The 144,179-nt window shown below is 45.2% G+C and overlaps 2 protein-coding genes across 7 annotated transcripts; both read right to left on the bottom strand.

Annotated features, from left to right (window-relative positions):
- Positions 1-62,407: 62,407 nt before the first annotated feature.
- MAPK9 (mitogen-activated protein kinase 9) lies at positions 62,408-85,575 on the bottom strand. Of its 6 annotated transcripts, none has more exons than XM_054168293.1 (13): positions 85,448-85,575; positions 82,196-82,272; positions 80,759-80,933; positions 76,212-76,341; positions 74,954-75,012; positions 73,811-73,949; positions 73,084-73,249; positions 71,797-71,868; positions 67,241-67,423; positions 66,131-66,255; positions 65,553-65,616; positions 63,994-64,065; positions 62,408-63,239 (listed from the first exon to the last, which is right to left on the bottom strand). In XM_054168293.1, the coding sequence occupies exons 3-13, from the start codon at positions 80,878-80,880 to the stop codon at positions 63,097-63,099; spliced, it is 1,275 nt and encodes a 424-aa protein (XP_054024268.1). In that variant the 5' UTR covers positions 80,881-80,933; positions 82,196-82,272; positions 85,448-85,575; the 3' UTR covers positions 62,408-63,096. The 6 variants fall into 6 exon arrangements, with proteins under 6 accessions (XP_054024268.1, XP_054024269.1, XP_054024267.1 ...); XM_054168294.1 differs by having other exon boundaries at positions 80,759-80,924; XM_054168292.1 differs by lacking the exons at positions 71,797-71,868; positions 82,196-82,272 and adding an exon at positions 72,097-72,168.
- Positions 85,576-87,852: 2,277 nt separating this feature from the next.
- Positions 87,853-106,016, bottom strand: GFPT2 (glutamine-fructose-6-phosphate transaminase 2). Its single transcript, XM_054168335.1, has 19 exons — positions 105,870-106,016; positions 100,802-100,909; positions 100,061-100,159; positions 99,244-99,369; positions 98,492-98,550; positions 97,866-98,000; positions 96,315-96,376; positions 94,405-94,484; positions 94,014-94,131; positions 93,181-93,344; positions 92,416-92,511; positions 92,209-92,306; positions 91,781-91,901; positions 91,318-91,475; positions 91,071-91,185; positions 90,346-90,473; positions 89,487-89,654; positions 88,914-89,075; positions 87,853-88,298 (listed from the first exon to the last, which is right to left on the bottom strand). Exons 1-19 carry the CDS (start codon positions 105,874-105,876, stop codon positions 88,254-88,256), a joined length of 2,049 nt encoding a protein of 682 aa, XP_054024310.1. The 5' UTR covers positions 105,877-106,016; the 3' UTR covers positions 87,853-88,253.
- Positions 106,017-144,179: the final 38,163 nt, after the last annotated feature.

Below are 144,179 nucleotides of genomic sequence, written 5' to 3'. Positions count from 1 at the left end.
GGAGCTGTAGTCCTGTGGCAGAACTGTGCTGGTGAGGAGGACACGAGGCTGCAGTCCAGCTTTCAAGGCTCACCCTGATTTTTATTGGAGATATTCATGTTTGGCTTCACTAAATGAGTTTCTCTGTATCAGGGATATAAATCTCTGGGTGTATCTGTGAGTACAGGAGCGTAATGAATTTGAAATACCTGAAAACAAGCATGGCTCTTCTGTTCCCAGCAGCTCTGCTCTTTCCAGAGGGGATTAAACAACAGCATGTTACTTCATCAGAGCAAAAAAATGTGGAAGCTGAATTGATCAAAGGGTGTTAATTTTGTTTGAGGAAAAGCCTAAAGAGAGTGCTGTTGAAGAGAAATAAAGCTCCCTAGCTGGCTGCTTGGTTTCAGGTCAGCTTTGTCACTGCCTGCAGCCTTTGCTTTGGGCAGCAGAAACGGCCATTAGTGGTGTCTGAAGATGTGGTTACAGGGACTCCATCCCCAACCCCCTGCCCCCCTCCAGCTGTGCTGAGGCTCCTGTGTTTAGAGTGCTGGTTTTAATCCCCATCGACTGAACTCATGGGGCAGCCCCACCTGCAGGTGCCTGGGAGGGGATGGAGACTGCACCTGTGGCAGAAGCAGGTCAGGAAGTGGGGGGGAACCTTGGATGGGCTTTGCAGCTGGAGAAAATGTTTGAGTAACTGCACCCAGAGCTTATTTCTGATGGGGAGAAGGATCTATTTTAATGATGTATCTGATATGAAAGGGCACGGCGCTGCAGCGCGTAGCTTGCAATAAGAGGAGAGCAGATCTGACAGCTGAGGCTTTGCAACGTTAGAAATAGGCCTTTCAGGCTCTAAGAGGAGAAAAATAAACACTGAAGGACGAATTTATGGCTAGAATAATAGGCTGGTGGGTTTGGGGGGACGTGCTTGAAATAAGCTTCTATATTTGCCTCATGCTTCTTACTTTTCATGCAGCATCCCCACCCCCACGAACTCCTCAGCTCGAGGTAGAGAGCTGGAGGTCTAACTAATTCCTCAAAGCACACCAAAATTCTCTTGGGAGCTATCATCACAAGTGCATGCACTGTGCTGCAGAGCAGGAGACCACCACTCCAGCACAACTTGAGATTGCTGGAGGAGGAAGAAGGGCTTGTGGGATGCTCAACACGTTGAGGACCGGAGCTAAAATACACAGAAAGTTGTTCACAAAAGGCAGCAAAGTAATTTTTGGACCCTAGCACCACACACACACACGGAGTCCCCCCCCAAAACCCAACAAACCCCCACACACATAAAAAACAAAACCAAAACCCACAACCAACCAACCCCCACCACAACCTAAAAACCCTCAGAAGCTGACCAGCTTGAGTGCTGGGAGGGAGCTAGAGAAATTGGGAAGCAGTTTCAGACTGTGAGCAGGGTGTAGCAGAGCACTGTTACCTGTGTTTATTTATTGGGAGGGAGAGGCAGGCATGTCAGAGAGCTGTGTGTGTGCCTGTGGAGGCACTTTGACAGGCACAGCTTGGCTTCCTGTGCCTTTGGGAGCTGGGCGGTACATGGAGAGCTGGACAAGCACTTGGTGACAGTGGAAGAGATTCCTCCTCACTGCCTTTCCCTGCCAGGCACTCTTCTCTTCCACAGCCCCCCCAGACATATGTCATGCTGCTCTGGCTCTCCCATTAACCCCAGAAATTAATTGCTGGTAGCTCTTTCTGCTGCACTCAATAGTCTGTTTTCTTTGGCTATGCTTCTCCCCTCGTTCATTGCACCAAACCCTGGGGACATTGTTAGTGCTCAAAGTCACTTAACCTTCCCTGTCTATGACAGTGACCTGGCTGTATCTGAACACTCTCTGTTTCACACATTGGCCACTCTTGCCCATTGAACTGCCTTCATCAATACACTGGAAGAAATTGTACCAGTATGGATTTCTGTCTCTAAGCTTTCAGTTTCTTCCCAATCTATTTTTCCTCCAAGAGCTCTATCTCCCTTTACCTGTCAAATCCTTGCTTTCAGATTACTGACTTTCTGGACACATTTCCAGGTGAACCAAATGATTTCTTAAGTTCTGATGAAGGTTGAAAAATGACACAGGGTATCATTCCAGTTTTTAGAATAGAATAGAATAGAATAGACCAGGTTGGAAGAGACCTTCGAGATCAAGTCCAACCTATCACCCAACACCATCTGATCAACTAAACCATGGCACTAAGTGCCTCACCCAGTCTCTTCCTAAACACCTCCAGGGATGGTGACTCCACCACCTCCCTGGGCAGCACATTCCAAGGGCCAATCTCTCTTGCTGGGAAGAACTTCTTCCTAACATCCAGCCTAAACCTCCCCTGGCACAGCTTGAGACTGTGTCCTCTTCTTCTGTTGCTGGTTGCCTGGGAGAAGAGACCAACCCCCTGCTGGCTACAACCTCCCTTCAGGGAGTTGTAGAGAGCAGTAAGGTCTGCCCTGAGCCTCCTTTTTCTCCAGGCTAAACAACCCCAGCTCCCTCAGCCTCTCCTCACAGGGCTTGTGCTCCAAACATAAATGCCCCACCACATTCCTCCCACGTTGTGGCCTTTTTAAGTAACAAAGAGTTTCCTTTCCATACAACCACACAAAGCTTTGTGAGCAAACTGTGTCGCTTTCACAAGCTGAAGGGGTAGGACAAGTAGCAGGATGGCTGCTGAATAAATGACTGCACAAATACAACAGCTCAAGCGTTCAGCACACTCAACTTTCATAGCCTCTTGATATAAGACAGATTTCCATTTATATTTCTTTCCTATCTGGACCCACCATAAAAATTTCAGAGTTACCTTGGCTCAGTTTCTGATTGTCTCTGCAAAACAGGGGGCCAAGGTTTTCAGAGAGTGTTACAGTATTTCTTCTCTTGCTAAAACTCACCTCTATTTAAGCCAGGTACTGAGAGACCTCTAATTGCTTCTCCTTTTCAGGATTAGGGCTTAAGCATGTCTTTTGAGCTGCTTCTTTTGCCTAACAGATACATCAGAATACAAGAGAAGGGCTCTAAAAATGGCCAAACTCCACTGTAGGTGGAATTAACTGAAGGTTTGCTTTCCTTTCCTGCACGTCTTGGACATCCAAAGCCAGGGAATCCCACTGCTCTTCTAGTTTTCACCCTTACCACTCTAACTCTGCTTTGCACTAATGCAGATGTGCTGTTTCTAACTAAAGGGTTTGCTGCAGTGGCTGCTATTTGCAGGCAAGGGAATAGATTTGGCTGCTCTCTCTTCTACCCTCTCTGGTTTCCTGTGACTCCGAGGAGTCTGTCCACGTTCAATGGGCCAAGCAGAGGCAGTGTTTGTGCATGGGGAGCCAAGCTACTTAAGGTTCATTACCCTTCCTGATTTTGAGGATTATCCAGATGTTTGTGATGAGTTTTGCTGCCAAACCTGAACACAATGCTGCAGCCTGTGGCATGAGGTAGGAGCCCAGAAACTAAGGCACCAGCAGAGGGCTGGGCACCCTGCACTACCTTCCCAAGCAAAGATCTCTGTTCAAGAAGGTATTTTCCTTTGTTTAAGTTGGGGTTTTGCTCTTACTGCTGCTCTTTTTCACATTAGAGATGAGTTAGAGTTACGAGCTCTGCTTCCAGAGCTGAGTCCATGGATGTCTAAGCTGATGCTCCATTCCCAGGGGGCACAACCATTCCCTGGGGACACCTTTTCATGTGCTGGAAAGTTTGGCAGTGCCTGGAGACAGGTAGTGTCATCTGTAACCTTTATGGCAGAGTTTTCAGTGATGTCTTCTTCAAAACCAAGCTAGGAGGTAAGCTTTTCAAGATGAGGCCTTGGATAAGGGGCCAATACTTTAAAGGCTTGATGATGCAGGACCCTTTCAGTACACACTTATGGCAGGAAACCCTAAAAATATCTTGCATTTTAACCCCCCCTCTTTGTTACATAACTCCCTCTCCAAAAATACACTCAAGCCTCTCGACAACAGGAGCCAGAAGCTAACAGAGAGTGAGTGCATCAGCTAAGCTGCTGTTGTGTTAGGTAATTTTATGTATTGGCTTGTTAAATAATAAAGTAAAATAAATTAGTTCCTATCAAAGGTATCCTGAATGCATTTCAGTCAGAGTTTATTGTTATTTATTCATCTGTGGGATTGCATCTGTAAAAGGCAGAGCTGTTTCAAGAGTGTATGTGACTGGAATAGTCTAAATGGAGAAGCCATGAATCGGGGATGAAGCCAGCAAGTCATTAATTAAGGAGCTGCACAGTCTGCAGTCAGGCTTGCATATCAGGAAAACCACCTAAGATCACAGAATCAACCACCTTGCAAAAGACCTCAGAGATCATCAGGTCCAACCTCTTACCTAACACCACCTGACAACTAAACCGTGGCTCCAGGTGCAGTTACTGAATTCTCCCACTTGCAGACATGTCACCATTTGTATGTCATCAGACTAGCTTGTCCCTTGGGGCACAGGAGCACCAAGCATGGTGCTTTGGGCAGCAGACTGCTCTAGTGGATGTGCAGCACTTTGTGCATGAGGTGCAGGAGCCAGAGCAGCGGCAGGGCTGCTGAGCAGCAGGGTGTGTGGGCAGGAGTCAGAGTTTAATCTCATGTGTGGCCTCAACATCTCTCATCCCATTCTGCAAGGCTGTGCAGGGCTCAGGGGAGAGCTGCAGTGCAATGTATCAGCTTTCTGTTTCTAGCTTGCCATGGCTTTATCTTCCTTCAAGGCATGCATGCACCCCATACACATGGCCAAGTCTGCACTTCCACCCACGTCTCTCCTCATGTATCATTGGCCCCCCGTGCAGAAATAGCTGAGGCAGAGATGGGGAACCAAATGACAGCAGCTGTGCTTTAAAACTAAAACCATTTCAGATCCTCCAGGTCTTATTTCATGATGCTTCTTTTCTGGCTCCTCTCAAGAAGCCTTGTGCCATGCAGGCAAGAGAAACGTGCCCAGCCAGCACAAATGGCTTTTGCTGTGTCGCTGCACCCTTGCAGCCTCCAAGTGTGGCTTGTGCCATTTCAGTGGCAGTAGAATTGTGCATTTCAATTATATTTTAATTATCATTTGAAATATGCTCAGTTCCTCAGCCAATTTGCATTTGAACATGATGAAGTGGAAGGTTCACTAGAGAACAACAGCTGCTCAAACAAATGAAAAGCATTTCCTTCTTTCATTTACCCTGGAACAATAAGTGTGGGTACAGCATCTGGTCCTCCACGAGGTCTTTACCTCTTACCCAGCTTCCAGCTGCAAGGGCTGAGTTCTATGGGATCTATGGCCCTCCCTCAAGGTTTCCAGTGGTGCCACCCACAACAGAACAAAGTATCCTAGCTGGATGCCTTTCCTGCTACTCCCTGAATCAATACTTTCCCAATACCCTTATGGGACTTTCCTGCACTGCCAAAGGACTGTGTTCCAGAGGTTCTCTCCTGTCCTGTTGTACATCCTCTGATGTTTTCAACATTATAAATCATTTTAATTGTCATTGTGTATTGCACTGCCCTGATGCAATAATCTGGAACGTGGGAAATCATTTCTTCATCTCTTCCCAAACAGAGCCTAGAAAGCTCTAAGGTACAGGAAAATGGAAGGTGAAGTTGCAGATAAAAGTTGTTCTGAGACCTCAAAGTGAAGGCAGTGTGTTTGGAGGATGGTACCATGATCTTTCCTCCTGCAACACTCCTGTCAGGAAGAGCAAGGTTTCTGTGGCTGCCTCACATAAAGGCACCTGGATGACAACTTCCCGCGGCTGAGAGATTTACTTTGTGTTAAAAGCGGCAAGGACCTGCCAAGACTTCAGCATCTGACAGGAAAGGAGGATGCTGCAAATCTTCATCTGTTCACAGAACGGACAAAGCCTCCACCCCCAGCTCTGAACCTGCACCCCTGAGGCTCTGGCTCTTGGCAAAAGACCCGTGGGAGGTACAATCCCGTCATCTCCCGGGACATGGTGGAACACAAACCGCCTGCCTTTGTGAGTGAGAACAAAGTACGGGAGAGCAGCAGGCACCTTTGTCTTCTAATTAGCACCGATGGCTAAAGCTCTTTAGAGAAGGGACTTTCCCACTGTGTGTTTGCACAGAGGGAGCTGATCCGATGAGGGCAGCTGAATGCTGCGGTATAAATAATGAACTACACAATAAACACTCAGACTGGTTCAGTTGAGGGCAAAAAATAAACAGGGCAAACAAAGAAATTCATCCTCTTTGTTCGAAATCCCATGTCAGGCCCCAGCAGAGACTCTTACCGGCTCCCTCGAAGGCTCCAGATTGCAACCATTATTGTGGCAGTATAAATAAAGAAAGAAAGAAATGCATCAAACTTTGCACCACCCAGCACCCGCCCGAGGGGCAGGATGAAGGCAGATTTCCTTTTCTGTCTCTGTTCACAGCCTCGAATGCAAGCCTGACCTTTTGCATATTCTTTCCCAGAGGCAGCAAAGAGTTACTGCTTGAGGTCTCCTCTAGCAAGAGGCAAAACCAAACCCAAAACAACCAAACAAAACCAAGCTAACAAAATATTTCTTTCCAGGCTGGTTGTGTATTAGCCAGCCAGGAACCTCAGGATGTGCAGGCTTGTGGAAGGTGGAATAAACCACGATAAGGGCTGCAAATGCTGCCAGTGCTGCAGAGCTCTGGGCTCAGAGCCACTCTCCTGGCTTCCTAGGGGTGTTGCTATTGATCTGGGCTGTGGAGAGATGATCACAAGACACCTTACATTATAGCTTGGATTTGGGGTTGGCTTATTTATCTCCTTATTTTGTTCTGTTTTCTTCTTTGTTATTCATTTATGCTGTTATTAATATAAGATGCCATTAGCAAATTTGCCAGGGAAGTGGCTCTCAGCATCGTTAATCAAGAGTGATGAAGATGCTGCATTCCTCACACACTCAAGCTACTGTGACCAGCCCCAGGCTTGCAAACTACCTGCAGTGTAATGCAGAGATTCAACCACAGCAGCACACAGGCAAGGAGAGCACGCAGGAACGTTTTGTGGAAGGAGCAGCAACGCAAGCAGGGTCCCCTGATTCCTGCAGAGCTCTGAGCTGAGTGGGAGCCAGTGGGACTGCCTTAAGCAGACACATAGAGAAACCAGAGCCAGGGAGAATATGGGATGCCAGCTCTCAAAGAGATTGATAGCTGACAGAGGGAGGAAAAACACTACCCAGCCAAAAAAGATCTGACATTATGATGTCCTGCTTTGAACATAGATGAGATAGTGGCTGGCTGTTGGTGTGCACATGGGTGCTTACCAGTTCTGAACTGGTGAGCCTCAGCATGCTGAGCCCATCATTTGGGTCTGGCATTCCTGCCCTGTTGTCCTCCAGCCCAATTCTCTCAGTCTAGGCACTCTCAGGCAAGATTTTGGCAATAGCTGCAATCACAGCATTGTAGCTGTAGGGAATGAGCAGACCAATAGTCCATGGCTACACAACTTCTCTATTTTCCAAACAAGAATTTCTCTCTAGGACTCATCATGAAAGCATGAAAAACACACAAAGAGACTTTCCAGGAGCAAAGGATGATCTTTAGGCTCCAAGGAGATCCCTTCTGGCCAGGTTCCTGAGCCAGGAGGTAGCCTGTCACCCTGCTGCATGGGACTGGCTGGCTTCATTTTCACAGGTAAAGGGGAGACTTGAGCAAGACTGATGCACAACTGGGTTTCCACAGCTCAATGACTTATCACATTCCATCTGTTGGCTACTTAGAAGAATTTAATGTCTTTAGGGGGGTGCAGGATCCAGCTTGATGAGACTCTGGCTCTAGCAGCAAATCTACTACATGAGCTGCGCAGAGGACAAGTAGGGTACCCTACCTTCAGTGCTCTCTTCTTTCGTGCTTGTTTCCCCCTTTATCCAAACTAAGAGCTGCTCAGAATGAAAATACCTGTTTGCTCTTTGTCTGTGGCAGGCTCTAATGCATACCTGCACTGCCACACAGCCTCCCCTGCAAGCACATACCTCCAAAATGTCAAACTCATCTCTCCAGGTTGTCAGAAATAGTTAGGATTGGAGCCTGAGCTCTTGAGATTGCAAATGGTAATGCTGAACCATCCAAACAGGAGATGTCATCCTGTCACCATGAATGACAGATGATTATGGCTCTTTCTAGATGCCTGTAATTAATGTTACTTTTAAAATGTGACATGAGCATCCAGAAGCCCAGCAAATGGGGAAAGCCTTCGGAAGGCTTTGGCTTTCTTCTCCTCTCCCTTCTTCTTTATCCTACAGGTCTTTAAATAAATTAGTCACCAGCTGTTGCCCATAAAATCCTAGAAGGGAAGCTGAAATTCAGAGCCCCAGATAAATATCACAGCTAAAGCTGAAGCCAGGGGGGCAGTGAGCACACACACCCCCCACCCTCCCCCTTTCCCTGTCAGCCTTCAAACACGAGCAGTGTGGGGAACGGTGCCTCAGAGTCATGCTGTTATCTTGAGAATCAGGATTGACTGCTACCAATCTCCCCCTTTGCCCTATGCCTCCCTAATATCCTCTGCCATTTCTGCCTTTTATCACCTTTTTGCATCTATTTGTTGACATTTCTTTTGCTCCTGACCTGCAGCAGCAGGTTTTGTTAGGGCAATATAATTTAATAGGTGGTGGATGTGCTGTGTCAGCAAGTGGGCTCGGGTACCTGAAGCATGTGGGTAAGAATAATAACTCCCTGCTGCACAGCCTGTACCTCTGCTGAACTATGTGATGCTGAGCATCAATCAAAGGGGGGGGATTAGACTTCCCTGGTAACAGATAAACAGCCAAATGAACAAGATCATCTAAGCTCTTCAAACAGAAATCATGTATTTTTAGTCTATGGCAATTCAAACCGAGACTCAGCCAGGGAACGGGGGGGAAAAGGAAAACAAAGATTATTGAAAGCTTATGTTTAAACAGTTTCAGCCCAAATATTTACTGATGGCACGAAAAAGGAAATGCTGGCATGTTTTGCAGTGAAGAGCTAGACCCTTTAATTGCACAGGAAGCCAGGCTTGGAGAATCAAAAGGGAAAATAAACACGTCCCCTGCAGAACTCACTGTAAAGCCTTTACATTTATTTACACTCCCATTTCTCTTTAACCTACACTCCCCCTGACAGAGGGGTTGTTTGGGGTAATAATCCTTTTCACACAGACCAAGTCTACAGGAAACTCTTTGCAATTCATTTAAAATATGGATTTTGGAATCTCCTGTAAATCCCTTTTGCTAAGATAAAAAAAGCAAAGCCCAGAGAAGGAACAACGTGCTGTTTAATCTTTGGGCTCATCAGGTCCTGGAAGATTATTCTGACAGCTAATTTGATGTATTTAACTGAGCTTCCAGCCTCCTCTGCTTGAAGAAAGCCATCATTTATGGCTTGCTGTTGTGCAGGAGCATCCCAGGCAGCTGCAGTGTCTCTGGAAGAAATATTTACGAGGGGCAAGAGCAGCTATTGATGTTTGCTCACTGTTCAGGCTCAGTCCTTCCAAAATTCTCAGTGCATCCCATGTGCTTGTTCCCTGGCTCATAATGGATGTTTCTCTCCCAAGGGTGATGACAGCCTGAGATAGTTGGTGGATGGTTGGCAGGGAAAGCAAAAGGTCTCTGCAAAGCTCACTGGAGCTCCTCACAGCAGCTTAGCTGTGCCTATTGCAATTTGCAGTGCAGAGAGAGCTTCATTCCTGCACATCCCCCAAAAAAGAAGGCTAATCTCCCCCTGGGGACTGCTGTGGCCATTGGGACACAAACATGACAGTCAACAAGATGCTGGTGCTGCAAACCAAGAGGGGCAATGTGCTGCTGCCCTGCACCAAGGCACGGTCAGCCTGGGATGCAGCCCACAGGAGGAGCAGCTCCTGCGCTTTCCTTTCACCCTTTGCTTCCTTAACTGCAATATTGACACCAGTGGTGCTGCTCAGGAACGGAGAAGCGGTCCCCTGCCCTGCAGGGCCTTAGCCATCCCTGTCCCTTCAGAAACAAGCAGAGCCTGTGGCCCCACAAGGTGCAGCTTCACAGAATTTCTTGCTGAGGGTTTGCACATTTGGGTTTTGGGAGCCTGCCCCAAGCCTTGCCAGCCCCAACTGGTCAGTGTGTCCAGCTCTGGGCCCCTCAGTTTAGGGAAGATGTTAAGATGCTGGAATGTGTCCAGAGAAAGGCAACAAAGCTGGGGAGGGGTCTGGAGCACAGCCCTGTGAGGAGAGGCTGAGGGAGCTGGGAGAAGAGAAAGCTCAGGGGAGACCTTCTTGCTCTCTACAACTACCTGAAGGGAGGTTGTAGCCAGGTGGAGGTTGATCTCTTCTCCCAGACAAGCTGTGACAGAAGGAGAGGACACAGTCTCAAGCTGCACCAGGGGAGGTTTAAGTTGGATGTGAGAAAGAAGCTCTTCCCAGAAAAAGAGATTGACCACTGGAATGTGCTGCCCAGGCAGGTGGTGGAGTCACCATCACTGGAGGTGTTTAGGAAGAGACTGGATGGGGCGCTTGGTGCCATGGTTTAGTTGATTAGATGGTGTTGGGTGATAGGTTGGACTTGATCTCTTTTCCAACCAGGTTAATTCTGTATTCTGTAAGAGGAACAGCTCTGAGCTTGGGTGTGAGGAGAGGGAAGTCAGAGAGGCAGGTCTGGGGGCATGTCCTGGGCAACACAGGCAGAGCTGGCTTCAGCCACCCCAAAAAATGCTCTGTTTTTTCCTCTGGGCTCAGCTTTCCCAAGGTGAAGCTCATTGCTGTTGGAGATGCCAGAGCGATCTCCTGGAGCCGATGATGGCTCCAGGCACCGAGCACTCCTGCAGCAGCTTGCTGCAAGTGGGAAAACAAGGGAGGCTTTTGTGTTCCAAACAAGAAGTAGGTCAGATCCCACAAATGCAAAGAGACAGGGAGGAAGGCGCTCGCGGTTCTCTGCACTCATCTTTGGGAACAGCTTCCTAACAAGGATCAAAAGCCCTCAAAGGACTGCACTGAAGCGTGGCTAGCTGGTCCCTGCCAGGGTGCTTGCAGCTGGACATCCTTTGCAACCAGCACAAACTCCTGGTGCCTGCAGGCTGCTCCAGAGCAGGCAGCTCACTGCCAGTCCTGTGTGATAAGCTCCAAAAGGAAACCACCCTGAGTGCAGGAGCTGAGCCCAGACCCTGCACTTGGTGCAGCAGAGCTCCCTGCTCACAGGTGAGGCTCTGCAGAGCAGCCCTCAGAGCAGCACAAGAACTGCTGGGCACACAGGAAGAATCTGTGCCTCCTTGGTGTTTTAAAACTCCAGCTGATGAAGCCTTGTTATCCCAGAATCAGTGTTAGCCCCGTGGCACCTTGCTCTCAAGGCCTGAGGACAGCAGGGGAATGCCCTTTGATTTAATGTGGTTTGGGCTGTGCCTGGCACGGCTGTCGGGAGAGGACAGGATGGCACCAGCCTGGGCTGGTGACTGGAAGCCCCCATGCCAATCACATCCTGGGCTGCATCAAGAGAAGCATAGCCAGAGGGTTGAGGGAGGTGATTCTTCCCCTATACTCCACTCTGGTGAGACTCCACCTGGAGCACTGTCCTGTTCTAGAGCTTCTATTACAGGAAGGATCTGGAGGTGGTGGAGAGTGTCCAGAGAAGGGTCACAAGGATGAGCAGAGGTCTGGAGCTGCTCTGCTGTGAGGACAGACTGAGAGAGTTGGGGCTGTTCAGTCTGGAGAAGAGAAGGCTCCGAGGTGACCTCATTGTGGCCTTCCAGGATCTGAAGGGGGCTCCAAGAAGACTGGGGAGGGACTTTTGAGGGTGTCAGGGAGTGATAGGGCTGGGGGGAATGGAGCAAAAACTAGAAACAGGGAGATTGAGATTGGATGTTAGGAAAAAGTTTTTCCCAATGAGGGTGGTGAGAGCCTGGCACAGGTTGCCCAGGGAGGTGGTGGAAGCCTCATGCCCGGAGGTTTTTAAGGCCAGGCTGGATGTGGCTCTGAGCAACCTGATGTGTGAGGAGTCCCTGCCCACAGCAGGGCGGTTGGGACTGGCTGAGCCTTGAGGTCCCTTCCAACCCTAAGAATTCTATGATCTATGTCACCCTGCTCCCTGTCTTACTGCAGGCTCAGCCTCACTCCTTGGCCATTTGTACTGTTTCCAACACTTGTTTCAGATGAACTCATCCTACAGCCCCTGGTTGCAGGCAGTGCTGCCCAGGCAAGCAAGAGTCCACAGGGTAGCAGGACAGTGTCAGCTGCCTCCTGAAGCTCTACACTATGCAAACCAGCCTTCATTTCATTTTCTTCCTTCATGGACAGAGTGAAGGGGATGCAGAGAGCAAGGGGGACTTGGGGAAGCAGCCAGCATGAAAACAAAGGTCATTCTCCTGAAGCCCAGCCAAGTGCTTTATCCCCTGACTGCAGTTTTGGGTATTTTTGGCTAGCAACCCAGATTTTTTTTGTCTCTGCATGTTCTTGTCCTTCCTCCCTGAACTCATGATTCAGAGGAAATAAGCCAACCATTTTCCTAGGCAAGGTTAAAACTGTAGCAGCATTTAATTAAGCTGTTGTTTTAAATGTGCTCTGGTGTTTTACCAGCCTGCTGAAGCCCTAGCAGCTGATAAATACTTGCCTGCAACCTCTTTCTGCATTCTGAGAGCACATTTTAATTACCACCCTCGATCCCATTTGCAGCCAGACAGCTCCCAAGCTCTCCAGCACGCTGCAGACGACTGACAGCGCTTTCTGCCCTCCAGATGATGCCAGCCACTTGCCTGGGAAGCAGGCTCAACAAAGGAGGCTCCTGGAGAGCAAGAACTGAGGGCACCAAACAACTGCCAGGACAGCATCCCACAGCTGGTCTGTTCACAACAGGACAAACCCATGCAGGGGCCAGATCTGCTGATAGGAGAAACTGCCTTGAGTGTGTAGAGCCAGGATAACAAACAGGAGCCAAGAGACCACATGTTAATCACATCTCCAAAATTCTTCTCTCCCAAGAACTCAGAGCCAATTGGTTTTGTTGCCAGACTTTGACCTCCTGTCCCCAGATCACAGCAGAGCTTGAAGTGAATTGGTGCAATTGCCAGAAACAACTGTGGACAGGGAGGCTCCCAGGAGTGTGCTTCACACCTGCACCTTTGGACTCCAGATGCTGGAGGGTCAAACTCTTAAAGAGCTGGCACTAGGTCTGGGGGCAGGTGAACAAGCTGCACAGCAGCTATTCAGCCTGGCTGCAGCTTTCCTTGGTATCTGCAGTCCTCAAGCCTGGTTGCAAGTCAGCAGCAAAGAAAAGTCAAAATTCATGAGAGACAGCGAGGGAGCAGCCCTCAGAACCTGGCTGGGGATGGTACCTCAGGGAGGTTTGGGTCACCCATCCTGGCAAGGAAAACCCCTCTGAGTTGTGCTCCCAGACCACAGACACTTTCCCTCTTCCCAGGATTCTAGAGGAAGCATCCAAGGGATCTCTACAACCACAAGTGCCCCCTGGGCACCCAAGTGCTGGGGAGCTTGGGAAGTCCTTAACACCTGCCCATACCCATCCACACAGCAGGCCCCTGGAAACTCTCACAATGAGATTTTGCAGGGGCTGTGGCAGAGACAAACCCTTTGGCTTTACTGGGATTATGGCAGGGTGAGTGCAGGACTGGGAGCAGGGCAGGGGGTGTTTAAGCCTCAGTTCTCACCTCTGGTTTGCACCTGCATGATGAGGAAGGGGTGACACCCACTCAGCCCACAGCATGGAGGTCTGGAGGCTTTTTTGGACCTGCCTGAATCCATGGCACTCTACAAGAGGGGGCAGATCCCCACTCTGCCAGTGGCAGTAAAATTAAGCTCCCTTTTTACTAATATAATTGAGATCAGAATCAGTCCTTTTATTTACTGGTTGACATAGGACTACTTAACTGCCCTGCCACTGAGAGACAGCCGAGAGACCTCCATTTGCCAGCTGATCCAGGCTGGGTTTGGTTTTGCATGTCCAGAGTGGCAGCAGGGCTGTGAGTCCAGCCAGGGACACAATCTCATCTTCCCTACCAGCATCAGCAGAGTGAACCAAGGTATCTGCAGTCACAGATTTAGCATGTGCTTACCAGGAGAGCATTAGGATTCAAAAATAATTGCCTTTTTTCCCCCCAGTTATTCTTGATGACATTACTGCAATTGCCAGCTGCTTGTCTGCAGCGTGGCTATCACAAGGCTACAGGAGCCAACAGGAGCTCATTTGCTGCACCTGACTTGCTTTGGGCCTGATCTAAGTCCCATTTAAACATCTTTTAGCTGGCTTGAGAGTACTTTGGGTCTAGCTCTAGAGATACTGAGCACACCTGAAGTGAGTCAGTGTCGTCTGACTGAGGACAAACCCTTCCTAGTGAGTGTGCAGAGGTCAAAATCCCACCTGAGAGAGTTCTGCTAATGCTCAGAGGGTAACACCAGGGAAGGACTGGCCTTTCCAGTTTCACCTTCACTCTGGGTGTCCTTGGAAAGTACCAAAGTGGTTAATCAGACAAGCAGCAAGAGAAGGAGGAGAAAAAACCCCACACTCATTATAAATATTCACAAGATCATGTGCAATCCAGCAAATCCTGGCCAAGTGAAGGAAGATAAATCAAGAGAGGATGCTAGGAGGAGGCTAGCCTGCTGATTAAAACTTAACCCACACTCCCCTCGATGGGCTGACATTTGCCTGCTCTCCAGATACAGCAATCACACAGCCAGCCCCTCTGGCTGCCACTGACATTAAAGGATGAAGCTCTCTTGATTTTAGGAGGAACAGGTAGGACAGGAGCAATGCTTCCCACTGCTCAGCTCTGTGCAGGGGAGCAGCTCTTCGTCATGCAGTGGCAGCCCAGCACCCTGTGCCCCCTCCACCGTCCCTGGGGACAAGCTCTGGTGTCACCCTCGCTGCAAAGGGCTGCAGCTATAGGAGCACAAAGCACCTCATGCTCATTACAAGCCAGGGGAGACTCACAACTCAATTAATTCTGCTTCTGAAGTGTGTAGCTGTGGTGCTTCAGGACATGGTTTAGCAGCCACAGGAGCTGGGTTACAGCTGCACTTGATGATCTTAAAGGTCTTTTCCAACCTCAGCAGTTCTAGGATTCCCCCATGCAGGCTGCTGAGCTGTGCCTAGGAAAGAGGCAAAGCCCAAATCCTGCCTGCACCAGGGCAGGGCAAGGGAAAACCTGCAGGGATGGGCATGGCCATGGGCACTGCCACGACAGGCTCAGGATGGCTTTGCTGCTACCCTGGAGAGCAGCACCATGCAGGTAGAGGACTTGCTTCTGAAATTCATAGCTGAGAAACCTCTTCAAACGTTCAGAATTCCTGGGCTTTAAAAAGCAGATTCCCCTTGAGCCACCCAGCCCCTTTGCTCCACGACTTTGTTAGTGTAATTAAAAGCAAACCTGTTGGCAATTGTCTCACTAAACTCTAATTTGCTTCTAAAAGAGCAAGGCAATAAAGCAGGAGGAAATGGAGTACCCCTTGCACTCTCTACCAAGCCCTGATTAATTTTTCATTTACAATTATTTTTCTGTGCAGCACTCCAGAGCTCAGGTAGTAACATTAAAAATTCCCTGTGCCCTCAGCTTTCCCTAATTAAAATTGACAACCCTCATTTTGAACCACAAACATAATTACCCAGTCCTCCTCACCCACTTGATAGCTGAGGTTGCTTGTTGATAATTTATGAGCACCGGAGAAGATGAATAACAAAGCTGAGGCTCTGTGAAGCCTCTCAGCTCCTGCCTTTGAAGTCAAGAACACACCAGCAGCAGATGAATCTGCTGGAGGCTCTGGGTATGGTCCCTTCCTCGGGCCCTGCCCTGCCTCTTGCCCACAGTGGTGACATCCACAGGGCTTGTGGTCCGGCTCCAAGCGTTAGGAGGGAGCAGTCAGAATTGCTTCTCTGAAGGGCTGCAGAAACAGTAAGGCAGATCCTCAACCCCAGCTGCTTTGGGGCATGAAAACTGACCCAGAGGGTGGCTCAGTGTCAGAGAAGACACCACTTGTGCAGGGACTTTAGTGTGTCCCTCTCCCTGTTTGAGAAGCCCCTGCCATCACCCAAAGCCAGGAGCCCAGATGAGCCTGGCTTGCTTTAATGGCCCCACACAACACACACCAAGTGACTCTTCCCCAAAACAGCCTGAAAAAACCCCTTTACCCACACTAGACAGCACAACCTCCTACATCTGCCAGGAATGAGGAGTCTGGGGGGAGAGGAAACCAGAGAAGAGCCTGAAGCACAGAGAGAGGATTATTATAAATGCATGTCTAAATGAAATACCATGCTGAGAGCTAGGCAACATCACTGAGCAATGCAAAGTGCAAACACACAGAGCAAAGCTATGCTGTTCCCTTTCAGGTCAAAGCTTTCTCTGAATTCACAGCACAAGCAATTCAAGTGCACTCTGTTCTCCCCTGGACTTCCCCAGACCAAAGGCTGTTGTATATCTGTGTCTTTAAAGAAGCCACAACTCCCTAACTGTAGGGGGGAAAGAATCCAAGATGAATGATTTGGTTCCTTCTGCTGTTGATAGGACATTTGATAGATCCCATTGCATCTGTGCAGCTCCCCAGGGCTCCTCTCTGTCCTGCAGACAGCACAGAGTGCCACTGCCACAATGGGAGCTTTGCCTCTCCAGGGGTTATTCTCCCTGCTACACTGCACCTGTCAATAGATGAAAATCCACCTGGGTAACTAAGACTCCCCTCCCCAGAGCTGGCCCAGCACCATAGAAGGGTTTGAGTTGGAAGGGACCTCTAAAGATCCAGGCCACATCAGTGAGCAGAGACTTCAATTAGAACAGGTTGCTCAGAGCCCCTTCCAACCTGGCCACATGATTCCTGACACAGGCCAGGATGACATTGGCTCTCCTGGGCACACTGCTGGCTCATGTTCAGTCTACTATCTACCAGCACACCCCTAGGTCCCTCTCTGCCTGGCTGCTCTCTAGCCACTCTGCCCCCAGCCTGTAGCACTGCTTGGGGCTGTTGTGGCCAAAGTGTAGAAACCTGCACTTAGCCTTATTAAATCTCATCCCATTGGCCTCTGCCCAACCCATCCAGCCTGTCAAGGTCCCTCTGCACAGCTCCCCTACCCTCTAATAGAGCAACCCTGTCCCCAGCTTGGTGTCATCTGCAAATTTACTGCTGATGGACTCAATCCCCTCCTCCAGATCATCAATAAAGATACTGAACAGGATGGGGCCCAGCACCGATCCCTGGGGCACACCACTGGTGCCTGGCTGCCAGCTGGCTGTGGCACCATTCACCACCACTCTCTGGGCTCAGCCCTCCAGCCAGTTCTTGACCCATTATCCCATCATTATTATTAGAATAGCTTATTTGCACTGCCCCAAGAGAAGGCAAGTGTGCTGGGGGGTGGGGAAAGGCAGAGAAGAGAAGCTGGAAACTTTCAGGACTCAAACAGAAGGCTCCTCTCTGTTTATACTAAAAAATGCATGTCTTTGCTCTCAGAGAAGAGGTTTGGTGATGGGTTGCCCCCCCCCAATGTACAGGTTTCTTCCTGAAAGGAATGGCAAGTGAGAGATCTGAAGGAAAGAAAAAAAGAGAGAACCCAAGAATGGTTCATTTTGGAAGCACTGAAGTAATGTTTTGACTTTCTGAAGAAATCTTCTTCTGAGCAGCTTGGTGAGGCCAAGAAGAATTCCTGCAAGATTTGGATATTGGCAAATCTACTGGAAAAATTTCAGCTCTCAATTCAGCTCTCTCTGCTTCCAACTGATACAGAGTTTCCCAATGACTTCAGGTTATCCCCAACCTCTGTTTCTCCTCTGCTGTTCTCCCCTCGCTTTGCTGTTACTCCATCAATAAGCCACATGAAAAATGACAAACTGGAAGAGAGCAATTAATATCCATCCACTTCCTTCTGCAGCACCCAAATGCTCCATTTACAAGCCAGCCCTGCATGCTAACATCCAGACACGTGCTGTGAATGTGCCCATTTGTCACCAGCTCAGCACCTGCTCCGAGAGGGAGCAGGGATGGTGCCAGTCCCCAGGGGCCTCATCCTGAGCCAGAATGGGAATCTCAGCCCCTGGACAATCAGAGAACTGAAGAATCATTACAGTTGGAGAAGCCCATGAAAAGATCAGAGTGCTCACTCCAAGCACAGCCTGGATGAGCCAGGGCTGGGGTTTTCTCTGGAGGCTTGTGAGGAGGTGTAGGTTTGTGCAGGCATCAGCAGATAGCTCCAAGGCAGACTTATCCCCCACTATCAATCCTGCACAGGAGAAACTACCCAGATCTGAGCTACAGAAGAGAGCTTTTTCTTCTCAGCCAAAAACTAGGACAGGTAGAAGGTCACTGCAGATGCTTTGCTTTTCCCACCAGAGCAGGAGAGGCGCAAAGGGAGTCGCAGAGGTTTACAAGGTGGGGTCCTGGGAGAGTTTTGGGCAAGAGGGCTTTTCATCATGACTGCATGCCTGCCCTGAACTAAAAAGCACACAAGTTGTTGTGTGCACAGCTGCTGGCAGCAGCTTGTATCAAAGGCTTGCCATGAGCACACCCCCCAGCTTTTAGGAACCTCTCATTAAAAGCTACCTGGGCCAGGCTTTGCCCAGAACACTCAAAGCAATCACCCATCCCACCACAGGTCCGAACCAGAGAGCTTGTGGCAGGGATTGTGGTGCAGTTCAAGGGTATATTGGTATGGGGGGTTAACAATAATAAACAAATCAGAAATCCCTGATGGTAAAGCACAGCAGACAGCTGGGCTGCAGAGATTCCCACCAAGCCATTCCTGGCTCATGCTGTGGCCCAGGCAGTGACCTTCCTACTGCTCCAGGGGCTAAGCCACACTCCCCCAATCCTGTGGCTCCACCACACAGAAACTGAAATCATTATTCAAAGCTTTAGCACTGGCACAGCTGTCAGGGGTTTTTTATTTTATTTTTAGTTCACCCTGTACAGCATCTTAATTGTGCAAGAGCCAACCTGCTGCTGTCCCCAGGCCTCGGGGGGGTTGGGGAGGAGGTCTCGCAGAGACCGAGGCTGCTGCCACCGAGGCAGGAGTGAAACCTCAGCAGCTGTTGCTCATGCATGGGAAGAAGTGTTGGAGTGCTAATTAAGACATGGAATTTATTTTGTTGTGGATGCTTAGCTGTTAGAGATTTTAGACTCTGTTCTCTAGTCAGCTGTGGTTTACCTCATGCTAATGAGATGGAAGAAAGTGCACTCTCCTGGTTTTGTTTTCTTGAATCCACTTACACTGTTCTTAACCATAGAATCAGAGCACCTCACTGTTACCAGCTACTTCTGTCTTTCCAGCCTCAGCATGGAGTAAGAAATCCCTGTCTCCAATGAAGGGTGCTGAACTGGACAACTGGACAAGCTCAGCAGCTTGCAGAGCCTGGGGGCTTTGGGTGATGCCATTAAGGAGAGCCAGGATCAGGTTCCTGGTGGTGTGGTGACCCCTCTGATCATGCTTGGTAGCACCCCCAAAGTTCCCTGTGCCACTGACAGCACAAGCCCTTGTGAAGCAGCTGCTGAATCAGTTTACACCTCAACATAATGAAGTAAGCTGGCAGCAGTTTTATGTTGTTTTGTCCACAGGGCTGTGAGCCCCATTTGCCTGGCCCAGGATTTAGGTGCCTAGTGAGTCAGAGAAATGGGTGCAAATACCTCTCAGTCCTCCTCAGGGCTGCAGATGAAAAACAGGCAGCAGATCCATATCCTGCTTTGCTCATTCTCTTACAGGAGTTTTTTGATGCTACTTCCTGGACAAACCTGTTTGGGCAACACATTCCTCAAGGGCACATTGGGCAACCTCCTGATTCATCATGTGTAGGAGTGCCCTCAACAGCATCAATCACTCATGTCCCAGTGAAGCACTTCAGTGACACATCTGGAAAATTCACCTACCACCAAGGAGCTCCTCAGTCTTCCTCCTGAGCTGGGAAGACCAGAACAGGTTCTCCTAACCACAGACCACATCACAGTGTTTGCAGAGCAGCTGCAGATACAGAGCTGAGTGTTGTAACCCAGCTTGATCCCATCACTAAGTGGCCATGATAAACCCATGTCTCCATTTCTAACACTCCTATTTCTGTCCCTTCTGGGGATCCAAGCCTGGGGCAAGCAACCCTGCTCACAGCTCACCTTGGGAAACCATCAGTGAACCAACCCTGCTGCCCAAAGCAGAGCAACTCAATCCCCAGAAGTTTGCATAGAGCCTCAAGGCATCTCCCAAGGATGCCAGCCTCGGTGAGAGCCTCCCAGGTTGCTCCTTGCACTCCTGCAGTCTCCACAAGGTTGGTGTTGGAGGAGGAAAGCCCTGCAGCACACTGGTGCTCACACTCCACCAAGGCACAAGTGCAATGGTGGAGGATTTTTGAGAGCAAGTAAGTGGCTATTGCAAATAGCTGGCAGGAAGGGTAGGAAGGAAAGGAAAGTTAACAATTCCCTAAAGGCACCCATCCTGCCCCCACCTTGACCCCACAGCACATCAGCACAGCTGGAGCTGGGGATTTTACAAGTCAGGGGAAAAGGAAAACTGCTAGAACTGTTCTATCCCAAACACTCAAGGCTGGGGGGTGTGTGTGTGTGATCACTGACAAGGTAAATGACCTCCACACTCTTTCCCAGGGCAGGAGGAGGCCCAATGGGTTCCTCAGGTGGGGGAAAAAACAGTGGCCAGCCCAGTGCCAGAGATCAAGCTGGTGAACGAAATCAGAGCAATTTGGGCTCGTCCCCTTGATGCAGAGGTTTGCTTTGTGTCTTTCAGCCAATAAACCTGGAGATATTTTCCTCTTTCCCAATGGGATTGGTTGTTTGTTGTTTTGGTTTTTTTTGGCGGGGGGGACACACTACAATTAGCATCAGAGAAGGTTTTAAAATGCAGGAGTGTAAGATTTATAGACACATCTGTCAGGAAGGAGAGAAACCTCAGCCCTTAAATTACCAACATCTCTTGGCTGCTCAGTGCTGATAGGAAACCACAGAGGACGCCACGCTGGCAGCACTGCTGCGTCCTCCTACCAACTGCAATGGGAAAATACAGGTAATACAAATAAAAGTCAACATAAGACAATCTTCATGGTTATAATTCCCTTCAAGATCTACACAGGTTAGACTTTCCCTGTAATTAAATCTATAGATTGCCTTTGAATGCTTACCTTGCAACTCCCTGAGCCCTGATGAAAAGTATGCTGCTCCCAACGACAAGATTTATTGCATCTAGCACTCTGCATTATAGCTGCTCTGCTAACCACAATAAACAAGATATGAAAAGCAATCATACAGATAATGCCATGGAGGAGCAAGCACCAGCTTCATCTTTAACCCTTTCACCTGCTGCCTTTGTGCTGGAATCTCTGACCAGTGTTTCTGCAGCACCACCCAACCCCAGCGGGTTAAGGATCTTCTTTCCACAGGAATTGATTTGGGGCTTGGGATCCTTTCTCCCCATTTCTAAAGCACCAGCCCTGCTGGCAGTGCTGAGTTCATCTTTGTGACTATCAAAGGGCACAACCCATGGCTAGAGGTAAGCTAAGTAGAGCTAAGCCTGCAGTGGGTACTGGATAGCAGGAATGATGGGGCAGGAGCAGGGCTGTCTCCACGGGACCTAAACTTGGCAGTCCTTCAACCCACACTTCAAACCTCCTTGTTTCTGGACTTAGCCCCCACCTTGCCAAGGGCTGGGTGTAGGTCCTAAGTGAGGCTGGGACATCTCACCACTGCTCTGGGCTCAGTCTTGCCTCCCAGCAAGATGCTGCCAGCTCAGGACACGATCATTTCATTGGTCATGTTTTGCACCACAGAAGCCTGGATTTGACCCTGGAGACTTTGAAACATTATTTAAAGGATGAATTTCTATACAAAGGCCAAGTGGAGATGTAGCAGCTTAATCAAGTCACAGCTCAAATGGAATGCTCCTTCACTACCCACATGCCTGAGATATGAGATCCTACTCCTCTCACCCTTTTTTCCTCCTCCCCTTTAAATCTTCACCAAATCCAGAAGGAAAGAAAGACTCCAGAGGCCAGAAGAGCAACCAAAGACATGAACAGCAATGGTAGGAATCTATTCCTTGCCATTCCCATTCATGCAGGGTAAACAGTGAGTCCATCTTCCTTGCACCTAATCAAATAAATAAATCCCTGCTAAATATTAGCACATGGGAGGGTGAGGAAGCAAGCAGGCACTTGTTTGCTGACTTTCACATGGACACCATTGGCCATTCCAACCCAGAGGAGCAAGAAAAGCTTCACAAGAGGGAATTCACTGCTTGTAACAGTATTTTCTGCCCCATAACTCAGTTAACCATTTACAATCAGGACAGAGGGTGCAGAGGTGCATTGTTACTCCTCAGTTCCCTTCTTTCCAACCCACTCTCTGCCAGTTAAGCCTGTCTGCAGCCAGATGGAAGCCAGCACAGTCCTTGTCCCCACAGCAGCACTCAGAATAATAAACTCCTTGTAAGCAATGCTGAAATCAGGCAACAGCAGGAGAGGGGGCAGCAAGGTCTTGGGTTTAAGAACAGAGCAAATTGTTCTGCCCAGGGTAGGGAAAAAATGAAATAAGCTGGAAATAAATGTAAAAATAGACTGGGGTCTGCAGCCCAAACAATGTGTATATTTAGCAGTTGTGAATGGGAAAGAGCAGAATATTCCTGGAAACTCTTCAAAAAGCATCCAAGGAAGATTAAAAGATGTCCAAGCAGAGAGTTTTAAGGCAGGTTGCTATGGATGCTGGGAAGGGTGTTAGGCTCTGACCCCCATAACAAAATATCTTGCCCCAAAGCCTTTTTTTTTCCAGGAATTATTAGGAGAACTTTAGTTCTGGACAGCTCCAAGAAACATCTGGTAAGCCTGGGAAGGACCAGAAGTGACCTAACCCTTTCCATGGGCTGTCAGTCAGGGTAAAGATTCCTGACAAGCTTAACTGTTCTTTGGAGTTTCTTGGGTTGGAGACTGCCCCATCCACAGCCTCGAAGCAATCCACACTGGCTACACTTCTAATGCTCAGCTTGCTGCCCCTTAAATCTGCTCTTCCCTACCCCACCCCCCAGATACAAACCCCCAACATTCACACAAGCATTTCAAAGAAACTTCTGCAGGATTGGGTCTTTCAGTGTGATGCAGGGACAGCAGGAGACTGTAATCACCTCTGAGAATGACACTAATAAGGATCACAATTTCCTTTTCCCCATGTTGCCTCTCTTAAGAAAATAAACCTTGGTGACATGCTGCCTCAGCAGCTCAGCTGCATGCTGCACCTGCTAGAGACAGAAGATGGGAGAGAAGGTGGAAGGTGTGGCAGGGCTCCAAGAGCCCACCAAAAGCTGTTGGTGCTCTAACTTTTGCCTTCACAGACATGGGTCCCTGTGACATGTTGAACCTCTTGATTTTTACTCAAGCTGAGACACAACACAAGGTCTGCTGTCAATAATAAAAAAAGAAGAATATTCTGATATTAAAAGCTTAATGACAAAAAGAGTTGATCACAGGCCATGGGTCACTTTGAGCTGCTCAAAGAGTAGCGTGGCACTGTCCCTGAGCATGACATTAGTCAGGGTCTCATCTCAGGCAGTGCTTAGGCACTGCTCTCACTTGCTGGAGGGAGGCTGGGGGGTGGTGTGTCCCTGCCCCACCGTGGCAGAAGGCTCCAAGCTTGGAGATAAAACTTGATGAGAAAATGCTCATGCTGCATCCAAGGAAAGTTGGAAACTGAGTGCATCCCTGCTTGGGAAGAAATTTATCAGCAGGAAAATGACCTTCTGTGGCAAATGTCTGCATGAATGGCTTAAGGATAAAGCAGCTGATTTCGCAGAATAGGCATGGAGGGAAAATAAAGGTTTGTTCTTAGAGCCCAAGGAATGAAAAATCAGCCACTGCAGGAAAACAGCAGCCAAGGGAAGGCAGTGTTTGCAGCAGAAGTGCATGTGCCTCTTTGCCCAGAGTGCTCCCCCAAGCATCTGCCCAGGACACAAAAGCAATGATCACTGTCACCAGGTAGAGGAGGTTTAGTCTATTTGTAATGTAATAGAAGAATTTCACAGAGATTTCTGCCTTATTGATTTTGCCTAATGGAACAAGCTGGTTTCCTGGGGGCACTGCGTGCTCCAGACTCTGCACCACACATAAAGGGCAGGAGAAATCCTCTGCTCCCTGTTCCAGTAGACTGTCAGCATTTAATTAATCCAGGAGCTGCAGGGCAGATTCTTAGTGCAACCAGGAGAGGAAAGAAAAAAAAAAAAAAGAAAGAAAAGCTAAAGACAAAACATCAATTTATGCTCTGAATGCCCCAGTGCATTATCATCACGCTCTTGGAGCCTTGGAACTGGAGGCTACAAGGCTGGACTGCTAGTAGCACTTGAACGCCTGTCAGATTTTCCCCCTTTAAGGCCCCTGCCTGATACTTTTCATCCTTCAGAACATCAAATGCTTTCAGTAGGAGGTTCTCTTTGATGCTGGTTTTCTCTCTGATTCTCCAGGCACAGACAAATGAAGGTTTCCTTTCTATTTGGAAGTGCAACGAAAGCACACCACCGCGTCTCGTCAGCTGCGGTCACACACACAGCACAACGCAGCTGGGCACCTTCCTTGGGAGCATCTCATCACACACCAGTGGTTCACTCCTGATTGCCACCACCAGGCAGACATACACAGGTTGTCCCCAAGCCCAAATACAACCTGTGTGGATGATGTGGCACAGAAAAGCACTGTGGCCGTTTTAGGCTGATGGGACATTCCATATTTGCTGGGCAGCAACTGGCTTGAGAGCAGCCCTGAAGGTTTTATAAGGTGTAAAAGCTTATGCACTCCAGAGTAAAACCAACACCTTCACACGCTGCCAGGAAACCATGCAGAAGGTCAGGCCAACATTCTGCAAGCTGTCCAGCAACTGGAGGTCCCTGGGAACTCCCTCCCAGATGCTCAGAGCTCTTAGCAAGTAGCATTGGCCAACAGAGTGGATGTGCAAAAACCTTGACAGGGACAATGTGTTGCCCAAAGTGCCTGTTTCTGTCAGTCTGAGCACAGGGTATGTGGAAGAGAGCAGGTAGCCACCTTTGGAGTGCAATTAACCAAAAGAGGAGAAAAGCCCTACCGCAGTAGAACCTTGGTTTCAATCTCCCAGGCTTGACAGGCAACACGGAATTTAAGGGCACGTCCAGGAAACAAATGATTTTGCAGCCTGACATGGCACATTCCCCATCTAGGTGACAGCAAGCCTTGTTCTGGCACAAGATGCAGACCAGAATTTGACACTAGTAGTTGATTCACTGTGAGAAATGGGTGTTGATTGACTTGGCTTCCCCCAGACACATTGCTACCCAGAGATTAAAGACCACATGGCGAGGGTGTATGAAACTGCTGAATCTTAAGGGAACATCTCTCAGCTGCCAAGCAGCAAAGAAAGTGACTGCCTCTGGTGTTTTCAAACTTGGTTGCCCCTTTCTAGGCCTTCAGAATCAGAAGGTTGGGAGGCTTTTTAAGCATTTTCCAAAATGTTATAGCAAGTTCTCTCCCTGCACCTCTGAATGGAGCTCAGAAGGAGGTTGTTTTGATATCTGCAAGCCCAATTACCCTCTGTCTGGGACTTCATCACTGCACGTTCCCAAACAGCAAGTCTTCATGATTCCTTGGCACTGGGAGAAATGGGGCAGGATGAGGGATCCACATACAGGAGAAGGCAGAAAGACAGCATGTAATTGCAGTCTGGGCCATGATAGGAGTGCTTTGGTTCATGACTAAGCTTTCAAGAAGAGCTCAGTGTGGCTGGAAGGGCCTTGCTCGTGCTGAAACATTACCATAAGTCATGATTTACGTACAGGAAGAGGAACCATGCTAAGGACACCAACCCAGGGGGGTTCAAGGGTGGTTGAACCACTCCTTCAACAGTTCATTCAAGTTGTATTGTTTGGAATGCTCTCATTCAGACAAAGCACCCCAGGGCTGCACCTAAGAGACCTTGGACAAGAATCTGTAGAGGTCCGAGGCATTTTGGGAGCATGAGACACAGGCAACCAAACCTTTGTCTCCTGGCCATTGACTCTGCTCTGGATGATGAGTACAGCAAGCATTACAACACTTCAGAGCAGCAAGTGGACAACTGACCCCTCTGTCAGAGTAGACATGATGCCAAACAGGACTACCATTATCCCAGTTAAAATACTATGAAACAGTGAGGGGTTCCTGCCCTACCCCAAATCCTTCCTGCTATCCATCAGCAGCTCTGGTGTAATAAATAAGAGCTCAACTCTGGATGTCTGATGTCTAATTCTCACATGAAAGGTGGATTCAGCAAGTGGGGAAGTGCACAGAAAGGTGCCCTGCCCCACAGCAGATTCTTTGCCTTCCATCTGCCTTCCCACGTGTCAAATCCTGGAGACAGCACCGGCGTGCAGATAGCTGTGTGTTGAACCCCAGCCAGCCCTGCACAAGTAAAGGCACATTCAGGCCCGAGATGTTTTCTGGCATCAGTATCAAGCTTCCTTTCTAGCAACTAAAGATGCTTAAAGGGCATTATAGTCACTGCCTGACTAGCAGAGGCACCCCCTTGCTGTCGGACTCCTTCGGGCAGCGACGCATGCTCAGACAGGAGGTTTGCAAAGGATCAGCTCTGCTCTTTTCAGAGACAGCTGGGAATATCCCTGGAAAAATGTGAAAAACACAGCATGTGTTGGGACCAGTGCCTCTCCCTCATTATTCCACGTAAATACAAGCAATCTGACCCCTCCAAAGAGACTTTGCATTTCTCAGAGAATGACCATCTGTCAGGCAACAAGGGCCGCTCGTTATTTAAATTAAGAATCTATTCCCTGCTGCCATTTTCACTCACATCTCATTATAGCAGAGCCTCTCAGACACCTCCTTCCCCTAGCACGATGAGCTGAGACCACAACTTGCCCTTGTCTTTCCCAGCAGCTATCACTCACAAAGACCCAACTAAAGGATGCCACAGTTTGGGGGCTCTGATGTGCAGTCCAGGGGAGTTATGCAAATCAGAAGTCATACACAAAGGAGGCCACAAAAGCGTCTGAGGGCTGGAACACCTCTGCTATGAGGACAGGCTGAGAGAGTTGGAGTTGCTCAGCCTGGAGAAGAGAAATCTCCAGGGAGACCTTGTGGCCTTTCAGTACTTAAAGATGCTGATAAGAACGATGGGGACAATGTTTTTAACAGGGCTGGTAGCAACAGAACAAGGGGGGATGGTTTTACACTAGGAGAGGGGAGATTTAGACTAGAGAGAAGGAAGATTTACTTTTTTTTTCTAGTAAGAGTGATGAAACACTGGTCCAGGCTGCCCAGGGAAGTGGTGGATGCCCTAATGCTTTAAATATTACAGATGAGGTTTCATGGGGATCTGAGCAACCTGATCTAGTTGATGATGTCCCTACTGACTGCAGGGGGGTTGGACTGGATGACCTTTAGAGGTCCCTCTGAACCCAAACCATCCTATGACTCTAAACTGTGATCATGGGGACCATAGGGACTTTTAAGCATCTTATTACAGAAAAATCCAAGTTCTCTCAAGAGGTGTGGATATGAGAGGTAGGACTTCAGAGCTCCATGTACAGACTGGGGCTGGCAGTGGCTGCCCTGGTATGTTCTGTGGCCTGCTGCTCCTCAGCATTTCCAAATAACCTGTGCTGTGCTGAGGGAAAGAAGGTGAAGCCACTCAAATACTGCAAGTCATTGTCTGTGACCCAAAGCAACACCTTCTGGGCAGCTGTAGGAACATAAAGGTGGAGGAAACTCAGCCTCAACATTCCTGCATGGCTCCACTGCTTCTGGGAGTACTGGCTGCTGAAGAGAGCTCTGAGATGATTAACAAGAACAACCAGCAAGAAAAACCAAGAGGCTTTGTTTTCCCCCCCTTCCCCATCAGGCCAAAAGAATCACATCAACAAATCCTCAGCTTGACATAATTTGCTAAATGTCACTTGTCACAGGGCTGCCCAGCTCAGGGAAATGTGAAGGAGAAACCAGAGCAGGGATCAGGCTGTGATGCTAGCAGACCTCCATGGCTCTGCCTCAGGCTCTCTGTGGGCAGCCTCCTCCCCTCTCTGAGCTTCAGTTCACAGAATCAGAAACACTCAGCTTGGAAAAGACCCTCAGGATCACCAAGTCCAACCCACAATGCTACTCTACAAAGTTCACCCCTACACCATATCCCCAAGCACCACATTCAAATGACCTTTCAACACATCCAGGGTTGGTGACTCAACCCCCTCCCTGGGCAGCACACTCCCATACCTGACACCACTCTTGCTGGGTATTTTTTTCCCCCCTAATGTCCAGTCTAAACCTACCCAGTCTCAGCTTGAGGCTCTTGTTCTATCACTAATCACCTGTGAGAACTCCTCCCAGCTAGACAGAACAGAAAAGCCCCCTTGCTCCTGCTCTGGGGGAAGGCAAGAAAATGTAAGGCCATAACATAATCCAGGGTACTTCATTGGCACATATAATTAAGGCTGGTCTTAGAAACACTCAATTCCTGCTTGGCTGGTGGAGTAGGTCCAGCTCTTCACAGGCTGCTGTCTCCATCACAGCCTAGCCAGAGCTTTGGCGGGCACAAAAAAGTCTGACTGCCCTGAGGCTTGGGAGACAGCAGGGGGAAGCCTGTGCCAAGCACAATTAGGAGGCACTGGGGGTTGGGTTGACAACTGCACAGCGTCTGGAGGTACTGCACGAATCAAGAACTCCCTTTGCTGGAGGCAACTCGCCTGGCCAGGCACCGGAAAGGATTGTGAGGCGCTCCTGTTCCCTGCTGGAAGGAGCCTTGGGAGCGCAAACTATTTATTAAACAATAAAACCCATCAAAAAGCCTTTGAATATTTTATGGGAAAGGGAAATGGGTTGATTGCTGGGATTTTATTTATTTATTTTCTTAACAAGGCAGGTTTTAAATATCTGTGGAGAGGGAGAGAGAGAGGAGAGGGCTCTGTTTCAAAGCAAGAGGAAGATGCTCCACACCAGCAATCCCAGCCTGTGTTTATTATGGGTGTTGTCACATTGCAAGATGCAAAAAAAATTAAGAATCAACAGAGCCCAGGCTGTTGTGTTGAATTGCTTTATGCTCCACGAATAAAGAAATAAAGGACAAAACCTAACAAAACCCAAAGGGAGGGGGAGCTTCAGGAATGCTGAAATGACATCAGCTCTTCTCTTGATCAGAATCAAGACCCAACAAGCAGCAGCACGTGACCTTTCCAAGTGCTGAATGCCAAGTGACCCCATACCAGGGATTGCTGAGAGCTGCATTACTCATGGAGCCTGTCCTTTACTGAGGAGAAGCAAAGAAACATGCAGTGAATGCATGGGGCTTGGCTGGAGCTGGTAATGGGTGACCAGGAAGAAGAGTGGTCAAATGCTAAGCCCTGGCTGTGCAGCTCGACAAGGTGAGAAGAAATCCCATTGAATGTGACTAATCAGAGACTTGGAGGGGAATGGTCTAACAGCACCTGCTGCTCGCCTCTGCAGCGTGGCTTTTGCCGTGCTGCTGAAGGGGTTTGAAGCTCAGCAGCCTGGCGGTTTGTGCGTTTGGTGTCTGGCCACAAAAGCACCCCCTGCTTTGAGCTGCTTCCTGCTGCTGCCAGCTCTTTTCTGGGCAAAAGCGAGCAAGCAAACAATAAATAAATCAATCTATGGTGCAAAGTTAGGAGAGCTGGACAGAAATAATTCAGAGCTCATCTCTGGAGCACTCTCCAAAGGAAATGAGTTGAATGCAAATCAAAGGGCAGAATCCAGAATCAGCAACAGAAAAACATCACAGAGACACAGGGGCATGAAGGCATTTCAAGAGGTGGGCAAGGGATAGCAGAATATGGCACTTTGTGCTTTGCATCTGAGGCCTTTGTGTCTGTCACAAGATGCTTTGCCCCAGGGCCTGCCTCTAGGAACAGGCTGTGCAAGATGCCAAAAAGCCCCAGCACTCCTCCAAACATTGGATTCGTTGCCTCTTGGTGGCCCAGGTTGCCCACACGAACAGAACCACAGGAGGAAGCCCTGATGAAAACCAGTGCTCTGCTCACAAAACCAAACCAAACAAACCAGCAAAACCAAAGGATCTTCCTTCTGTTGCACACTGAAACAACCTCAGTTTGATTGCCATGTCTAGCTGGCCATCACACGATAAAGCCAACCACAACAGGTCCAGAGGAAAACAAAACCAGCCTGAGACATCAGTGGCAAAAAGCCTAAATGAACTGAGACTGTTTACCTGGAACAAAAGAACAAGAGGAGACTGTGGTGAATTCAAAGCATAAATGGCTTCCCTGTGGAAGATGGGACCTGATTTCCATGCTTGTGATGGACCAGCTGGGAAGAAGGAGCTTGAATCAGAGCAAAGAAGATAGAGTAGGTGTCAGGGGAGGTCTTCCTGTGGCTAAGAAGGGCAAAGCACTGGGTTGGGTTAGAAGGTTGTGAGTTGTCCAGCCAAGAGGTCTTTAAGTACAGATTGAATGGGTGAGTGTCAGGAGGCACAGGCTTAACTTAGGGCAAGGAGTGAGTTCTCACTGACCATCCCTTGTGCTCCCACACATGAGAGGAACCCACCTCCAGAGACAAGGTTGTCTGAGGAGCATTAGTCCACGTGGATTTGAACACTTCCAGAAAGCAGAAAACGATGGGAAGCTGAAGAGCAGGATTGGGGTCAGATGTGACACTGGGGGCTCAGCAGTGTCCAACCTACAGCTCAGAAGACCCTGAGACATTATCCACTGTGCATACAACCCTGCAAGACTGGAGCACACATTCATGCCAGGCTCACCTTCTGCTACCAGTGTTGCTCTCAAGGGTCCAGCTCTGCAAACAGGGACAAGCAAGTTTTGCCATCTCCCAACACAAAACCCCTACCCACCCATCTCATGGCCACTACCTACTAGGTGCAGGTCCTGTCCTCCCATGGGACTGGAGGGTAGTCTGGGTCAATCCCTATCTGTTTCCCTCAGAACTTGTAGCTTTCTGTTCCCATTTCAAGCAGCATCACTTCACATCTCCCAGCCAGCACGGTGCCTTCACTCCCAAATTGCTGGTTAAATGAGAATTCAAAGGAACAGTTAAAAATTTCATCAATGCCACTTGGACATATGCCTTCAGGCTGTTTATCTTTAAATGAGATGTCACATGTAATTTAGTGGCTGTATTAAGTATTGTTTTTCACTTTGGGCTGCCTGGCTGTGGGCAGCCCCGTGTCCCTGCACACCTTCATTCTTCATTAGGGGAGATAAATGAAAATGACAGCATTTTTTCTGCATTAAGGGCCAAATATCTGACATGTCAATACCATCTAATGGAACAAAGCACTACAGATTCCTACAGCAGGTGTTTAATTTGCATGTTATTACTGACAAGCAGGATAAATGCCTTGCTAAGTACTTCTGCTGCCCTAATGAGAGAAGCAGAGAGGGAGCTTTACTTAAAATGGGAAAGAAGGACAAAATAGCCTAAGCTGCTTTTGCTCCTCAAGTGGTTGTGGCTTCCCAACAGAACTGAAAGCTCATAGCTTTGCTGTTTCATTTTAAATTAGCTTCCCTGCCAACCCCCCCCCCAAAAAAGAGTCAGTCTGTGCACTAAGGTCCTCAGACTGAAGAGATTTATATTTTAGGTAAGAATGAGAAGGTGCAGTACCAGGTACACTCTGCCCTGACTCCTAGGGGACACCATGGCTCTCCCTGCCTCTGCTGCCAAGCCAGCTGGGAGACATCTCTTCTCAGTGCCTCAGGTTTTCCAGCTGTAAAATCACAGAATGTTAGAGGTTGGAAGGGACCTCCAGAGACTGAGTCCACCCCCCCTGCCAAAAGCAGGAAATGGAGGCAGTGACTTCCACCTCCTCTTCCAAGTTCCTTCAAAACTAAATGCAAAGGTGCTACCTGCAAACCACGAGCTTTCCCACACATGTTCATAACACACTGACCTGCAGAGCTGCAGACACCTCTTCTCTCCTCAGCTCCAGCTTGCAACCTCCCCACACTATCCTCAGGAAGAGATCTGAATTGCCTGAAATTTGTTTTCATTAGCAGGGATGCTTCTGTGGCTGCACTTTGTCAGGGTCAATAGCACTTAGGCTCTTTAAGGTCTGTTATGGGTGGATGCAAGAGTTCATTAACAAGGGATTTCTAGGACATTAGGATGGCTTTCTTTGTGAGGCAGGATGACAGAAGAGGTGGTGTCCTGAACACATCAAAAGAACCTGCAGCCATCCAGGGCAATCCCCTTCCCTGCATCCCTGCTGGGGGCACCTCAGGGTGGTGCTGGTGGCTCTGTGGTATCCAGGAGGGTTTAGAAGACTGCTTTCCATCCCCATGCTGCATCTTGCATGTTTATAGGTTGTGGCCCCCCAGAAATCCCCCAAACTGCCTGCAACACAAAGCCCAAGCTGTAGGATGGTGGTGATACCCTCAGTGGGAACAGGGATGGTACCTGCTGCTCCACTGCCTCAACCTTCCCTTCAGGTGGGGAGGTCTTGTGTGGGGAAACACATTTAAAATCTCATCCCCAAGGCACTGATTCCCTCAGGATGTTTCTTTCTCCATCACAAGCTGGCTCTTGCCAGGCTGTTTCCTACATGTGCATATAACAGCAGAACATCCCGGGAACCCAAACTGCTTCTGCAATAAAAATACTCCTAATAAAAGAAAAGCAGAAACACAATCAGGTTACAGCTCAGGGCCATTTGCTTTACAGGAACTCCTTGCCCTGCAAAGACTTGCCACAAAAATTCAGCAGGATCATCCTGTTCTCAGCTCCACCATGAGAACATGGAGCTTCTGCACAGCCTCAGGAGAGCTCCTCTGGCTTTCCCCCAGCACCATCATTTTGGCAAGGACAGTGGGAAGCACACTTGTTTGCAGTTTGCAAGGTTCCTGCTCTCCACACTGACCAAACTTGAAGACTTGGGTGTCACCAGGTGCTGTAGGCCAGTGCTTGAGTTGAACACCTGCCATTGTGCAGGGAACACACCATTTGTCAACCAAACTGAGATATTCCCAGATAACCACTCAGGTTTCCTTTGCGTAATTGCTCATAAGCACCAATGCGCTACATCCTACCCTAAAGCAATCAGACCCTTGCCTTGACACAAGGCAGCAAAGCTCTGCTCTCTTCAGTCAGCAAAGTGCAACAAAACAGAGTGGATCTGGCTGTGTGGAGCTGCAGAGGGGCAAAGCCAGCAGGGTGTGTTGTAACAGCTTCAGGTTATCACACAATGCCTTTAGAGAGCAAAGTTTAGGTGCAAACCCAGCCTGGGAGAGACAAGGATCATTTCAGGGCAGCTCACCAGTCACACCTGCACTTGGACATTTTTAGCAGCAGCAGGGAGGAGCAGAGCTCTCCCCACCACGAGGTGGATATGCTGGAGGAGAATGAGATAGTGCCAGATGGAAAGGGTTCCTCTGAGCCGAGGCAACCACCATTACCATGGCCTTGTTTCCCTTTCATTTGCAGCCCTGCTCCTCCATGGTTCACACCATTGCTCACCCAATGCATTATGGCTGTGCATTATTCAGTTGCCCTTGAACTATGGCTTCAGTGACTTGAGATCTTGTTTTGCCCTGGTGCCTGTGTGGATAACATTAGAGCAATGCTCTCAAGACACAGACCTGGGCTTTTCAAGTGCCTCACCACAGTATACCTGTAGGATTTTTCTTCCAATAATTTTCCATGAAAGGACTTCTTATTGTTTGGGAGACAACAAAATCAAGGCTACTATTCACTGGCTGTCAGGTTAATGGTTCAGAACAGGACCATGTGCATTGCACAAAACAGGAGTTCAAGCAGCAAAACCAGCACTAATTGAAAATAAAACCCTAGACTGATGCTCACAGGCAGTAGCTGCCCTGCCCAAAGTGCTGTGATGCTTCAGCATCACTGGGAAACATCATCCCCACCATGACAGCACCCTCAAACCAAGCGAGTCCAGCCCATCAGGCTGGCACACACCACAGCTGTGTGGTCAGGGCTCTTGGGAGGACACCACCCAAATCCCATCTCATAAACCAGACACAAGGGAATGAAGCTGCAGGGACTGATGAATCTCTGGCCAAAAGGGAAGGCTCTGAGTCATTTGGCATTGCCAAATGCTTTCAAAAAAAGCCAGCCCCTCACCTCCCTGGTGTTTAAAAAACACTCAGTTTCAGGGATGGTTCCCCAGCTTGCAGGAGATGTTGATGGTGGCACCAGCAGCCAGCACCTTTCCCATCCTCTGCACCAGTCCCATTAGAGCAGTCACTCATAGCTTTTTTTTACCAAGCAAACTGTAGCTGACCTCCTCAACAGCTCTCCTTGAAGGCACAGGAGAACGAGGTGCCCACCAGGGACAACTGTTACTGTATGGGGACACTGGGGCAGGGACAAGGAGCAGCTGAGGCTGCTGCTCCTGACAGCTGTACTAAGAGACATATCCTGAGGTTACACACAGCCAGACCCACACAGCCCCACTCCAAACGCTCCCCTCTGCAGCTGCTGAAGCAGGGGGACATTCTGCCTCCCACCTGGGCCATCTTTGACACAAGACAGATGCTCACCCACCCCACAGACTTCCAGACACTTGGTGAGATGTTTGAGTACACCAAGCTCTCCTACACTTTCCTACATTAAAGAACTTCATTTTGAAAGTATTTCCCACCTGGTGTCTCTTTTTGTCAGCTTAAGGGTGCAGCTCCGCAGCCACTTCTCCTCTTCCAAGCTTGCAATGCAGTCAGACAGCACTCACCCTGCCTCCATGCTCGTCCACAATGAATACCACTGGTTCTGGGCAGCTGTCCCTCATTTATACCCACCCCAGGTGGGTGAAGGACCAAACTCTAACGAGCTCGTCCCTCCTTCTGGGAAGCTCATGGCAAAGTGTGGGGAGGTTCTGGGGAATGATTGGCTCTGGAGTGATGAATGCAGCTGAAGGCACCACCTGGGTCAGGGAGGATCTGACCCTGGCAGTGTGGCTTTCCCAGGGAAGGTTGGTCCAGGGGCCATGTCCCTGACTAGCAACACCTTACACCACTGTTAGCATTGGCTTTAGGAGAACCCAGCCTTCAGCTGCTGGGGAGGATCCTCAGTCAGTCAAGAGCTCCTTGAGCTGCTCCTGTGCACCAGGCTGTGCAGGGCAGCCCGCGGGCTGGCCGGGAGCTGTTGCCTTCGGAGTGCTTAAGCAAAGAGCAAGCCTGTGCTGCTGCACTCCGTGTCGTGGCAAAGAGGGAGGCACCCCCACATTAATTACTATTGATTTAAATAAATGTGCTCCTGCTATCAGATGGCAGCAACAAATGGCCAGCGACACGCAGCCACTTCTCAGGAGCTGCGTGGGCAGCTGCCTGTGAGCTGCGGGGCTGTGCTGGAGGCGCAGCAGAAACGTGGAGACAAATGGGGACGTTTTGGTCTCTTGGCCCTAATGAAAACAGAGCTTGTTAGCCTGATCAAAAAAAACAACCACTCACTGCCTCCAACCCATTTCTACCCTGAATCTCTGCTTTCAGCAATTGCTTTAATGGTTGGCAAGGTAAAAAGTATTTCACCAAAAGCCCTCCTGGGCTGTGGCACTGACCAGAGCCTCTTCACCACCTCCTAGCTGGTCTCAAGCCATGTGCTGTGCACAAATCCTGCTGCTCCAGGGAAGCATCCACACACCCACCTCATCCCCCAGAGCCCGGGAGGTGCTCGAGGGCCACAAACCTAAATCCCTCATTGCCAAATGTGGACAATTTGTCTGGAGGCAATTTGGTTCCTTGCCATTTGGGATTTGCTGTTGCTGTTGTGTTTTGAAGTCCTGACACTAAAGGAAGCCTTTTAGGGGGGTGAGACTCCTGGAATTCCTGCAGGGGTGATGGGTGGCCATTTATCATCTCCTGGTGGAGTGGCAGGACAGATCTACCATATATTCTTGCCACCAGCTAGCAAAAGGGCTGAATCAAATGATGGAGGAGCCCAAGGTGAAGGCTCTGAGAGCAGCTTTGCTCCACTGATGATCCACTGAAGATACTACCCAGCATGATGAATTGGGCCATAACCTTGTGGCCACAGGTGCAGTCAATGTCCTCATTTGAAAGATGTGCCACCTTCACACTACAACCCTCAGCCAAGCCACTTGTGCCTGGGTCAGGTTGGCTACAGATCCCCAAATCTGGTGCAGGTTTTCCCAAAAGAGATGTGAAAGGAGAGTGTCAGGAGGACAGAACCAGGCTCTGCTCAGTGGTGTCCAGTGACTGGACAAGCTGCAGCAGAGGAGGTTCCACATAAAGAAAAACTTCTTGATCATGAGGGTGACAAAACACTGGAGCAGGCTGCCCAGAGAGGTTGTGGAATCTCCTTCTCTGGAGCCATTCGAGACTTGTTTGGATGTGTTACTGTATGACTTGGTCTAGTTGGACTGGATGATCTTTTGAGGTCACTTCCAACTCCTAATGTTCTGTGATTCTGTGACCTTTAAAAAGACCTCCTTCCAACCTAAACCATTCTATGATCCTGTGATCTACAGCAGCTTTACAAAGTGCTGGTAAGTCCCACGGCCACAGCCTACACCTGCGTTTCCTGCTTAGAGTCAGGCTTTACCTTTGGGCCAACAAGTCTGACTTGTGGCTGCCTTGGGGCCTTATTTCAGCAGTTATAGAAATGTGAGCAGTGCATCTTTGAGCAGCCTGGTAAGAGCCTGATCCAGGCACAATTTATGTTGCCCAAATGCTAGAGCTCCTTCCAGATCAAGCGCAGTTACTCCTCGGAGCACAAGCTGCCGACCTGAACTCTCCGTGTCCGACGCCAACAGATTTCCTCCTGGAGCTCCCCACGTCAGGGGTGCTGCTGGCTGCAGGGGGCTCTTTGTTTGCCACCAGCCAGTCACACCATTCCATTATCCTGGAGGGGCAAAACCAGCGTGGTAATTAATTCTGCAGCCTCGGTTGTGGGTTCGCTTTTATTTTATTTATTAGTAATTATGGGCAGAGAGGAACACAAAGACAGCGCTGGGCTCTCGCTAAATCACTCCTTTGCCCACCACTGCGCCCATGCTTTCATCTGCAGGCCTGCCTGCACTCCCAGAGTAAACTCTTTAAAGATTTAATCAAACAAATTAATCCCCTAACTCGCCTGGTCCCTGGTAGCTGTCATTCAGGAGGCAGCTTGGGTTCCGTTTCTGCGAGCTCCATTTCTGCCGAGTGCAGTTTTAAATGAAACAGCCCTTTAAAAAAACACACACACCACAAACCACAACCAACCAAAGCTGCCCAGATAAAAGATTTGCTCTGAAAACCCCCACTTTATATCCTGGCGCTTGCTGTATATGAAATTGAGATCCATTTAAATTCAGCACCACGCCGCTGAGCTCTGCTGAAGGCAGGAGCTGCTCGCAGCTATTAGAGGAAGCGATGGGGTTGAGCAGGACAGGGCTCTCCTCCCAGCCCCGGCGCTGCCTGCTCTGACCTTGGCCAAGGCTTTTAAACACTCTGCGCTGCTAAGTCGTCTGTAAAATTAGTATATTGCTATTTACCTACCTCCAAGAGACACAGCCAAGGTCACCACTTGTGAAATGCTTGGAGATCTTCAGGGGCCACAGACCTTAGGTCGTGCCCACACCCCAGAGCCGGGTCCTGCAAATCCCATGTCTTTAACCGAGCCTGAAGGAAGAGACCCCAGTGCCATGGAGTGAGCTACTTCTGGACGAGAAGCTAAGATGATACTTTGCAGGTCCAGCAACAAAATACTGTTTCTTGGAAAGTAAGCTGAATCACCTCTGCAGACAGTGCTGGGGCTTAAGCTATGATTTGACCTATTTTACACTTGAAATAACAAAATAAATAGCCCAGTGACTGCAAAGCTCCACAATGTTCATCTTTTAAATGCAAATTAAACTGGAAAACCTTTGATTGGTTCCATCAGCCGTTTCCTCTGGAAGCACAGCCTGTCCTACAGAGTGCAGGAGCTGTTTGAGTCACTGATGAAAAAGGTTTTGGGCTCTGATGTACCTGACAGCTACTGAACCGTGTCGTGGCTCTTGCACGTCTGGGATCTTCTCTGCAAAGAGGTGCTAGCAGGCAGAAGTGACTAAAGCCCCCATGGTATGGAAAATGTAAGGTTTTGTGCTTCAGGATCCTCCAGTCACTTCATTACAGCTGCACCAGAAAAGTGATGCTCAAAGAGACAGGCCAGAGGCAGATGCCTTGGGTCTAATGCTGTGCCCAGTTCAGCCCTCTCGCCCAGCCCTCCACCAGTGCCAAGCAGCCAGACAAGGACTCATCCAGATCAGATTTAGGGGCTGAAGTGCACGAGGCAAAAGGGAATGACTCTCTTAGGAAGAAGAAGACTGAAGGACTTGGGAGGCTGAGGGAGTTGTCAAGGCTCACAGAAACTTCAGGGGTGGATGCAGCCACTCTTTTGAGTGGTGCCCAGTGGCAGGACAAGAGGTAATGGCCACAAACATGAACACAGGAAGCACCATCTAATGATGAGGAGGAGCTTCTTGATGTCATATGGAATAGGCTCCCCGGAGAGGTGGTGGAATTTCCATCTCTGGAGTGGTACAAAACCCACCTGGATGCCATCCTGTGCAACCTGCTCTAGGTGAACCTACTCTGGTGGTGGTGGACTGGATGACCTCCAGAAACCTCTTCCAGCCCTGTCAATCTGTGATTCTGTGTCTGGGATTAAACCAAATAGAAACAGATAGACAATAGAGGTGAGGAGGCATATGATTAAGAAAAACCACTTTTGTGGGCAAAGATGAGGAAAGGTTGGCACAGCACTGAGTCCAGCCTGCTGAGCACTCATCTGTCTCCAGCGTGCATGCATAGGAAACAGGCTGCTGGAGGAGCAAGTTAATAGAGCCACTCTGGATTCTCATTTATTGCCCTTTCTTCCATGCACTAAAGGCAGTTGTCACTGTGCTTAAATCTTGAGGGTTGCTGTTGGGAGAGCATTACACCAATGCAGTATATTTTCCACTCAGCCTCTCCAGAGCATTGGCAAGAATGAAAAGACTTTCTGAGTGCAGAAACCATGAGAAAATGGCTAAAGCCAAGTACAGGGACACTGGCACATGCACACACTGTGTGAGGTGTCCTGTGAAGCTGAAGCAGCAACAGCACCCCTGGCCCCAGTGAAGCATGGTGCATTGAAGATCTGACCCCACAAAGAGAGGACCGGTGCCAAAACAAGCAGGGCTAAAGCCACTGCCCAAGGCCCTGGGGCTAAGACCCATGGTGGGATCCACCCGCCCCAAGGTGTGGGGAGAGGTTCAGCCTTACTGCATAGCCATACTCCAGCACCAGGAGGAGTGCTGGATGGGTGCTGGGAGCATCACCAGGTCCTGGTGTGGGCACCCCACAACATCCCTCATCCCTCCAGGGCTGTGCCCACTCCGAGAGGCTGTCTGCAGGAGCTGCTTCTTTCATGGCACTGAGCTTCCTATAGGACTCGCTGCATCATTAACCTGAGCTTGGCTTTGAACCAGGGCTTGAAGAGTTTATACAAGTAGTAGCTAAAAGGCATTTACTAGCACAGTGCAGCCAATAAGCAATGAATTATTTAGAATATTTTACTAAGAATAATTGCTGTTTTTAAAGAGATTTTTCCCTCCCACCACCATTCTCCCTGGGGCCTGCAAATGATTTCACAGTAGTAATAGCAAGTCAGAAAAAAAACCCAAACAAAAAAGCACAAGAAAATACAAAGCCACCTAATAGTGGCTGCCTGGGATCAGCTAAACCATGATGCAGAGGAGGAAGAGTATCTCAAATGTGGTTTCAGCATATGTTTAGTAATTAAATCCACAACCACAGACAGCAAAGCAAACCCGTGGCCAGGAGCTAGGTTCACAGCCCAGCTAGTCCAGGCAAGATTGTGCATACTTTCCCACTTGCAAATTTAACTCCCCCATAAAGCTCATAAAAAAATGTTACTGCAGGCCCTGAACCCATGCCTGAGGTCAGAGACTCATAAAGGTTGGGAAAGACCTCTAAGATCATCAATTCAAACCATCAACCCAAACCCACCATGCCCACTAAACCATGTCTCCTGGGCAGCCTGTTCCAATGCCTGACCACTCTTGCAGTAAAAGAAATTCTTCCTAATGTCATAGAACCACATAATCAAAAGATTGGAAAAGACCTCAGAGATCATCAAGTCCAGCCTGTCACCCAACACCTCATGACTACTAAACCATGGCACCAAGTGCCACGTCCAATCCCCTCCTGAACACCTCCAGGGACGGTGACTCCACCACCTCCCTGGGCAGCACATTCCAATGGCCAACAACTCTCTCTGTGAAGAACTTTCTCCTCACCTCCAGCCTAAACCTCCCCTGGCACAGCTTGAGACTGTGTCCTATCCAAACTAAACCTCCCCAGGTGCAGTTTGAGGCCATTACCTCTTGTTCCATCACTTGTTACTTGGGAGAAGAGACCAATCCCCACCTCACTCCACCCTCCTTTCAGACCCAGCATCCACTCCCTGACATGATGCCACCAGGAACAGCTGTGTGGGCAGAAAGGACTTTTTCGTGGAGGTTTGATGCAAGTCACTCAACCTGGTTAAAAGAAGTGAAGGGCAAAGCTCAACCCACCCAACCCTGTCCTGGTGCTGCTCTGCGCAGGGCTGAGTTCCGAGGATGCTCTGCTGGCTGAAGTCCCTCTCCTGGGAAGTTGCTGTTTGTAAAACCAACAAAATATGTTTCCTATTTCTGTGCTGTTGCAGGCTGTGAGCACTGCTGGGGTTGGGCTGGTGTGAGAGAGCAGGGATCAGAGCTCTACTGCCCAAAGATTAGAGAGAGAGGGGTTAAACTTCAGCAGGGCTACCTCTGGCGTTCGCTCACATGTTTTTGGAGTTCATCATTTCCTAAAGTGAGGAAATTCTCTTTCCTTAAAAACACAGGGGGGAAGAGGATGCTTCACTGGGGACACTGAGGAGCCCAGGAGAGAAGGGAAAATCAGATCCACCCCCAAAAATTCAGCTAAAAAAACCCCAAACAAACAAACAAGGATTTTCCAGCTGCCAATCATTTTCCCTGACTTGCCAAATGCTTCTTCTAATTAATAGTACTCTGATAAGCTCCGGGCAAAAGACCTAGAGCAGGGAGCTCTTCCCTATTGATCCCTGTATCGATTTTTTATCTCTTTCCCTGTTGTTATTGTACATGCAAATGGCTGGTAATGACTCACCATTACGACCACTCTCTTCAAGTGACATGTAGGAAACAGTGATTTGGTCAGAGGGCTTAGCAGGGCTGCTTTCCCTCTCAACTCCCTGCTGCTTGGCTGGGATGATCCCACGGGCTGGCCTTGCCTGACTGCCCTCCTCCCTGGGAGCAGATGAGCAGGACAAGGCTCATGCTCCATTTGAGACGCAGTCTCAAGCTGTGCCAGGGGAAGTTTAGGCTGGAGGTGAGGAGAAAGTTCTTCCCAGAAAGAGCAATTGGCCATTGGAATGTGCTGCCCAGGGAGGTGGTGGAGTCACCGTCCCTGGAGGGGTTCAAAAAAGGCTTGGATGTGGCACTTGGAGCCATGGTTTAGTTGTCAGAGGTGTTAGATATTAGGTAATAGGTTGGACTTGATGATCTCTGAGCTCTTTTCCAACCTGCTTGATTCTGTGATTTCCTTTCAGTCTTTCTAAAACTTTGCCCAAGTATGGGCTGAACTGGGCCCTTCAGAACCCTTGCCTTTGTCTGTGGCCATGAGAAGCCCCCATGGATGGCGGGGGGACAAGGGGAGACAAGGACACTGTCCCTCTGCCCCATAACTGGCACCCCTACAGGCAAGACTCTGAGCTGAGGGTAATTTAAAATCTCTGTGGTGCTTTGTTGCTTTTTCTAGTGGCCATAATTTTACACCCCCCCCCAACCCCCCCCCCCCCCCAAAAGATATCCCTTGCTGCTTTTTTTCCCCTAATCAGCTTGAACAAGAACATGGATTTATTTTTTTCCCTTCCACAGAGTTTCCTGGCACCAGCTTGCTTTGCCTGGATAACTTGCTGAGTGATGCATCTCCTTTCTCCCCTCTTTCTTCAGCATCTTTGCTTGGTGAATTTTGTGCTGGCCAACTGAGTGCTGCTTTTCTGCAAGCCTTGGAGTTTGCTTGTTGCTTTTCTCCTCTGTAACATGCAAACAAGAGAGCCATGGCACGGCCCAGCTCACCGCCTTCCCCAACACGATCACATCAATGCACCCCAGAAGAAGAAAAAAGCCAGAAGCACTAAGTCCATTTTGTTGGAATTTTCTTAGAATTCATTCACAGAAGTCATAGGACAGCAGGTTGGAAAGGGAGCTCGAGGCTCATCTAGTCCAACCTCTCAGGCTAAGAATACAGTTGAAATATTACTAAAAAGAAAGCAAGAAGTGAGCAGCCTCAGTGCTGGTGGGGGGAGGCAGGACAGGACACCTGTGAGTACTGCTGCTCCTCTGGCCAGCCAGCTCTGAGCAGTTCATCTGGAAAGTCTTGGGAAATTCCTGACATTTCCTGCTTCTGCATGGGCCAGAAGATATCATGAGAGCAGTCTGCCCACTGCTGCTTTGGTAGTTCTTTTCTGGGAACCTCCTCAGTGCAGGCAGAGCCAAGGCTCCCCTGTGGCTTCGCCCACGGCTTGGTCAGCCAGGAGGGATGGCAGCAGATCCGCTTCCAGCCCTGGCTTTGCACTCAAGCAACTAACAGCACTTGCTAAATAGCAAGGGACTGAAGGGGCTCTGCCAAATTTTGTACAGTGTTACAAATTGATTCTTGCAGCTGGGAAAAGGTTTACTCTTGCCCTGAAGAGCAGTCTGGTTTCAGAGGCGATGTCTGCATTCAACCCAGAGAGGAATGGTCCCTGGCAGAGGAGCTGCTCTCTCACAGGGTGCCCTGGTGCAGATGGGTTTGGCTGGGGGAAACATTTGGTCAGATTTAGAGGTGGGGTTCAGCCCCTGGCTCCATCCTGTCTCCACTGCCCTGAAGAAAGGCCGATCCGAGCTCTGACAACCTCATCCCATCTCACAGCCAGCGGCACTGCCGCCCAGCGATGGGGCTGCACACCCAGCCAAACCCAAGCCACCACAGCCCTGCCCCGGGGCAGACTACCAAAAGCTGGGGGGGGGGGGGGTCTGAGCAAAGGTGCCAGAGTGAGGTTAATGGCATCAAATGGCCATCATTAAGTGACGGTCATCATTAAGTGACGGTCATCATTAAGTGACGGTCATCATTAAGTGACGGTCATCATTAAGTGACAGTCATCCTCCCGTGCTTTATAATCCATAGAAGACGTGACCCAGGACACTCAAACCCAGATATGAGAGGAAGGAAAGAAATAAGTAAGAAGCAGGACAGAGAGAAGGAGCCCAGCAGGGTGGTTCCAGCCCCTGGAGGAAAGCTGACTTTTCCCAGCTCTCTTTAAGAAACATTGAGCTGTAAATGCCGAGCATGCATCACATTAATCTGATGACTCCCTGAGATGTCTAGACTGTTGTTGGAGCTGATAGGAAGCTGGCATCATTCAAGCTCTTTGAGCTGCTCTTGCTCTGGGTTTTTTTCCCCCCTCTGTTTTTTTCTTCTTTTTTTTTTTTCTTTTTAAACTAGTAATAAAATTCTTTTCATATTATGCACTGCTGGGAAGTCCCTTTTGCATGCAGACAGCTGCTGTGTTTATAGACACCATCCAAAATGCAGCAGGCATTTGTTGAAATGATCATTTGCAGAGGGATTGGAGGAGCTTTTGAGTAGGGTTTTTTTGTTTGCTTGCTTTTCTTTTTTTTTTTTTCTGTTTTAAAGTCAAATCCTTGTCCTTACACAGAGACTGAAGTCCCACATGGAAACATGCCTTGGGAAGATCCTGAAAGGGGCAAAAAAACCCCCCCCACCCCAAAACCCCCCAAATAACTAAATCCTTAAGACTGAATGACAGCCTGAAAACCAGCAGGTCCCATTAGAGCTAACCAGAAACACAACTGCTGAGCTAACCAGGCTGTTCCCTGGGAGGGGGTCGAGGGTCATTTTGGAAGCATGGAAAAGCCTTCTCACCTTCAGCACTGACCAACCCAAATACCTGAAACCCTTCCTAGCACATCTGCAGAGCTAAAAAACAACTGAAGTAGTGAATGGCAGCGAAGCTGCCTCCAATTACAAAAGAAGTCCAGGAGAAAGGCAGCTCGGGAAGGCTCCTTCCAAGCAGTTTTCCCCCATTATAAAGCATCAGGAGTTTGTTGTACAGAAGACAGCAAAGGATGAGGGAGTCAGTTTGAGCACATTTCCAATGAAATGCCATTCCCCCCCCCGCTGGGTGCCCTCAAACAGGTAGATGAAGTTTAAGACACAAAATACAGCTGGTGAGGGAGGAAATCAGCTTAGATTAAAGCCACCTGCATATATTTAGTGAGGATGTCTTTGTGGAAGGGCCATGCAGATGCTGCCCATGCAGTGGCCCCAGTTCTCCCTTCCCCGTGCACAATCTGCTCTCACCCCAACCCTTTCCATCAACAACCTCTCTATCCACTGGGACCCAGCATGAAGTACAAAGCAGGATTTAATTCCAAAGTGGCATGGGCAGAGGAGCATGGAGCAGCTCTGGGCTCACCAGCTCCTTCCATAGGAGCTTTTCCCCATCCTTGGACACCAGGAGGAAGTTCTTCACAAGGAGGGGAGTGAAATACTGGAACAGGCTGCCCAGAGAGGTGGTGGAGGCCCCATGCCTGGAGACATTCAAGGTCAGACTTGATGGGGTCCTGAGCAACCTGATCTAGTTAAAGATACCCCTGCTCACAGCCCGGGGGGTGGACAAGATGACCTTCTGGGGTCCCTCTAGGGTCCCTTCCAACCCAATGCATTCTGTGCTTCTCAATCAGACCTGCACCACCCATTTTCCACAGGGATCTGGGGTGGCTGCTCTGTGGCTGCACAGCCTCCCATAAGCTCATCCTAAATGCACATCCCTTGGAAATAGCAAAGCACACAGTGCCCTCTCCTGCCAGGAGCCTCTCTATCTCGAGCACACCGTCCTCGCTGGCCTTTTTGCCCTTCAGTGATGAAAATTAATTTACTACTTGCTTTTCTGAGATGTTGGCCACAAACTGCCACCGAGCTTGAAAAAAATGGTGGGATCCTTCCTCTCTCCAGGCCTTTGGGCTCAGGCAGCAGCAGCCGCGGCAGCACAAACCCAGACCCAACCGTGACATCTAGTGGGTAAGCAGCTGAATGCTGCTCTTCCCTTTCTCTGGAGAGAAAGGGGGGAAGAGGAGGGAGGGGAAGAAAAGGATGGGGAAAAAGGTCATTTTCCACTTGCCACTCGTTCCTGCACTCTGGCAACAACAGCCCCTTACATCTGACAGCCTCTCCCACGGGAAGGGCTCCAAAGCCCCCAGTCAGCTGTGGCCCTGCAGCGATGCAGCTGGGCAGTGGCTGTTGGTGGGGACAGAACCCAGCTCATACTGCAGTCAGCTGCAGCCCTGCCACGGGCAGAAAGAGCTAAAAACTGCTCCCAGCTCTTCGCTGGGGTCACAGCAAGGAGACTCCAGCTCCATTTTTTCCAAGCAGCTTCCAGCTGCCCAAAGACACTTGGCCTTGTTTTGTGTGATGCTGCTGTATGTATGCATAAGAGCATCAGGTTATGCAGCTGGGACAATAAACAACGTTGCTGCCAAGCCCCACAGCTTGCAAAGCTCAGGTTCTTGCAGCTCCAAGCTGTGTGTGGGACGTGGCAGCACTTTTGTGTTAAGAACAAGCACAGTGACATGGTAAATAAAGATAAAAAAATTTAATTAGCTTTCAAAATCAGGTTCTGGATGTTTGCTTTTTATTGCTTTGTTTCTCTTTCTCTCTGTGAGAAGTTTGCTGTGCAGCAGGACAGGACTGCTGCCAAAAGTTTTAAAGCACTCAGACTCCAGAAGCCAGCAAGCACCTGGAACCAGAGTCTGTGCCAGCCAAGAGTGATTTGTCCTGGGCCTTTTTCTGCAGGTGCAGAGACAACTTTTTCTTTGTTTCTGTTTCTCCAGCATATTCTGCTAAGAGTCCATTCAGAGTTTGAAAACCAAACCAAACCAAACCAAACCCCAGAGAAACCCAAGCCATAAAAACCCCCACACACAAACAAACAACCAACACCACCAACAAATGAGACTTGAATAAAAAGCACAGGGAAGTTGTTTTTCTCTTGCAGCTGAACTGAAAATCAGAAGTGAGATTATGGGATTAGAGAGACTCACAGAATGGTAGAGGGTGGAAGGGAACTCTGGAGATCATCCAGTCCAATCCCCCTGCCAGAGCAGGGTCCCCTAGAGCAGGCTGCACAGGGGTCACCATTCCAGTACCACAGTGACCACTCCAGCACCACAGTGACCACTCCAGCACCACAGTCACCACTCCAGCACCACAGTCACCACTCCAGCACCACAGAGGTCCAAGCTGGGGAAAAAAAAACTTACCCAGCAAGGCAAAAGCTTTTAAGTCATTAATGGCAGCCCAGGAGGGCATTAAAGCCACTTAAGTGCTAAGTAAAGGTAGCTTCATTTAACAAACAAACAAACAAAGTTAATGAATTTTAGAATAGAAGATTCATAGAATAGAAAGCAGGTTGGAAGGGACCTCAAGGATCATCCGGTCCCACTTTCAGGGTGAGAATACAGTTTAAATGAGGGGACCACACACCCTGAGCTAGATTGTCTGAGCTACATTGTGTGGTCCTGCTCTGGCAGGGGGGTTGGATTTGATGATCTCTTTGGGTTCCTTCCAACCCCTGACATCCTGTGATGCTGTGATCCTGTCAAGCTGGACCTTGAAGTTGTCTCATGTAGGGGAACCCAGCACCTCCCCTGGGGGTTTATTCCAATGTCTCATAGTTTGATTGGGGGAAAAAAATTATTCTGGCATCCAATCTGAATGTCCCCAGTAGAAACTTGTGCCCGTTACCCCTTTACCGTGGGGCTCTTTGTTAGAAGGGAGTCCTTCACTGGGTTCTAGTTTCCAAGGATAGCTCAAGAGAGATGATTCTGCAAGAAGCCAGCCCTTGAGAACTGTTCCTTTCATTACAACACAGAGAAGGTGTGGAAGTTGAGTGTGAATAAATGTGCCTAAGGCAATAACTCACCCAAATGTATGGCCTGACCTAGCTCCAAAGGAACTGTAAGACACATCAGGCTTAGCAGAGACACTTCATGGTGACTGTGTCTTTGCTACCAAAGAGGATTTTTTCCAATGAATATCTGAAATGATTGAACAGCAGACCCATCCCTCCGGGCCTCACACACAGCTCCGACCACATCCTGCTGAAGAGGGCAGCAGCTTCCCAGCTTCCTCAGATCAGGGCTTACCTCCAGCCCAACTGCTGGAAGGGCTCATCAAGGCTGGGATGACTCAGGAGCACGGTGCCAGCTTTGGGTATTACCTTGCCCAGCCGTTCAGGTAGACTCCTGGCAGTGTGTTTTGGCTGCCCACAGGCACTGCTCAGAGCTGGTTTAGCAGAGTGAAACAGCTGAGGCAGCCATAAGATGTCCCACAAGCTGCATGCAGGTGACTCTTCTCCCTTGCTGGCAACCAAACTGTCTCTTCAACCAGATTAAAGAGGAGAAAGTGCTGATGAACCTGGCTTACAAAATCGGTTTTTGTGTAAAAAAAATGAGCAAAATCTAGGCAGTAAGCTCCAACACACAGAGCCCCAGGCAGCTGGACATCCTTTTGGGAATGGTTGCACCTCATCTGGCCCCAGTGCCAAATGACACCCTGCAAAAGGCAAAGCAAGGGCACTCTGGTCTCTCTACCAGAGCTCAGAAGGGCTGCAGGGGACAAGGCAGCTGGCACAGCACCAGAACCGAGGGAGGCTGAATCCCACAGTTTGCCTGGAGGAACTATTTCAAGCATGTTAAGTTTAACCACACATGGCAGCATCTCTGTGCTCCAGGGAGAGGTCATCACAGAGAATCACAAGCTCCATCCCAAGTCAGTCCAAAATAAGAGATCATTTTTCAAAGCACCCCAGCTCCCTGAGAGCTGAGAGTCTGGAACTGTGCTCTTCCTCTGCCTCGGGGCACAAACCCACACAGCTCTCTTCGTCGCTGACCTTTACGTTGTCAGGAAGCTATTACAAGCAATCTTCCCCAAGAAGCCGTGGGGAAGGTGAGAGGAGAACCTGGCACATGAGGAAATGTAAAATCAGAAAGATGAGAAGGCAGGGAATCAACATCATAGGGTGCTGTGCCTGAGCAAGGTTGTAATCAGGAGAGGAAGCACAGAGTAGATGAGGTGCCAGCTGTCATGTCCCATGGATGTTGCTTTGATGCATGCAGAGGTCCTAACCTGGAGCTGAGCAGCTTCCCTATGGAAGATGTTATGGGACTGTGTAGGACTCACAGGGAAGTGACTTCTGGGAAATCAGTTGCTGTCAGCTCTGGTACATGCCTCAGAAAGCCATCTGAGATGCACAAACTCTTCTACACCCTGTTTGTAACCCAGCTGCAGGACATACAGAAGAGTCTCCTATTTGAATTGAACATTTTCTGTGGCAGGACCCTCTGCATCCCTCCCTCACCTTCATCCCAGCCTTAAAGTTGACTCTTGTGCAGCAACCTTCAATGACATTTTTTATTCATTCCTCTTCCTCTGTCCCCTCTGACAGTGCCAGCCCAGCTCACACATTAACAATTTGTCACAGAGGAGCTGTCAGCAGCTGCTGCCAGCACTGACCTCCAGGAGAAAATGGAACAGCCACATCCTTCTCAGCCCCTGCTCCTTACAGCACCAACAAGCTGCTCTGAAGTCACACCAGCACTAGAAGTGAGTGTGAGGGGCAGCTGGGAAGGGCACTCCTTCATCTGCTGTTGTCTTTTCTTTGCACAGCAGCTCCAAGGCAACATCAAGGTGAGCAATTAGCACAATCCAAAAATAAAGAGAGCCCTCCCAGAGGAGTAAGAGCTCACACGAGTGCCCAGGCCAGCGCTGATCAGTGTAAGGGAGGTGAAGCAGAGGAGCTTTGCTTGCTGCACCTTCATGTGATCCTCCCAGTCACCTTACTGTGTGGTTGGCCCCATAGCTAAGTGGTGGCTTCACAGTTTCTTTGAACAGCCAGGTGGTAAGAGAGGAACTGGTTATTGCTTCGCTGCCAACACATGGCTCTGGCATTGCAGGCACAGGACTAAGGGCTGCTTGTTCCCAGGACCTGACCCCACGTTCCAAAAACCCTGCTGCCTCCAAAATATCTCCCACATGAGCAACTTGAACCAGTTCCAGCAGTAGGCACTTACTGACCATGACCAGAGGTGACATCCTTTAAGCAGAGCTCTCCTAGTGTCCCCTGTCCCACTGACCTTAATGTCACCCACATCGTGCACTGGTGGCACTGTAACTGCAAAGGGCACCATGCAGGTCAGACTTCTCCCAGACCCTGCACTCTCAAACAGGAAACCTTCAGCTGTCCTCTTTCTCCATCCTGACTCAGCAGAGGTGACAGACCTGCTCCTTACCAGCCTCCCAGTCCCAGCAGCAATGCTGGGATCACGTCGAGAGGAGGTGCCTGTGAGAACTGGGGCCAGAGACGCTCCAGGTTGTGCCAGAGCAGCTGCTGGTGGGCACAGCTGCTGCCTCCCTCCTGAGGGGTGGGGGGAAAAAAAGATTAATCAATGAAACCAAATCTGATTCATCAGAAACTGCAGCCATCTGCTAGATTATTAATAGCCACAGAACTCGGGGGAAGCGCTGGCACTGATACCCCAGGGATAGCTTTTTCCAGAGGAAAAGTTTAGCTTAGCAGCAACTGCAGTGTTGGGGGGGGGGGAGGGGGGGGACGGTGCTAATGCTGCTCTTCAGATCAGTTAATGATTTCACTTCTGTAAAGTTCATGGATCTCTCCCCACTTCCCTCCACTACAGCATCTCACCCTCAAAAGGCTAAAACCTTGTTCACATTTTATTTTCTATGATCCTCACCCCAGCCCTTTGGATTCTTAAAGCTTTCACCCACCTGCCTGCTCATTTCTAAGGACTCTTCTCACTGAAGGGAGCTCAGGTTGAACTGGGAGAAGGTCCCAGTCTGACTTCCATCAGGAACACATCACAGCCCTGTCTGGTGTGCAGAGTGAAAACCAGGAGTGGCTTTCACATAGGCCAGGAAAACACTTACAGAAACCCAACAGCATCTCATTCAGCTCATTTCCACTTCTTGCACCAAGAGTCTGAACAGATGGGGGCCAAGCAGAGGAAACAATTTGCCTGATTATTCTAAACCACCTCTGCTCTTTTCAAGCCAGGCATTTAAGCTGCTGCATCTTCTGCTCTTCCTCCTTGTTGGTAACCAAGTTATTTCTGTGCTGTGCTTGATTCTGCTGTGAGAACAGGCAGCTAAAATAAACACTCTCTATTTGCTCACATCAAACAGCTTTTGCAAGAGGAACTGAAACACAACTGACTAGTGGCCCTGTTTTTCCTTAACCTCCTGCTTCTTGTCCTTGAAACACAGTGAGTGGAGGAGCAGCCTCCCTCGCCTGCACCACGACTTGTTCTGTCCAAAGCAGGCATGGCAGATGCCCCAGAGATGAGGCAGCACAAGGAGCTGTGTGATGTTCATGCAGCATTTGTCATGCCTGATGTAGTGCAGCCAAAGCAGAGGTGGCACTTCTCATTTCTCAAGTGTGGGAAAGGGACACGAGGAGCTCTGCGGGCATCCTGCTCCCCCTGTACAGCCCCAGGACTCAGCTGGTGCTGCAGAATTCCTTCCCTCGGCCTAAAAACAGAACTAGTCAAGGGTGGATGGCTATGAAACAGGCCACCTACAGATGTCAGGCAAACCACACAGAACAGAGTGAGAGTAGGAAAGCAGCAGCAGTTCCTGGAGATGAGAATCAACAGCCAAGATGGTAAAGGCATGCAGGCAGCAGACAAGTGCAGAAGCTCAAGACCTCAACCCACTGAGTACAAAAAGCAAAGCTGGAGCCTGAAATAAGATCCATGCTCCAGCAAAATGGAATATTTCCAAGTATTTGAAAAGCTTCCAACAGCTGTGGGGAGGAAGAAAGCTCTCACAAGCCTGTGACAAGGCAGAGCGAGACAGACACGAAAACAAGGTCTGTGAAACAGAAAGGGCATTGAGCCTTTGGGAAGGCCCAGAGGGCAGGGGTGGTGGTGGCTAGGCACGCTCAGCAGGCTCCCACTGCTTAACCATGTTTGAGGAAAACCCTCCTTCAAGATACTTGACAAGGCTTGCTTACCCAGAAGACTCCCAGGAAGCCAGCACGGCTGCAAGTCACGTTTTGCAGGATCAGGACAACACAGGACACGTCCCAGCGGACAACAGCAACAGCTCCACTTCCTCTGGAGACTTGGCAAACCCAACCTGCCCACAGCACCACCTAGCAAACCTGAGGATGCTCATGTCCAGACAGAAGGCTGAGTATGAAGCAAAAATTGCCAGGTAAAGGGGTTTATAAACGATAGGGCTTCAGGGAGGTCATCTCTTCCAACTCTGTGTGACTTGGCTGGGAGTAGGGTCTGCTGCAGCCACTGTCTCCACACAGCGCAGTGTCACTCAGCACTACAGGCTTAGCTTTGCAGTTCTTCAGAGTCACTCATTTCCATCTGAGGTGCTTGAGAAACTCCAGAACATCTATCAGATTTAGTTTCTTTTTCTGCAGGGCTGTGCAGAGCTCTGCTCTATTGTGTGTTTTTTCCCTTTTGCCTTAATCCAATAGTGAGCATCCCCCTAGGGAACACTGTGCAGGCTCCTCGGCAGCGTGAGGAGCGAGTCATTCTTCTTTACAAATTGCCAGCCATGAATTTAAACAGCTCTGAGGAAAGTGTTCAGAAGTATTTTCTCCCAATTGCTTAGAAATTCAATAGAGATGGAGCCAGAGCCTGGTCTTAAAGCCCAAAAGGCTTTCCAGGCTTCCACTTTTCCAAACAGTGCAACTTTTCTGTTGTGTAGTTAAAAGGAATGAACATTTAAAACATATATATATGTGTGTGTGTGTGTGTATTGCTAATTAGCTGTAAGTAGCAGGTATGTCCTGTGACTGGACAGGAAATGCCTCAACATGCATCATTCCAACAGCTGGCAAGGGGGCAGAGTTCACTTATGCTTTGCATTCAACATTGTGTCAAGAAAAGAAAAAATGTCCATTTAATCTTTAATTTCTTGAAGAAATATTCATCAATTTCTTCTTAGCACAGGAACTGTTCCTAGGGGGTTAGCTTCCCCCCCTCCCCCCTTTTTAAATCTCTTTGCTGATGTTTTCCCTTGGAGCTCAAGGGAACTGCAGGCTAAGCAGAATCCTCAGTGTTTCCTAAAATGTGTTGCTTTGCCATTGATGTTAGACTGCTACAGTGGTTCCACCAGCCACCAAACATCCCCACCCCAAAATGGACTCCTTCGTGGCCTTATGGTTATTTCTATTCCTTGTCAATCAGGATAACTGAAAACTGCAACTTTTACTTGAGTATAGAACACCAGAAATTGGGAAAGGATTGAGGGTGCCAACGTTTGCAGTGTGCACACACAAGCTAAGAGAGGCTAGCTTGAAATAAAAGGAAAGAAAAGAAATAGCCTTATTAAGAAGGGGAGGGGGGAAATCCCTTGTAATTTACAATGTCTGTCTTTGCAACAGCCTGGAGCAGAGGAACAGGGAGCTGCAGCTGGAGCTTAAGGGGATGCAGTCAAAACTGGGGCAGCAGCGTAAGCGGCACAGCCTGGTGGAGATGAAAATGCGAAACGCAGAGAGAGCAAAGGAAGATGCAGAGAGAAGAAATGAAATGCTTCAGAAAGAAATGGAAGAGTTTTTTGAAACCTTTGGGGAAATTAAGAGATGGAAATAAAGTGGAGTGTGTTCAGCTGGCAGCGGGGCTGAACTGCAGGAGAGAGAAAGGCCACGTCCCGGGTTCAGCACACGCTCCATTTGCAGAGGTGAAATAAGAAACCCAGCAGAGAAACCCAGACTGTCACAGAAAGTGAGCAGTTGACACACACTCATTAGGATCCCCAAACTCCAGGAGCTCTGCACCACTCTGCTCATGCCAGGGATGCCTTCTCTCACCACTGGAAAAAAAATGTTTCAGACACTTTGCACTACCAGCTCCTAAGCCAGGCTATGCAGCCTGCTGAGGATGCACTCTGGTATTTTTTAGCTGGACCCAAGCCTTGTGTTGATGCAGTTAAGTGTCTCTAACAGCTGAGTGGTATCACTCAAGGGATGCCATGCTTGCTGGAGTGTGGTTTACCAATCAACTCACAGCTGTTGCATGGGTTTGAAAGAGTGCTGAGCTCATACCTGCATCCCAAAGTCAGCTGTTAGAGACAAACTCAGAGAAACAGTGAGGCAACACACTTGCAACTCTACAGTTCTCACCAGCACTCCTGTAGCTGGGATCCAGAGCTGTTGTGCAATTCCTCTCCTCTCACTGAAGGGACATTCATTCATGGAGGAGGAGGGAGAAGACTCCTACAAAGGCTCCTGTGGATTATAATTAGCCTCCATACAGGAATCCTTCAAGAAGGCAGTAGTCATAAGACTGTCACTAGCAGGCTCCATTCACTCACACCTCCTCAGAACTAACACATCCCTCCTGTGCAGAGGTGACTGTTTTGACACCAGCATTGATGATGCACATACACTTAAAATATCAAGAGAATAACCACTGTTATTTAAGCCACTGCAGAAGAACTTTAACATGCTCAATGGCCTTTGTGTGCTTAAACCTGTACTGAATTTGAAATTATACTTTACGTGAGAAAATCAGCTGGCTCATGGCTTCCTGTTCAGCAAGATCAAATGTTAAGAGACTGTCTAGCTCAGTCTCACTGAAACAGCTCATGGGGAGTAAGCAGAAACTGCACAGATGTTTTTCCTTCTTCCCCAGAGAAGAGCAAGCAGCTTGTTTTAAGATCAGATGTCAGTGAATCAAAAAACCAGAGCCTTATCCCACAAGGTTCATGGGGTGAAGCAGCCCTGCCCTGCTCCACGCCCAGAGCAATGCTGCAGGCCCTTCATTCCCAAGTGCAGGCTGGCCAACCCCTTCCACATATTCCCTGATCTCCAGCAGTGCATCACCGAACCGTAACTTCTTTCTTTGCTGCCTTACCTTCACACCAAGCAGGTTTTTCATTTGAATTCCACTTACATTCTTTTGGTTTTAGTTTTCCACTTACTGTTTTTCCCCCTCTTCATCTTCTGAGACACCATTACTGTGAAAAACACCAACTTCTGTGCTCACAAACTGTTTGGATCCTGTTCAATCAGTTCCCTCCCTCCTTTCCTTTCTAGAACTGCTCTGGCAACTTCCAGAATGTGGAGGATATGCAGAGAAAAAGGTATGGTGGAAGGCAAGGGATGTACCCAGGTAATGCTTTGTAAAGAACTTCCCTGCACTCAGGCCCTCATCCTGCTTCATTTCTCTCTCTTCCCCTCATCCCATTTAGTGATCCTCTCAAACACAAGGGAGCTTTGGGATCTGCTGGACATTCCAGCTTTGTCCAGATCCTCTGTTGCAATGCCCTGTAAAGAAGAGTTAAAAATTCAAGGGGAAAAAAAAGTGTTGCTGTAAAAATGATTTCAGACTGTCATAGGTGAGGCTTTTAAAAGGCCAAGTCTGGCTGAGAGCCCTGGCCCTGGCTCCAGAAAGGCAGCTATGTTAACCCTGCCTTTAATACCGACAACTCCATGAGAAGAAGCCAGAGCAAAGTAGCAGTTCAGTTTTACTTCACCTTCCCCAGAGCTCTTAGAGCAGGCAGCCTTGCAAAACTCCTGGAAATCTCATCACTGCTTTCACAAACACTTCCCTCTCCCTCAAAATGACTACAATGGAATTGTATTTTCAGGTGAGCTGTACCTCTGCCCTGTTCAGTGAGATGAAAATCATAGCATCAATAAGGTTGGAAAAGACCTCAGAGATCAAGTCCAACCTATCACCCAACACCTAAACCACCTAAACTAGCTAAACCATGGCTTGAAGTGCCACATTCAATCCCCTCTTGAACACTTCCAGGGATGGTGACTCCATCACCTCCCTGGGCAGCACATTCTAATGGCAAATCTCTCTTTCTGTGAAGAACTTTCTCCTCAACTCGAGCCTAAACTTCCCCTGGCACAGCTGGAGACTGTGTCCTCTTGTTCTGGTGCTGGTTGCCTGGGAGAAGAGACCAACCCCCACCTGGCTACAACCTCCTTTCAGCAAATGAAAACAGCACTGAGCACAGCTCTCCCAAAGTCCTTTTATATATGGAGATGGACACACCCACACCCCTTGAAGGAGTGTGTGTGTCGTCCCCCCCATGTATAGCCAGTAGCTTATCTGAAATGTTGAAGGAAGTCTGACAGTCTGCTCATGACACTGTTGAAGCACAGGGATGGGATGCTGATCTGGCAGTGTTACCAGGCAAGCTTCTGCAGCTTACGAAGTCCAAGTGTCAGTCCAGGCTTGGCAGCGAGGCCACGTGCTGCTCCAGCCGAGCAGGAGAAAGCAGCTCCAACTTAAAGCTGCTCCTTGTTAATTTTTCATACCAATACTTACTTTATGGTTCGCTGGAAGAGAAAGTTGTAACTGAAACTTCCCATAAAAACATTCCAGTTCAGCAGAGGGAAACACTGTGACAGTAAATAAGACAGACTGCTCAAAGCTTTGAAGTATACATATTTATTTGTCATTTTACAGTGGCTTTAGTACTGTTTTACAAGAAGGATTTTTTTGGAGGAAAAAACCAAACACAAACAGCTTCAGCATGAAGCTTGAACTAGAACTTCAGAACCAGTTATTGACAGTTTTCCTTGTGAAATTCTAGTTTTCTTAAACAAAAATCAGTCAAAAAAAAAAAAACCCCAACCCCAACCAAACCAAACCCCAACAGCCCCAAAAACCAAACCACAAGAAAGCATGACTGCTGTCCATAAAAAACAAAACAAAGAAAGAGGCAAAACCAAAAGAAACTTTCTAGTCATCCTGAAAACAATGTCCAGCATCAGACAAAATAGCCACTGCTCTGAAAGGAACATGTTCCTATTGCACAAGCATTGAGAATGAGATATGACAATCAAAGCCTAACTCCATAGGCAGAAGAGGCCACATGTATCCATATAGGTAGACTTCAAAGCACATCTTCCTTCTGAAATCATATACCAGACCGCAACGAATATTAAGGCCATAAAATCAGAACACTGTCACAAATGAGAGGGCTTGATGCTACTTTTTGTGACATTAGGCAGGGAAACAGAAGGTGGGAGAGAGGGACAAGGTAAGAGGTACCAAGCACTCTGAAGGGAGTTGAAACTGAAAGGCATTTCAACAGAAACTCTCCAAGAACTAATTCTTGGAGGGGTTTTATTCTGAGTCAGACAAAACTGGATTTCATAAATCATTCAAGGAGCCTATGATAGTTTTTAATAGCACATGTTCTGGAGCACACTATAGAATATATTCTCTGGAATTAACATTTCCATTTATATGAAAAAAAAAAATTTAATTCATTCTATTTGTTATTCCCTCTTTAAAATAGAAGAAAAATCTGCATAATCTTTATACATTATCTTATGAGCAGGTAAGGCTTCACTGTACCGAGTTCACTGCACACAGGCATCTGAGTTGCTCTTAATTAGGTATCTTGGCTACACTAAACTGCTAAAACCTCTCAGGGAACCCAACATATCTCCCCGAACTTAAAGGAAGGGGTAGTGCTGTATTGCTGTCTTTTCTAACTGTGGTCATTTTGTCAGTGTATAAAAGACCCAAAGCAATAGCTCCAAAGAAGCAGTAACTACTATGCAAGTTTAAACAGCTGACTGCAGGAAAACCTGGGAATCTGATGAAGCAGGAAAATGCACATTAGTCGGTTTATAAAGTTTGGCTTGCCACCATTTAAGAAAATATAGGTATCAAAAGCAGACAAATACACTGCTAACCATCTGGTACATTTGCTTTTAAAAAATTAGCACCAAGGGAAGCATCTGAATTCATAGAAAAGCTCGCCACACGCCTGGGGTTTCAATAAAGCTCCTCCCTGGCAGAAGACAAGGCAAGAGCATCTGCTCAAGGGAATTAAATGAGCCTTATCAGTAACAAATCTGACTGCTGTTTCAGGTAGTGAACATTAAGTGATGTTCTTACCTGATTACTTTCTCCTCTGCTTTTGTTAGCCTAAGAAACACTGAAGTACAGAGCCAGCCTGGGAAACAAATCCCCAAGTATTCGCCTGAGTACAGGGCTCAGGCTAGGATGTTAGAGCAGGACAGCATCCTCCTGTGGCATTCAAAGAGCATCTCCTGCAGGAGAGTCCCAACCAGCAGATGTTCTGGCCTTACCACAGCACATACAACTACCTTATGATCTGTAGCCAGAAGTTAATAAAAAGGTTTTTTGTTTAAGAAAAGGAATCCTAGTGCTCGTAGCTAGCTGGCCTTGCCACGGGAACAAAGCTTGTTGTATCTTTGCATCAGAGTTGGCTGGTGGTCACGTTGCTACACAAGTCACCCTAGAGCCATTTGAGCACAAGATGTTTCTCAAATGATCTCTTACCACCTGTTAAATTTCAGCCCATCAAAAAAACCCCCAATGTGTAGTTTCAACCATCTGAAAACAAGTTGCTACTTAAAGGGAGATGCTGGTAAAGATCTATCGTAACAGCAAGGATTGCAACCAAAAATTTCAACACATGGAACATTTGACTATCATTCCTTTTTTACACCATATACTGGGTGTGTTTAGGAAAATCCTAAAGTGCCTCAAACCCAGCAATTAATAAAGTTGAGTTCTTTTGTGCAAAACTGCAAGCACCTTCTCACAAGATAAGCAGCAGCAGCAGCAAGGAATAAAAACTTTCAAAAGAGTTAAATATATTTTTCTCTATTTTGTTTTGAATTCTTGGACCAAAATAAAATCTGCCTTTTTTTATTTCCCAAGAACAAACTGCAGAAGAGTGCATTTTATTGGCTGAATTTTACACTGGACTTGCCATGCAGCTAACCGTTTGAAATAGCGGACCCAGGTAAACGTCTACCCACAAAGCAACACTGGGGGATTGAAATCCAGCAACTGAAGTTTTAGCTACAAAAAACCCCAGTGATCTGATGGAAGACAAACAGAAAGGATGGTTGGCTCTCCACTTTCCTCCAACACTGATATGAGAAAAGATGGTTTTTGCTTGAAACATCAGTTTAGCTCCAGACCTTTTTAGCATGCAGAGCAGACTGAAAAAAACCAAACACCTGGATTTGCTAAGTTGTGTAAAGCAGCTTTTAGACATCCACTATCACTCATGGAACAGACAACCTAAACTGCATGTAAAATAATGAGCCAGAATACATTTCTGTCATAGTTCAACATTTAAAAAAATAAAGCATTAAAGAGCCTCTGGCAAAGCCAAGAAGCCACTGGATTCACCTAGAGGAAATCAAGGCCAAATTCTGCACCCGGCTGCAGGCGTCCCTGGATCACCCCCAGCGTTGAGCAGGAATTACACAATACACATCCCAGGGAAGAATTTGGTTCCCAGTATATGGTATCACTAAGTTTAGCATCAAGCCCTGATAGAATCCATATGACATATGTAGAATACACAGACAAAGGCTGTTCAGCATTTACACCCCACCCCCATACACACTTTAAACACTTCCATGTCAAGTGTCACAACCCAAATGACAACCCCCACACAAACTGCACTGCTGCTGGCCTGAACCCGTGCTCCAAAGAGGCCTTGTGCTCAGTAAAGATTTGTCTGCACTTCAGCTTCCAGCACACACCCACCTGCAGGGCTGTGCTGCTGCCAAAAGAAGGGTCATCCACTCAGCTCCTGGAGACTTGGCGGGTGTCAGCTGGATTTTGAACGTCTAAAGCCTACTTCAGTCATAAAATGGTCATTTTTAAGCCAAATACCATCAGATGTTAAAAGCAAACCAATTTAGCATTTAAGGTCCTTCCTTTAGGAAAGAAAATGGCATCACTTTATTTTTTTTCCTCCTTTTTATTTTGTAATTCATTTTGAGTAAACAAGTATGCTCTGCTAGGAGTTAAAAAAGACTACGAAACCTTCAAGAGCCCTCTGGTTCCTAACAGCTTTTGAAATTACCAACCAGTTGGTTCATTTCTAGTTCAGGCTGAGTTCATTTTTCATTGTTTCGATGAGGAAATGCAAAACCTTACTGGAAACATTACAAAGCTGCAAAGGCTGTTTGCAAAGAGCAGTTTCCAGCCATTAGGCTAATTCGTCCAATCCATGCAGACAAACCTCGATTCTGACATCCATTTCCCATCTTTTTCAGTAGAAGCTAGACTTGCCATATCACAGTTATTTCCTCAAAGCACACTGCAGGCTGTTCATCCAGATCTCAAAATGCCAAGCTTATCCTTCTAAGGTTTGCTTTTAGGTTTGTGGGGTTTTTTTTGAGGAAAAAACAAATGCTACAAGCACAGATGAAAATTAACTCTTTAAAACATACTCCATTTCTGCAATGCCATTCAGCTACTCAGTGTTCATATAGTTAACATTAATCTGATTGATAACCACAGATCCCTCTTTTTGGTTGTTGTTTTGTTTTTTTCAGGTGAGCAGTTAAGATTACAGAGTGTATCTATGTTGACCACCACTTCTTTTTAGTCCTAGCTCCTAACCTGTTTATGCATACTGCAGTAGTGTTAACGCTATACAAAGTTTCTCAAAGGAAAAGTTAACATTCATGTTTACAAAAACTGAGGAGGTCTCTTACTATAGATATGCATACACACACTCACAGAGTCTTCATCTTTAAATACATATAAATAGTCATAAATGACAAAGTGCAAAAACAAAACCCAAACAAACAAAAACCCAAACCCAACCAGAAAACCCCCCCACAAAACCAAAGGTCAGTTGCATCACTTTACAGACATGTTTTTAGCATTAAGTGATTATATTGCACACCAAACTCTCCAAACTTTCCAAGCCCTGTCAAGTTGCATGTGCATTTTGTTCTCCAGCAGTGATGAGGTCACACAGAATTGTTAAGGTTGGTTGGGGCCTTAAGGATCATCCAGCCCCAACCCCGCACTGCCACAGGCAGGGACACCTCACACTACAGCAGGTCACTCAGAGCCACATCCAGCCTGGCCTTAAAAACTTCCAGGGCTTCCACCACCTCCCTGGGTAACCTGTTCCAGTGTCTCACCACCCTCATGGTGAAGAACTTCTTCCTAACATCTAATCTAAATCTCCCCTCCTCTAGCTTGGATCCATTCCCCCCATCTTATCACTACCTGACACGCTAAGAAGTCCCTCCCCAACTTTCTTGTAGGCCCCCTTAAGATACTGGAAGGCCACAATAAGGTCTCTTCAGAGCCTTCTCCTCTCCAGACTGAACCACCCCAACTCTCTCAGCCTGTCCTCATAGGAGAGGAGCTCCAGCCCTCTGCTCATCCTCACAGCCCTTCTCTGGACATGGTCCAGCATGTCCAGATCTTTCTTGAGGCTCCAGAACTGGACACAGTACTCCAGGTGGGGTCTCACCAGAGCGGTGCAGAGGGGGAGAACCACCTCTCTCGACCCACTGGCCACACTTCCCTTGATGCAACCCAGGTCCTCACAGCACTGACAACCATTTCACAAGGGCGGCACTGAACTTAATCTGCAGTCAGGAATACAACTCTCAAGCACATGATCTGCATGCAGTGCATTTATAGTCTGTATGTGCACACTGAAACAGCATATGGGAACTCAAGCATGAATCCCTCTGCATGCCTCCTCCTGAAGGTCACCTGCATGTGTGACTTCTTGAGATGGATGTTCATTCAGGTTATTAGAAATTTGGGTTTAAATCATACTGGAACCAAACCCCACAATATTCACAGACATTCCATGCATGTTCCCAAGGCAGCAACAGTTCTGTAAAACTTTGAAGCTTCAATATATGCCATAGCAAGAAGTCATTACAATAAATACAGTATGAGACAGCTTTTCTTACAGTAAGACTTACAACTAAGCTCAGTTAATTTCAGGAGGGTTATTTTTGTTCCAAGGGTCCACAATCAAGCTAACACTGTGTACTGGGAAAAGATCAGATACCAGTTAAAATCATGGGGTTTTGGTAAAAACCATTAGAAGACAATCTGAATCAGGGAAGAGTTTCATCTGGAAGAGACCTGGAGGTTGTATAGTCCAACCCCATCGTTCTCTGAACAGCCCAAGTCCAGTAGAAAAAAAAACATGTTTTTTTTATTGTGTTTTGAATATTTACAAAGCCCAACAACAAACTACCAAAAATAAACCCCAACCAAAACAAAGGAGAAGAAAAAAAAGCCCCAACCAAACCAACCAACCCAAAATAAACCAAACAAAACCCTACCCCAACAACTTTGTGGTGTACAGTCTTCTAAAGCAGTAACTGTTCAAATGAACACAGCACAGTGCAACTTCAGCTGAAAAAAGGATAAAAACCTTGAAAACTGGAATCCAGTAGGTAACTTCCACAGGAAATCACTAAGGTTCATTTGGAATAGGTGCTTCAAGGAATTTGAACTTACACAAAGAACAAGGATGCACTAAAACTATTTCAGATGCCAGCAGAATCCAAAGATAAAGGTATCCATAGACTGGATTTAAAACCAATCCCCAATATCCTGCAGTTCATTTAAACACAGTTTTAAACCCCCAAGATTCCAGATGACAATTTGAAAGTTAACATCACATTGAGTCACTTGCTAATTCAAATGTATTTTTTTTTGAGCTTTGTGGGCCAGTATAACCTTAATTTTTATTTTTTTTGCTGCAGCCAATGAAGCTCTGCAAAAAGGGGTAGAGTTTTCATGCATTAGTAGTATTTGCATGAAGAGAAATGTCTGCTTTTCAAAGCTCAGTATCAGAACCAACGACCACTTTTCCTTCACAGGAGAAATATGTCAGTAATGCAGTGGCTGGCTGGGCCAGTGTATTGTAGAAGTTCTATTTATATATTCAAGTCAAGAGTATCTGGATCAAGAGCTAAATATAGTGCCTTTAAGAAAGTGGTGTTTTACCTCATCTTGTACACAAACTCTCAACAGTTCCACAGTTCAGTCTCACATGCACGCACACACACGATCCTATAGCCAAATCTCACACCTGTGCACTCCAAAGGCAATGTGCACAAATCCACAAGTGTGTAGGTGAAAGCAGTTTAAGCCCAACTCTCCTACAAATGTATTTTCTAATTCAACACATTGTGCAATGTTTGTCTCTTCTGATGCTGGAAACTGTACTGATAAGCCTGTATTGCAACAGCAAATCTCCTCCTCTTCTTTGACCCTGGATTAAATAGGATTTCCTCCCCTAGATCAAACAGGGAAGTTTTTCTAAGGTGGGAACAGAGCTAAGCTCTGTTAACTAAATCCTTAATTTACAAGGGACTAAAAGATACTGTATGCTTTTTTGAATTACTCACTGGATAGAATGGACCCATTAAAAAAGGAAAACTTGTATGCAGCTCTTTCTGAGGCTGCAAGTCTCTCCAGTTCATCTGTCTTCTTATCAGCTTGCAGTGAATGAAGAGCATCACAGCACACATTTCCTTTTCTGTTTGTTTTTGTCAAAGGACCATTATCACAAGCTAGAAAGCATCCTCTCCTCCTCCAAACAGGCACTGCTTCACAGATAAGCCACTCATCCTTCCTCAAGATTTAATTAAGCCACTGCATCCTCCACCCACATTTTAAAAACTACAAAAAAACTTTAGAGATGGACTTGTAGGTGAGACCCAAAGTAATGGCTATACTCTTTCAACTTCATGTTCAGCTCTTTCTACAAGAAGATAGACTCCTTGGAAAGTGAAGATAGGAAAGGCTCAAGAGCTCAATTAAAGAAAAAAAAAAAGTGCTAGGTGGAAGAGTAACTGCCCTTTAAACATAGTACTGAGAGCATTCAATACATGAGTTCACAATTACACACAACACTCCAGTCGTTAAACCAAGCAAACTGCCACAGTCACATGTTAAAACAAACTTCATCGAGACTATACATTCAAAAAACCCACTAAGGAGCAATACTGTACTAAAATGTAAACAACCATTGTGTCACAGAAAGCCTGCCAGTTGGGACTGAAGATTCACAAACCCACTTAAGAGGAGTTATTGGCTAGAAGTCTATTGTAACTGCTCACCTGAAATAGGCTGAAACAAAGCAAAGCCTCAAATAGTGTCTAGATTTAAATTTGTTTGTTCTTTAGACATTGATTTGCTTTCATTCTACAACATTAAGCAGGCAATTTCATAACAACTGAGTGAAAAAAAACAGGCATTACTTTAGCAGAACATGCAGAACATGGAGTTTTTCTACTTGGTTCCATTAACTTACAAGCAATTCAGGCCCAATGGAAGCAAGAGTTCTTTTTTCCAAAGTCAAGTCTGCAATCCTGGCTGATCATCGACATCCTTCGAGGGGTCCTGTCAAGGCATCGAGGCTGCTGTCTGTATCTGAGGCCAATGTTTGCTCTGTTGACATGGATGAAATGTCATTGATAGATGATGACTGGGAAGGACTGGTGTTGCTATTCACTGCTGCATCTGTGCTAAGTAAACCAAACATAATAAAATCTGAGGCAAGACAATACTGCTGGTACAAATACACACACTTCTAGGCTCTGAGCATCAGTTTCCCCACAGAAATCCTTAGAACATAAAGATGTTAATAAGCAATAGAAAAGCACTAAGTTCCCTAGCACTCATAACCTGTGGTGGACATCAGGAGATTTTTTCCTTCTCCTCCTTCCCTGGATAGGAAGGGGGGTGGGGGGGAGAAAATAAAGAAGGAAAAGCAGCAGCAAAACATAATATGAATCCTGCCCTAAGTATAAAGAAACCCAACAGATATAGTTAATAACAGACAGTACAATATTCCAGTTACTGAACCATAAGAACAGCTGCAAACAGCAAGGACTCAATCACAGGCATAAATACTTTGCACCATTAACCACTTTAAATGATCCCTAACAATGTTTAGGGCTGTATGAAAGGGACACATTCATGCAAAGCCACAGAACAAGCATGCAGCCCAAGAGCCATCCATGCAACAGGTGTCGGACCATTTGATGACCAAATTCCTTGGGGAGAAGGCAGCTCAGGGTCCTGGTCACACAAAACTTAAGGTTTCCCACAGCTTACTTCCCAACAGTGAAAAAATACTTGACATGGATCTCCAGAGGCTTGAACAACAAAACTTTGGCCTACCTGGATTATTAAGCAGGATTCTTCATTCACTGCTGCAAGACATCAGCACTATGTACCACAGTTACAGAGAACTACTGAAACAATCACTAACCTGAGGGCTGATCTTTTACCACACCATTCTTGCTCCTTTCTTCCCAATCCATTACTTCTTTGTATATTAACTCTTAGAGAAGGGTGAGAGGAATGAGAAGAGACAGACGAGAGAGAAAAAAGTTAAGATGAGAGAGAAGTTGTATACAATTTCCATGTGTGAAGGTATGAGTGAGCCTTAACCATATCATTAAAGTGCAGCTGGAGAGACATTGCTTTGTTTTTTTGTGTGTTTTGTTATTTCTGCAGAAATAATCAGAGAACTCTACAGATTTCCTGTGTGCATGACAAAGACAACAAGGATGTGCCAAAATAAGCCTATTTTAAATACTGTCCATTCAAAACCAACAACCATCCCATCCCTAAACTTTATGCACACCTATGAAGAACTCATTCTTAAAAAGCAAACTAATAAACAATCCCAAGAAACCCACCACACAGACTGGGGTTTAAAAAAAAACCCCTATGGATAACCAGTGTGGAAGTTTTACTTTGATAGCAAAACCATACAGGACTGCCTTCATTCTGGATCCTTTGAGGAACGTCTGGCAGTTTTGAGGCAGGCTAAAGAAATAGCTCCAATACTGCATGCACACACTCACTGACTAGGCAAAAGACAATTTAGGACACAGGTGCCCGAACAACAACAAAATCAGTGCTGTAACTTTAAAGGAGCATCCATTACTCTGAGATGTCTGTAGTATGGTTCACTCAAGATGGCTCAGCTTAGCCCCTTCCAGAGCAAGGGATTATTACTGCTGCAGAGCACCAGGTACACTTTAAGTTACGCTTTTGGTCAAGTCACAGTAGTTTCTGTATGTACCTGCAGCCAACTAGGAGTCACAGTATTAAGACCTCCTTAACTCTGAGTAACAACATTTACAAATGGATTCAGTGCATTTAGTGGACCCATTTTCATTTCCCACCTTGTGTTAATCTAAAATAATGTCAAGTGTACCTGTGCAGAGATGCCCTAAAGAAAAAACACATATAGAAACTAGAATCAATACCTGAGATTTATAAAGCTATTTTATAAACCCATGCCACTTCCAAAGCACTGAGCAAGAAAGTCTTATCACCCTTGGTCCCCTGATGGGAAAAAATCTGAACTGCCACAACACTCAATGTTTTTTTATTAGAAGTATGAGAGTGAATTGATTTCTCTACCACAATGCTCTTTATTCTTTTATTTAAGTCAACAGATTAACCTATTTGGTCAATAAATAAGCAACAAGGAGAGAAGATCCAAACCCACCGAAACCTTTTCTGTTGTTTACAGCCTTTAGAACAAACTAATTAGTAAATATTGTCAAGAGAGATGGTTTAAATAATGCACACTGAGAAGAGGCACATGTTTGTCTTTCAGAGAATCTGCTATCAAGGATAAAACCACTGAGATTACAAGCACAACTTCAACAAAATAGGGAGAAAACACCACCAGTGGAAACTGCAGCACTTTGTTGAATAGACTCCAGAATGTTACATGTATGTATAGGTTCATATATATGCATCTGTGTATACCTAGAGAGAGACTGATAGATGTTTATTGTATGTATTTACCTTTCCATTCTTCAATTGCATGTTCTCTTTCTTCCAATTGTGCATCATAGATTTGAGGTGGAGGCTGCAAAGGAAAGAAAAGCTATAGTGTGTCTGCTACAACCAAACCTAAAAATGAAGTTTTTTTCAGCAACTTACAACCCTCACCTTTGGCTGTCTATTCCCTGTACCTCAAAGACACATTCATTTTACAACTCCAGTCCTGTCTCCAACTAGAAGGCTGTTTAAAAACATCAACTAAGATTGAACTCATCCTAAGGTTTTACAAGGCTCTTTGTCCCCTTTTCCAAAAGGCCCAGAAGCCCACCACCCAGGCAGCCCTTTCATGAAGTAAGTGGAGCTACCAACAACCACTTTCAAAACTACATCGACTCCACTCCAGCAGATGCTCTGCAGATGATTCTGTGCCTAATGTTGATCTGAAGGCTTTAGGTGTGACTTCTGCTAGCCAAGGAAGGAGATGCATGACTTTTGCTAGCCAAGGAAAGAGTTCAAAGCATGCTCTTGACTAAAACTAAATGCATTCTTTACAAGTTATGAAACTGATATCTTAACGTTCGTTTTAAATGCAAACTTACAGCTTCTGCTTCAGCTGGGTCATACCAGACAGTAATATAAGGATGACGTAAGGCTTCATCTACAGAAATTCTCTTGTCTGGATCTACTACAAGCATTTTTGATAATAGATCTCTAGCTTGGCTGGCTGGAAAGTAAGAATGAAAAGAACATGTGTGTGAAAGAGCTGTAGAGTTTAACGTTTCACACAGAAAAATAATTTGGAAGACAGGACACAGACTGTAACAGATTTCACTGTGAGAACAGGCCTCCACACCCACCCCACACCCAACCTTTCCTGCACAGCTACAGAGATTATTTGAAGTGAGGTCCCAGCCTTTTGGTGTCATCATTCAAAATAAGCCCTGCAGCTGACACCAACCGACCTCGATTTTGAACAGTTCTGTTGTTTCCATGGGTCACAACTTATTTGGCACTACCTACTGAATATAAACCACACTAAATAGTTTTAATAAGCTTTTGAAAATACATCCTGGTATAATAAGGATCTCATTTCTGTAATATAAAATCTGTTTTTCTTTAGAAGGTGTTACTGTACCATATCTAGCTACCCACTGGTGCAGTGGAACTTCACTGACCTTTCTTTTTTTATCTGAATGATCATTTTAATAATAAAGTAGGCTGTAGCAAGCTGGTTTATGTACAAAAGTAATTTGAACATCTAGGCAATAAAGTGGGATATTTTTTCCCCTCTTTTTATCAGTAACAACCTGAAGTCAATGTACAGCCACAATGAGTTATTCACTAGATACCATCAACTACAACATTACCAAAGACAAAACATCAACTAGAAAAAGACGATTAAAAAACACCTCCATAGCAAGCATCACTTTCAGAGAACATTTAAGTGACAGACACTATTCAATGGATTAGAACTAAGAGAATTAACCAGGATACTGGGGAGAGGGAAACAGTTCTGCATTTAACAACTACTACTAAGGTGTCAGGATATGTCATAATGAAACAGGTAGGCAGCTTCTAATGGTGACACCTAATGCAAACATCTTATGTTAGCTTTTTATGTAATTAAGCCTACTGCAGGCATTTGCAATTAACATCTTTAAAGCAAACAAACCAAAACAAAAACAAGAAAGAAAACCTCCTTGCCTTACTTTTTAACTTGTCACGATCAGATTCTGATGGAAATATCCAGTCTGGGAAGAGCTCTTCAAATTTAATACCAGGATATTTTGGCCTGTTTTCTACATAATTCCTCACTGTAGGCTGTAGTTTCTTCATGAAGTCTGCTGATGGTGTTCCTAATTGTTCAATAACTTTATTCCACTGATCAATATCTGCGCCATAGCTTTAGGAAAACCAGCTGAAGGATTTGAAGTCTGCACTACACAAAAATACCACTGACAGAAATCTGAAATGAGCACTTGCACAAAGGACACAAAGATGAACTTCGTTCTAGCATCAAGGGTATTCTGAGCTGCCATGCAAGAAGCCACACTGCCATGAAAATAAGATTCACATTCTGTAGTCTTAAGGCCAGGCTAGAAGTGCTGCAGAATACATCATGCTAATTATTATCTATTGGCTAGCACTGAAAGCAACGCTTTTTCTGAGTCCAAAGGAAGCTTTATTTGGCAACTGTATCCATAGAGTCCAAAAGAGGCTTTATTTGCCAATTGTATCCATAGCAAAACAACTCAAAGGACAGAAAGGAAAGGCTGCTGTTGAATCTTCTGACATACAACATAATACCATCAGGAGTGAAGATTCTTGAAGGATTGGAAAAAATACATGGAGAAAAAAAAAATCTACAGCACAAATACATCCCATTCAAAGTAAGGAATTTTATGCCTGCATCCCACAGCAATTAGGCTTTGGGCTGTAGCATTGTGAGGGGAGGTTAGTTGGATGTTTTCTTGTTGTTCTGTTCTTTCTCATTTTCAATTTCAGAAAAGCCTCAAAGGCATTCTGAACAGTGAATCCAGATTCCTGTAGGCTTTTAGCAGGTTCTTTTGTTGAAGAGTATCAACTGTGGGTAATACCCCATGACTACTCTGTTCTTAAATGCAGAATTCAGCTAGTTTGTAGGGACTGCATTTACAAGCTGAAATTTGAAGTTGTGCCTCATGTTTTGTCTGGACTGTCCCTTGGCCCTCTTTCAAGTGAAGGCATTTCCCCTAGACAGGGTGACACTTGTTACAGAGATACCGGAGGCTGCTCTGAACCAGCCTGGTTGGGATAACAAAGCTCATTTATCACACTGAGAAGACACTGCATTAGTATTCCTGAAACTTAAGTTCACTCAGATTCAGACTGATAAAAAAAAAATTGTGCAATTCTATCAGAGTTTAACCATTGACCTTGCAAACATTCACAGCTGAATTCATAGTCTAGCACTCCAGCCTCTCATTTCTCATGGACCTATTCTGTAACCAAGCAAGGAACTTACTGCAGTTTGAATTGAATTGAATTTGCTGCAGTTTGAATTAAGATGCATTTAAAGACCACTGAGCTGCTTTTATTTCAGTTAGTGGGGCAAGAATACAACTAGAAAGAGATGTGTAGTCACTGCTTCACACTAAAGACTTTAGACTTCTGATACAAAGATTGAAAATTATTACTGCTTGCTGAATACACTCCAAAGGAAAAAAAAAACCACCACCACAAACCTACATGGAAATCACAACTACAAAGCCAAGATCATTAAGCCTCATGCTAAAACAGAGCACATGCAAAGAAAATTTGAAACACAGATCAGGAAATTTTGTTCCTAGCTGGAAGAATGTTTTCTGTGAGATCTCCACCAGTCTAGATTCAAGATGATGGTTTTTTCATCTGAGTAAGTAACAGCAGTCTGATTAGTCAGATAATCAAATTAGAGTCCAGTCTCCTGCAGACTCAGAGCACTGAGTGCAAGGCAGAAAAATGTAATCTTCTATCCCACTGTAGTAAAACACCAACCAAACAAAACCTAAACAGACCAACAAAAACCAGACTGGAAAAACACCCACAAAGAACAGTATCTCGGTTGGGTTGCTTCAAAGTGCTTTACAGAGACTGAACAGTTAAGAAATTTCCCAGCATAGGAATAGATTTATCAGAAACACAAATGGGAGGAAAAAAAACCCACCTCAATTTCAACGTAAAGCACATCAAACATAACAACCTTGCAAGCTGCAAACAAAACTGCCCCTCCTGCTCTAGTGAACTCAGGGTCAAAAGTAACCATAAAGTTTAGCCCATGCCAAGTACATGTGTCCACTTTTTGGGACTCTGGAATAAGGGAAACTGAAAACAGAGTCCTTATTACAACCACAATAAGGCATGATTTTTTCCTCCAGGAAAGCAAAAATAGCCCCTTGTGCTTCTTACGTCAGTCAGGCAATTAGTTTCCTTCACCAGCTGGGCAGAAAGTGCATTAAAACCACTCTGATGCTGCTAGGCAACTCCACAGCACCAGACAGGAGCAGGTTCAGTGCATCCATTGCCCTGGCAACATACATCATCTCAACTCACCCACAGCACTGCTGCAAACCTCCTGGCAATCCCCTTTTACCATATGGGAAAGTACAAACAACTGAATCTCAGAGCAAGTTTTTCCTGAGATAGTCAAGGGCAGATCATTAGGCAATGTGTGAACTTAGTTTCCTGCTCTAAATCTCCAAATACTAAGGCATGTTTAAATTTAAGCTAAACAAGAAAAGACCAAGCACACCAGCATCACCCAGAGACCAACTGCCAAAACAATCTGGTGAGAGAAGGTAAAAAAGCACCAATCTGACTGAAGCAGGGCAAGTTTCACCACCACCACCAGCTGTTAACATTTCCCAGGACAGAAAACTGAATGTCTTAGGAGAAGTAAAAAACCCTCCAAGCACAGCTATGTGCTTCAGTGAGATACTGAAGGGGGGCAGGAGATTCCTTGAAACACAGACTGGTGGAGCTTCACTGACCTCCAGAGAACCACAAATGGGAACTTGCATATTGAACAAGCATGGACAAAATTTCCTTCACTTACTGATGAACAAATCAAAACAGGCCATGCTAACATGCAGGTGGAGAGACACACAACACACACGAAGAATTGTGTTAGGTTGGTCTGAAGGCCTCAAAAGGTAAAACTCTAAGTGTAGAAAGGAAGAAATGTGGAAAACAAAATGGCTTATTTAACAATTCATCACTTGTGCTACTAAATAATGCATGATCAACTGCTGAAGATTAGTGTCATGAAATTTAGCATTAAAACAGAAGCCCTCCTCTATCAGATCCATGACCATTACTTTAGACTTTTTATGGTGGATGCAATTTTTCCTTGGGGATGAGTAAAAATATACTTCAAAATCCTGGACCACAAGCAACCCTAGGTTCTTATGACCTACAGCCATAACTGGCAATGATGTTTTCATGACATCATTTACACTGCACTTACTCCCTGACCAGTTTTGCATGTCTTGCCCTACACCACCACTACTTTACGAGGTATCATCTTAAAAGGATGAAATTGGTTTTCCTCCAATTTTTACAACTGGAACTTGATAATGAGTCAAAGGTTTTAAACTTTGTTTCTAGGGAAACATTTTGAAACACATGGAAAAAAAAAAATCTTCAAAGAACATTTCCTTTAATAAACATCATTGCTCTTCACATTACACAGCGTGAAGACTTGTTTGTGATCCAGGGATGTGTTACGGACGTTTCCAGTCTCTAAGGCATGAAAACAAATAAGAGGGTTTGGTTTGGTCTTAATACAGTAACATTTCCTACAATTACTGTTGTTCAAGAAAGAATTTTAGAATCATAGAATGGTCTGGGTTGGAAGGGACCTCCAAAGGTCATTTAGGCCAACCCCCTTTGCAGTCAGCAGGAGCATCCTCAACTATGTCAGGCTGCCCAGAGCCCTGCTGAGCCTCACCTTGAATATCTCCAGGGATGGGGCCCAAACCACCTCCTTGGGCAATCTGTTCCAGTGTTCCACTACCCTCATGGTAAAGAACTTGTTCCTATATTCTGAGACAAAATCTTTCTCAAAAATATCGGAAGAAGAAATGGAGAAGCAAACAACCTTAGAGAAAAATTAAGCTCAAAAAGAAAACTTTGATAGAATGGGGGGGGGGGGAAACCAAACAACTCCAAGAAGAAAATTATTTTCTTTTTACAGTAAATGACAGTAATTAAAAAAAGATTTCTCATGCAGTGTGTTTGCAATTAGAACACTGTTGTCCAGCAAGTGCTAATAAGCAAGAAAAAAACATCTGACTGAAACTTAAAAAGAATTGTATAAGGATAAAAAAGCATCTACTATTTAAAGCAAAATCCATGCACAGGAAAAAGTAACTTCTTAGGCTTTTGCTCATAACAGTTATCTACAAGGAACAAGAGTAAGAAAATATACTTACTGCTATTGAGGTTTTTTATTTTTACACCTAACAGTATTCTTTGTATTTAAGCTACAAAAGATGAAGCTCTTAATAGAAATTGGAAGAATTCAACCAGCACACAAATTGCATTAAATATAGTCCACTAAGGAAATGGAATGGCAAGAGGAAAGCTCCACAATTTGGTTAATGACACTAATTTCAAATAGTACAGCAGATCTATTAAAACATGGCATTGAAAATTATTGTTTATGGGATTTATACTTCTATAGCTCAAAAGAATTGTCTTTCTGTTGGAAGTGGAATGGGATTCAAGGTTGACTAGGGAAGGATACGATCAGTGCCTTGGAATATCACACAACCTTTCACCAATTCTCCCATGATGCACCCAACTGACCAGATATCAACTGAAAGTAAAAATGAAATGATCAAATTATGAAGTATCATGAACAAAAGTGAGGAAAAACAAACAAAACCATCTAGCATCTACAATAAAACACAACAAGGTGGAAAACCAAACTGCTAACACGAATTTTCTACCATACCAACACCGACTGACTGCTGCTAGGCTTTCTCATGAGCCTCTTGCAAAATATAATCAATGGTTACATTTCTGAAACAACCATGAAGGATACAATCTCTTCCTGGAAACAGGACTTTATGGAGGACCATTTCTGCCATAATGCACCCAACAGACCAGATATCCACTATCATATGTTAGGTGCAACAAGGACAAAAGATTAAAGAGGGTTTTTTAAACACCACAGTTACTTATTTGTAAGCTCACATTGTACTCCTGCAGATAAATCACTTTTTTTCCCATCCAGAACAATCTCTACCAAAGTTTTGATCCACATCAGCACCTGCTGTGCAGCAAGCTGCCTTGCACTTGAATGAAAGGAGTTATTACCAGTGGCCTAAAAATGTCCCAGGAGCCCCTTATTTTACACAGCCAAAGTTATTTGTGTAGCCATCCTCAAGCCCCTGTGATAAAAAGATGCAGTGGCACAGAAGTGCAGAGGAGGCATAGCTAGTAAAATTCATCAGGTAAACCCCCCCAAAATGCAATTCTACAATAATTTCCTCACCAGCAATTTTGTTGGCTGACTGTTCAATATATTATAGCCGTGTTGTTTTTAATCATGTAACAGTCAGCCTCTTTGATTGCTGTGCATATTTAGGAGTGTTTATGATAGGGATCTGATTTTAATAACCAGAGATGCAAAGTGGGACAGGCTGCTGAAAGAGGCAGCCTCAGAATAAAATCACACTGATAAAAGGGTTTATTGCTCCTCTATTTGCAATTGTTATTGTTTTTTTTAAGTGTCTCAACAGGTTTTTGTAGAATTAAAAAAGGCAACAACAGGACAACATGTGAAAAGATATAATCATAGCAGGGGAGAGGGAGCAATGTATGTTACATGGAGATAGGCCCACAGAGCAGATAACCATTGTACTCTCCAAAATTATTACAGTGGAATGTTTGTTATTAACATAGTTCAACGACACAACAGGGGAAAAGCAGCCTGCCTGCCCTCCCTCCCTCCCTCCTTTAAAGCTGTTATGTTCTGAGACAGAAACACTTTAGACAAAAGGCTTCAAGCATTACTCCAGCAACTTACCATTCTCCTTATATCCCATTCCAAGGATAACCTCTGGTGCCCGGTAATAGCGTGTTACTACGTATGGAGTCATCATAAAGTTAGTACAGGCTGTTCTTGCCAGGCCAAAATCAAGGATTTTGAGTGTACAATCTGATTTGACTACTATGTTGCTGGGTTTCAAATCCTAGCAAGAAATTACTTCTGTTAAGGAAGGGTCAACATACAGAACAAAAACCACACACACACTCTTCCCCCCTCAATATATGCCCCAAATTATCAACTGCATATTCCTGCTCTGCTGTCTTTGTACACAGACTAGAGGCAAGTAAATGCTTCCCATTTAAGTCTTCAAAAAATTCAGAGAAAACCAGAACCAAAGTTGTCTGCAGAGCCTTATTTAACCATTTGTGTACTGACAGTATTGTCAGTTACATAATGGCCTGCATAGGACTGCACAGTGTGTTCATGTATCTGCTTCCTTCAACACAGTGAGTCACTTATTTGGAGTACAAAGAGTTGCAAGGTAAAGGAAACTGAGTTTCAAATACTCTCATTAGTCAGGTACAGATTCTAAAGGCTATATCAGGAATTTTTAAGTATCTATAGGTAAAGGATTATCCTAACATTAATGAGTGCATGAATGAAAGAAATATAAACTTAGGAATCAGCAACTCCTTGCCCTCCCCTCTGCTTCATAAGAAATCTGTGCTCATAAGAGTATTGTTCATTATCTAATACTACCTACTCTGTGGATGATACCAGCTGAGTGAAGATGTTTGATACCACAAAGCATCTGGTAAAGAAGGTAAGACATTCTTTCGTGATCCAATTCCATGTGAATGACCTGGCACAAATTTGCATCCATCAGCTCCATAACCAAATATCTAAAGCACAAGAAAGCAAGCATTAAAACTCAAATCTCACTTTTCATACCAGGCTTAAATTTAGCATGAGAGATGCTTAATAAAAGTCAACTACTTTGCTAAGGTGCCAAAAAGTCTATGATTAAAACCAAACAACAATGAAAAAGTATGACTGCAGTTTCAAAATGAAATGCTCTATTTAAATAGCCTTAGTATTACAAATTAAGTGTTCAACAGTCCATCACAAGATATTAGAATCCCACTAGTTTCATAAACATTTACACAACACAATGAGTTTATGCAGCATGAAAAACTGAGGCTGGCTGAAGTTGATGCAGAAATTGCAGCTATTGCAATGTATCAAAGAGTGATGCTTCCTTTCACTGTAGTTTAATTTTGCAATAAATTAAGAAAAGCACAGTAAGAACTAAGAAAGAATAATCCATCTTCAAGTTAAGATATCATCTGCTCACCCACTTCAGACACACTCACACACTCCTTCATTTCCCCAAGAAGCCCATTCACAAACCACAGCAGCATATTCACTGGAACCTATGAATACCCCACCAATTAAATCACCACGAATCCTATCTAGGTCAATTGACATAGCCTGCTTAAAAAAGAAATATATTTAGCTCTTAATTGAGGCCAAAAATACTGTTCTGCTGATGTGACTGCTATGGCAAAAAAAAAAAAGTTATCAGGTTATCCAGACCAAGTGATTGTCCTGAGGTGACCCGTTCAGCTGAAGGACAATGCACACAAACCAGATGCACAACAATCAGCCAAGTATGGCAGCGAGATGAATACAGGTACATAACCTTTTTCATTTCCCACTTCCATCTTATGCATGTAGTTAAGTGACTGTCTCTATCTTTCTTAAAGACATCCAGAAAGAAAGGCTAAATTCAGCTTTTGGCTACCCACTATTTTCCAAGTGTGAAGTCTGTGGGATACTGAAAATACAGCCCCAGGGCTTAGGCCAGGATTTGTCAGGAAAATGACAGCAAAAATCTAGTACTTACACATCCTGAAATTCTTCTAGTGACTTCTGTGGTGTGAATACATTTAATAAACTAATTATCTAGAAAATAAAAATAAACATCCAGTTTAAGTCACATAACAATCCACCACTGCAGAAGTTATTATTCAGAGATGAAAGGCACATTGTTACTACATGCAATTCAAATGTACTTGACTTCACTTAATTCATATGTGCTGAAAAACTGCCAATTCAGAAATAGTCCAAAACTGCAGCATGTATGCCAAAGGAACTGAGAGGGGACAAACCCACTTTTTAAAGTTATGTGACACCTTCCATCTCCCTCCCTGGTGCCTGAAATATATCCCATTTTTTCCCCATGAATAATAATATCTTCTTTTAAATCCCACGTTGTGCAAGGAATTTAAACCAAGGCTGGCCAACAACACATACACAGAGCTGCCTCATGCCATCACATTAAACTTAGATTATGATGTACTATTTCCAGAAGAATTGATAAAATGACTGCACTGCCACCCTTAACTACCAGCCTGCTCTTATTCTGCTACTTGTGGACTTCATCAATATCTAACTTGGAAAAATCACCACCAATATCTAAGTCAGGAAAATCAATCTCAAAAGGCTAATTGCTGCAGGAAGTTTGAGACCTGAGTGCAAAACTTCACTGCTCAACTATGTTTCTACTTCATGTTAGTATCAGACCAGAACAGCCACATAAACCATACATTCTTGTACCTGAACACTGAAGTCTTGACAGTGAGGTTTGCTAATTTAAAAGGCTCAAAGGTTTTAATATGTTGTCCCTAATATCTCAGTTCTGTTTACCAACAAATTGTTAGGAGTGGTGCAGCCTGAAAACCCCACCAGTTAAATCCTGTGTTAGGCAAAATCATGCCTGAGCTCAGAAGATTTTAGCTACAGTGCAGTTACCAGAGCCAAAGCCACAAACCAACCTACTGCCAAATTGGCTTTGCTGCAGTATGACTTGAAAAGGGGAAATGCACACAGTGAGGCCAGCTCTATAGAGCTGACACTGAAGGCAAACCTATTCCAACACCACAGCAAAAATCTCCTACTCTTGGCCCCTCATATTCCAAAATGGCTCATCCAAGAACTTACCCATAGCTTGTAGAGAACTGCACTACCCACAGCAAACCTTTCCAGTCTTCCTCTCATTATTTTGCCCTTGCTTTGGTTACTAACAGCAAGCAAGAGAGAAAACCCAGAGCTTTTTTGACAGCTTACAGTAAGGAGGGAGAGAACTATAAAGCCAAACTTACATTTTTGTGATTGACACATTTCAAAAGAACAAGCTCTCTGTAAGCCCTTTTTGCGTGGGTTTGATTCTGAAAGGGACGACTCAGCTTCTTCACAGCGACGTTTATTCCGAGGACTGTGTCGAACGCAGCACTAGAAGTTTTCAAAGACAAACAACTTAAGTTGAAGGCTGTTTAAGGGGGCAAAAGGGAGACAGGAGTCAGGGGATGGGGGAACTCAATCAAGACTTGAGACAAAGCATATCCACCGAACTGCCCATTGCAGCTTCATCTAATTTTCACGCGGAAAACAAACATCCTGCAAAATCTACACACCCTGTAAGTAATACAAATAGGTTAAACAGAAGCCACTGACACTCATCAGAAGTCTTCCTGCCCTCCTTTCTGTCTTAAGACAGAATCTGCTGACTCAAGACTCGCATTCAAAATTGCAAGAACTAAAAATATTTGAAGCCAGTTAGGAATCAAGCAGAATTTCAGTTGCCTCATCTGTATATTTGGAGTATTTTTTGGACACTGTTGCTGACTCAAAATCGTTTCGTATTGGCAACAGAAGTTTCTCTTCACTAAAGGAGACTCACAGCCATGTCTCCATGTTCTGCAGGCATCTATACTCTCTTGTTTATGCCTATTAACAACTATGAAAACCTGCAATGCTCAGCAGAAAATTGCATTTACCATCTGGTAAGGGGGAAAAAAAAATAAATCCATAGAATTGAGAAATAAGGAGAAGTTAGATTGCAGGGAACAATACATGAGTTTAAAAGTGAACAGGACCATTAATTTTATCTTGCTTTTCTGCTGTGCATTTTCTTCCCTCTGCAGTTGGAGGCTGAAGTGTACACTTGATATAATAACTTGATTTAATATCTGTATATAGAGAACAAGCTTCAAGTGGGGATATTCATTATTACACACAGAAGATTCAACAACATGTATGTGAACTCATACCACACAGTGCTCAAGAGTTCCAATCTTTAAATAGCTACAGCTTTAAATAAGGGTTCCCACATTACTCCATTTCCATTTGATGTTACTTTCATAGCATAGGAAAGAATTCTTATTCACCTACATTTTCCAAGCTCTCCATGAGCTCTTTCTCTATTGCAATGTGTACAATACCAGACTTCTCTGACTCTTCTGTCGTGACAACAAAACTCAAATTATAGGAAGTTCAGCTGCACCAAGTCACTACATTCTCTGCTAGAAACAGCAATACCACCACAGAGCAGGGCCCACCCATGAGATGTGTTTTCTTGGAGGCATGTCCCAAATGACACATCCCAAATTTGAATCAATGTGCCACTGGAAGCCTGCTAGCATCTATTTCCGTTTAGTTCTGCGAAATATCTAAGTCATTATTCAAGGACTCTCACATTTAAAGCCTCCGTATCTGTGCAAAGCAAAACACAGAGAAGTTACTTTCCTCCCAAATATGAAAGCAGCAATGCTTCAGTATTGACTTCAGCTAGAAGATGTTACATGGAAATTTAAGTTTTATGTTAATGACTTCAATTATACCTGGGAAACAGTACAGAATCATCCATTAACAGGGTCTGGATGAATCAGCTGCTCAAGTCAATCTGTGGATCAGCAGTGGACAGAGAAGCAATTTTAGGGAAAGTGCTCCTTTGTGATCTGGCACACCAGGTGTGTGTCAAGTGTCAGTCTGAGCACACAGGAACTGCTTGTTTTGCTCCTGTACATGGCAGGGACTCACATTTGAGCTCACAGCAAACAAACAAACAAGCAGCTGTCTGCTACCTACACAATCCAAGGGGGAGAATGAAAAAGTGGTAGAAGAAAAAGAATATTGGTAAAATGATTGTATGAACATGAATTTATGAATGTATTTACCAAGAGGGGGGGAAAAAAGCAGATAATCTCTACTACCACCAAGACCACAGATTTTTCTCATAAATGGACAAAATAAAACCACCAAAAAAAACAAACCCATACTGTAATTGGGCTAAATTTCTTCCCCCATCCCTGCTCTTTTGAATGCAAAACAGATATTTTCATCACAGCAATGTTTCAGGCACAGATTTTGAAGCAGCAGATTTGCCAGACTCTACCCAATTATCACCTTGGCTACTAACAGAGCTTCCACAAATTATTTCAGCATTTGATATCATGGAATAATGTCAATGTCTATCCCACCATATAACAGCAACTCCAGTTTGATCATAATGAATTGTAATGAGGACTTCACTGAGCTTGTGACAGTTTTGCAAATAGTAACAAACTTATCCCAACTGCTTCTTCAGCTGCAGCTGTAAGTGAAGTTCTCACTGCAATCAAAACTCTGCTATTTATAAGATCGTGGGTTTGCTGCATTGCAGGACAGGGGAAATTTGCTGGGACAATAAAATCCAAGTGAATAGAAAATTTAGGAGATCCAGCAGAAAAGAAAAAGGAAAAAAGGACATCAGGAAGATGAAGATAAAAATTATTTGAAATGAATAATTTTGTGCAAGGGATTCTTCACTCCTAAATAGATTCAAAGCCTTCAGATGTATCAATATGCAGACAGTCATGTAGGAAGTGTACTTTGTATATAAGATACAAAAGGTATATTGAATTTCTCTCCCAGGTTAACTGCAGTATGAGCTAGAAATACTCTCTATGTAACAACTGAGGTACTTTTTCATCTTCCTAGAGCTTTAATTTACTGCTTTTCCTATGCATGTATGTTTAAAACTACTTCTTTCCTACATTTTATCATCAAATTAAAAACTAAGAAGAAACAGTACCAGAGGAGTTTCCCATTAATAATCTTGGAGGGGGGAAGGCCAAATTCAGACCTCTCCTAGCTGATTTGACAAGGATTTAAAATTTCTTACTAAAAGAAAAAAATCCACACACAAAACTCCTGAAACACTTTCCCTAATTTTTGTTCAAAGGTGGATGATAGAACAAAATACCATCACATCTCTGCATCACACTGATGACTTGATGACTTTTCCAGCCACACACACAACAGGATAGCACTCATCTTGTACTGAGTCTCCTGCATTTTACATCCCAATGTTTTAAATCATTGTGTACCATGAGGAATTTTAGGGCCAATGAAGATTTTGCACCTTCTTCACTTTGTCATTGTTTTCAGGTGTTTCTCACATGAAGATGGAAAATGTACACAATGTTTCACTCCGTTGTTCCATAACTTGAGCATTCTCCAAACAAGCCAATAAATCAGATGATTCCTCTTCCTCCCAAAATGCTGACCTTAACACCAGTCTAGCTTCATTTTGAAGCTGACAACTGGTTTAAATCATCTAGTTCAGAAGTGCATTACTTCTAATGAAAAGAGGAACATTTACAACCACCCTAAATCCCTGCATCCATCTAGAACAAGCACAAATTGAAGAGTCTCCATACCTGGAAAATATTTGCACTATACTAAATCTTACCCAAACAGTAATAACCAAGATCTAGCATATCTATCCACTCACCACTCAACCTACCAATGAAACATGGTGCTCTCCTTTTGCTCGTCACCTAATTAGCAGGGTAATAGGGGGCATCTAAAGTAAAAATGAAGGCATGTTCTCAACAAAATGCATTTCTTTTCCAACTTATTACAGCTATGAAAAGGCCAAAACAACATGGGCAGGTGCAGGAGAAGATGCTGCTCACGACACATGAGTCACCACAATTATTCTGCAGAATTTATAGCTGAAGAGAAACTGCAGACTGGATTTAAAGCCTGAACAGCCCACCATGTGTTGTGATTAAGTCTAATATTAGAGAGTGCCTGAGAGTATCTGTTTGCTCCCCTGTGTATGGAATTAAAAGAAAAACACCTCATCAACAAACATTTCTGCTGTTACCAAGCAAGTTTTGCCCAACACAGGACGGGCTGGCACGATGCTGTGCAGAATGGATTGCTGCAGCCTGAAAAACATTTGAAAGCATTTACCTTTAGCCGGCCCAGAGGTGTGGTGCCATACAAGAGACTAAGGTTCAGGATCAGACTAATGACTGTCACATCCTGGGCCAGTGGAGGCTGGACACATAGCTGAGGTGACACTCCAAGGAAGAGCTGGCCAGCCCAACCCCTCACACAGCATCCCTTTCTGGTTAACCCATGGAAGGACAATGACACTGATTTGCCAGTTAATGGCAAGGCACTGCCTTGATGGCTCCTAGAAATGGACAGGAGTGATTGGGGAATAAAAGGGGGGAAAGAAAGGGGGCCATGATGAGGAAATGAGTAAACCCCAGAATCACTGACCATCACATTGTCATACCTCACACTGCAACATCATAACCACCTGGGGAATGTGAGAACTAGAGACAGAAATCAAGTGGTTAATGAGAAGGAAATGTGTTTGCCATTTTAATTTCTTCAGTTATCAAATATTCATTTTCCCCTAAAAACAAAACAAGCAAAACAAATTGGTTTGTGCAGCGAGCAGGTGGTTTAGGATTTATTTAGTACATAACCCTGTAGAAGAGACAACCAATTATCATCTGCATTTCACACTCCAGCAGCTCTATCAGGTTCACATTTACAGTTTTTTATATTTAAAGAATTTATTACTCACCAAACAATGCCCTGTGCCCCTGATCCAATGGGCTTCAATTGCTGGTAACGTTTTAGAACAGTGAATGTTGAATCTGCAACTTGAACACTGTAAAACTGACTATCACATTTACTGTCACTCATGGTGTAGTGTCATGTAGTTTTCTCTCCCAAGGACCTGGTACAGCCTTCAAGATCTTAAAGAAAAAAAGAAAAAAAACCAACAAATGTTCAATCTCTCTCTAATTTCAGGCAGACAAGATTGAAAATGTATTATACATATTTTAATACAGATGAATTTTTCAACAGCACACCATTAAAGCATTCTTTCAACTTTATTGCCACTGCTAATAAAAAAGTCTTGCAGACAGACAGCAAATAATTGCAGCCTTCACAGCTTTAGGTAAATGCATGTTTCTGTTCCAATCCCTAAATCAAAAAGCAGCTAAGTAAACAACCTTAACAAGCAAACAAAACCACCCCAGTCCAACAACTCTCTACTCCTTGAAGGCTACTCCCTAACTTAGAATCGTTGCTATGTGCTAGGACTGTGTCAATTTCTGTATCACAGGGAAAAAAAAGTCATTAAAGGCGTTTTTCAAATGCTGATAATGCAGACAAAATCGACAGCAGAAGCCCATGGAGTCCACAGGCATAAAGGCAAACAAGGTTTTAATAAAAGTCTTGATCACAGCTGCAACACAGATTTGTCATAAAACAACTGCCCCCAACGTTTCCACAGCTGCTGCAGTTTCTCCAACATCCCTTTCAACCTGGTTCAGAAGGAAATTTCAAGCAGGGCTCTATCTCCTCACCTCTGCCAGACATCTCTTCCCTGATCCATATCTATCACAACCCAGGCTCCCTCCCATTTTAAACACACCGTACCATCCCTTTGCTATCAGTTAGTGTACTCATAGTTCTCAAAGTACTAGAGTTTTATTCTGCAGCAGAGAATTAGTTATAGCCATCTATCAAGAATGAATTAGAGACAGGCAATTGCATTGGAGAGCAAGGTAATGGACTAAACCTCTTTAGCTCTGAAGTGCTACAGTAATGAGAATACAGATCTCTGGTTTTCCAGGGCCTCCACCCTTCTTCCAAATCTTACATGAAAACTGCCTCAGTAATTACTGAAGAGGTCTCTAAAATTCTCCTGGTTTTAATTTCACATTCACTATGACAGATAGTGTCATTACAGCCCAGAGTAAATTACACAGTTAAGTGTTCCTGGAAACAGGAAATGAAAGATCACCTTCCCCTGGAGAAGCTGTCCTCACCAGCAGCCTCTACCATGTCTGTTCTAGCTCAAGAAAGCCTCTCTCTCTTTGCTGGCCTACAGAATATTTGTGAGCCAATGCAAAACAGAAAAGCCTCAAGAGCAACCTAGAAGCCCATCCTAGATGGGCATACAACCACACAAATAGCTTTTGGTTGCTTCAAAAATTAGAATTCAGACCTCTCTCTTCCTAGGTGCACGTAGGAAGAAGCAGCATCTTCTCCATGGCTTAAGCCAGCAGGTGAACTCCAAGAAATCTGCAAGTAAAACAGGCAGAAGACTTACAACTCTTACTAAAGACTGAGTTGAAACTGAACTGATAATGGTTAGTCTTGAGGGATACTCAAGAAATGTCTAGACTCCTTTTATCTTCTAAATATGCCTCAAAATCTAAGCACCATTTTAAAGAGTAGATATTCAACTTGGTCATCTCTGGCAGCAATTTAGACAACATGTTTACTTGTAATTTCCTCACACAGGCTTAAGAAAAAAGCAGAGGAGAAAGGATCAGCAAAGGGAAAACGTGAGCTGCCAACTTTCTGCCTCTGCCACAGCAGTAGTAAGGGGATGAAGAGGATTACATCTCCTGTACAACACCTCAGGGGCAGTCAGATGTGGTTCCACAATCGGCTCACACTAACATGACACCAAAACACCACCCTAAGAGGCACTCTCAACCTTTCCTACTACATCCCAGGAAAATCCCACTCCTTTTCCTGACCCTTTTTATCACTCCAAAGCTACAAACTCTAAGGTACCATTTTTTTTGACTAAGACTTCCTGTAGATGCACCATGGTGCAGCCACAGTCTCTTCAGTGAATCTTCATCCACTGGAAAAATGGTGTGGCCTGAAGTTCAAGATCCTATCTCTGAAAAGGACTTGCAGAACAAACCAAAAAACACATAGGTTTTGCAGAATTTGGGTATCAAGTTAAAGACCTGGCAGTTAGGCAGGAACTATGCTGTGCCTCTTCATGGTTTAAAGCAATACTTTTCTGTAACTGAGAGAAAGAAGTAGGGGGGAAAGGAAGCTATTCTGAACCAGACAAACCTTCTCTTTAAGGAGCTTTGTCTGCACAAAGCTGTCATTTAAAAAGAGATCAGGATAAGCTCTTTCGACAAGATCCAAGGAGGAATTAGGCATCACAACACACAATTGTTATGTATTCTGACATCCTTTAAAATTCACTATGCTAAGCACCCTGCCTCTCCAAAAGCTGAGCCCTCAATTTTACTTGGGCTGCAAGCTGCTTGGACACATCAGGACATCCATTATTTCAGACACACACATTAATGTAAAATTAGGTGCCCAGGGACTGTAGACTGTAGCTTTTACAGGACTTCAGAAAACCTATTTTCAGGGGCAAGATCCCTCAAATAAAAACAGATTTCCCACTGCTCAGGGAAAGGTATATCTGGCAAACAAGTTTCTTAATCTTAGGCTGTTACTCTCCTATCTGAAATAAACTGGTTCATTACTTCAGAAAACATACTTCATATTTCTCCTACACAGGACTTTTTGGGGAAGTAGGCAGCATTTCCATTTCTGAAACAGAAGCTTTCCTTTATGGCTTCCTAGCTGCATCTTGCACCAAACAGGACCAGCAGCAACTGTAAAGGTCACAGGATGCTCAGCAAATGTACTTTTACCTCTTGATAATAGCATGTTACTGAATCCCACTTCAAGTTGCTTTTCTGTTTTAGAGCATGCACAAGATGAGTTAAAACTGAATGTTTGGGGAGGTTTTTTCAATAATTTGCTTGTGCAATTGGGGAAGTGCAAGAATCACAAATCAGACTGAGCACACCACACACAGGAAACTTACAGGAGTGGTTTTCAACCTGTAATTCATGAAAGATAACTAGAAAAATAACCAACACACCAGACCTACCATCAGCAGGCTCATGAGTTGTTAGGTGGAACTGCACTAAGAAGTTTTAAGAAGTTAAAAGCAACTACACTATAGCATGCATCCTGTACTAAACAGTCACTTCCCTAAAGGGCATTTATTAAAAGAGCAGCTTGTTATTAACCAGGTTTGTCCTCTGGATATCTTCGAGTTAAAAGCTTCTGAAACAAACAGGTTGTAGCAGTTTGGAACACATCCCCAGAGTTGTTTTGGTTACAGAAATGTTACTACTGACAATGAAGCATAAGAACATCAAGAAACTTAGTTTGTTTTTTAAGCCTCAAGCTAAAATTTTACTGCTGACAGAACGGACAATGAACATGTATATACATAATGTGTTTATGAAAAGATATGGAAAGTATGTGCAGAAAATCTCCTCCATTCTTATATTCACCCTTGCAAAGGCACTTCAGATTCAGGTATGCCCTTTTAAAGGCTATTATTCAGTAGTGCTGAGGTTGTTTTTCAATCTTTACAGCAATATATAATCAACAGGTTCGACCGCAAAATCAGCGAGCAGGCTGCTCACAGCCCTTGAGCTGTCTCTTACAAAAGGTTAAGTGTAGCAAAACACTGGCTGAGTAACGTCAATCGGTTAGAGCAGCGCTCAGACGTACTCTGTTTAAGCTCTTTGAAAAGTTGACTTTTTTTTCTGTAAGCAACCCAAAGGATTACAAAGATCCTACCAACTACCTGGTACAGTATCAGTCAGCTGTTACACCGACACTGCAGACAAAAGCTGGGTATCTCTCAGCTCTCCTGCTAGGGCGAATTGGTGAAAAGTGGGCAAAAAGTTTAAACGTGCATCTGCTGCAACCAATTACACTGTCGTAAAATTATGTAACAGCCTTCTAACTGAGCAAGAGCGCTTTTCGCTCCTCTCCTAAAACTTCTGCTGAGAAACTGCTTGGGCTCAGGAGAAAGCTCAGGTCCGATCTCATTGCAGGGAGAGGGGCGGGCAGCACGGGCCTTCCCCTCGGCTCCGCCACGCTCCCTGCGATCCTCGCAGTACCGGGGAAGCTTCCAGGGGATGCCGACCGCCGGCCCGGCCGCACATCGCAGCGCCAGTGGGGCACGGCGAGGAGGCACCCCGGCCCGCCACGGGCGCAGGGCAGCAGGGAGCGATCCCGCCGCGGGCCGGACACGAAGCATGAGAGGAGAAGGTAGAGAAGGGGCAGCGCCCGCTGCGGCTCCCGCCGGCAGCGGGCTGGGGCCAGTGGCGGCACTGCGGCACGGCGAAGGGCGGAGGACTCGGCCAGGGCAGCCCCGCAGGAGAACCGCGGAGAAAGAAGGGTCCTTTAAGCCTCTCCACGCCACTCCCCGTGTCTCACTCCCGTTCCGCCGGGCCCGGGACAGCGGCACTTAGGAAGCCCCGGCTCTGCCCGCGCCTCCGCGGGCGGGGCCCGCGGGAAAAGCTGGAGACTCCAGTGACCACAGGGCCGGCCCCACAGCCGAGGGCTCGTCTGGCTCCAGCTGCGGCCCCACCGCCCGCAGGACCCCCCTCATAGCAGCCTCCCTCACCGTCTCCTCCCTCGGTCGGACTTCGGCGGGACCGGGCGCGGCGCTCGCGGGCCACGGTCGCCTCCTCCTGCTCCGGCGCGCAGAGCTGCCCCAGCCACAATGGCCTCCCGGTGCTCCACATAGGCCGCGCCAGGCCTGCGCCGCTGACAGACAATGGCTCGCCCAATCCTAACCCCCCGTCTGCGAAGCTCAACCAATCGCGCATGGGAGGCGGGACCTCCTGGCCGCTATATAAGGGAGGGCGGTGAAGGTCTGCAGTGGAGATGGGGAAGTTTAGGCCAAGCCGGGCGCAGCCGTCCCCTTCCCGGTGATGTCACGCGCCACACATCAACGTGTCACCGTGTTTGTGATGTCACCTCGCAGCAGTGCTTCGTCATGAGTTACTGTGGCGCCAATCCTCACAGCCACCTTACTCCAGCAAGTGGGGAGAAGAGCTCTGTGAGGAAGCCTGCAAAAGCACCACAGCAAAATGACTTTGGCAGCCTGTCACAGGACCGCAGCACTCTGCGGTCACCTCAGCGCACTGCTTTAGGATGGCAACAGCATACCGAGTCCCACAGTCCAGGGGCTCTGGCCCGTTGGGGGTCTGTGATGGCCCCAAGCATCTACACATTACCATGCCATCTGCCTTGACGTTAAGGCTGCTTGCGTTTTCAAACAGGTGCTGATTAAAAATAAACTCAAAGTCAATGCTTTCACTGCTCCTAGGACTAACGGCAGCTTTCCTCCTGCAATTTGTTCTCATAGAGAACTTTAGAAAAACACACCTGTGATTTATTTATTTTTTAACTAAACCAGTTTAATGTATCCTATAGACTAGATGACATCAATTCCCTTTAATAGCTCTACTCTTTCATATGAAGAGGATACTAATTCTAGACACAGTAAAAGAGGCCTTTGCATAACTTAGCAGCTCAGTTGCATACTGAGTTAATCTGACCTAGATGCCAAGAATATGTTATCACTACACTTTTCGTTATGATTTGGGCTCTTTTATGTGGTTATAAAAAGGATGAGAGCGGTTTCCAGTAAGAAGCTTCTATTACAACAAACTAGTGTAACACTTTCAAGCTATTAACCTACATATGCATCCACACAGCTCCATTTAGAAGCAAGTCTGCAGCCGAATATCATTAAAAAAAGTTTTACTAATCCAGGGTTTACTTAATAGAATGCAGACATTAAATATTATGGTTTGACTGTTCCAAAAAAACAAATGAGCAGAGAGCTTCATCTGTGTATTTACTTACTTTCTTCGAGGTTTATAGATGCTTCCTACTGCTAGTTAGGTCACAACTAGCAAAGTGTGCTTTTGCAAATATATACATTAATAAAATAAGGCTTTAGTCCTAGGTCAAAGCTGTTAATTGTATTGCCTTATTTGCCCGTAGAGAGCACTAGGATTTGTTTATATGGATTCCAGTTTTTTTTCCTTGTCCAAGGAAGCAACTTCACAACCATAAACTGTATGTAAAAATATACACAGCTTTTATTAGCACCTGCAAGAAACTTCACCTACCTCTGCAGAAAGTAAAATATAAAGATTTAATCAATAGCTGGTATGAACTACAGTAAGAGTTACCAGCAGAGGTTATGCTGCTCTATCAGTACGTCTGGTGAAACACTGACCAACAATTACCAAATTCAATTCTCCTGTACTCAAGTGCTTCAGAAAGATGGTGACAGGTAGCAAGACCCCCAAACCTGGCATATTGTTTTGACACACAGCTGCTGGATAAGGCAAAGTAAGGTGTGCCTACCTGGGAGATCTGTGTGACACCGAAAGAAATAAGTCAAGAAAGAGAGGAAAGAACTCTGATGTCAGGATTTAGGTAAGAACCAGGGAGAACGTTGCCTCTTATACTTGTATCAGAGTACTGCAGTGTTGTACTTGTGTTCAGATCCAAGATGAGGTCTGATGAACAACAGTGACAACAAAAAAAGCCCAAACCACAAAACAAGAAGAATTATATAATCTTTTAATTGCATTGTCATTTCGTTGTACACTCTTCATACAGAAATACCACTTGAAAGACATCCAGTTCCCTTATTTTGTTGCGCTGTACATGTTATGCAAATAAGAGCTGTGGTGGCATACAAAACAAAATGTTGCTCTGGCTTTTCAAAGAATCACTTGAAGGAAGCAGAAAATTTAAAACATAGCTTGGAATTTACAGCCACAGAAGAGCTATGAAAATGACTGGTTAAATATGAAACAGAAATGCAAAGAGGGGAAGGGAATCTGGGGAAGAAGAGGGAGAACAAATTTCCAGTTTGAGGCTGAAGTAGGGAAAAAACCCTAACATCTGTACACAAGTGTCAATGTGCTCAGCATTTACATTCTGAGCATTACCAATGCTACAGATAAGCCATGTACTAAAAAAAATAACTTAAAAAAAAAAGCTATACAGTTGTAGTTATAAATACTATATCTTTAAAAACTAGTTAAGTAGTGTAGGCTAAAAACCAACCAAACGTTCACAGTTACTCTGAAGAGAGCTGTATATATATATATATATATATATATATTGCACAGTAGAAAAGTTCATTCAGTATACCATGTGTAAACAATTTTTATCTTCTTTGGCACTTTCAGGACTTGGAGGAATATTTGCTGTGAGCAAAAGCACTTGGGTACAAGGCACATCAAAAGCTTTTAAAGCTGCAAGAGAAATCCTTCTGACACTTTCCAGGTAGCGCTGTCATTCTCTTTAGAAAATCGTGTACCTATCAATTCAGAACAACACGTTGCTGCAAGTATAACTCAAGAGGTCTGATGACAAAAACCAGCAGCTGTTCTGGGCTGTTATTCTACAGTAACAGATTTGGCCAAATTTCTTGGAAAGTCCACCTAGAATGAAGAAGACAGGCTTTCAGTGTCTGACAGAGTAATACTGACATGCTGCAGTTGACAGTTCATTTACTGTGCTTTTTTTAGGCATCCCAATGAGTTCTGCTTTATTCTAGACACAAATGCACACGAGAGACTGCAGATAATGACTCACCATTGAATTCATCCTTGCTTCCAAAACACTCCTGACAAATACATATTTGTTTTGCACAAGATACCTTCCCAAAGCAGTCATCATTATCAAAGTGAACACACCTAGCCAGCATAAGCAAACTGAGCTGTGCAAAGCACTCAGCTAGTTTAGGTTAAAGAGCAATATCACATTATTATGTTTAGTTCTCTTTTTCAAAGTCCTAGCTGCACTCCTCAGCAACTGAACTAAGAAAATGATTGTTGTAACTTTTTAGAAGGCTAATAAAATACCCCAAAGAAACACAAAAAAGCAGATGAAGAATTGGCACTGAAATGCCACCTTTACTTCCACAGTCACTATAAGCTCCACTATTATCAACAGTTAATTGTTAGATATGCTACAACTGGGTATCATGCTCTATAATGGCAGGAGGAAATTCAAAATTGCACTAATTGGGAGTACTAAATAAAGCAAGCACTTACATCATATCCTCTGAGAACAGCCAGGTGGAACGAAAGCAACTGGAGAGGAATAACACTCAAGACTCCTTGAAGGCAGTCAACTGTATGAGGCAGCTCAATGGTTTTGTAGGCAAATTTTGAGCTTTCTGTGTCTTCTTTAGAACACAGAATGATTGGACGACCCTGAAAAAGCAAAATGTTGCAGTGTTACATGAAGAGCTGGTTTAGAACTGCTCTGAAATATGGGGTCATGGCATGTTTGAAGACACCCAGGTAGCTAACAAAGACAGTACCAGTCTTGTGTAATGACTTTTATCATTCACTTTTATCATAAGACTAAGATTTTCACCTTCCAGTTTAACATAATTAGTTTCCTTTACAACAAACTAAACCACAAACAAATGACCCACATGCAACCAGTTTTCAGTACTGGTGTTAACCTGCATTGACAACCTACAATGCAGACAGAGCATCTTATGTATAACCATCATTAGAAAAGAAACATCAACACATCCTTTTTCTGGTGCACAGGCAGCAGCAATACACTATGTCCAATCTCTTCTCCTGTGACACTGTATAGCTTAAAGAGTTTACCTGTCGAGCAGTGACCTGTTGCAGAGCATTCTGGCACTTGGTGAAGCAAGGATCCTTCATTATCACCATGATAACAGGCATTTGTTTATCTATTAAGGCTAATGGCCCATGTTTCAGCTCACCAGCCAGGATACCTTCAGAGTGCATATAAGTGATTTCTTTTATTTTCTGGGGGGAAAAAAAAAGCAAATATCATCAAGTTACTAGTAAATCAGATGAGAAATAAAAGCCACAAGAAGAAAAACACCAAGTCTGTACATCTGCCACTTAAAAACAGACATATGGCATCAAGTTGGTATTTTCAAAGATCAGTTAATAGTGAAAACAGACAGGCTTGCCTGCTGGGATTTCTAGCAGGCTTCTGGCAGAAGCAGAGCTACCTCTGCACATACATTTGCAGATCAAGAAGTGGAGTAATCAACAGGAACTTTAAGAACTGAACACTCAACACCACCTTGGCTAATGGAGTGTACCCTTAATATTGCAAACTTCTGTGAGGAAAGGATGTCTCCATTCCAGCAGAACATTTCTAACATTGATTTGTGGCTTTCCCATGTAAGCATCTCATCTGAACATCAGCACCACTGTGTTTTTCTGACATTTTCAAATGGATCAGGATTTATTATTTTTTTTGTAAAACAGCCATTAAGTGATCCATTTATTATGTGAAAGAAACAAGAAGCCCCTGTCATATCCATGGTCACTTCATGTATGCATTCAATCCAACAGGACTTGGATTAGAGATAGCAGTTTAACTGCAGCAGAATTAAACTGTAATGAAATGTTAGAAACAAGCTATGTTTGAAAAGTCCCAGCAGCTCATCTTAAATAACATCCAGCAATCTTGAAAGATTCCTACCAGAGCTCCTTCCAGACAAGTGGCATAATTATACCCACGTCCCATAACCAGCAGTGATCTTTGCTTGTACAGTTCAAGAGCCAAATCATGTATCTTCTCATCCAAGGACAAGACTTCTTTAATCATCTCTATTGAGGCACATAAAAAAAGCAAGTTTAGTTGGAAAGAACTGTTTGCTTGTAGTAGGATGTTCTAATGATCTATTTAAACAAATACACTTAGTATAATTCAACTATGACTTTGCATCTTTGCAGTTTTAGGTTATTTTCTCTCCAGCCTTATTAACAGCAACAAACTTAAAGCAACTATTGGCTTAAGAAGTGCTCATAAATCCCATTTATATTTATAAAAGAAAGATGTAAACATCTGTTTTGAAGTCACCTTGAATTAGTTTCCTTTTACCTAAAATCTCAAGTGAAAGGCTTTAAAAATTGCAACCCATGAGCTTAGGAGATCAAGTAATATTTCTCATAAAAAACACCTTATTGTAATTAGAAAACCCAACCCAGGAAAATTCTGGTCTTCCTGCCAAGTTTCTTGGAAGGGTGTTAGTAAAATTGGCAATTAGTGCAGAAACTAATAGTCCCTTTTTATTTTATTGTGTACCTTTCAGGAGGAGGAAAAGAGTGAGATTTAAATGAGAAAGAGACATTCCCCAGTAGTATTTGATATTGCCCATTAACCAACATCCCCTGTCCCTCCTCAAACCCAAAACATCAATATACCTGGCAATGATTTTAGTCCACTAATGATTTCCTGCCTCCTTTTCTGCAAGGAAATTCGGTCTTCAGACATCATTAGGCCAAACATCACAAGAGACACGAATTGGCTGGTATAAGCCTGCAGACAAACCAAAACATTTAGCAGTTAAGTCTGCACCGAGGATGATCTCAGTTTGAAGTGCTACAATTAAAATTTTAATTGGATTCCATGAGGCTGAAGTATGAAAGTCAAACACTGAAGGGCAATTACCTTTGTGCTTGCCACACCTATCTCGGGTCCTGCATTGATATGTACCCCGCAGTCAGTCTCCCTGGATATTGAGCTTCCCACCGTGTTTGTGATGCCAACCGTCAGAGCACGACGCTCTTTACAGTACCTCAAGGCCATGAGTGTATCTGCAGTTTCACCTGGAAAACATTTCCACCTTGATTTGAGGATGACAGAGGAGAGTAATGATTGCTGAAAAGCGTAACATTCTGCACGAGAGCCGCATCACCACTTAGGGCAAAATGCAGCTGAAAACAATCTTTCAGCACTAATTTGCTGTCTTATATATCTGAATCAAGTCTGAAAGAAATTTCAGTTCAGGATAAATCTGGTCCATCAGCCATCATCCTCCTTTGTGCACGTTGCCAAGTAATAAAACATTGGCTTCTTAAAAATTTCCCTACAGTGTTCACTCTGCTGAAGACAAACAGCAAATGCAGCTCACCTGACTGACTTATAAAGAAGCACACATCATCTCTGAACACAGGGGTGTTTCTGTCCAGGAAGTCACTAGCGAGTTCCACCATCACTGGGAGTTCAGTTAATTCTTCCAGTACTTGTCGAGTCTGTATTCAAGCAGCACACAATAGTTGTTAACATCACTACCCATAACAAGTCTTGACATTTTAAGAATCAATCTAAATGGATCCTTATTACCAAAAACACAGAGAAATGGATAATTACAGGTGAACAGTTTTAAAATCCAAGGTGAATAAAGTTAATTTTTAGCATTGGAGCATTAATAAAGAACCTAACACAAACCAAAACTAAAGAAAAGGTTGAGATATGGAAGAAAAAGCAGATGGAGAGCTGTTGACTAAAAACCTCAGCAACTGGGAGCTGTATTTGCATTTCAGCTAAGCCTGAACCTACAGCAACTGCAGCGTGGTAACTGGTCCCGCAGCCAATAATGATCAGTCTTCGGCATCTTCGGATTTCCTTCAGGTGATCCTTCAGCCCCCCCAGCAAAACTGTAAACAGGCAAGCAACAGAAGCATGTATCAGGGGTGCATTTTATTTTCTAATAATATGTTCAACCTCTGCAGGCTTAGTGCAGCTTGCATGCCTCTTCTGAGTTACCTGTGCTGCTCTCGAAGTTCACCCTGCCCCTCATCGTATTGACAACAGATTCTGGTTGTTCAAAAATTTCCTTTTGCATGAATGCACTGAAGTTACCTGTTTAGAAAAACACCACGTGGTAAGGCTGAGGTTTGTTATTTGAAGCCCATTACAGTTACAAAGAGATGATTTCTAAGATGACTCGTGCTAGCAAGCTAATTAAATTGACTGCGTTAGCTTAAACAAAAGCTTAGCAATAGGTGAAAAGAAAGGAGAGACTGGGAGTTCTCTCTACTTGTTTAGTTTCCCTTCCCAACATTGACAAGGTAACTGAATTCCTTTTTAAGGAAACTTCTCTATTCCATCTCAGTCCATAGACTCACAGAATGCACTGGTCTGAAGGAACATATCGAGGTTATCTAGTCCTGCAGTAAGCAGGGACATCCCCAGCTCCATCAAGTTGCTTAGAGCTCCGTCAAGCCTGAGCTTTCTTAGTTTCTAGTTTGCCAACAGCTGCAATAACATGTTAACATTAGTTGTATTTCCACTAAATATTGAGATGAATAGAAGCATCTAGGAATTCTCCAAGGCTAAAATGGGGTACGGTCCCATACTGCCCATCCTCCCTTGGTCTTAAGGCTTGGAATTGTAAGCTCCCAGCACAAACAGCCTAAATAGTAAGTCATTTTTACAACTAATTCAGTTTTCTGCCTTATCTACTACACAGTCAGTCAGTCAGTAACTATCCATCTTTGTTGATACATGTTTACAGACGTTTCAACCCACCCTTCATGATTTGCTGCAACTCCATCTGCAAGGTTTGGATGGCCCGGGAAGGATCATCACTGGCTGAACGCTCGAGGCGGTGAATCGAAAGCTTCCCATCAGTTACTGCTGCAATGTCATCATCTTCTAAGAAAATCACTCTGTTGGTGTGCTCAATGATAGCACTGCAGAAAAAGGAGAAACAACACAAACATGAGCCAGTAAGAATTGGTAGCAGCATTCATAAAAACACTTCTAGCCCCACTTCTATCTTCCTTTTGGACATAAAGACAGGCAGAGCCATCTTAAAGGAAATGGCTCCATCTGCTGCTCCTCTTGCACTCTCACAGCAACCTGAAGCAGAAGGCTCAGGAACCACAGCACCTCTCATCAGTGACTTCCTGCTGATCCAATCCTGCCTGCCAGTGGCAGGACTTCTAAGTTAACTATTATCTTTCTGATGTAAATGCATGTCTGATGTCCAGATTCCTCCTAAGTTTGGACCAACCCAAATATTTCCTCCTCAAATAAATGAATTGGAAGATAAAAATCCAGACTAACCTATAGGCTATCAGCCTTGGCCGATAGTATGTGTCTGTACCCATCTGCACTGGAAGTATTTTACACAGAGGTTAGCAACTGGCAGATACTGCACTTGTGTGCAGCTCAACTACTGATATCAAGCCTTCAGATTTTTCAAGTACCTTGGCCTGGGGGCTTTATGAAGCCAACCGGATTCAAAGTTGTTCTATAACAAAACAGTTGTACAGCAGCAAGACAGCATAAGATTTTCAGAACTTCCTCACTTCTAAACAAAAAAAGTGTTTGAAGAAGTATTTTAGTACTTTTACCACCTTGCATCTGAAGCAAAGAAGAATTCTACTGCCTTATCCCCAACAGCATGAAGGCAGGTAGAGCTGTCCAGCCTTTTCATCCGTGAATTGCACATGTTCTTCACACTCTCAATGTTGCCTATTAAAACAATAAGACACTTAAAATGCAGAACTAAATCTGTTTAAGCTAGAAATTATGAACTCTGAAGGTTCAAGATATCACAGTCACAGCAGTATTTTGGGGGATGGGACTTTCACATGATGTGTGCATTCAACAGTAGAATTATCCCCAGCTAAGAAGCTGTTTGAGGCATCAGCTGGTAGATTTGTAGCACAAAGAGCAATTAACCTAATCATGAAGTAACAATCAATTTAGTCCTTAAAAAGAATGTAACTGGATTTATCAACTTACATGTTCTGTATAAAACAGGAATCTGGTCGGTGGAGAGCTTGTACTTGCTCCTAACCCCAATGAGTAAAGGGCTCCCTCTCCTACAAAGGGAAAACATCCAAGTGCATAAAGAAGAAGGTACAGTCAAAGAAGTCAGATGACATCTGTGAAATTAAGAGACAATACCCTATCTAGCTTCCCAAACTGAAAGATCCTTCTCAGCCCTGATCCTAAAGCCATTACATGGGAAGAGTTATGTAAACCTGGTTTGTTTCTGTAAGATTCACAAAGATTATTATATGATAATACAGGCCTTGGTGATTCTTTCCTCCTGAACTACACCCTGGTAGAAGAAAACATACATGGACTAGTTGTTTTCCTTCCAGTCATCACAAAAGAGCTTAGCACAAGCATTAATGTGAATATTGTTTCTAAATAAAGCTTTCTCTGCCTCTGAACTGGGCCAGCAGTACGCTCCAGTGCTCTTTACTACTGAAATGCTGTTCCACCTTTAGCATTTTTAAATTCAGAAATGTCAACCAGCACTACTGCACCTCTGAAACTGTCCAATATTTCAAGCATTTTTAATTATATGTATTACATGCAACACTAAAGAGCTTATTAAATATATATATCTCACAGGGGGGAAAAAAAAAGAGAGAAGGGGGGGAAAAAAAAGGACTCGTTCACAGCCCCCAAACATCTCAGATTACAAATTTAGCTTCTCTTAATCTTCTTACTCCTAAAAACCCAAACCTGAACCACATATAGAACAGCACATTTCAGATGATGTTCTCTAGTTAGTGACAGTACAGCTGGTTTGTTCACAGTTTTAATATAGTGCCATCTTAGACCTCAGAAGCAATGGGCTTTTTGGTTGCAGTATAAAACATTCTTTATTCCCACTGTGACTTCACTTGCTGCTTTAATATCTTTGCATTTCCTGAAAGTTGTTTTCCAAGTCATAAATAAAAGCAGAACTTTACAGGAGAAACTCATAAATGCCACGGCAGCTATAGAACACTATTTGTAGAACCTACTAATGTGATGCCATTTTAGCCAGCCTGAACACACTCAGCTCAGTCTTTATTTGATGTGAAGTAAAACTGAACCATTTTTCCCTCCCCTTTTTGATATAGGAGCAATGTTAGCACACACTACTACAATTTTAGAAACAGGAGATACAGGGTGTCAACAAAAAAGCTCAGTGTAACAGACCTTTTAGGGTTTCAGGGAGTGATAGGGCTGAGGGGAATGGAGCAAAACTAGAAGTGGGTAGATTCAGATTGGATGTGAGGTTGATGAGACACTGGCACAGGTTGCCCAGGGAGGTGGTGGAAGCCTCATCCCTGGGGGATTTTAAGGCCAGACTGGATGTGGCTCTGAGCAACCTGACCTAGTGTGAACTGTCCCTGCCCATGGCAGAGGGGTTGGAACTGGATGATCCTTGAGGTCTCTTCCAACCCTAGCAACTCTATCCTACAAGGACAAGTTATGAGTTTGTCAGTGGTACCTCTCCTCAAGGTATATGGATGATCTCCAACCAGATGTGTATTTGCATGAAGCAAGCAAACATCATCTGATTACTTTTCACTGCTGCTTTTGCGTCCTCAAAAAGTGAGTAGTCACAGGACATTTATTCAAGCTAAGGATCATGGAGAAACAATACAAGCCTCTGGAAATTACAGGACCTGCAGTCAGTACAGCTCAAACTACATTTGTGGAGCTTTACTGCACTTCACAAAGGACTCCACTAGTGCAGCTATCTACTTTCTGAGCTGTGGTTAGTCAAGCACTTTGAACATCAGTATTCTAGTATCTTTTTAAGAGATTTTTGTAGGGGAAGATTTGCTACTACAGATTTTAGCTGCCTTTTTTTTTCCCCCAACCTAGAAAAGAATGAATTGCATATAAAATAGACTTTTACTAACCTGGTAGCAACAGCTTCACCTGGGTAATGGATGCTCTTGAAAACCAATGCAAAAGCACCTTCCTGGGAACCATGCAAACAGAGAAAAGAAAAAAAATCCTAAAGGACTTATCTCAGTTAGTTGCATCTCATTAAACTGGGGCCCCTCTTCCTGAGGAGGCTGTGAAGGAAAGCACTTTACTACTATCAGGAATCTCTTCCTGGAGGGCAGACTGCACCTTTAAAGGAATTGGCCATGAGGCAGAACTAGCTAACATTCATGTAACAGTGCAACAGCTGAAAGCTCAGGAAGTCAGCACTTAGCCTCTCTTTATTTATAAAAGCAATAATGCAAGGGTTAAAAAAAAAAATATCTCTGAGAGCTTACTCAACAGGAAGATTAAGACCTTTACTTTTAGTAAGGCTTTTAATAAAAATTGTGCACATAGTTGCATTTTCAGCTAAATTTTTGGTGTTACTAATTCTAGCTGGAGCAGCAAAGTCTTTCTGATGTATTTAAAAAAAAAAGACAAGCAAACAAGCAACCAAAGCCAAAACTCTCCACCAAAACAAACCCCACAAATCCACAATGCAAGAACAAAGCCAGGAAGACACAACCAACCACTCTGTGGTAGTAACACAGCTTGTAAAAAGCTGAATATTCGAAGAGCAGACACAAAGGCTCCCCCACCATGGAAACAGAAGAGAGATGGTAGCATTGACTCCCCTGGCATGGACACTGGTCAGACTACTCTGCCCTGGGTCTGAAGTCAGGTGAAGTCACCCTTGATCTCTAGGTGGCCACACCACTATTCCCTCTTGACCCACACAGGCCTTTACTGTCAGCCCTGCTCTAGGGGAATCCTACAAAGCTGCTTTAGAGAGGAGACAGGGGAGGTGAAAAGAGTGTAAGAAACAGCAGGAAGGGGAGGGAAAACATCTGCCTGGAGACTGGGGGAGGAAACAAAGCAAGCTTTCTCCAAGTTTGCAAGGCATCTATCAACATTTTTAAGCATTCACATACTAAGAAACAGTAGATTCCCACTTCACAGTTTGGAAGCCAGCTACGCCATGAAGCAGTACAGCTTGTTAGAGCTATCTCCAAACTGGGGACTCGAGGCATATTGGGAAGCACACTTGAATCACAGCAGTGTTTTAACATGATCAGAATAGCCCTTAAGAACACTCTGGCCTTTATGAGAGATTTCAGCTGCAAGAGGCTCCTTTTTTTTTATTATTTTTTTTAAATTAAGCTGCTTCATTTAAAATTTGTGATAACCTCTTGCTACAAAACAAACAAACATGAAATCTAAACCCCAAACCAGCAGGAAAACCAAACAACCCCCTCTGCTAATGCAATTTGAAGATTTACCATTGAAAAGCCTTTGAAGCTCTCAAAATTTTAATCTCATTTCTTGGTCTACTAAGCATTGTTTAGAAGCCAAAAAGCATTACTTGCAGCACCTTCTAAGGACTCCTGCAGAGGATCTAAAAGCATAAATGCAAAATACTCAGGAACTCCCCAAACAGCTTATTCTGTGGAACATAAAATAAAAAAGAACTTCCCACTTACCAACTGTTGAATAACTCTTTCTACTAGGGCTGAAAAACTGGTGTCCTCACTCTCTCTGTTGTCATACATGTATTTGATCAGCTTGGGGATGGTTTCTGTATCTGTTTCAGATTCAAACTCATAGCCTTTGCTCTCCTGAAATGTCGTATCGAAGAGAAAAAAAGTGTTTTCATCCTCAGGCAAGAAACACTGAAGAGCCTCTCAGCTGCCTCCCACCAGAAACTGGACAGTAAGAGGCTTGAAGCACTGCACTGGGCTAGTGGCTATACATCTTGATGGACAATGTATAAAGACTTATGCTGGCATAGGTACTCTTTGGGAAATGCTGTAGTAAGTCAGGTAGTAAGTCTTGCTAAGCATGTCAAGCAAAAAGAGGCAGGATGAAGCCCATTCCACACAGCCTCTCAAAGAATCTGAGGGCAAATTGCTACTGTACATGTAAGTACTGTGCATGTAGGGTTACAAGCACAAACTGCATTTCACCAGCTCCAGAGTCCTTCACACCACTACATTACAGATGACATCAAGAAACTCAAATTGTGATTCCAACAAAGTCATGAAAGATCTGATGGTAGCTAGTGGAGCATTTACTTTCTAGTTGTAGAACCAAATTGCCAAAGACTCACCAGAAATTTCCTCAGGTCCTTATAATTTGTGATGATTCCATTATGGATAACAACGAATTCTGACAAGAAAACAAACCCCAAATATATCTATCAGCAATGAAAAATTAAGATATTTGACTCAAAACCCATAAATAGAGGGGGAAAAGGCTTAAAGTACACTAGAAACTACCTGCTGTAGCTTTCAGAACAATGGCTTATCACAACATGGGGTCAGCTGAAAGCAGAAGCTTACAAATGCTGAAGGCATACAAAGGTTATTCCAAATCATTAAGCCAGTTTTAAACTACACCCAGTAGAATTGCACCAAGCTCTCTCAAGTGAAAAGCAATATGAAATCTCTTTTCCAGCCCAGACAATATTGATGCACAGAACTCATTAACCTTTTGCAGTGTCACTTTAGCCTCAGAAGAGGCTATTTAATTGCAGCAGTGCCTAACCGTAATAGAAAGGCAACAGCTCAGCCCTGATATATACAACAGACACTGAAACACCAGAAAGGGCAGAGAACACATGGGCTGGGTGGATTGAACCATTTCAAACACCTGCAGCTCCAGAGATTACAGAATGTATATGATACAGAATATATACAGAATTAACCAGGTTGGAAAAGACTTTTGAGATCACTGAGTCCAACCTATCACCCGACACCATCTAATCAACTACACCATGGTACTAAGTGCCTCATCCAGTCTCTTTTTAAACACTTCCAGTGATGGTGACTCCAACACCTCCCTGGGCAGCCCATTACATACCATTACTTTTATCAGACCTCTGGGGGTGACTGTTGATGGCACTTGGAACTCCATGGGTCGCCCAGCGTGTATGAGCAATTCCAAAGTGCGTTTCAAAATCTGCTTTTGAATCCAGGTCATCTTGTTCTACACATAAGAAATTCAGTTTACTGAATATTTAAAGTTGAGTCCCTCTCTCTCACACACACACAACTAGTAAAACACTAAGAGAATTCCTAAAGGGGAAAAAAAAACCCTAGGTTCTCCTCTGGCTTGCTTTTAAACCATTTGCTTTCTTGCCATTACACTTCAGATAGTTCAAGCCGCTGTGATTAAAACTTTGTTTGCCAAGAGCTGACCATTTTCAGCCAATACTAACAGCAAGGATAACAGCCCATGCTACTACAGATTATAATGTAAAAGTATTAAACCATAGCTTCAATTCTTCACAGATGGAAGCACTGCATAAAGCAGACTGTGATGACAGCCAGCTGCTGAAATGGTCGTAAATTCTGTCAGAGTCCATGCTTCAATGTTTCAGCTACCAAACAGAAATCATCTGTCTGAAACACCAAGGTAGGCCAGGTCCTGAACAAAGCAGCAACCAGAAGAGGGGAGAGTAGAGTGATAGCCTCGCAACACTATAACTAAAGGTCAGCTTGCTTCTCAAGTGCACTTTTGGAGGGCCCACAAACAATTTGACTGACATTGGAATACACAATGCAGGCATTTCTGGTACAAAACCATAACTGTAACTTCACGATTTCACTTCCTGCTGAGATGCAAATGATGTCTGACTGGGAGACCAAAGAAAAATGGTAATTTTTAAGACACTTACTGTACAACTCTTCTTCCAGGGCCTTTACTTTTCCTCTTTTCTTAACTAGTTTGATGAACCTTTCTTTATCCTCATTATTATTTCCGTCGATTGCCACTCCTACAGTGCAGGACACAGTCACAATGTTATTTAAAACATGAAATACACTGGAGGGGTAAAAAAAAGGCTAAGAAAAAAAACACACCAGACAAGCACACACCAGGGAAACTATTATTTGTAAATTATCCTTCAAAAGGATATACTTGAAGTCTGTTGCTAAACCGGTGTTCAAATCAGACTAGATGAAGTCTGTACCCACTGCACAGATGAAAATACACACAAGCTGTCTCAAATTCAGCTGTGATGACAGACTGATATATTTTTTTCCCTAATTAAATAAGCCAACTCAAATTTAAAGACAGGTTTAAGCTTCCCCAAACTTTCCCTGGGACTCACATACTTAAAGGCCGAGGCACAAACTACACAGCCCTGTGTGGAGGTCTTCTTCCTCACACCCAGTTTGCTTTGCTTATGTGTGCTGAGCCTCAACCACCATCTGATTACAGAGGTAAACACCCAATTTAAAGTGCTGAGGAAAGCTGAAGAAGAAGCTCCAAGAATCAAGGTAATTAGTCCTGATCTTTTAATCTGCAGGATTAAAAAAGAAAATCCAACACAAAGAACTTGAAAGCACCCCCAAAAAAAAAGTCACATAAATAGCTATTGGTTGCTAAAATGAATTTGCTGGGTTAGTTTACATACCTGCAGAGTCATATCCTCTGTATTCCAGTCTCTGCAATCCTTTTATCAAGGTCTCAAATATTTCCTTCCGAGTTCGAGGCACTCTGTAGTTTAGATAAGCAAAAATTCCTGTTTAAAGAGAAAAGGGGGCAAAAAAAGAAACAAAGTTTGTTTTCAGAGTTTGGATCCCTTTAGGCTTAATTTAAAAGCCTTTAAAACAAGGATGACAGAGAGGTCCTAGGAGAATCCAACCTCCCATTAATTTCTAATAAGTTTTTGAAATGGAAAGAGTTCCAATAATAAAGGAATCGGGACCTTCATTTTGTCCATGTAACACAGACACCTTCCTGGCCAGTTTTCCTCTCCTCATGTTACCCACCAACAGTTAAACAGTTGAGAGAGGTTAAAAAATTTCTACTTTTCATGAAAACCACAGCTGAAAACTGGAACACTGTGATCTATTTCACATCCAGACATTCAAAGAAGGAATATATTCACCAGTACTAACACAAGGAGACTTTTGTAATCTAAGTCATGGCCTTAAATACCCATGGGTAGGTACTAGGCACAACATCTATTTCTGAAAGACTCCAGCTTAATCCTGTATACAACAGTCACTTCAGCAGGAAGGGAACAGAGAAGAAAACATAAAGAAAGGGCAGAAGTCAAAAGGATGGGACAACAAAGGAAAGAAACAGAAGATACAAAAGCAGGGTCACCCAAAAACCAAGCAATCATCCCTTTGCACTGCCTCAACACAATGCTGCCTGCCAAATCCAACTCAACAGGGACATAAGATCCGTTTGCTTGCCCTGTGTTACTCAGGTCAACTCTTACAGAGGCATCACAAGGAAAGACATGAACTCATTCCTTGCCTACTCAGCAAACAGAGCCTGGAAGAGTCTGCAAGTCTGATACCTCTTCTCTTGAATAGGCCAGTCATTAACCAAGAAATGGCTTTTTTAGTTTGGGGGTTGGTTTCCCCCCCAGCCAACCTCACACCATTTTTTGAAGGCAAATTACACAAGCATTTTTTTTTCATTAGGAGTTAGGGAGGTGGTGTTTTATCTTTAGCAAAGGTACAATAAAAAGGCCACCTACAGAAGAAAGCCACAACCATTTCTTTTCTCTGATCTTGCTCTTCCTGGGACTTCTGTATTTATGAGGAGAGTTTAGCCCTTGCCTTAAACCAAGGCATTAAATCTTGCAAATCTGTACCCCAATAAAATGGAAATCTCTCATTTCACTGTTGCAACCCAAGCAGCAAGTCAGGACTGGAGACAACAGTTAGCAAACAAAAAAACAACACCCAAAAAACCAACAAAACCACCACACTTTCAGAACTCAACAGATAAGCAGTTCAGACAAGTAAGTGTTTTAAACAGAGAAAGCCTCTGTTTGAAATTTAACACCCTCTTCCCCTTCAATTAAGGCTTGTGAACTGTAAATGGCTGCAGTGAAGAGGCTGTTATAATGACACACTAATAAATCTCCTTTATAAATATTGCTGTGAATTCAGTCACTCCGCTGGTTTTAAGCCATTAATACTGTTGATTTGTCAGTGAGACAAGAGACTATTGCAGACTATTGCATTGCTCTCTGAATTTGTCTTGGAAGGATTAAAGGGTGGAAAATGCTTTTCAGCTACAGAAGTGAGATTTACGAGGAGCCCAGCCTAATTATATCTAGAGTGTCCAACATTAACGGAGATATTAAGACAATGGTTGCATTTGAAGAGGTGTTTGGGAATTTGAACAGCTAAATGCTGTTTTTCATGGAAGCTTTGAAAAATAATGCCTCTGGTTATATACAGTCAGGCACTTTAGACTGGGTGCTCGCTGATCATTTTTCCAGACAGATACTTACCGTTCCCTGGCACTAACCACGAACCTCCAAAGCAGCATTCTTCAATTTCTTCAATACAAATTTCTCAACATCATTCCAAAACATTGCTACACACCTCATTTTAGATCCAGCTCTACTTTCTGGGCCAGATTTCACAATGTATTTAGGACACATCAGCCTTTATGTTCCATGTGGCATCTTTGACTATGCAGACTCCTTCGGGACCATCCTTACAATGCTGCTAGTGTGCTGCAATTGTTAAAAAGCTTCTTGTTTCTAGGGAACTGTAGCTGTGCCTCCACGCGTGGATTAGAAGGCACAGAAGTCACCAGAGGCCATTTAGAAAGCAATAGCTGCAGCTGATTTGTCAAGGAATATATTCTAAACCCTTTCTCTCAGTACTCTTCTGTTTCATGTTTTACCTACTTGCATATTTTCTTTCCTACTCAGTCATTCTCTTGGCTGGACTTAAAGCACATTGCTCAACTCCTGTGGAAACAACTTTTGATAATGACTACTTGTGGCTTCATTCCTTCTGGAAGCAAACCAATATGACTGAATCTTAGTTGAATCACACTCGTGATAAGAGAGTTGTGTGGCGTTCACGTGTTACGTTACAATGGCCTCCCCAAGCCATCAGATCCCGATTCCAGAGCTTGTATGTCTCCTGTCCAATGAAGACTCCAAGTGCTCTCTAAGCTAATGTAATACTGATGTGATGTGTGTTGTGCTGGGGATGGCAAACTTTATTTACCAATACAACATAACCAATGACACGCCTCCCTAAGTCATATGAACATAGAATCCAGTGAAGGTATTTAAAGTGTTACAGTAGGGCATTGCTCTCTTGATCCAAATGCTGAATCTAGTTGATAACTTTCCATAATTACAGATTTAGCATAAAAAAGCCTAAGGTAGGTCAATCTACATGGCTTATTTTTAGAGTCAGGTACTCAAACAGAAAGTGGTTCATTACTAAAGCAGTTTCAGTCAGGTGCAGACGCTGGATGCAAGACTCTCCTTTCACATGCATATGAAATCAGACTTTCCCCTTTCATTTTCAGGATTGCAGGCAGACCAAACCCAGGGAAAGCTCTTTGAGCATTTTTGATTTTGTGGGGAAAAAAAATAATCCACAAGGACTCCTGTAATTGCAAGACTTCACCAAATTCAAGAAGGGGGCAGCCTATGCTTGAACTTTGCACAAAATTAAATATTCCTTATTTTCACTAAAAGGATGCCTCTGCTGGGGTAAGTGCATTGCTGATGCCAGAAACGAAGCTTCAAGAAAGTCAAAGTCTTAACTTCATATCCTGTGGAACTAATTTTGATTTAAAATAGGTAGGTGAGCCGTTTAAGAGCATCTTGCCTGGTTTTTAAGCCAGCATACTTTTGCTACACTGCCTCCTTGCCTGTTTTTTAAACCTGCACACTTTTGCTATGCTATCTCCTTACATGTAAGTGGTAACATCTCAACTTTGTTTCCCAAAGAGCATGGTTCAAGCAGTATTTAATGACCTCTGTATTTGCAAAAACAGACAACAATGGGTTTAAACCTTCATGTGCTACCTGAACTCAGAGAAAGCATAACAGGACATATGTTCAACACTTAGAGCTGGAAAAGCATGCAAAAAATAATACTAAAAAAATGTATAGAAAGTAATTTGGAAACCATTGGTTGCAACCTCAAGAACTCCTGCACTTCCTAGAGCAGATCAGTACAGTGAGGAAGATATGTGATGCCTTTTCACGATAATGAATGTCTTCTATTTTATTCTATAAAGGGCCTCCAAAGTGTTGATAGGAAGGAAACTAGCACTACTCCCGCTGCACTTCATGAATTGCTGCTCTGTGCCATTCCATGCTGAGTCAGTTACTCCACCCCAAGCTAGCTGTTTTACCAAACTCATGTAACACTGTTAACACCCTCATTTCCCAATCAATATACAGCCCAGATATGCTAAGGTTCTCTATTAACATTACACGTCTCGCTGTTCAGTGCTTGCCACCAGTACCTTTGGTTTGCTTAGGCACTGAGTCAAGTCTGTCACCTGAAGGGGCTTTGTTAAGAAGACACTGGGGTTGCCTCATTGATAGTGACCTGTGTCACGTAGTAGCTCCAAACTGTATCGCCTGATGTTTCCATTCAAATGAAAGACGCTTACGGGACTCTGTGCTCTTCCCAAGGTGACAATTAAAGACGATGTGGAGGCAGGGAAAAAGACAACCTAGCTCAGAAAACACGTTTTTGGGGGCAGTAGCTCAACTCACTTCCAGTCTACATCTTACAAAAGAGGTTTTGTTCACGGTGGCTAAGAAGTACAAGTGTGAATTTTCCTACTTTCAACGAAAATACCCTTCCAGACCTGAGAGGAGGTTTCAGCAAAGGGATAGCTAAAGTTTCACTAAAATTTCCTCCATAAATAAACCACATTTTATTAGCAGCTTCTGAACGCACACTTTGATTTTAATCTGATCCCAAACTAATCTAAGCAATTGTACACCCGATGGAGGCATTATCCTCACCGTATCACCTTTATTAAAGAAAGGTGATTAAACTCACATCAAATAAGAATTAGGCTCCTTCACAGCCTTTGTTTGAAAACCACACACTCTTCCTATCACAGATAGGAAGTGAGTCACAGCTAATCGCTAGTCCCGGATTAGGAAAGAGCCAAGCGCATCCAGAAGCCGGTGCATCACCCAGTGCAATGCACTGAGGTGCCTGGACCAGGAGGAGCAAGGTTAACAGGGCAGTCAAGATGCCCCCAGTGCAGCCGGGAGCTGGGAACGAGACGTTTTGCGACCACAAGACGGAGGTACCAGCCGTCGGACACGGCTGTGGGGCACAGAAAGGCACTCTCCTCTTCCTGGGAGGAGAAGGCAGACGGAGCTTTATCTTTACCTGCCACCCCCTACAAGAGCCGGCCGTTCTCTCTCCCCATCCCACAAAATGGATGCAGAAGGGCCAGTCCCGAAGGAGCCCGCTGCAGGGGGCAGCGCAGCCCCAGGACCGGCTGTCACAGCAGGACAGCCCCAGGGACAAAGCAGCCCTTCTCCCGCACCCCGACGGAAGGGGCGGAGGGACCCGGGTTTCTCCGCCAGCACTTCGCTCCTACCAGCGACCACCGCCGCGGCCTGGGGAGGCCCCCCCCGCTCCGACCTGCCCGGAAGGCGAAGGTCTGCGGCGGGCTCGGGCTGCCCGCGGCCGGCGAGCGGTGGCAGCCGCCGCTCCGTCACTCACCGCACATGGTCGCGCCACACAGTCCTTCCCGCTAGGAGGAAACGCAGCTCCCGCCCGACGGCCTGGCTGGGGAACTGCCGCCTCCACGGCTCTTATAGCTCGGCCGGCTCGGCCCCTGCCTCCCTGCTCATTGGCCGCGGAGCAGGAGCAGGGGCCGCTCCGCCCGGGGCCCGCGGCACGGAGCCGGCCCAGGGGCGGGGGGTGGCCACAGCGGTTCGCGCCCTGCCCCAGGCCAGGCCCTGCCCTCCTGGCTGGCCGACCCTTCTAGGGGCCGCCGAGGGCAGACTTACCGCGCTCCGCAGACGGCGAGCCCAGACTGGAGGCGAAGCGGTTCGTCCTGTCGAGGCAACGTGGCCGGGGCTGAGGCAGAGGGAAGCCCCTCTCCGAGCTTGGCTGGGAATAAGTGGCCTCCACTCTTCCAGGATTTACGGCCGCAAGTCTTTAGAAACACAGACTCGGCAGCCAACTTCGTGGGCACAAGCAGGACAGCAAGCAGCCGCCTGTGTGCTCAGTCAGACGAGGGCCATCAGCCTCATCTGATGGACAACCTTGCCTGGCCAGTCTGCATGGTCTGTTCCAGTTCCTTGGCAAGAGAAAAATCTGCAGATGTGCCTCAGGAGCCTCCTCCAGCCTCTTCTTCCCCAGCTGGGCTCTCCTCTGGAGTAGGACATGAGGGCGAGGACATCCACAGGCTCTAGCCCATTGGTACAGTCCACAGGGCACACAGCTCAGCACAAGTCCAGGGCTGTGGCTGTGACCCTCGCACAGCAGGCTCAAGCTTCATCCTCTAAAGAAACTTAGCTCTTATCTCTGCTTCCTCCCAGCAGAGGTAAGGATGAACGTTCAAGCAAGTGCCTCACAGTGTGAACGCCTGCAGCCTAAGCTCAGCAGTAGCTTAAGCTGCCTTATTCAAGTAAATGTGATTCTTTAAAGATGCCTGAAAGTTTCATGAGGATTCAGCCCACTTACAGCTTCTTCTTCCTTATTAAAAAGCACCAATATATTGGGCAGAGATGATTCTACTCATCTCACAGTTACTGAAACTCGAGTGCAAGGGATCTTACAGCTAGAACTTAAGGGCTCGTTTTCCTCTGCATTTTTGGAACTGTTTTTTTTTTTTTCATGGAGAAGTTGAATACAAGATAAAGATTAAAACATCAACATTTCAACAACAACAGCAACAAAAATCCCCTAAATTTTGATGCCACTCTAAGAAAGGGAAACTGGCTCAGTTTTAAGGCAAAAATCTAGATTTAAAATATTTTCAAGTTGTAAAATTAAAACAGTGTTAGGAATATGGCTTGAGTTTATTAGAAGGAATAAATTGTGTTTTTCACTGACTGTATGAAACAGCTCCATAAAAAGCAGTTTTGTTTTCCTTCCCCTTGCACACCATGCTCCATAAAAACCAGGTTTGTTTTCCTTCCCCTTATTCCCCAGATAAGACCAAGCAGGCCCATGGCTTGTCACAGCTGCAGGCCCAGCTCTGTCACTGAGCTGCGATGTGACATCAGGCAAGTCATTTTGACACATCATTCCAGTCTGTCTTGTCTGCTTTAGTTACTGTGCTCCTGCTCTGAAGCAATCTCAGATCTTGTTTCCCCTAGTTCAGCCCAAGCAAAGGAGGAGGTTCCTATTCCCAGCTATGCCTGTTAAGCAGCATTGATATTTATATTAAATTATATGCAGGGAGATTCTTTCCAGTCCCTGTGCAACACACATTTTAACTAAGGAGGAGGAGAGATGGTGGGGGAAAAGCACTTGTTAACATCACTGCAACAGTCATTGCCAGAGACCACGAGTCAGAGCCCAAAATTTCACTCGTGCAAGACATTACATATTTCCATGTGACATTCCCAGGGAGAAAACTGGACAAAAAATGAGGCTCAACATCAAGTATGAACTGCAGGAATTAGTGGTTAACATGTCACTTCAGTCACTTAGCAGTCAACAATTCCCAGACTCATCTGCCTGATGCCATCTGGCTTTTCCATGACTTTTTTGGAAGTATGACTTGTACTTACGGGTAAGGATTTCATCTTGAAGAGACAGATTTTACAGCACTCAGAGGAGATGATCAAATTGATCCCATCTTGCCTTAAAACTTGTTACAGTCTAAAAGCCAAAACACTAAAAGTATCATCTACCACATTCAACACAGTAAGGATATTCAGCTGCACTCTAGAAAAGTGCTCTTCTCAGGAGATCATTAAAAACCCAACAAAACAGCAGTTTGGAGCCAGAATCTGTAAACTGAAGGTTGCCATTTTCATGCTGTAACAAGGAGGTCAACAGATGCAACTTCCTACCAAATTCTGAACACAAATCTGAGGTGGCACTGTTAATGAACAGGAAGTTTTGGCCAGCTATGTCTGTCCTTTTTTCTGTCTTTGCAGAAGTGATCAAAACCAGAAGTAGGAAATAGTAGGGTGCAGTATGGAAACTACTGTATCACTGCTTTAGTGTCAGGTAACAAGGAAGTTGCCTGGGGCACCACTAGGCAAAGGCAAGGAGCAATGAAAATCATTCAGGATGTGGTTGGGAAAAAAAGAGGAATTTATGCATAGGCCCTCTCTGAGCCTAATGCAAGTGGTAATTCTTGCAGCATTTATGCCCTGGAAAGCAGCCAGCAGCATTTTAAGGACAGATATTTCATGCTTCATTTGCATATTGAAGAGGTTCAGATACACATCTAAGTACCTTTTGGACTAGATGAACTGTAATTGGACTAGATGACCTTTCAAAATGCCTGCCAAGCTAAAGGATTCTGCCTTGTTCTGCTCCATCCTAGGCACCAAAGGGAATCAAATTTCCTACTGAGGATTTCCAGTAAATTCAGTTGTCTTAAGGAGTAAAGGGACCAAAATACTTTTATTAGTAAAGAGAGCAGGAAGAAAGCAGCAGTGGATGTGAACTGCAAAAAAGGAAGAACAGCTTTAAAGCAGTTAAAGGAAAGAATTAGGAGTGATGTGTGTATGGTGCAAGGATGATGGATCGGATCACCAAATGGAAGTCCCTTCCAACCCCAGCACTGGGGTTACAGAATACAGAATTAACCAGGTTGGAAAAGACCTTGGAGGTCATCGAGTCCAACCTATCACCCAGCACCATCTAATCAACTAAACCATGGCACCAAGTGCCCCATCCAGTGTCTTCTTAAACACCTCAGTGATGGTGATTCCACCACCTCCTTGGGCAGCACATTCCAATGGGCAATCTCTCTTTCTGGGAAGAATTTCTTCCTAACATCCAGCCTAAACCTCCCCTGGTGCAGCTTGAGACTGTGTCCTCTTGTTCTGTTGGTGGTTGCCTGGGAGAAGAGACCAACCCCTACCTGGCTACAACCTCCCTTCAGGTAGTTGTAGGGAGCAAGAAGGTCTCCCCTGAGCCTCCTCCAGGCTAAGCAACCCCAGCTCCCTCAGCCTCTCCTCATGGGGCTGTGCTCCAAACCCCTCCCCAGCTTTGTTGCCCTTCTCTGGACACATTCCAACAACTCAACATCTTTCCTAGACTGAGGGGCCCAGAAGTGGACACAGTATTCCTGAAACTCTAAAACTCCTTTGAAGTTACCCTTTCTGGACTGCTGGTTTAGTGGCTACCAGGTTTTCTGAAGGCTAATAGCCTGGTGCTAGATTCATACTAGAACACACAGCACAAGCTCTTACAGTAACAATGACAACTCATTATTTTAGCTTTATGTTATATATAAGAATAAACAAACTGGAGGAAAGGAACTGGGAAGGACTCCCTTGAAGAGTTTTTTCCTTGCTTCTCAAAGTGAAAGTTGGGAGACCAAAAGCAGCCATTGTAGATTTGAGAGCACCATCGTCCCCAACTCAAATCCTGCAGTGGTGTGAGTTTTCAGTTATTACTCCCAATAAAAATATTTAAAACTATTTTGAGAACAGCTGAGCACTCCCATCACCATCACCATCACCATCACCATCACCATCACCATCACTTTCATTGTAACAAAATGGGACAAAGTGGCTTCCTACCAAGGCTCTCAAGAATATTTGGGCTGCCAGCTTGATCCAGATTTCATTCTGATTTCTTCCCAGTCTGAGAACGGTGACTGCTGGTATTTCACCAACAGAATCAAGCAAACAGAAGTGGCTGACCTTGCTGGCATTTGGGGGAGGTTGGGCTATGCATGGCAGAGTACCTGCTTGCTTCAGGAGAGGACACAGCTCCATAGGGCAGCCCTCTATCCATCTCAGCTCCACGGAGAGTTTTGAGGATAATTGGCAAGTGCCTTTAAAGTGAAGAGAGCAACACCTATCTTCTGCTGCAAAGTTCAAAGGAGAGGAAAACAAGGCTGTTATAGTGATGGCTTTGTCAGTGGAGGTGTCAGCTGGTTGTTCACCTAGGATCTGTCTAGGACTCTGGAGTTGGTATTTTCAGTTGGAAGGCACATAATAGTAATTAACAGGTTTTCATTTGAGAGCAGGGGAGAGGCAATCATCATTCCTCACTGTCAGACAGCGGGCTTTGACATGCTAAAAAAAATGATGTGTGTGAGGAGGAGTTACAAGTAAATGTGAATCAACATCATCATCCCTATGACTGCAGATTAAGTAACCCTGATTTAATTCAATGACAGCTTTTCAGCAGAATTGTGGTGAGGAGCAGGTGTGATGTAAAACCCACCTGGCTGGCTACCTGCAACTGAAATACTTAGAAAACCAAACCCCGACCACCACAAAGGCACATTTAGGAATAATTCATCCAAAACATTGGGGTTTAAAACAGCATTAAGAGGGTTCCTGACTTTTTGGTGTGAATTCCTCATAACAGTGGCTGCAAATAAGTTCACAGGAAGTGTCAGGGAGACAGAGAAATGTTTGGGAATGTCTGTGGGTTCTTCGGGCAAGTTAGCTTTTGGTGCTGGATTAATTTTCTCAGCCTGCTGCGTGGTCCCTCAGGTCAAGGGTGAGCAATGCTGACAGAGCAATAAGGATATCTGCATGCTTGCCCTCCCCTGCCCTATTTCTCAGGATCAGGACCATCCACTCAGTACTTCTTGTAAGTATGAGATTCTCACAGACTATGTGAGGTTGTAGGGAGCAAAGCTAGCTCCTTGCAGTAGCTGGGGGAAACATGCCCATGTAGGAAGTCAAAAAGCTTAAATTCCAGAGGGAAAACAAACACCAAAAAACCAAAACCACCACCACAACAAACAAAAAATCCCCAAACAAATAAAACCCCAGCCCACAAACACGAAAAGAGATCTTTCCAGTATACATCAAATTGCAGCTTCACTCAAAGCGTTTGAACAAGGGGCTGACTGTCGAATCAGAAAGGTTTTGCGGCTACTCCATATGGCTCATACAGCTACATCACACCACAGGAAGAGCCACAGCTTCACCTCTTTCTTCCCCACTAAAAGCAAGCCTCACACTCCTTCCCCAGTTCCTGCAGAGCTCCCCTGGCAGCAGCCACCCTCCCAGTGCAAGGGTTAGGCACTGCCCAAGCTGCACGGGCTCACTCAACACCCCAGCGCAGGGTGAGCTGTGCCTTCTGCACTGCTCTGGCTAATTTGATGTCTAATTATATGAACCCAGCTTGCTATTTTGGTAAGAACAATTTCATTCCATCCTTCTCGTGATTTGTTTTCACAGCTTTAATACTTCAAGGATTTAAACTGGCCTTTGAAAGGAACACCTTTGAAGCTAGAAAATAGCTTCGCTGCTGGCTGCCCTCGGGTTTGCCCTTTAGACAGTTGTCTGGCAAGAAGCTTCTGACTTTGCAAATCAAAACCTGCTGTTTTGCAGAACAGATACCTGTGCTCTCTGCAAAGCAAGTCAAGGGGATGCTGAATAACAGTCCAGTTTTCCCACCATCTCACCCACTGCCCAGCAAGAAGCTGCTACAGCAGCAACTGCAAAGAGCAAGGTGCTGCTGGGAGTACAAGTTGCTTCCATACAGCTCCAGTTATCAGAAGTTCTAAACTAGAGGGAAACAAATCCGAATTTCTAAAAGCAGCCCATATAACAAGATGCATCTGGCTTTGCCTCACACATTCAGGTCTGCTCTCCCTATCACTTCCTTCTACAATCAAGTCAGGCACCAAAAGAACTTTAACACTACCCCTCTTCCCATTGTGATTAAAATAAATAGATGGGGGAAGCCAGGTTGGAGAGAGAGCAGTAGTTTTTAGGGCTGGTGTGTTTAACATTGCAGCTGCAGTGTTGCTGTTTATTTTAAAAGAGACTGAGAGTAAAGTACCTCATGCCCCAAGACCACTAAACACCCACAGATATACCAGAATTTCCCCAGCTTTACCGACTACATGAACAGTTACAATAGATGTGTGATGCTATTGTTCAGCAACTGATAAGTGATTGAAGGAAACCCATCTCACAGGTAGGTTATTTCCAGTCCTGGAATCACAGCTATTGCACTGCTGTCTGGCTCTTGCCTCCAGTCTCTTTATTTTCCCTTTTTGAATGCTTGACACAAATCACAGCTACAGTTTCAAGTTGTTTTTCTAACAGCTTATGATGCTGTTCCTTTGGCAGCTTATTCAAGGAAAAGCAGCATAAACTATGCTTAAATAGAAGCATTCATTTTCTTTCCCTGCCAGTTAAAGACCCTGCTATGTCTCCATTTCTAGAGTCTTGGAGTCATTAGATTTACCATAATCTACCAGTTGTCAAAATCAGGTTTGGGCACATTTGCATTGGTAGAAATAAAGATATTGCACAGAGAAGATTTCAAGATAACTTTTCTGTCACCAGCCATATGCAAAACCAGCCCAGTTCTTGTGCAGTTCCTGTGTAGTAGGGATTAGGAAGCACCTAGGGGCATTGATTTGTTTACCACAAACACAGGATTGCTATAGAACAGAGTGAGGGAGACTGCTGAGTAGAACTTAAATGCTGGCAAGTGAGCAGAATTGCTCTACAACCCATGAAGAGTGTGCAGGATGCTAAACTTCAGTTAACATGGAATGGACAAAAAGTTGTGCAGCACTGTGTCACCTAGGAGTGGATGCTCCACACCAACCCTGCCCTCAGCCAGGCTCACATCCAGCTGTAAATCCATCCCCTGCTGCAAAACACACGGTTAAAATGCTCTCGTGACCAAGCTAGGAGTTGCAGTTTTATTGCCAGCAAAAATTCCTTCCTATTTGCCTTTATTTACTTATTAAAAGACAGTTTTCCCTGTAGGATGTGTGTTACAGTGAAATTAAAAAATCCCCTTTGGGGTCCATTCACTCAGATGGACTGTCTACTCCGAACAGTTCCAATTACTAAATGGGTTTAGAGCCTCATGCTTAGGGTATCCTGTGAGATGCAGGAAAGGAAAGGATAACACCCCAGTGGGGATGTTTACACTGCTGCCCTGCAAAGTTGCCTTTGGCAACCCAAATTGCCTGTGGTGGTGTCGGTGGGCTAGGGTTACTTTGCTGTGAACTTACCAGCTGAGGTAAGCTGTAGGTTGACTGAAAGTAAGAAATTCAGTTTAAGCAAAACATTGTCCTCAACTTACCCCATCATTGTCCCCAGGCAAGAGGGAGACAAGATGAGGCTTTTTTATTTTTCCTGAAACACTTATTTTTTTTTCCTTCCCAGGCACTGCTTTTTGACTGTAAAAATAGTATTTCAACTATGCTTCTTTGACTTGTGTGCTGAAACTGAGCATGCAGTTCTTAAGTGCTTCCTCCTGCTTCTGCAACTTAAAGAAAAGGAAAAAAAAGACTAAATCACTATAACCCAGATAAAATTCAGAGGAGAATTCTTTTGGGGGGGAGGTAAGAGGAAGATAAAGTCACCAGAGAACCAAAGAGGGGTAAATATTTCTTTAGTTTATAGGTACACCTTAAACTGGTTTTACTCTTAACCATTCTCCCCCAGTCAGAACATTTCATTTCAAGTTGGATCAGAAATCTTTTTATTATTATTATTATTTATATGCTCTGCATTTTGACAGCAGAGACAGGCAGCTTTCAATTCAATTGACCAAATCTGGCTGGCAAATTTGAAACCAAAACAGCTAAATCCTTTATTTGTACAGCTGCATGCACCAGACTCTCCTCCACCCCCCATAAAAGACTGTGCTGCAGGACATCAACTCTACATCAAGGCAGCCCCCACCAGGTCCTGCAGCAAGCAGATGGGATGACCACAAGTTTTCTCTGGCTTTATTAATGTTTTGTCCATGTTTTTGAAAGCAGCAGTGCTAAAGTCTACCAAGCATTGCAGAGTTCCAACTGGTGTTTGTACAGCTACACGTGGCACTGCCGGAGCTGAAGAGCCACTGGATGCAGTACAGCGAATTCAGGTTCAGAGCCTGGCCTCAGATGTGCTGCTGTAATACAGTCTGAGTTCAAATTAACTGAGTTCAAATTAAAACACAGATAGGTGTCAAATTAAAGGTATGAAGTAACCAACCTTTAACAGGAATATGTGCATTTCTAAAGCCACCTGGCATGAAAAATTGAAATGACTTCTAAGCAACCTAAATAAATGCAATTTTAACTAAAACAGAAGAAGAGAGGGGGAAGAAAGGAAGAAAAAAATGAAACAGCCAAAAGCAAATTCCTGAGAAATCATCAAACAAGGAAGAATTTATTTTGTATCACTTATCTGCTGAGTTCATTTACAGGAAGCAGCACTAAAAGGAGGCAGAAAGAACAGCTTCACAGTCTGTCTTGCATCTGCCACTGGAGCTGGAACACAAATTTCCATGCTGGGAACCAAAGGGAAGAGCCTCAGCCCTCAAGCAAGCACCAGCACCCTTGGCAACAAAGGGCAGAAACTCACTACTTCAGTGATTGCTGCGAAGTGTCATTTGCTTTCTGAACTGGGTCACGCTAAGGAAATCCCAGCTAAGAGTCTTTACCTTTTCCAAGAAACATGGGATTAGCATCCACCATAATTACACATTCCAGTTTACAGAAAAAAAAAAAAAAAGAAACAAAACTAAAATCCCATTTCATTTCCTCTTAGTCACAATGTTCACTGGCTGCCTCACGGCGAGGAGCACAGATGTTAAGTGAAGTAACAAGCCTCCGAGCGTTCTCTGTGCTATAGGTTAGAGAGGAGAGCTGCTGGGGGCTTACCTAGGCCATAGCTCCAACTGGCAAGAGCCATCATCCTGTCTGGATATGGGCAAAGCTTTCTGATGTCACGATCTCTGCTTCCAGGCTGCTGAGGCACGTTGAATCTGCTCCCCTATGTCTGCACAGGAGGGTAACAGCTAACTCAGCTTGGAAATCTGCGAGGACCAAGAAGGAGAAGCAGAAACTGGGACTTCTATTTTATTTTTTTTTTAAACAATTGAGTCTCCCAATTCCAAAGAAGTCTACCTAACACTTTTAAAAGTCCCAGGCAAAGTGGTTTTGTTAGCTTGTGTTTACCTAAGGCTTAAAGGATTTCCCAGGCTGTAGGTGTGTGCAAACCACAGCGGCACTCACAAGCAGTGCAGCTTCCAGAAGCTCACGTCAAAATATCCTTTGTAGCAGATCCACAACGTGTGCTGAAGGATTTTAGCAGGAGAGGTTCCACATGCCTTACTGTCTCTCTTCACCTCCCTTTTACTTAATGAAAGGGCAGCTTTCCAAAACCTTATTATTTGTTATTGTGTGGCTTGTGCTTGTCAGAAAGCTGTTGGCCCTGGAGCAGAGCCCAGCCTCCCCCCTCCCCAGGGCTTAGCATCAGAGGAGTGTAAGAAGATAAGAAATATTTGTTGTCTAAAGGGTACTGGGAAATAACATGGCAGGGATGTCTCCTGGGGCAGGCTTTTGGTACAGGACTTCAAGGAAGGAAAAAGCTCTAGAAATGAATTGCCAGGAGCTGGGACAAAACTGTTACCTCCCACTGCCCCCTAAATAGGAAAAGTCTGGAGTAACAGATCTAAGTGGTGAGAATGGAAGAAAACTTGACTAGGTGAAGAAACAGAAATGAGACTCTGAGAAGGGAGAGCTTAAAGCAGAACCTGGCTAAAAAGATCTTGAATCAGGCACCAGCCCCACTGCTGCCCTGGCACATTGGGCTGCAGTACTGCAGGAATTTTACTCGTGAAAAAAAAATTCACTCCTTCCAAAATAATTCCACCTCCAGCTTTTTCCAGGCAGTTGTGTTACTGAAATGCTGAATTCTGCTGTCACTGAGTGCCTAGAAAATAAACTCATCCAATAAAAAGCGCGAGCACAAAACTCCACCTTCCCAAGACACAGCACCTCATTGTCAAAGTTCTTTGCTCCTGCCTCAGGTCAGGATGTCACAGGTTAACATTTGCTGGGCAGATTTTACTTCTGTGCAGGGTTCCTGTGTAGGAGAAAAAGAGCCTTGTAAGAAAAACTACAGAGGTTGAACTCCTCAGTGAATAAATTAACATCACCCCTTCTGTCTCCTCCCCTTCCCTTTACAAGGTTAGTACAACTGCAGTCTTTAGTAGCAAGTATCCGAGTTGGTGCTCCCCAAACAAACCTGAATTCCAGAGAAGCTCTTAAGAGCTCTTCTCAGTAAAGGTTTGCTGCCACAGATAAAACAAACCAGGAAAAAGAAATTCCCAGGTGTTTGAGTTTTCTGTCCAGTCACCTTTTCAGTGAAAGAGAGCAAAGAAACTCTTTACACTCCTCACTATGAATTTTCAGCTCTGTTTGCTTTGACTTCTTGTAGCTAAGCCAAGGAATAAAAAGAGAGAGAGAGAAAAAACCCAAAACCACACACAACAAAACCACAACCAACCCACGTCTGAAAATTTCCACTAATGAATTCCAGATTTCTGGACTGCAAACCCATCTGCTTTCTCCCAGCTCATGTTGTCAACAACTGAGTGCAGCTGCATGAAAGGCAACAAAATATTATACAGTTACTTGTGTTTCTGCACCCCCAAATCTGCAGGCTTATTGAAGTCCAGTAGAGAAACCCACACCACCTCTGATGCAAGGCTTTATTGCTACCTTTACCTTTGCACAGGCCGGTAGCATCACCCTGATCACACTGGGGAGACAGGTTGCATAGGTGGCCTGTCTTCATTAGGTAAGATTTGGGATAAAAAAGAGGTGGGGGATGGCAAAGCACAAGCCCAAGGCTTTTATCATCCAACCTGGAAGGCAGGAGTTGGCATGCTGTACTTTACGAGGATGTTCAACGGCTCAGAGTTTCTCCTGTTACACCTGAGCAGCTCAGCAGCTCTCAGGGAGCCAGGATGCAGGTAAACAAGGGGGTCCATTAGGCTATGGTGACACTCAAAGCAAATAATCTCATTAACATTACAAACAACCAAACAAACTCTTTTGTCCAGCTCTGAGGCTATCAGTGACATCCATCTACAAGTCTGCTAATGATTGTGTGCAGTGTAAGGGTAATAGCATGGTTTGCTACCTGAATATGCTGCTGATACCATGAAGCATCCCCTACAAGAATAGCAACCATCACCATCCACCACACCCATTTGATGAGAAGAGCCTAATTAAAGCATTAGCACTAAGCCCTCTCCCCCTCTGAAAAATCCTATAGGATCTGGAGTGACTCCAAGAGGCTCAGGGCCACCTTTCCATGCCTTTCCTGCAGACACCAGCAGCACAGCTTTCCTAGTCACACCTTGGGTGTTGTTTCAAGGCAAGGGCATCGTCACTGAGACTCGAGCAAAGGCACCAGCCCGAGCTATTCTCTGCCAGTAACAGTTGGCTTCAGATCACACAAGGCAGCCTGATGTTCTTCTTGAACAGGGCAGTGAGGGCTTATCTTTTGCCTCTGGGAAGTGGTTTCTAAGTAAACTTTCTTCAGGCACAAACAGTTTGAGGTGGCTGCTTCTTACCTTCAGCCTAACAAACACATCCCCAGCAGCTGCAGAGGTCAATACTGTGAGACAAAAGTTTAAGCTCAGTCTAATTCTTCATGTGCAACTTCTTCTTTAAAATGTCCTGGATGTGTTTACAGGGGGGTTGTTTAAAGACCAAAACAAAACTAATGAATCAATAGAATTAACACAACAATTTCAGTGCACTAATAAGAGGGCAAAGAGAGCTGATCTATGGTACCAGCTGGTAGACTTCCCACATGCTCTTCTGTTTCCTGGGTAAACCCCTGGAGTGCTTTGAACGTTAAAGTTTCCTCTTTTTCTTAAACCCTTTCTTTTAGTAAGGCACAGGGGAAAGGGAGGCTTTGAGACAGACCTTTAGAAACTAAACCCCCCATAGTTAACCTAGAGGCTGTGAAATATTTCAAGTCAGAAATACCCAGCAATGCATAAATAACTTGTGCTTCAATTGTTCAATCTTTACAGCCTATCTAGTCTTTTTCCAGATAGGCTGGGGGGTGGGGGGTGGGGAAGTGCAATTCAGAATAGAATTCACCTCTCCTCCTAGGGACAGAGCTCCTATAAATTTCCATGAACAGGAATAAATACTAGTTCAGTTATTTTACAGCCTAACAAAATGCAAACCCCAGTCCTAGTCTTCCTCTCCCTACTCTTCTAATGGTGTAAACCTCAACTTACTCATTACCTTGAATTTGGTACCTCCCCATTTGGCTGCTAATATTGAACTAACTTAAGCTGCCTCCTTATCCTTTAAGTTGATGGATCGAAATGTACCAAAGCAAAAAAGAAATCACTCTTCCTTCATAGGCATAACCAGACATAACTGACAGGGAGAGCAGAGACTACAGCCCTTAAGTATAGCCAAGGGTCACCCAGGAGTAAGAGTTTGGCCACACAAGAGAGTGATTTACCTGACCTGCACCAGCTGAGAGCAGCTGAGTTGATTCACAGCTGCACACTATAAGCTTTTCCACTAAAAATCCCAGAGACACAGCTTCTGTGGGAACCTTAGTTCCATTTTCCATAGAGATGGTTTAAGGAGTTAGGATGAGATCTGAATTTTGAGAAGCATGAGTTACATTTGTGAATGCTGCATCCATCAGACTCTTCCAAACCCCACTTTTCTGACTCAAAATGGAGCAGTTCTCATAGAAATGTTGAAGAATGAGCAGTGGCATTCAATGGACAGCACTGCACCAACTATCTGGCTTTGCCTTGCAGCCAGCAGGGTCCTGTTCCCAAGGGTTATCCTGGGCATCATCTCTTGAATTAAAATAAATGAGAATGAACCTGAAGCCCATTTCTTCCTTTCTTGTTCAGACTGGTGGTTTCTTGGGTTTTATTGCTTCTTATCAGCTCTGGGCTAGGTGGCCACTTACTTTACCCAAGCCTAACAGCTGGCCTCGGGGTATCCCTTCCTCCTGGTCATGTGCATCCATACCTATGTGCCTGCTTGTACTTTTATCTGTCTCTTTTCCTTAGATAGGCAATCAGCTGCGAGGAAAATTCCTAAGAAAGCATGTCTTTGTTGGTGGGAGTTTCTAAGCACAGAGGTATAGTGCTGGGGGGCAGTGAGCACAGTTTGTGTGCTGGGCAGTGGGGTGCCTCTTACAGGCTCTGATCTCAGATGTACCCACGGCTATGAGTGAGCAGAGATGCGTGTAGGACAGATTATTCACAATTCAGCATCTGTATTTGGTTTTAATGAGACAAAGCATCTGCAGAGAAGATAAATAAAGTCATAACTAAATATTCTTATTCCTGCTTTTGGGTAAAGGACTTGCCCAGTGCCCCAAAAAAGGCCAGATGCAATGTGGGACAGAGTCCCTGTGGTGTCTCTGTCCCAACCACAAGCCCATCTCTCAGCTCACTCTTGGAAACCAAAGGTGATTAAATATTTCAGTTTTCCATAGATGAGGTCTCCCAGATGATCCAGGCAGGTAGGACTTGCCCTTTAAAAAGATTTAGCTTCTGAAGACTCCAACCCTTCCTACTTTACAATTTTAACTTACTGGTGTGTTAGTCTGCACTTGAGAAAACATCTCCAGGGCTGCATCAAAGATAAAGGAACAATTGCAGTACTCTTTACCTGTTCTTGCAGTCCTGTGATATGCATAAAATACAACAAAACAGTTTCCTTCTTTGGTAGCCTCTTGGACTAAGAAGTATCTCCTGAGTAAGCTACACCCAGTTCTCATTCCCCTTTTACTAAAGGACCACCTCTAGTAAATAACTTCTTGTGGCAGCTTTGAGGAGGTTTCAGTAATGACTGCTTTTGAGCAGATCTGAGCTCAATTCACTGAGCAGAAAATGAAAAGGCATTATCTGCAAAATGAACAGGAAAAATCATCCTTTTCTGGGATGCAGAAATCACAATTCCTTCCTACCAAATTTGGCTTAGATTTAAGGAAACATGCTACACAGATGGAGAATCTTTCAAAACCAAATTAGCCATCTTAAGCTCACCAGGCTTCAATGGTGCTGCTGGGACAGTGAGATACAACCCAAAGTATCCACCAATATCAGTTGTATTTTCCCTTGCCCCTCTATGTATTGCTTGCCACTTGACCTGGGGTTTATAGAGACATCATTGTTATTACATGATCATACTTATAAGGCAAAGCTCAGCCTATAAGTTTTGGGAAATGTTAATTTCCACTGTTTGCTGCACAATATCTGGGACAAACAGATTCTAGGGAATAAATTTCTGCGTGCTGGAATACAGAAACAGTGAATTAGAATCTGCTTTTCCCCCTGTGTGAATTCTCTGAGGAGATGTTGTTTGTACCCCTTTGAAGAGACGTCAGCTTCTCCAGAAATCAATGTTCAGCCCTTCCAGAACTCGGCCAATTGATGGTCTAATAGCAACTGAGGGAATTAATCTTTCCTGTTTGATAAGATGTTGTTGTGTTCATTTAACTCTAGCCTCATGGGTATGGAAATAGTTAGATTCCTCTGCTTTACATATTTTTGATTCAGGGAGGGGGGGAAAAAAGAGACAGAGAAAAAAGGAAGCTGCTCTTTTGATCCTGTATGGCTCAGGATGAAACTAAACCCACAGAACATCTTGCCAGATCTTTTGTGGTGAAGCAGTATCCTCACTGCTTGCAACAAGCCTCGCTGCTTCCTTCCACAAAGTGAGACATCAGAAGGCGGCTGTTGGGAGAGGAAGCTAACAAAAGGAAGGTATCTTCAGTGGAAATGATTTCCTTCTTCAGGCTGTACTTAGATATGTAAGAAAATGACTGAGCACATGGATTGTATTCCCCAGCACCCCAGCTGTTAGCAGCTGGATGCAGTGCTTCAGCAGTCACTCTTGTAGGAAATATAACAGCAATTTGCAGTAACAGACAATAAGTACCCATGGATGTAGACTAGTAACCTAATTTTACAATATAAACACCCCCTTGCCTGGCCTCCCTTTGAAGCACAATCCCACTGGCCAAGCTGCTGAAGTTCCCAGTCCACAAGCTCTTCAGAACAGGCTCTGAGCAGCTCATTTCCTGACCTTCAGAAAGTGCTATGAAAGCAGAATGTGCCTCTCAAAGGACATGAAATATCTACCAAGTGTACTTTCTACTCAGAGATGACTCCAAGGTGAACCCTAGAACTAAGCTTCTGGCATTTTCCTTTAGCTCTAAAGCACTGGTTTGACAAGAGGTTAAATGGGCTTTAGAAGATCCTACTTCAACTTTGTGCTCCACCACTGATATTTTTTTTAAATCTAAATGTAAGACAGTTCCTTAAATCCAGATCATTACAGGTACCTGGGTACCACTTGGCTTGGGGTCATCACGCCTTGTGCCAAGGCAGCTTGGGTATTTAGGTCCTGAGCCTCTAAAAGCAATTCAGCAGCACTTTCAGCCCTAGAGGTAGCTGTGCTTTCCAATCACATTTGGGAAAAGAGCAGTTGAGGAGGGAAGGATGTCTGTGGGGAACTGGGAAATAAACCCCACCCTGCTGAAGCTACCTGACATGCAAAATGTTCAGGTGCTGAAGCAGGTGCCCAATACCTCTGTCGGAGCTGATGTGTATCTGACACAAGGCAGAGGCAGCTTCCTCTGCCAGAAGAGCCTGGAACCCTCTCCCAGCTGCCTGCATGTACATTCCATAATCCATCCCCTACCAGCCAAACCCACCTCATGCTCATGCACTCCTGGCGTGCCCCTAGTATGCCTCCAGCTCTTCCTTGTGTGGGTATCCTGCATTATCCTCGAGCACAAGCCCTGTGAAGAGAGGCTTGAGGGAGCTGGGGTTGTTTAGCCTGGAGAAGAAGAGGCTCAGGGGAGACCTTCTTGCTCTCTACAGCTACCTGAAGGGAGGTTGTAGCCAGGTGGGGGTTGGTCTTTTCTCCCAGGCAACCAGCAACAGAATGAGAGGACACAGTCTCAAGTTGTGCTCTAGGTGTTTAGGCTCTAGGTGAGGAGAAAATTCTTCCCAGGAAGAGGAATTTTCCACTGGAATGTGCTGCCCAGGGAGGTGGTGGAGTCACCATCCCTGGAGGTGTTCAAAAAAGGCTTGGATGTGACACTTGAAGCCATGGTTTAGTTGTCAGGAGGTGTTGGGTGATAGGTTGGACTTGATGATCTCTGAGGTCTTTTCCAACTTTATTGACTCTATGATTCTGTGATTCTATGATCCCTTCTAGATGTAGAAGAGGTTCAGCTTTCTGGTCCTCACCAGTGGCTGGCTCCCTGACACCCTCTGCATGAGTCGGACGAGTTCTGCTAACGAGGATCTGTCTGCACAAAACGTGTTGGGTTTCACTCTGCTCTAGGAGTTACTTCAGCTCTAAGGCAAGGCTGGGTTCATCTGTTCCTCACAAAATGATCGGAATATTAGATTTCTGTCCTTAAACTCTCTTTTTTTTGCAGTCTTTTGATGAAATCTAGTCTGGAAAACGCTGCCAACAATGTCTCCGAATGTTCTCTGTAGTGAAAGGACTGACAGATAAAGTTTAATTCCTTCCTAACTACTCACTCTGCTGTCTGCCTCTCCCCTTGTGCGTAGAAACACAGCGCAGTGATGGCATCCTGTGTGTCTTAGTGACACATCCAACTGAGCTCATGCCGGAAGAGGTCGGACTCAGGATGGAAATGACCTACTGAAGTTGTAGCGTCAGGTCTTGCACTGCTGGGAATTACATCTCATCATCTTCCGCAATAAATATGAGATCAAGAGTGGAGTCAGCTAAGTGAGACATAGGGAAAAGAAGACAGAACGTCAAAACCATCTTCCAGCTAACCAATTTGCATTAAAAATGGAGGATTTGAACTGATGAGTAGCGCCAACCAGATGGAAACACAAGTAAGCAGCTGGCAAAGACCTTGTGAAGGAACCACAGAGATCTGCAGCCTTCTCTGTGCATTTGCTGGAAAACTACTTTCAGTTGTGTTGCTGAACTGCTTATAGATTCTCAGGGCAGAATCCAGCTGAATGCAGAGAGGGTGAGCTGTCTGGTGGCATCTTCCTGACTTACACTGGCTGTGACTTGATTTGCTTTGCGCCGTCTGCTTCGGGGAACCTGGCTAATGTTCTGAGTCCTCCTTTTACTGGTTAATAAACCTGTCTAAACAGACAGACTAGAAGTGTAGCTGGGCTAATCTAGCAGCACAGGTTGAGCCTTCTATTTAAAGGAAGGGTCTGCAAAGAAAGGCATTGAGCAGCACAATTTGGGAAAGAGCTAAAGCTACGCACAGTGGTTTGTTCTGGGTGTTCCCAGTGAGCACCAGTAACAGAGGACTTAGAATTGTTTTGTAGCATCTCAGTAGGAAACGATGGGAAGGTTTAGCCTTCTGCAGCCAAAATGGATCCTAGAAGATAGCTAGAGAGGTGACTTCAAGAGTCACTATTTTTGAATGCTCAGTTTAAATAGCTGTCCAGAGGAAAACACCTCTGTAACATCTGGTGTTTTGCTGTGAGCCAGCTCTCTAAGATCCTCCCTGCTTTTGCAGAAAATGCTCTGTAAGATAGCAATGAACAACAACTTCTAAAGCAAGATAGCAGACAATAGCACTAGGGCTGAAAAGCTTCTCATACTGACCCCAGGTTAACATCAGGTTGAGCCATACCAGACACTAGTTGTAGTAGATAATGGCTTCTTCAATGACATGAAAAGCAGAGCTAGATTTTGTGGCTGGGAGAGCTCGCATCGTGACAGCTCAACAGACTTCATCTGCAGTGCAAAATCTACCAGAGTTGGTTGGTTGGTGTTTTTTTCAATCTGACAGTGCAGACTACAGCAGTTTTGCCCCTCAGAGAGAGATTTTTCTCCTTGATCTTCACCATTTGACTGCGCCTGTCTTAACCTTCCCCAGCAGGGCACTCTGATGAAAACAGGATGCGATGGTAGGTTCTGCTTTCTGTACAAATCCAGCCTTGCACATTAGTTAACCATATTTGCTGCAGGGGAAGAATTGTTGATTTTTTTTTTCCCCTTCTTCTTTACCATCTGTTTTGTCTTTACTCCAGGGCATCTAATCCTAACACTCTGAGCAACAACATCAGTGCGTGCATGACGCCACTGGTGATGTCGGGTACTTATCAGGAACATCAGCAGCAGCCAGAACTTGAGCCTCTGAGCAAAGTTACTCCATGGCCATCTGAACATTTACACTGAATGTTTTCCTTTTTTTCTGTTTCCACCAAAGGGTGTTTGTTTTTATCCACTCCTTTTATTTCCTCAGTAGCAGCAGAGACATTTTGAATAAAGCAAGGCGGGGGGATACTTCTGATTGTTTGGATACAGCTCAAGAAGGACAGATTTATATGTTTACCCTGGAAATGACTTATTGAATCATACTTGTGAGCAGAGCCAGGGAGCCCCCTTGCCTCCACCTCCCCCAGCCAGTCCTCAGGGCTCTGCCACAATGTGGTTTTCATTAGGAGCAGGAGCTGCTGCAGCATTTTCTTCCTTACTACAGTATTTTTCATTATCCAGGCAGAACAACTGGGAAAATCAACCTCTGTTACAGGGGACAACAGTGCTTTTAGACTCATGTATGTGTAGTTGTGTTAAAAGATGGGATGATGGAAGGTGAGAGGAGCCTTACCCTGTCTCTATAGTTCAGCAATGTGATATAATAAGGATTAATTGAGAATGGACCTGAAGACTCAGTTTGGCTCTTTGGTGTGCCCAGACTTTGCCTGCAGTTCAGGCATATTTATTCAGTTTCATTCCTTCAGTGGCAGCCCTAACAAGGAATGCTTCTGCTTGCCAGCTCACCACCTTGATGCTGCCCCATGCTGGACCAGCTGAGAGAAAATGATCAACTGCTTCTAGAAAGATTAAGACACTGAAGAAACTCCTCTTCAGTTTCAGCTTTTCTGGGCTTTTATTTTTTTCATACCTTCAGTACCAGAGGGCTAATCAAACCCAAGGTACCTCTCTTGCTTCCCTCATGTCACTGTCGTGCACGCTGGAGGAATATCAGAACGTGACTTCTGAGGGAGAAGACAGAGATCCCATGGGGGAAGAAATAATTGTCACTTTTTCATGGCAAAAACATTCAGCCCAGTAACTTGCTGAGTGACTGTGCTTTCACAAAGCTTTTCTGCCAGCTTCATTCATGTTGCATTTGCCATGCCATGAGGGATTAGAACTCAGCTGCCTCCTCAGCAAACCATTCATGTAGTTGTATTACCTGCAAAAAAGCTGTGACACCAGCAGAAAGCTCCATCTCATGTCAACCCCAGCTCTCACCTGTGCTTGGCACAACAGCAGCCATCCAAAGGAGGCCCCTGGGGCTGTGGGTTGCTGTGAGCATTTCAGCATTGTCATTTGCCTCATGGAAATGCCCTAATAAATCCCCAAAATAGTATCAAAGCTTGGAGGGATTTCTGCCTCCACCACCCCTTGATATCTATCTGTTTTGGAGGCCGATATATATCACATTGGTAGTGTTAGCATCTTGGTAGAGGAGGAATGTCAATGGATGACAGAAAGGTCTCCTGCTACTCTCTTAAGGGGAGAAAAAGTGGAGGGCTGTAGGGCAGAGCTGCTCTTTGACACATCAAGTTACAGCCACGGGAGGTTATCTGAAACATCCACTCTTGATTGGTGCGACCCTGGAAGCAGCCACGTTTCACACAGCAGCTTTGCTTTTGTGCATTGGCTTCAGCCTCTCTTCAGCTTTCTCCTTTTCTTTTTCATCTCTCACTCCTTCAGTGGGAGTTAATTCAGAGGAAGCTTTAATGAGTGTTATCCTGCTTTATATGGGTTTTATTTTTTTTTGCTTTAATGAGAGGTGATGAAGCTGAGCAGTGAACAAGCCTAGCTGAAACTTTGGAGGTTTCAATGAGAATTCCTGGTCCAGGGTTAAGGCACCCCTCCCACAGCAGTCAGTCTTTGATGCATGAGACATGAGAGAGTCACCTTTTCACTAAACAAGACATCCTCAAATTCCCATATTTTTATCTTCTGATACTTCCTTTTCAGCTGCAGCTTTGCATGAGATAACCTAATTCTGCTGGGCTTTAGAGAAAACACAAAACCTAGCAGCTATAATGACCTAGGATGTTGAGCAAGGAGCCATTTACCCAATCCTAACCACTTGAGTCATTCTCCAGCTGTACCTAGAGCATCCCCACTGTGTTACATGAAAGCTTCTGGGGCAGAGAAGACCAGTTGCCATGCCTCTGATGGAAACAGCACTGCAGAAGCTCTTAGAGACACATTTGCAGTCTTAACAGCAAAGCCTGGAGCAGCAGTGTGACATTTCTTGTGCTGGGTGGGACAGATATTTCATTAATCATTGCTTGTTTTAGAGTTACATCACTGTCTATGAAGTTGAAAAACAGAGTATGATGTGGAGTTTCAATAGGTTTGACCATCACATTACACAAGTCATCAGTAGCAGGGAAGTGAAACAGGCCACTCTCAGGGATTATGATGTCCTGCTGTGGCTTTTTTGTCCTATCAAATGTCCTCCTCATCTTGAAGTGGCTGTGTCTAAATCACAGTGAAAGTGTCACAGCTGAAATCTTGTGTCCATTGATTTCAGCTTTAACAACAGCTCTGTTCAAGGTGCACTTTGTCCCAGCAAGAAAGGCTTCTGTTTTCCACGTGTGAAATATCAGACATCAAACTGCTAAAGTGAGGGCTGTTAAAACTTGTCAGTTATATTCAAATGACCACCATCAGGGATTTTGGAAACTTGCTGCTGTTCTGAATGGGAAATACACAACCAGCTCTCTGCAAACTGTCATCACCTTTCAGTGTTACAAGGCAAGGCTGGCCACTTGCAGTGGTGACCTTTGCCTGCTCTTGTATCTTGCTCAAAGACAATAAAATGAATACCAAAAAAGAAAAGATGAAGTCTTTGAGGGATCCAAGCTATGCACCACTGGATACCCAGGTCCAAGGGGCTGCCCTTTGCAGGAGGGGCTCTTTGTAGATGTCAGCTGCTGTGGAAGGGGCAATTCTGGAGACAGGACTCTGCAGAAGACACTGGAAGTTTCTTGACAACCTTTATCCTGCAGAGGCCACCTGAGCCCTTGCAAATTTGTCTAGTTCTTGATCCTGTGTAAGTTAATAGATTTTGGCATTGTCCTCAATGGCAGCATAATCAATCTTCCAGTGGGGTTTCTCCCACATGTGTGATTAAGTCTGTGTGCAAGCTCCTGAGTCAGTATTTCGCCAGTCAGGCCTTTAATTGAGTTTGTACTTTTCAGACATACAAAACAAACATTGATTTCCTTGGTAAATGGAGAGCAATAAAGTTGGGGGGGAGTGAGTTTGCATATTTTTATTATCAGGAAACCATCTAATACTGCAAAGTCAAAAGTGTGCAGTTTAGCATGCTGTACCTCTAACCCTGGGATGAAAACATCCCCTCCTTGTTATCAGAAGAAGACTTTGCACGACAGCAGTCATTTGCATCTGCGTTTGTGTCCATACATGAGGCAAGCTGTGGCCAGCTCATGAAAATGTAGAGGCTGATAAAGCAAGAGAAGCAACAGATAAAACTGTAATCTTCTCCATCTACAATATTCAACTACATCTGTGTTGGATCAGAATTTGGCTGCTGAGGCTGAACTTTCAGAAGATGTTGTTCCCATTTTTGGTTCTTTGGGGAGTTGGGGAGCTTTTCCTCTGAATTTTCATAAACTCTTCTTATTATATTGCAAAGAGCTCAGCAATTACAGAGTGTTAGATACTTAGGCAGGAGAAAATGCTACCATGGAACTTGTTTTTTCACATAGTTTTAAACTTCATGTGCCCTCAGAGACTTGGGCAGAAAATTGCTCAGCCTATAACTGTTAGGTGCCTGGCAGGCAGATGCCCTCTGATTTTAAAAGTGGAGGAAGCCAAGATGCTAAAGCCTGATACTGCCACTGCAGTGGCCAAAACCATCATTAGTGAGTAGTTCCAACCCTGAGACTCCAATATCCAAACACAGACAGTCTGAGACTCTGCTGTCACAACAAGAGTGGAGCTGGGCAGTCCCTGTAGCAGAAATGTCTATTGAGAGGCAAGTGCTGAAGTAATTAAAGACACTATGAAAGCCAAGAATACAAATAACTGGCTATGTTTGGAGGTCTTAAGGCCCGAGACTCAGAGTGCATCATCTGTGATATAAGGCTCCATAATTAATTTCTGTAGAGTCCAGTTCTTATCCCACTCTGAAGAGCTATCATTTACCAGGCACTGTGTCACAGAGCTCATTTGGTTTCCATTAACTTCACAAGGACCACATCCACTCAAGTCTCTCACAGAGTGATCCTGTAATTGAGAGATGGCCAATTTCTGTGTGCCCACTTCATTTCTAGTCACATATTCACACGGCAGTTCATGCAGCCTAACAGCCCCTGCCTGAGGCTGCAGCAGGAGCCCCTGCCCAGATCTGCAGCAGGCAATGTTCTCAGCAGCCAAATTAAAAGCCATGGACTTTTAAATTCCAGATCTCACTCCTTCTCCTAAACAATAAATAGATGGTTGATTAGAAATCTGGATTTTAGTAGCTGGGGCAGTGTGCTGCTGAGCACACCTAGGAGACCACCCTCTGAATGGTGTTATCTGCCTATGGCAAGCACAAGCTGTCAGCAGTGATGCTGGAAGTACCACACTGCAGTGCCACCAGGGACAGGTTCAGATGGAAGTGATTTAGCAAGCAAATGTTTTCATCACAACAAGGAGGGACTCTAGGTCTGATTGTGCAGCTCAGGTAAATGCTGCCTGCCCTGTCCTTTTTCCCTCTGTTATTTTTAGCTCCTTTGTTGCTGTGGGAGGTCTTGCTGGGATGTTCCTGATTTGGAGACCGGTGCTGTGCATCATTTCCCTTCTAAACCAGATTTGCTCTCTCTGTTGTGGTAAGCAGTGAGACACTATAGTAGTTCACATTTGTTTAGGTTTGTGGATTTTTTTGATGATAACTACTTACACATCCTCTTTTTTTGTAGCAGCTGCTTTTCTGTAACTTGCAGAAGGAGGCCAGGAGATAACAGATTTGTTGCTGAATGTAGGCATAATGTACGTTGTCAAGACTCACACTCAGTGGAAATCTGCATCCCTTCAGAATGCACCAGGGTTTATTTGTTTTCACAGTTTAAACATCTCTCTGTGATCACTTGCTGGATGGAATTTGGCACAAATTCTGTGGCAAGACCAAGGGAGCTGGTAGCTTGGGAATACTCGAATCATTAAGTCACTTTGGGGGTTGGAGGGGGTGGTTTACCCCTTCAAATTGTACTTATTTAAGGCCATACAGTAAAAAGGCTGCTATTTGGGTTCTTATGACACTTAGAACGTTTGGGTTTGCTAATCAGTCCTGGTAAACTGCAGCACAGTTCTACCCCTAAACCAGGGGTTTGGATACACTCATATGGCAAAGCCACAGGACATCCAACTGGATTCAGATGAGGTCTGCCTTCCTCTACTTCTCTGAGAAAGAACAACATTCACCTTCACACCTGGACAGTCCCTGCTCTTCATTATTCATGTGAGGTTGTACAGAAGAGCTGTATGCAAGAGGACATGTGAGCAAACCCTGGTTTATGTCAGCAGAGCAAAAGCTGATAGGGTTTCCTGTGCCAGGCACCCTCCTTGAGGCCAGCATGCTGAGCTCCAGGGGGACTTGCTTTAGAGGATGTCCAAGGTGCCTGGCACAGAAAGCCACACACAAGAGAGACAGAAGACTCATGTGCCTTCTACAACTTGATCCACTATGAGCTTGGGTATCCATGTAGGCAAAACTGTGCCAAGCTCTTGAAGGCCCACATTGAACCCAGAGTGGTTCCTGGGAGCTTGGGACTGAATCCCTCCTACCTCTCTGGCACAAAGCAGCTCTGATCAGGGATGGGCAGATTAAGTTTCTTCTACCCCAAAAAGGCTACTGCTGCTTATTTTAGTTTTGATTTGGGATAAGAGCATTCATGGGTTTGATTGCAGAAGTCTTCTTGCTCTTCACCAGCTGGCACCAAACCCACCAGCTTGGCAGCTCCTGAGAGAGGGGAAGGAAAGGTGACCAGAAAGTATGAGGAAGGCAGAAATAATGGATTTTAGAGGAGGGTCTCCTTCACTCGATCTACAGTTTCATTTACCCTGTCAAGACCCCCCAAAATAAAAGTCTTTCAGTTGTCATACAGCAAAAAGAAACCTCGGGGGAGAAACACAGATTTGTTTTGTTGGTTTGTCTCAAATCCCAGCAGAATGAAGGATTTTCTGAAGGCACTTTTGTTTTGCTCCAGCTCTAATTTCTGGATGTTTTATCTATCTTCTGGAATATCCATCTCCTTCAAATCCTTCCTTTAACTTTAATCATTGCCTTTCCTACATGGTATTAAATTTAGAGCACCTAAGTGTGCCTGAAGCCTCATCCCATACTGAGATGTAGAAAAACAAGATAAATCCATATGTCAGGTTATTAAGGCAACACTGCCAGACTTGATATGGGATTTTCTACACAACAGGAAGGTGGCAGATCTCAGCTGTCAAGGCTTCAGCAAGGCCTTTGGTTAGGTATCACCAGGAAAATAAAACAGGTACTATTAAGGGACTGTTGATTAAGTAACTTCCCCAGCAGATGAAAACCCACTGATTTTGCAGTGAAAAGGGAAATTCCAAATGAGCAGCAGAAAGAAAGGAAGCACTGACTGCCCTCCACACATGGGGAGTTCCTCAAGACCAGATTTTGAGATATTTCCTCTCCAGTCTTCACGAGTGAGAATGGACACTGATTGCTTTCTATAAATACTTGGAGAGATAATGCCTGTGAGAGAGAAGAGCTGTTTAAGAGCTATTTTGGCAGAGGAACAGATGAGGTTAACTGACCACAGACCAGTTCAGGCTGGGAATCAGGGGCTTTCTCACCATCTGAGCAGTGTGGCTCTGGAAGCCTCCAGCAGGCAAAAATCCCGACAAAGTGCACCATGTATTGTGGCATTCCCCAGCAGGAGGCCATGCCATAGGGTGAATCATTTATTGGACGTGGCACTTGGTGCCATGGTCTAGTTGTGAGGTCTGTTGGAACAGGTTGGACTTGATGATCCTTGGGGTCTCTTCCAACCTTAGTTACTGTGATACTGTGATACTGTGATTCCCAGGGTTTTGCCACTGAAAACCCTTGCAGCATGTTCCACAAAGGTGGCATCTCCTCTTTAGCCCTGCAGGCATCACAGGCTGAGCCACAGAGGGGTGATGCTCCATCTCCTCACCCTGTTGTGTGCACCAGCCTCTGGGCATGGCCACAGAATGCAGTCTCTGGCTCCTGCCTCCTCAGCGCAAGAGGTATCGTGTTGCAACCTCGAAAAACCTCAGAGAGAAATTTCTCTCCAAAACAGCAAAACTGAGCTCAGGAATGCCAAAGGGATAAAAATCCCCACATGCTGCAGGCACTCTGGAAGCAGTGGAGGGCTGTCATGGTCCCAAAGGTAACACAGAGCAGTCCCATGGCTGCTTCATGAGGATCTGTACAAGAGCAGCCCACTGCCCACCCTTTCTACCTTCCTCCTCCCTCTGCTTTCCATCTTTCTTCCTGGCATGTATTCACCCAAGGGGATAAGGAGGCAGAGTGCACAGGGATGATTCCCATCACAGAGGTACACATGGGATTCCAGAGGGGCTGTTTGCAGCCTCTTCTGTGGTTCTTTCACCACAACGTGAGTGGTGCAAAGAGGAGAAATGCAGCTGCACTTCCTTCCTTGGCAGTGTGGAGGGAGGGTCGTCACTCCCCCAGGCTGGATTTTTGTGGGCACCCTGTGCTTGGGAAGGGTGGCTGCAGCCATAAGGGGCAGGAGGAAGGAGATTTACCCAGCCCCTGTGCAAGTGTTACAATTTGACCCTTCAAACCGAAGAATGCCAAGTCAACTTGTGACAGGATTAGAGATGTTGGGATGTGGATTTTTTTGAGTTTGCTCTGTGCTTTAAAAATCCCACAGGCATGGAGGAGGGGGGGAAAAATGCACCCATGCAGTCTGAAAGTCTTCTGGCTTCCAGCTCAGCTCAGGATGACTGTGGCACAATCGATTCCAGATGCCGAATTTCCGGCAATGGCTGACACGCACTCACACAATTCCTCAGCTCCGCAGGCTCAGACATAATCCCAGACTACTACAGACAGTGGAGACTGGCAGCATGAGGAGGAGAGACATTACAAGCTCCCAAACTCATTCCCCCTGGACCTGACTAGCACACAGGCTAGTAAATGTTTGGGGTGTTTTGAGGAGTGCCGCGGCAGGATGACGTCCCCCAGCTCAGGCAGCCGTGAAGGAGCCCAGCACATTGCACCAGGAGTTCACCGAGGTTGGAGCAGCGTCATTTCAAGCCCCATGGGATTGCAAAAGGGATCAGGATCAGGCCTCCAGAGGTGTAGCTCAGTGATAAAAGTGACTGGTTAACCTGTTGCTGGTTGCAGGCAGAAAATTAATGATGTGATTCCAATTGCAAATATTCCAGAGAGGGCTAATGATGATTAATCTGTTGTTACAGAGTTAGTCTTTTGTGGCTCCTTATTTATTGCTCATATGACTGTGCTCACTCGTGACACCTGTTCCTCATGGAAACATCTATCACCTATTAAGTCATTTAGTAGGGTAACTGTCACGGATAAATAATACTTATGCCACTTTTTAATATGATGAATGCCACTGAAGACCAATTGACAACGCAGAACCAAAATTTACAGGATCAGAACACACACTCCCCTCCCCCCCCCAAGTGTACATCTTGCATTTTGCAAGGCTGCTGGCCAGTATCAGTAACAAGAAGCAATTAAACTGTAGCATGTCTCTGGCACGACGAGGGAGACCATCTCCACTCCTCCCCTGCATCGCAGCTCAGAGCCTCCGCTGCAGACAATAGACTCCAGGAATACCCACAGGCAAAGGCTCTAGCTGGGACCCAGCACAAGGTCAGAGGAAAGCTAATTTTATTAAGGATTTTCACTATGAAGATTTAAACTTGCAATAAAATGCTAGCAACTGCTCTAGGCTGGGATTTTCCAGAAACTTCAAGGGGCAGTAGGTCCCTGAGTGCCACCAAGCTGGTACTCAGCTCTCACAGGCTTCTCCGAACAGCCCAACCTTCACTCTGACTCATTGCCCATCTCGCTGCCATTATTTCCTCATAAGCTTTTGTTTAAGTTCTTGTGCTCTTAATTTCCTGTTTCACAACCCTTTAGTGATGCCAGCAAAATGTATTCATCCCAATTTCTGGCTTTGCATTTGAACACTTAGAGGACTAAAATTAATCACAGCTTCCCATTGGCTCAAGGCGATCGAAGGTTTAGAACCCACGTTTCGGATCAATATTTCTCCTGACGGTCGTTTGCCAGAGCAAAACAAAAGTCAAAACAAAACCACAGAACCAAGCCAAAAGGCAACTGGATCTTTACCAGGACTTAAAGACTGGGACAAAGCCAAGTCCAGCACAAACAGGTGAGCCTCCACGGGTGGCAGCGAGGACACACTGGGTGCGTAGCTTGATCCTAAGCAAGGAAGTTCGTCGACTGTGCTCACTATGAGTCATGAGGAGCTCAGGTCCATGACTAAGGGCTGCTTCCCCCCTACTGTCATTATTGCATCACACATGAAGCTTTATTTTATTTTATTTTATTTTTTTTAGCTAGAAACCATCTCTCCCAATCAATTCATCAAATAGGGTTAAGTGGGTGGAAAACTGGGCATGAGTGAAAGATCTGTCAGCAGCAGGATCAGGTTCATAGGAAAGGCTTGGAGACACTCCGACATCAGGATTCACTTCTGACTTGGCTGTGCCTCCAGAGCCTCTGTTATGCAAGATTTCTCTGCTGAGTGCCCAGGAGTGTGAAGGAAAAAAAAACCTCAATAGCTGTCAAGCATCTGGACTGCCAGGAACATCTAATTGGAGTAACTCAAGTGCCTCCAGTGAGCCACACAGAACAAAGGTGACTTGTCTAGATCACCCAGTGGCCAAACTGGAGTATCTCAGCCCCCTAAGCCCCAGCTGGCTGAGTGCATCTCCTGATACAAGATTTCTGTGAGCAAGATGGATTTATCTGGAGTTGCTCAGATTTTTGCCCCTGATAAAAGCACAGTCCTCCCTCCCCAGTTTAGCAATGGCATCTGCCTCTTTCAGCCTCATTTGCACTGCAGATTAGTAAACATCTTAGAAAAGAGTCTGGTGTCAAGATGTTTGTTTGTTGGGGTTGGTGGTTAGGTCAGATGGGAGTAAGGGAAGTCAATTCTCTAGGGGAATCTGCCTGTAGTCCTAATTCTTTCTTCTAACCCTGTGTCCGGCCAGACAAATCCACAAACATGCAAGTTGGTAACAACTGCAGCCAACAGAATTTTTCTCATTATTTTTCTGAGCACAGGACCTCATCTTTCTGTACCTCAAATCCCATCCCAAGTGTGCTTAAGCTGAAGGAAAGACTCCCACTAGCTGCGGCAGGCTCCGAGTCAGGGCTCTGGGACAAGAGGCAGAGCAGCAGCTCCATTTACTTTAGAAATTCCACCTGTGAGTGCAAAGCTTGGTGGAGGAGTCCAGCTCCCTCAATATGAAACAGCTCTCAGTGCTCTGGTCTGTTGCTCCAATCACTGCTCCTGCCAGTGACATTTTGGGTACATAAATAATTACCTTTTGGACTCTGGAGGCATCGCTTTCCCTGCCAGCCATCTCCTGCCTCCTTCCTTCATGTCTAGCGCTGATCTACAGACCTTTTGTGAGCCTCAGGTGTGAAAAACAAGCCAGCTCCATGGAACTGGCTTGGAAACTGGAAAACAAACCAAGCTAAACAAATTAGCCAAGCCAGGCATTTTGTGCATGTGTAGCAATGTGTTGACATCCAGAGAGTCTGAGGCCTCTCTCAGGCTCTAGGTGATGAGCAACTATTGATGACCTGAGTCTTTTGGGTCATTTTCTGTTGCTGCACCCAGCACTGAAGAATGGGGATCAAAGACAAATGAACCACTTGTTTTCCAGCCTGATCAGTGTTTACAGCTTGTTTCCTCAGTGATGGTGCAGGTGTTTTTCTCCATTTTAGGACATTACCTGGAAAGTGGTAGCTGCTGAGTTCCTGGAGAGGGGAAAAAAAAGCTCTGTTTAGCTACTGCAGTCTGATAAAGCCAGCATTTCTGGAAGCTGTGAGTAAGTCCAAGGTTAGTTAATATCTGTCAAGTTTATACCATACAGTATCTACTATAGAGACTTAGAGCAGCTCAGCATGAGTCAGCTCTTGTCCTAGAACCAGCTGGCTGAAGGGCAGAAGGATGGGAGGAAGGAACTGAGGGAGGGAGAGTTGGGGGCCATGATTCTGCCAAAGGATGGGGAAATACATCCTGCACCATCTGATACTGTGATATAGCTCGAGATCCTCCTGCACCCCTCAGTAAATCAGTGGCTGTGGTACTGCTGAGCTCCAGGCAGCCTAATTTATGTTGCTCAGACACTGAAATGGTGAAGCTGATCTCTGCAAGGTGCAGGTGTAGCCTCAGACTTGAGACCTGCCTGCATTTAGTCTGGCTGCATCCCAGGCAGGTGGCCTGGAGACTGTTTTGCCTTCAGCAAAGCAACAGGAAGGAAAGTGTATGGTGGTGGTGCAGGTTTGGGGAAGCTGATCATCTGTGGATGGAAAGAAAGGGATGGGCTGGCCAGTCTGGTTTAGTTGCAGCAGGGGACAGATATTGCCCCCCCATGTTTGGAAGTAAAAATGAGACTTGAAAGTGAACAGAAGGGAAAAGTTGATGCCAGCATAGTTGATGGCAAAACTGCTCTGCATTTCATGGAAATTTCACTGAGATTTCTCTTCTGTGGCTTCCATCCATGGCTATCAAAAGCCAGGTGTGCTGCTCACTTTGGCTAAAATGTGGTGGATATGTAAATCAATACATTTTATTGCATTTATAGCATTAACAAAGCTAAAGGTTATGAAAAGGAGTTATTCTGGGGAAATGAAACCCTACTGAAAGTTTAGTTCACACAGGACAGATGTTTCTTCTCCTCCTGACAGCCAGCAGTTCATAATAATGGAATTTGCTCCCTTTTTAATTAAAAAGGCTGGTGTTGGCTGAAAGGTGAACAAGAATAGATGTTTGGCACAGGATCTTAAAGTGCATTTTGAAAGAGGTCTGGTTTATTTCCACCCTCACAGCCACTCCTAAGTCTAAATCTCCAAAGTGACCCTGCTGCTGTGGTAATTAACTACGCTACCTCCCTTATCTTCTCGCTCTGGAGATCCCCCGGCAGGCTGCACTCCGTTATGCAACTTCATCTGCTGACGGATGGGTGACTGTGGGTGATGCAGGCTGGTTTGGGGTGGATTCATTTCACTTGCTGGAAAGCAACTGGAAACAATTTTCTACCAGAGTGCTAGGCTTTGTCATCTGACGTGGGGCGGAATCATGCCGCATAGAGCAAAGGAGACCGAAGCTCTCCGGCTTCGGACTGAAAGAGGCCATTCACTGCCCCTTCCCCAGCAAATCTGTCTCCATGGGAAGGAGGTGAGGCAGATGGTTCCTCAATGTGTGTGGTCACATTTCTCATGTGCTGGGGCAGAAGGAGCATCTCAGAAGTTTGAAAAAAGAGAGGCCAAGCCAGGCTTGGGCAGTGTGGGGGGAGAGGAGAGAGCGGTGAGGAGTGTGAGGGTAAATGTAGGAGAAGATAAATCTCCCAAGCCTGTGTGAGGAGACTTGGCCATTAACTGCCCAGACAACCAAGGAGGAACTGGTCCCCTGACATGGAGGACAGGGGCCAAAGGGCTTGCTGAAGGCACAGGCACCTGGCCAGGGACTGAGAGCCTGACTTATTTGTTGGATAGAGGGAAGAGATCCAAGGCTGCTGGACCTCCCATCAGGTTTTCCTGAAGAGGAAACAAAAATCCCTCCAGAAGCCCTGCCCTGACCTTTCACCACGCTCCTGTGGCTGCCCAGAGCACACTGGTCTCTTACTCAGGTCAGAAAGGATTTTCCTTGGCACTCAGGGCTGGATTATGATAGTTCTTGTTTGTTTGGTCTTTTTTTCTCTCCTTTTTTCTCTTTTTTTTTTGTCTTTTAGACTTAGGGTTGGCTAGGAAGCAGCAGTACTTTTAATAATAATAATAATTAAAAAAGGAGGCTTCACAATTTATTTTCTTTTGGCTTAGAAGTGAAATTGAAACCATTCAAGAAAATCAGCTCCCCCCTTACCCCACCCTAATAAAGCTTCCAGCCAGCTTGAAGTGAGGGATTTTGTTTGCTCAGTTGGAGCTGCTTCTTTCTCTTCTTTTTTGCAAAAACCATATTAAAATAAAAACTAAAATCCAGTGCCCTTTGGTGCTTTGGGTTTTTTTTCCTGTTATGTGTATAAAATATACAATATGTGTACTACATATTGCAGTGTATATATATACTATTGCACATATACTTTATTTTATATATATAAAATAGATGTTTGGTTTATATATATACATATATATATAAATCAACAACACAGAAACTCCTCAGACCCCCCTGGATACATCCAGGGGACCCATTCACCTTCTCCCCCCACTCATTCCCTCCTTCCTGTTACCTCCAACCTGGCTAATTCTAATTCTATTCTATTCTATTCTATTCTATTCTATTCTATTCTATTCCATTCCATTCCATTCCATTCCATTCTCACACAGTAGTCAACAGAGATCCCCTGGCAAAGCCATGGAAGAGACAGAGAGGAAAGTTGCATGCAGAAGTGACAGAAGAAGAAAGGAGAGGAGAAAGAACTCTTTATGCCTCTGCTCTAGATCCCATTGGCAATCCAAGGAATTCTACAGACCTCAGCATTATTTTTCTTTTACATTGTTATTTTGCTTTCAGTCTTTGAAGTCAGGATCCAGGCTAAAGAACCCCCTTCAAACTGTGGGAGTGGGTTCTAACTTTTTTACCCACCTCTAAAGAATTCAGAGGTCTGGAAGTGAACACATTTCCTTGGTGAGGGTCAGCTTTCACCCCAGCCGGAACCAGCTGTGACTGCAGTCGGAGACAACTGATCGTGGCAGAAATGCCCACGACAGATGGCCCATATATATATATGTATAAAAATATCTATATATCTATATATAAATAGCTGTCTGCATGTACACACACCAGCCCCTCCTTACACTTGTCCACCTTTGCTACAGCTTTTGTGACCCTCGGGTGAACGTCGATGCTCTAAGAGGGAAGTGTTACTGCTGCCTTGTGGCCGGGAACACAGCTCCCCGCCTGGGGAGCTTTATTAGCTAATGTGCAACAAAAGTCATTTCCCTGCTTGCTAGAAATGCAGGAATTAGTTACATTCGACTTCATCAAATTCCTGGGGAAGAACATATTTGGGTACTTTAACAGCTTGTAAATAAATGGGCTGCCAACTGCAAAGAGCTAAGCTCTGGAGCGGGGTGGGGGGGCTTGGCTCGCAGTGGGAGCCAGCCCAGGGCTAGCTGCTAATGTGGTTTTTATTCATTGCTCTTTTTTTTCCCCCCAGGTACAGTTGTCATCCAGAGAGATGATAAACTCCAACACCTTATAATTATTTCAGCAAAACCAACTTGGAACAATGCATCTGAAATTAGAGGGTACCAAAAAGATGGAAAGTGTGGTGAATGTACTTTCAATACCTCTTTCTATTGTTCCTTGAGGATAAAAATCTCTCTTCTCTGTAATGTAAACGAGGTGAGAGCCAATGTGACAACTCCCCAAACCGCTGGACACCTCGTATGTCAGCAGTCACTTTGGCTGGGATGCGCAGAACAGACTCTGAACCATTCTTCCCCCAGGCTTATCACTGGAGCTGGGCTAGCTCTCCAGAAAATATGCTATTTACACTTTAATCCTCAGCTGCACGTCGGAGAGCCTCTCACAAGGTCTGGGCTGTTCCAGCAACTGCAGTCCATCAAATGCATTGGAGAATGAAGAAAAGAGATAAGAAATGCTGCTGCGGACGAGGTGCCGTGCTGGGAGGCTTTGGTGCTGCTGCAGCACAGCCAGAAACCTGCCAGGTGGGGTGGGGAAGCACTCTCCACTGCCCCAAGCAACCCCTCTACTCTTTGCTGTGTCTGCTGGGAGCATGCAGCCTATTGGGAAAGCAGGGAGTGTGTGAGGCCGTACGCAGCACTAAGCAGCTACACTCTGATATCGGGCTTTCAGGCACCAGTGAAATACCAACAAGAATAAATTGGCTTAGACAGCAGCATTCCCCTCCTCTTCATTGCCATTAGCCTCATAGCAGACACAACCCAAAAACCTCTGCAGCACCTTCCCAGGCCCAAGAGTCCCCCCTGAGCTACCCTGAGCCCCACCGGGGCTGGCTCGGGCAGAGGCTCCGCAGCTGTGCTGGGAAGGTCAACAAATTCTGACATTTGTTCAAATAAAGGCCCAAATTCTTTTGGCTGCTGTGGTCTCTTATGGCTTCCTGAAATTGAGGGGGTTGGTATGGATGTGTGTGTGCGTGCATGTCCAGGAAAACATGCCAACAAAAGCCATGGAAGTGCTTGTGTTGGGCAGGAAGGTATTTATCATAAGTGCTCTTCCTCGAGGGGCTGCTGCACTGCAGCCTGCGGAGAGCAAGAGATGGAGACAGAGCAATTTAAGAGATACCTCTACTCATTTCTGAAAGAAGAAAGGAATTAGGACACAAAATGAAGGCTGAACATAGAATCAGGGCAGATGGAAATAAAGGGTAGGTATGTTGAGTCAAGTTTCTTGTTCCTAAAATCTTCTCTGATATTTAAAAATGCCAAACTTCATGAAAATTTTTCCCAGGCATAATTCTCTCAGATCTGGGTTTGCTTCTCCCATGGGCTGCAAGGTGCCCCATGGTGTGCACCTTGGTTTTGAGAAATGTGAAGGCAAAGGGGTACATCTGCAGTAGGAACACGAAACTTCAAGCCTTCCTAGGACTTTCCCTAGTAGAAGAAAGCTCACAACATCTGTTTATTTTATCACATCCAATCGCCATGGTGATGTGAACACCCTGTGTTATTCACAGGAAGATGACATAGCTATTCTTCTGCAAAACAGAAGTTGCTTTTAAAGCATTTCCAATCACAGATGAGGAGAACACCCAAAAATCCATGATCCACCCAGGACCCAAACCACCACACCCTATTCTGTCAATTTAAATAAATGCCTGTGATAAACTTAGGCTCAGTCTGGCTGTGTCCTGCCCTGAGCACGCTGGCAGGACTGCTTGCCTTCAGATCTCCGTGGCTGCCACAGCCTTTCTCTGAGTAATGAAAGGATTTGCATGGGCAGCCCGGCTGCAGGAGCAATGCTCATCCTGGCAGAAAGCATTTCTCTGCCTGAATTTCAGCTATCAGCTGTTTGCAGAGAGACCCACCAGAGCGTGACTCTTCTTGGACAACCTGTCTGGGAGACAATTAATGAGTTTCAAGGAAGAAGACAAGACCATTATGATTGCTCTCCAAGCAGAAAGCTGCTAATGGAACAAAATACATGTGGTTATAGGAGCCAGCCTCTAGGCTCTACCCTGCATTAAATCTTTCAAGTCTGCTATTGACTGATTATTTTAGCAATAATGTCATGTAAAATAGCAGAAGCCCTGGGATTTTGCCCCAAAATGCAGCCAGTGGGCAGCCTGAGCACAGACCTGCTCATCCTGTGGTCTACCCTTTCCTTTTCCTTTCCATCTACCTACCAGAAACACCTCTTTGCATTTTCCCCCTGCCCTGCTGGCAGGAGTATTGGTCCCTGTGACACCTGTGCTGCATCCAACACCAGTAAGCCTGCAAATCCTGCTGACAGCTGTGCTCTGCCTTCTCCCATGGACAGAAGGAGCACAAAGCAGTGAAAGAGCAAGACAGAACGAGAGGAAATGGCCTGAAATTGTGCCAGAGGAGGTTTAGGCTGGGTATTAGGGAAAATTGCTTTCTTGCAAGAGAGGTCAGGCATTGGAGTCACTGTCCCTGGAGGTGTTCAAGAAACTTGTGGCCATGGTGATCTCAGATTGACAGTTGGACTTGATGATCTTGGAGGTCTTTTCCAACCCAAACAATTCTATGATTCCATGAGTCTATGAAAGAAGCTCGTAGGAAAACTGACACACCACCAGGAAGTGACTGAGAAACCCTAAAAAATCCCTCTCCAGCTTTCTTGTAAACCCCCTTCAGATACTGGAAGGCCACAAGAAGGTCTCCTCAGAGCCTTCTCCTCTCCAGACTGAACAGCCCCAACTCTCTCTCTCTGTCTTCATAGGAGAGGAGCTCCAGCCCTCTGATCATCCTCATGGCCCTTCTCTGGACACATTCCAGCACATGGACACAGTGCTCTGAAGAGGTTTTGCAAGCTTTAGTGGGGGATGCCTTGCTGCTGGGTCTCCTGATCTATTTGGATAATTAGAACTCAGCTGTATTGGGAATTAATTCAATGCCTCTGGGTCCTGCAGCATTACAAGGACAACTGCCAGGCACAAGGTTTTCCTTTACAAATCATAGCTTTAGTCTCATGATCCCAGCCTGATATTTCACCCTCCAGCTATTTCCCACATTTTATGATTAAAGTAGGCTTTCAATTAACTTGTCTTATGGATCAGATGCCACCTACAGATACAAACACAAACGTAACAAATGGAAGGTTGCTCAGAGGCTGGAGACAAATCCTGCACTTCATCACTTGCTTAAACCCAGCCAGCTCGATAGAGAATGGAGGCTCTCACTGATGGCTCTGCAAGAGGTGATGTGTAGTTTTCTGTGCATCCACCACTTAGCACATCTTCCACCATCTCTGGAACTGCTAAACTCCATGGTACCAAAAGGGGTCATCCTATAGACAAGGGACTTGCCTATAGCACTAATGGAAGAAGAATAGAAGCATGTATTTTCATAAATAACTCTCTACAACTACCTCAAAGGACACTGTGGTGACATTAGTCTCTTGTAGGGGGGTCAATCTCTTGCAGGGGGATGGGCTCTTCTCCCAGGTAGATAGTGATGGGACAAAAGGACCTCAAGTTGCAGCAGGGGAGGTTTAGGTTGGATATTAGGAAAAAAATTCTTTACTGCAAGAGTGGTCAGGCACTGGAACAGGCTGCCCAGGGAGGCAGTGGAGTCACCATCCCTGGGGGTGCTCAAAAATGTGTAGAGGTGGCACTTTGGGACAGGGTTTAGTGGGCATGGTGGCGTTGGGTTGATGATTGGACTCAGCGATCTTTTCTAGCTGTAGTGGTGAGAGAAAGTTCAGTTGTCACACACACACAAAGAAAACCATGGCTAACTCAGTGGGAGAAGCAGAAATGGATAAGAGCTCTATTTACAAGCAGGATGCAATGCAGATTAATATATACACACTCTACAATATATACAGAAATATACAGCAAAGAACATAACACAAAACACCTTTCCCTCCTCCAAGAAGAGGGGTTCCCCCCCAACTGTACCCCCCTTCTCCCCCCTTCTCCCCCTACCTCCCTTTTTTCCCAAGAAGGGTTAGAGAGAGAGAAAAAGGTAATTATTAAGGAGGAAATTCTGTTAGCTCAAAGCATATGCAAGAATTAGTTTCTTATCTGGTTAGCTCAGTTAATTCAAGGTCAACTCTATCCAGCACAGCTGTTGCTCAGGGAGACTGAAACAGACAGAGTGAAAAAGACAGACTGAACTGACTGAGATTCAAACTGAACTAAAGCTAAAACCTGCAAGTTGCATTCTACCGATCTACCACTGAAATTCGTTTAGACTTATCTTTGTTTTCATTCTACACCAAAACATTCAGCCAGAGTGTTCCAGCAACTGTCCCTTTCTTAAAGGCACAGCCTGGAGCTGTCACAATCCACCAAACAATCCAAATCCAGCCAAAACGATTCTGTGGAATCTCATTCAGGTTTTCTTTCTGCAGGATCTCAGCAAGCATTGACCTTTCTGTGCTGAGCTCCCTTGCTGTATGTGTTGGTGAGTGAGAGGGAATTGCACTCTCCTACACCTTCACACTGCTGGGTGAAGAACTGCTGGAAAGGCTTTGAGACTGGCTGATATTATCAGAATGAAACCACACATTACAGGAATTCCAGCTGATATGAAGTGAAGTTGACTTATCCCACTGCAGTATCCACTGGGAGAAGTGCACTTGGACACAGTGTGGTTTGCACCGCATGAGCTCTTCCTCTGGCAGCCTCTGCTTGGGGGCATGGCCGGCTGAGCTCATTAAGGCCCTCAGTGGCAATGCAGAAGGAGAATTGCATAAGTCCATGAGATAACTTCTCTGTCCTCCTGGGAGGGTGAGCAGAAAGGTTTTAGAGGCCTTCCAACATGCAAAACAATATTCTCTAGTGGAGTTCAACCAGCAACTCACAAATTGTTAAAGTTATCTAGACTACAACTACTAAGTGGCCTGGAAGACAAAGCTGTTTGGGGTTGGACTAGCTGATCTCCTGAGGTCCTTTCCAACCCCTACCCATTCCTATGAAATGTTTGTATTCTCTTTTGCAATCTATGTATGCAAAATTCATATAAGGGGCTGTGTTTCCACTAGGAAAATCTTAAGGGGAGGGTCACTGAAGGGTTGAAACCTACTTCTCAGTGTCTTTGCACAAAGCAAAGGAGGTTGTGGATTTTAGCCTGTCTGCAGCTATGCCAAGTAACCTGCCATGGAAAGATGACTGCAGCCAAATGAGGGATCTGTGCATGAGGGGTGTTAGGTCAATCCCAACAGGATTCTTACAGTAGAGAAATACCTGAATTCCTCCAGAACTGCCCTTACACACAAGGTTTCAATCTATTAATAACATAGATGAGCCTTTATTCTTGTAAGGTCCTGGCAGAGACTGCAGGAAAGCATCAAGTCATTTGCTTTTAAAACAATATGTGAACATTTTCATGCTTTGGCTTTGCTTTCCAAGGTTCTCAAGAACTAGCAGAAAGAAGACAAGCCCTCAGGGGCAGCATGAAGGGGCAGCTCAGTCTTGCCAAGCCCCACATGGCTCTGGCCAGGCTGCTGGTGGTGCATAAGCTGGTCACCATGGCACATCTCACCTGGAGTACTGTGACCAGCTCTGGGGCCCTCAACGCAAGAAGGACATGGTCCTGGTGGAGAAGGTCCACAGGAAGGTCACAAAAATAATCAGAAGGATGGAGCACCTTTAATACAAAGACAGCCTGAGAGAGTTGGAGTTGTTCA

The sequence above is a fragment of the Dryobates pubescens genome, chromosome 16, assembly GCF_014839835.1.
Source record: "Dryobates pubescens isolate bDryPub1 chromosome 16, bDryPub1.pri, whole genome shotgun sequence".
NCBI classification, from domain to species: Eukaryota; Metazoa; Chordata; class Aves; order Piciformes; family Picidae; genus Dryobates; species Dryobates pubescens.
This window is presented reverse-complemented; position numbering and strand designations above follow the sequence as displayed.

Bases quoted from the DNA above. Each gene is read 5' to 3' on its own strand.
- MAPK9 (XM_054168293.1), bottom strand. From the start codon at position 80,880: ATGAGTGACAGTAAATGTGATAGTCAGTTTTACAGTGTTCAAGTTGCA. The intron at 73,950-74,953 runs GTAAGTACTAGA...CTTGTGCTTTAG, and splicing joins CTAGAAGAATTTCAGGATGT to ATATTTGGTTATGGAGCTGA. The intron at 63,240-63,993 runs GTTAGTGATTGT...TACTTAGCACAG, and splicing joins GGTAAAAGATCAGCCCTCAG to ATGCAGCAGTGAATAGCAAC.
- GFPT2 (XM_054168335.1), bottom strand. The intron at 99,370-100,060 runs GTAAGTGTCTTA...TCTTATGTGTAG, and splicing joins CCTGGAAGAAGAGTTGTACA to AACAAGATGACCTGGATTCA. The intron at 98,001-98,491 runs GTGAGTCTTTGG...ACGACATTTCAG, and splicing joins AGGACCTGAGGAAATTTCTG to GAGAGCAAAGGCTATGAGTT.